This window comes from Ziziphus jujuba, chromosome 7, assembly GCF_031755915.1.
Source record: "Ziziphus jujuba cultivar Dongzao chromosome 7, ASM3175591v1".
In the NCBI taxonomy this organism is placed as follows: Eukaryota; Viridiplantae; Streptophyta; class Magnoliopsida; order Rosales; family Rhamnaceae; genus Ziziphus; species Ziziphus jujuba.
In genome coordinates, this window is record NC_083385.1 from 16,146,367 (window position 1) to 16,290,545 (window position 144,179).

The window sequence follows — 144,179 nt, forward strand, 5'->3', positions numbered from 1 at the left end:
CATTCAAAACCAGCTCGATCTGTAAATAACATTTTTTTTTTTTTTGGTGGAATATAAATAACATATTTTAGGGGCTTTGCACACATGTATTTAAAAGCTTTTAGGAATGCTGGTTGGGGCTTTCGAAACTTCAAAGGAATACAAAGTGGTATTTGAAAATAGCGACATCTGTCTTAATATACAAACAAGAAAAATATTTTTTATATTTTTTTAATTTTTATCAGAAAAAAAGAAAAATATTTTTAACTATGAATGAATAATTTATTTACCTGTTGATCCCACATTATAAATACAATAAAAATCATACGGCACTCATTAATTATAATATACTAAGATGAATTTATATAGTTGAACAAACATAGATGTTTATTTCTTATCAGGCAACAAGAAGTAGGGCCTACACGTTCCTATGTGGCAGCAGTTGAACAGTTTGTTTTTCCCATAGCTAATGATGCACCCTTTTTTTATTATTATTAAGATAACAATTGAACGAAATTGAAATTAGTTAACTAGGATTTCAGATTAATTGTGCAAGACAAAACATAGGGTCCACATCTCCATTTTTAACAAAAAAAAGAAAAAGAAAAAGGACATTTATAGAAACATATATATATATATATATATATTTTTTGACAAAATTGAACCGGAAGATGAACCGGCGAATCTTCGGCTATCTTCTCGGCGTTCTCATTGAGATATTTTTCTAAAACTAATACATCTCTATTAGTCCTAACACAAGTTTTACGTTTTCCCATACATTGCATCTCCATCTCCATCAACTTTCGACGACGACTTAACGGAGCTTCCTCTGGAGAAAAACGGCGGCGTCATGGAGAAAACCCACGGGTCGGACCGCCCCATTTGCCGCTCCGAATTGCTCTTCCCTCTATTACTACTACTGGTACTCCCTTCTCCTCCTGCTCCCCCATTATTGCTATACCCTTTCTTCGAGCTTCCTACTCTGGCAAACACCACATCGTAGCTACTCGACCGTTTCAGCTTCCCTTTCATCTCCAGCTGTCTCCTCACCTCTTCCGGCAATCTCAGCGTGTACCTCTCCGTATTCTCTCCCGGCTGAACCAGCACCGAGTGTCCCGTCGAATGCGACCTCGGGAATTTCCCCTGTATCACTCCCGATCTCGGCCGTCGATTCTGCTTCCCCGTCTCAATTTCATCCACATTGATCACCACTTCTCGTTGTTCTAGTTGCTGTTGTTGATTTGTCTGTTCGGATGTTGAAGTTGAACCTTCCTGAGTCGACTCGGTGTTCGACTCAGCAAGCTGTGCCGTGTCGGTTACTTCTGGTTCTCGTTCTCGTTCTGCTCTGGCGTCGACGGGCGTTTGCTTGGCTCGGCAAACGGGACACGTAGTGTGGGAAGCCAACCATGCGTCGATACAATTGGGGTGGAAAACGTGATCGCATTTCGGCAACAAGCGCAACGTGTCGTAGTCCTCGAACTCGCTGAGGCAAACCGCGCATTCCAGCGCCCCTTTGCCGATTTTGAGGTCTTTCACGGAGGAGTAAACGAGGATCGGAAAACTGTCGATGACCAGCCGGTCTAGACCGGCCGGTCCTCTGGAATTAGCTCCCAAGGTGACCGAACCGAGGCCTCGCGCAGAGGCGACGTGTGTCTCGGCGCATCGGCGGAGGTAGATGGAGAAGAAGCCCATCATGAAGAAAGCGCAGACGAGGAACACGATAACTAGAGCCATTGAGGAGTTGAAGTTCTCCAGGTAACCATTATAGGTGTCATTCTGCTGAAGCTCCGTAGACGGCTGAGGATTGATCTGACCGTACACGGGCGAAACGAAGAGAAGAAGGAGAAGTATTAGAAGAGGGCAAGTACTTCGATAGGGCGTCGTTTTGTTGTGGAAGATCGGGCGGTTGAGAATAAGCCGTTCGTGTTTCATTAGATTAGCAGCATAAACTATTTAAAAAAAAAAAAAAACAAGAACAAACGAAAAAGCGCAGCTCTCTATTAGTTTCAGGTATAGGAAATCTCAGCCGCAGCCACAGAAAAATTAGTATATAAAAGGGAAAATATTTTGAGAGCCGTCGTTAGAGAAAAAAAAAAAAACAGGGGCGGAGCGGGAAGAAATTAAAAAATATATAAATAAATAAATAAAAAAAAGAAGAAATAAACGTGTTTCGTGGGAAATGAAAGTTATGATGTCAGCAATCAGAGTAGGAATATAGTGCCACGTGGAAAAGGCAACGGTGGCGCCGGCTATAGATTGGCTTGGAGGACAAGAATGAATGAATGTATGGAAGGGCGATTGGATGAATTTTGAGTCAAAATTTAAGGAACAGAAAAATACAAATTGGTATATAGGCCTCAAGGGATGGGGTGGGGCCCAAGCGTAGGGGTATAATGGGAAAGAAAATGGGTAAAGATTAGAAAAAAAAAAAAAAAAAAAAAACCTGAAAACGACGTCACAGTGAGGATAAGAATAAAAAGGAATCTGGTTCTTGCTGGGGAAGGGCAGAATGGAGTGAAACCCGTGGGCGCGGACATTTGGTATCAGAGACAAGGAAAGGCCGCATGGGCGAGTTTTGGAGGTGTAACTGCAAGAGAAGAGAACAAAAGCTGAAACGTCTCCCACCTGACTCAATTATTAAATCAAAGAAAACACTACAATGAAAAAGCAAAAATTTCGCATTTAACTTTTGTTTGCTTGTGGTAGAGTCTTTAAAGTTGTATAAAAAAAAATAAAAAACAAATATTGAGTTTGATTGGGGATTTGGATCCTGATATGGATAAGGACGAATTTTTGAGGGAGGGTTTAGATCATCAGTCATAGTTAGTTACTTTTGTAGAAAATAAAATAAAATTAAAAAATAAATACTGAAAGTGCAAGTGTGGGTATCATACATGTGCATCAACTTGAATAATTATTTTAAAATTGAATCTTTATACTGCAATATTAAAATAATAATAATAATAAAATAATGATTCTGATTGGCTTTATAATTCAACTTTATTATATATGATAGTGATATTACACAATTTCAAATGGAAGTAATAGAAAAACAAAAGATTTTCAATTTTTTCTACAAATATTTTCACTAGCCCACTTATAATTTATTAGTTTTTATCTCTACGTAGCCTATCATAATATAAGCGTTTAAATCCGCTGCAGTATATCAATTGTATCTGTGTGTGTGTGTCATTGGAGTGGATTTTCTTTTTTCTTTTTATTCGTTTTATTAAAATATCATCCTATGGGTATGTGTATGTGCAGGAGGGGATGTATTTTAGGAATTTGAGGTAGGCAAGTTAAGCATAATTTATTAATTCTTGTTTTGTCCAACTAATGAATTTTATGTATTTATTTCTAATAAGTCAATATTAAATTAAATAAATAACAAATAAATGATATCTAACATACGATTAATAATAGTTAATCATGAGTTGAACAAGAATTTTTTATATACATAATAAATCTCAAAGTATAGTAGTCATATATAAAGCAGACAGCTAGCCCACAACTTTGTGAAGGCAAATAAAGTATTTTGTAAAGTAAGAAAGTCAATTATGGTATTATTATTGGGTGAAGGGTCCTGATGAGCATGGACCAAGTAGTTGGGTAGGCATGACCCAAAAGCATTTAAACCATTGGTCAAGCTCTAGGGACCCCTTCATGAATGGCTCTTGCATAAATATATATATATATATATATATTCGAGAGGAAACAATCCTGTGTGCTCAATATTGAGTAATATACGGAATGAGGGGTATCATTCTTACTATATCCTAGCTTCTCTTATTTTAGAGATCAATTGGTGGAGTTCCATATGAGTCTTCCTCTACATTCCCTGAACCGTATCAAAGTATATTCCCAACTGAACTATTTTTCAATTATGTTCTGCATACTTTCTCCACACTCGTTTATCGATTCCTCAATGTTAAAATAATTTATTTTTATTTTTTTGAAAAGATAAAATTGAAAAAAAAGAAATTGTGGATTGGCTTTCTTTATTTTTTCTTTAGTTTTGAAAAAATGATTTTTAAATAAATAAATATGTGGCTTTTCTACTTTCTTTTCTGTATTTGTTTCTGTCTTACATTATTTACTCCTTTTTTGTATGTGTGTGTGTGTGTGTGTGTGTGTGTGTGTGTTTGTTTGTTCCCTTTGGATTGCTTTTTTATTGTACTTCTTCAATGAAGAAAAAATCCCATAGTCCACAGGAAGTACATATTGAATCGTTTCTGTTTATGAAACATTTTTTTTTTTTATGGGATTATTTACAAAACAAAAATCTCTTCTCACTGCATATTTTGTAGAATGACTAAAAAAGACCTTTGACTTTATTTCAATTTTTATTTTTTCTTTAGTTTTCTAACTGAATATTATTTTCTATTCAGCATCTTCACTGGAAGCTGCCATGGTCGGCAGCCTTGTTGGGTTTTATTATTTTTTTTTATCCTTTTAAATTCTTTTATTATTATTATTATTATTATTATTATTATTATTATTATATTTTAATATTTTTATCGGGGAATTTTAGCCACTTCCCAAAATAGGTTGATTTTCTATGAATCTAAGATTCAAAACTTAGAGCTTTGACCTTTGCCACTAATAACAAATCCACGCAAAATACCTTCACCACCGCATCCATGGCCAAAACCATCCTCGCTACCGCCATGCCCTCCCAAACCACACCAGGCTACGCTATGCGAGGGGCTTGGCCCACTGGTGGCTTTTCCAATCTTTCAAAAAGTTTCCTGCGTCGACCTGATCTTCAGCGTACAATGTAAGGGTCGACTGGGTCGATGATTGTCGTCGCCGTCACTGTCATCGTCACCATGGTGGTTGCAAGGACAATACCTGGTCTATTAGAAAATTCGAATGAAAAATTAATGAAAATAAACGGGGTTTTAGTGGTCTTGCATTAAAATGCAGTGTCAATAGCAATTTAGATCCCGCGAAAAGAACGACCCAAATGAACTAACCCAAATTGGACAGATCAGTTCCAATGGCTGGGTTACCTGTGAGAAAATCAGAATTAGTCCAACCCACTTAAAGTCGGATATTTTGGTCGACAACTCAAGTCGGTTTGCGTTGGGCTCTACTTAAGAATTGGGTCTCATTGTGCTCTAGGTAATTAATGTGATTCTATGTAGTACAACAAAATCGGAAACTTCGAAACCCATATTAAATGTGATGCAGTTCTACTAATATTATCTCACACACTTCTGATTAATTGTAAACTTGTATTGCATTCGGTTTGGTTAACCTTTTTTTTATTTTATTGCTGGAAATCGGTTTGTATAATATTATAAAATTTTACATTTTAGTATTTTTCATTTTGAAATTTAATATAGCTAAATATCAATCATGTAAAATGATTGTTAAGCTCTTTTATTAATCAAAATTTAAAAGGTCTAAATTATAACAAATTAAAAAATTGATGATCTAATTTGCTAAATTGAAAAGTTAAGAATCTAGATCGTAAAATCTTGAAAGTTAAAGATATTAAAATGTAATTAATCCTAATTTTTTTTAGATCTTATTTGAAATAGTTTTTAAAAAACTAAAAATAGGTTTTAAAGCTCAATAATTATTTCTAAAAATATTTTGATAATTTCCAAAAAGTGCTTTAGGCTTTCAAAAAGCACTTCTTACAAAAATTAATAAAGGATAGTTTTCACAGGAAATATTTTTGAAAAAGCAAAAAAAGAAGCAAATAGAAGCAAAAGCTATACCAAATAGCATCAATTTGGTGAAGGTTTATTATTATTTTTTGGCTCAAAAACTCTTCTTAATGATTAAAATCTTTTTTTTATAAAAAAATTAAGGGATTTATCAATAGCCAAAAAAGAGCTGTTGACAAAAAAAAGAACTTTTTCAAATTTAAGCTTTTATGAAAAAAAAAATTATATATATATATGTAACATCCCGTCCCGAATCATGTCGGAATTTTTGCACGTTGATCGAGGTTGACCGTTGACTGTTGACCGAAGGGATCAAAAGTTGACTTTTTGACCCGATTGGAATTCTAGATTGACTGAGGTACCGTTACGAAGTACACGTTGGCACGAGTTCGTAGACTAGTAGCACGTTGAAAACGGAGCTACGGTTTGAAAGTTATGAACAAAACAAGTTGAGGTCCAAACTGTCCAAGGAGTGCCAGAGTTGACTTTTTATTTATGGGGAAATGAGCTTTGACTCATGCATGGTTGTGAAGTGCTCATCGATATAAGTTCACAGACTAGCGGCACGCTTAAAACGGACATCCGGTTAAAAAGTTATGGACGCGTAAATTTTGCCGGATACCGTAATATTTTAATGTTTTTGAGTCGATGAGCAGTGAACTGCCACGTGTCGTCACCTGATTGGTCCACATGGATGAACAGTGTCACCACTGTGGCTTTTATTTGACAAAAACCTCGAGGAAGAGAGAGAAAGAGAGAGAGGAGAGAGAGAGAGAGAGAAACCGACTGGCCGCAGGATTCTGACCAATTTTCCGTCCGATTCTCGTTACACGCACTGGACAGACGGAAGCCTCTCCTCATTTCCGGCCAAACCCCAAAATCTCACGACCGCCGGACGCGCCCGGATCGAGGCGCTGAAGCTCGGCGGCGATTTTTCCCTCCACCGCCGTTTTACCCCTTTCTGGCCATTTTCCGGCCACACGCGCCAGCCACCCCTCACCACCTCCTCATTTCCGGCCAGCCCACCAAATTTCACGGCCACCGGACCTCTGACGCGCCGGGATCGGAGCGTTTTCCAGCGAGGGGCCGAAACTCTTCAAACCCCGATTTCTCCGCCGTCCGGCCTCCGTTTGCCTCACCTTCGGTCCCGTTGGAATCCTCTCCCCTCGATCTACAAAACTGCCAAAAATCTCAGCCAACGGCCACCGCACGCGCCGTCGCCGGCGACGATTGCCCGTGACCGCGGCGGCTCGCCCGAAGTTACTGTTCCGGCCAGTACCCAGTCGCACCGCCGGTCCTTGTCCATTGTGTTCGACCTCCTGAACCCGAATCCGGCATCCTTTTCCACCAATTCGCGACGGTTTGGGAGAATTGAGGAATCGAAACCCGAAAGCTTTTCGGCGAGATTCCGGCCACCTCGGGTCCGATCACCGGAAAGTAAGACCGAATCCGTGATCCTCATCACTCAAGCTTCGATTCGGTATATTATTCGACCATGTTGGTTAACATTTGTGTTTGACCCCCCGGGTACCGGGTATTATTTACCCGAATAAAATATTAATTTATTTGATTGTGTGTGAATTGTATTCTAGGAGCACCAGTGAATTGTGGAATTGATCCCATGGTGGATCATGGTTTAATTGCGTGCTCCAGGTGAGTGACCCACCTTTGAAAATATTTTTGGGGTAATTAATTATATTTATGTCGTGTTAATTTGATATCTGCAGTTATGCTCATGTGGTGTACTTTAAATATAATCGGGAAAAATATTATTTTATATATATTTACCCATTGGTGCTAAATGGAATTTTGGGGTCATTAAGAAATTCTCGATTACTATTTTATTGTGATTAAATGGTATTTATTACACATGAGCAAGTATTTTCAGTAATTCGTTGTGTTTGGAATTTATATTATTTTCGGGCATAATTGGGTTAAATATTTTACGAAAATATTTGTTTAAATTGTATAAATTATGCCCACGGTATTTTATCTGTTGAACCTCGTATTACGAGAAAACGTATGGTTTATTTGTTATCGATGTTTTCGTACCGGTTTGTTAAATAAAAATATGTGGGATGGTAAGTGTGAAATTTTGATATATTTCCCACGGTAATTTTGGAAAACGGTACGGTTGGTTTAATAATTATTTTAGATACATTCACACAGTATTGGTGTTCTGGTATATGTATATGTGGTTCAGCGCGCAAGTATTATTATTTCTCCCATGAGTTGCCATTGGACCGTGGGTAGGCAAGTCTTATATAGTGCACACAGCCGCCCCCCTCCTTGGCCGGGATGATGGTTTCAACAGCGGTACTGTCGGGACGCCGAAGTGGCGTTTGCAAGTTTCTCTCTTTAATCTCCCTGCCAGTCGGAGCTCAGGACGCTGGGTATCGGAGGGCATCACTGGTATATGGTGTGGTGCGTCAAGTACAAATTTTTTCAGATAGAAATTTCAAACCCCAAAGAGTACAAAATTATTTATTATAATTTATTACAATTTATTTATATTTGGGGTATTTATTTATTTATTTGTTGTTTATTAAATTATTTGGTCCCTTGGTTTTTGGGAAGTACGAATATCGGGTTTTGTGAAAATATTTTAAAAGGGGAACATTTCCAACGGAGTGAATAGTGAGGGTTTTGAGAGAAATTGTTACCTCAATTGTTTATTTATTTATTTATTTAATTGTTCGGTATTGATGAATTAAATCCCTCTATTTAGTATATTATTAATATTAAAGGTGTTTAGTAGATATGGTCACTCACTGAGATGATTAGCATCTCACGTTTTTAAATTCCGTTCTCCTAGGTCCAGGTTGGAGACGTTGATTGTCCGGGGTGAGCCCAACGTCTCAGTTCGTTGCCGAAAGTTCAAGAAGTATTTCTTCTCTTTTTCCTCTCCATCCTGTATTACTTCTTATCTGTCATTGTATAAATTCCACATTTATCTGTATAATACTCTGTATACTGTATTGGACGTGAAGTTATTATTTATGCACTGGGTTGCTGCTGTTATTATTTGAAGTGCTGAAATTTGTGGAATCAATTTGTAGTATCGTGGGAGGAATAAGGGGATGATTATAGAAGTGTGTTTTCAGTGCAGGAAATTTTTGGTTAGTCCTACCCTTAGGGGAGGTGCTGCCGGATTTTCTGTTGGAAGGTTCGGTGGTATTTCCCTGGGATCAGGGCTTGTCTAGGGTTCCGGGGAAGGGATTCTGGACGGGTCCTAACATATATATTTTTTTTAACTGAGAAATCCAAAAATTATTTAATGTAACTTTTTTACTTACAATCAAATGCTTATTAGTTTTTTTTAATAAAAATTCTTTTCTAAAAAGATGTATTGTGAAAAACTTCATGAACAAAAATTTTCTTTTCATTAGCTATATCAAATAAACCCTAACTTCATATTTTATAAAGCCCTATATAATCAATTTATTAACTCCTTTGTCTTTTTTTTTTTTTTAAAGAAATATTAACTCCTTAGTCAAATGTAGTTAGTTTAACCTAGAAAAAATTAATATATATATATATATATATATAAGAAAATTAATAAAGTGTGATTCTATTAATGCTACATTTTTTGCAATCTACGTTATATTCTCTATGCAGTCATATTTAATTTTACTTTTGGCTATCTATACTAATAAAATCTACCTATTTTACACTTCAAAAAATAAGATTAAACTTATATATCACATAAATTCCTCATAAAAATCACAGATTTTTCATTATTTTTGGAAAAAAAAGATTATTAGTTTCACATAAATCTAAAAATTAAAAACTTCTAATTAATTCAGCATGAAGAAAGAACTCTAACTTTTGAGTAGATTGAAAATCATCTATAATTTTAAGTTCTTTACCAATCTCAAAATGAAGAAAAACGGAAATGAGAAACAAACTATTGGTCCTTTAGTAGAGCTTCTATGAAGGAGAGTAACTAAAGGAATGGGAGTGAGAAAAGAAGCCACACCACAATAATCGACAATTCTTAATATTGTGGTTATGGTGGCTATGATTATAGTGAGAGAGAGATGTTAATGAGAAAGGAGGAAGAAGGGATTATTGAAAAGGGTTTAGAAAAGCAGTGAAAGAATAAGATTTAATGAGTTCTTCATATTTGATGAAAAATCTTTGTCATATTCTTCAAATATCTCTTCTTTCTGCCATTGAATTTCTTCTCCTTCTAATTTGTTATTCTTTTTCTGCCTCCCTAGAGATGCTATCAAAATTAGAGTTGAACAATGTAGTGTATTGTATTATTCAATTTTTTTAATTAAGTAAGGATATAATTGGCTTTTTAAAAATGAATAAATTTGAAATACAAAAATATTATTAAAAATATGACGTAAGTAGCTAAAATATAATGTTAATAGAATCACCTATTAACAAATCTAATACAGTAATTGGATTGATCAGAAGGGAAAGTAAATGAAAAGAAGAGATCATGAAGCTTCTAGGGGGATTAAAACATACGAAAGTGGGAAATCATAGTGGGTTATCTAAACGGATGATCTGATCAACAGCTTGTTTGCTTGATATGCATGTAGCCAAGATTGTCCTTTCAGAATCATATGGATATTTTACTTCGTTTATAAGAGATCGAAAATACTAGTATTTTACAAGTATTTAGAGATTGCAAAGACAATTTAATGCTAGTTTTCTGTTTATGAAACTCCATAGAAAAATCATTTGGAACAATTTGAATTTCATCAAATATATATATATATAAATACAATGGGATATTCATAATTAATAAACCAAGATTTTTTGTCCTTTCTATTCCATCTTCAATTTTGTTCATCAATTATAAGTGGACATACCATTTAAAATTTCAGCTCATTTTTCTTTCACTTCTATCATTAACTGTCGTTTTCCTATCAGTTTGTCTTTGTCATCCATTAGAATAATGTTTCTTCTGTTAGGATGAGATAAACGAAAATGGTAGTTAAAAAAAAAAAAAAAAAGAGATAAAGGAAAAATAAGTTGGAATTAATGTTATATTGAGTTCTAATTGTGAGACAAGAATGGAGGCAAGATAGAGGAGATATAATTCACCAAAAATAAAAAATGGATAGATGAGACAGAAAAATCCTGATCTTTCATTTGGTTATTCGTAAACTTGGTGACATTAGTGTTGTCCATGTGCACTAAACTATATGGAAATTATTCCATCTCCATTAATTAAAAGAAATGCTTTTTATTTATTTTCAAACTCTGTAAACGTGCATTGTAAATTGGCGATCAAAATAGTAAACCAAGCTTTTTCTAATGCGAAGTCTAGAGCACGATCGAGGGACGATGGCATTTTGGCAACGGCTCATGAAGGCACAAACACCTCAGATATTTTATTTTTTCACTTTCACTATGCGAAAATTAAGATCTAGCGACACATTCTTAGCGACGCTATGAAATAAATGCGTCTAAAAAAACAAAATCGCGATTCTGAAGTTGATACGTCAGTAAAAATTCAATAAATAGACGACGCATACGAAAAATGTCGACGTCAAGAAGTCACTAGAAATAATAATACACGACACATCTATTAAGAGTCGCTGAATATTCAGCCCAACAGAGTCGTCTTTAATAGAATGCGTATATTTTATATGAATTGTATTATTTAAATGCTATACTAAAGAAAAATGTTAATTAATCTGATTTTCTTTCAATTTTAAAAATAGGTAAATATATTTAAGAAAAATAACAGAGCTGGATTTTTTTTTTTCGTTCCACATTATTGATATCCAGCGACGCATAACAAACTCTATGCGCCGCCTATTAACTTAATAATTTTTTTTTTGGTTTTTTGTAAATATTAATCAGTTGATTTTCTTTCAACTTTAAATAATAAGTGAAAATATTTAAGCAGCATCACAAAGATTATTTTTTTTTTTTTTACAAAAATATATGCATCCGGCGACGCATAGGCATATTGTGCATCACCTGATGCCCTTATATTTATTTATTTTTCTTTTTGATATAATATTAATCAATCTGATTTTGTTTCAACTTTAAAAACCAGTGAAAATAGTTAAGAAAAATAATAGTGCTGGATTTTTTTTTTTTTGGAACACACATTATTGATATCAGGCGATGCATAATCAACATTATGCGTCACTTGTTAATTTATTATTATTTTTTTTGGTTTTTTGTAAATATTAAGTAGTTGATTTTCTTCCAACTTTAAATAATAAGTGAAAATATTTAAGCAGCATTACAGAGCTTTTTTTTTTGTTTTTTCCAAAAAATATTTGTATCAGGCGATGCATAGGTATATTTTGCGTCGCCTTATTCCCTTATATTTATTTTTTTTTTCATAAAATATTAATTGATCTGATTTTCTTTCAACTTTAAAAACCAATGAAAATATTTAAAAAAAATAACAATACTGGATTTTTATTTTTTTGCAACACACATTATAGATATCAAGCGACGTGTAATCAACATTATTCGTCGCCTGTTAATTTATTATTTTTTTTTGGTTTTTTTATAAATAATAGCATTTGATTTTCTTTTAACTTTAAATAACAAGTGAAATATTTAAGCAGCATCACATAGTTTTTTTTTTTTTTTGTTTTTTCCCAAAAAATATTTGTATCAGGCGACGCATAGGTATAGTTTGCATCGCCTTATTCCCTTATATTTATTTATTTTCCTTTTTCATAAAATATTAATCAATTTGATTTTCTTTCAACTTAAAAACCAGTGAAAATATTTAAGAAAAATAACAGTGCTGAATTTTTATTTTTTTGCAACACACATTATAGATATCAGGCGACGCATAATCAACATTATGCGTCGCCTGTTAATTTATTAATTTTTTTTTTGGTTTTTTGTAAATATTAAGCAGTTAATTTTCTTTTAACTTTAAATAACAAGTGAAAATATTTAAGCAACAACACAAAGCTTTTTTTTTTTTTTTTTTTTGTTTTCTTACAAAAAATATTTGTATAAGGCGATGCATAGGTATATTTTGCACCGCCGGATGCCCTTACATTTATTTATTTTTCTTTTTCATAAAATATTAATTAATTTGATTTTGCTTTCAACTTTAAAAACCAGTGAAAAATTTTAAAAAAATAACAGAGCTGAACTATTATTTTTTTGGTCAGCATATTATTGATATAAGGCGACGCATAAACATCTCTATGAGTCGCCTATTAACATATATATATATATATATATTTTGTAAATATTAATCAAGTAATTTTCTTTCAACTTTAAATAAAAAGAGAAAATATTTAAGCAGCTTCACAAAGCTTGTTTTTGTTTTTTTTTTTTTCAAAAATATGTTTATTAGGCAACACAAATGCATATTGTGCGTCGCCTGTTCACTAAAAATTTATTTATTTTTCTTTTTTATAAAATATTAATCAATCTGATTTTCTTTTAACTTTAAATAATAAGTGAAAATATTTAAGCAGAATTAGAGAGGTTGATTTATTATTTTTTTTTAACAAAATATTTGTATCAGGCGACCCAAAATCACGTTGTGAGTCGCCTATTACACTTTTATATTATTATTGAATTTTTTTTTTTGGTTTTCTTAAAATATTAATCAATCTATTTTACTTTCAACTTCAAATAACCAGTAAAAATATTTAAGAATCATAACTGTGTTGGTTTTTTTTTTTTTTTTTTGTTGTATAAGGCGACGCACAATATGGTTGTGCATCGCCTGTTACAATTTAATTTAATTTAATTTAATTTGTTTGGTTTTTAGAAATATTATTCAATCTGTTTTACTTTCAACTTCATATAACCAGTTAAAATATTTAAGAAGCATAACTGTTCTTGTTTTTGTTTTCTTTGCATTATTTGTATTAGGCGATGAATAATCGTATTATGCGTCGCCTGTTACCCTTTTATTTTTTTTTTGTTTTCTAAAAATATTAGTCAATCTGTTTTACTTTCAACTTCAAATAACCAGTTAAAATATTTAAGCTCATAACTATGATGGTTTTTGTTTTTTTTTTATTATTTGTATCAGGCAACCCTCAAGCATTTTGTGCGTCGCCTGTTCACCTTTTATTGTATTTTTTTTTTTTGGTTTTGTAAAAATATTAATCAATCTGTTTTACTTTTGGCATCAAATAATCTGTTAAAATATTGAAGCACATAACTGTGATGGTTTTTGTTTTTTTTTTGCATTATTTGTATCAGGCGACGCTAAAGCTTATTGTGCATCACCTGTTCACCTTTTATTTTTTTTATTTTTATTTTTGGTTTTGTAAAAATATAAATCAATCTATTTTACTTTCAACTTCAAATAACCAGTTAAAATATTTAAGCACATAACTGTGATGGTTTTTGTTTTTTTTGCATTATTTGTATCAGACGACTCTCAAGCATATTATGTGTCGCCTGTTCACCGTTTATTTTAATTATTTTTAATATTGTTGGAATTTTTGTAAAATTTGTATGTTTAAAACCAAAGTTCATGCAAAACAAATATTACCTTATGAGCGATTTCCACAAATTGATCTACGATATTTTATATGTACAAACAAAAGCTATTAACAAAAGCTAGCTATTTCACTACCATGCATAGATATTCATTGGTTTGAGATACTTGTGATCATCGCTGTTGCCCATTCATCTCTAAATTCGTTGATATTTTCAGCTTGTAAGCAAGTGACACCTTCGTACTGAACATGAGAAACTTATTTTAATACATATACAAATAATCATAAATATTAATTATTACATAATAGAAAGATGATGAAATCATTAAATTAATAATAATTTACCATTCCTCTTAAGTCCCGGGGAGGAACTTTGCGCCTAATGATATCTCGCATTATCATCATAATATAGTAACCGCATTCCGTACCCCTGGGCTGCATCGGTGTCTAAATTTGCAAACAGTAAATTATGTGTAATATTAGATATGAATATATACAAGTATTTAAATTAACTAACAACTAATAATGCTAAGTTTATATATAATAATTACCTTAGTATTTTGCCGCCAAAGTTTCTTTTCAGATGTCTTTCCTTGGTTCCATGCAACGAAGGAACTATATAGAAATATAAATATTGTATAAGATTATATTGTAGCTTCAAAAGTACAAATCCAATATAAGAACAATTAATTAAAAAAATTAGAGTTATTAACTTACTCGTCGATCAAAGTTTTTAGATCTTTATCAATTATATTCTTATGAGTCTTCAAAGAATCAAAAAACCATGCTACTGCTTTGTATAAATCAACAACACATAGCATCCAATGATTCCTAAAAACACCAATAAATATTTTAGTTAATATGATGTTTTTCGAAATTAATATTTTCACAACATAATTCAATTAAAACTAACACAATATTACCTTGCACAGTAGGGAAAGAACCATAGTTGATTATTTCTTGCATCTTGCCATCTACTTAATATATTTATCATCAGTTCATGAGGGTTTGGATGACCAACCGAAGCAATAATATCCGGATGAACAAAGCAATAATTCCCTTTGAAAGGAGCCTGTCAATCCCTCACATAAATGCCTACATAATCCGATTATAAGTAATTATAGTGTATAATTAATTAAATTGAAGAATTAGTTATAAAGACATCCAAATTTAGTTTACCTTATGTAGAACAAGATGCATTCGGAAGATAATTCTTGCATGTAACAAAAATCGTTTATATCGCTCCTTGCTATGCCCAACTGTTGTTCTTCCCCAAAGATCTCTTTTTTCATATTAAAAAACCATAAATGATCGCTATCGATGTCCTTGATCCGACGTAGCAACTCTCGGATCGTTGGGGTAACGACTAAGGGATCAACATTATCATCTTGATCATTCTCAACATTTGACCTGTTCGAGCTTCCCTACAAATATCAACAAACAACATTTAAAGTAGAACAAAAACGAAATTATTTTAAACTTCATTATTATATACAAAAACAAAATTATTTTAAACTTCATTAATATATATAGCTGCATCGAACAATACCTCCTCAGATAGCAAGATAACAAGATCTCTTGGCCATGCAACAAATGCACCTTCAGCATCACTGACACGTATGATGTCAAATGACGGAATAGGCAAAGGTGTAAATCCATCAATAATGTCATCAACAGTGATCTTATAATTTGCTGCACCTAGCTTCACACCATGGCACATATCCGTTGGCAGCGAAGGTACTAAATTGCCACGTGCTACTATATGGCCACCCTGCAAAGTTAAAAATAAAAAATAAAAAAATTAATATATGTTCACATGAAAATATTCCTTCGACTTAAAGACTCGATCCCATGACCTCATGGCGATAGGTAGGGCTCTTCAACCATGGGAGCTATATAGATAATAATAACCCACTTAAATATATATATATATATATATATGTAATGAAATAATTACCTCAGGATAGATCCGAGGAGCATCAACCCAAGATGTAGATTGGGTCCCATGAGCAGCAACATCATCAACTTGGGTCCCAGGAGCATCAACATCATCGGCTGGGGGGGTTTATTGACCAGCAACATCATCGACTTGGGTCCCAGGAGTAGCAACAGCATCGGCTGGATGAGTGAGTGACGGAATGTCAATACCACATGCTAATATGAGTGCATTAACTTGGGCAGCGCTGCTGCTACCTGAATTTCTGACGATCGCCACCAGACCTTTGAGCAACATCTCATAGACTGCATTGTTTCCACTTCCCTCCAACTTGGTCTTTTTTTGTGAACTCGACTTAGGAGTATGGAAAAAGTTAGTTATCGTGTATCCTTTGCCTCGACCCCTAAGCCTACCTCCATACTCCTCTTTTACCAAAGCTTGTGTGAGGATATCCACCGGAGGTGAAGGCCGAATTTCTCCTTTTGTTGCCTTCTTCTTTAAGTCATTCTACAATATATTGTTTAAATGATTAAATATATCAGTTTATATAATAATGAACTAAATAATAATATATGCAACAAATATTCATAAAAAATACAATACTCACAATTTTTTCCGCTACATGTTCAATTTCTTCATTTGCATATTTTCCATCCTTCCCCATACGTGCCCATATCCATAGGTCATCTCGGTCTACATAATCTTTGGTGCCTCTTTCAAGTTGCTTCAAAAGTTACAAATAAATTAATTTTAATAATGCAAGTGATCAAGTAACAATGACAAAATTAATATGATTAAATGTAAATAAAAATAAATTGCATACAATGGCTCTTTCTAATCTCGCATAGCCCATTGCACTCATCCTATGCGGATACTTGTTTAATTGCCGTTTTTCCAAATATTTTTTACTTAATGCCTACAAAAGTTATAAACATACATATTAGAAAACCCAAATAATTTAAGTCACCATAACAAATTTTAATTTTTATATAAATAATGACAGTGCAATTTAATACAACATTAACGTGCATTAAATAAAACTATACTTGGAATTTATTCGACAACCTTTGTTGTACAAAATCATCCCACACCTCTTGGCTTATGAATTCATACATTGAGGGTCGATGCTTCAACTTTTTGGGTGTGTCAATATATGGTCGAACAAAATATCTATATAAGTAATTCTTGAATTTTCTCCATTTGTCACAACAATCTTTTAAAGTTACCTTCCTAAAACTATCATCTTTACCCATATATTGCGGCAAAATTAAAATATACATATATATATATATATATTTAGTAACATTGATTGACAAGTAAATGCGATAAGTTAGAAATGCAAGTAAAATGCATACAAGCTACAAATGCAAAAAAGGAATTATAAAATCTTCATCAATTAAATATGATTCATAATAAACGATATTTAACAATAATGCACTCCGTACCTTTATTGATGCCCATAGGTTATCTTTTAACCTATCTGACACATCTCTCCAATTAGGTATATTAATTGGTATTGTGCTCTTGGCCAACGAGCCTTCCAAATTGTTTAGTCGAACGGCCTCACAGTTAATAGCAATTCCAACCTGATTATATTGAGGTTCCAAGCTTTTGTTTCCCGCCAAATACTTCCTAAGGCCTTTCATTATTGTAGCCCCTCGTTTTATGTGCCTTGGGGATGACATATTCGGTCTTTCCATATCACTGGATGGTGATCCAGCGCCATCCCCATCCGAGAGGACATGTTCATTAAAAGGATCCATAATTCTACATACAAAAAACATAAACATAAATTAATATTACTAACAATATGAACATAGGGTGTAGTATAATGAATAAACCATTAATGACAATAATAAATGATAAATTCATGTAATTTATTTACCAAGTGATGCAGTAATAGTATCTTCTCTTAACATCTATCCTCTGTAACAGTCATTAACATTTTCAAACACAAAAGGCGACTAAATCATTAATGGATTTTGAGCCGTACAAACGACGTCGTTTTAAGACCCGCAACAGAGCACCATCTGTGATATCGTTGACATTTCCCATGCAATTTATAAAGGCTATATCATGAATTTAAACATATAAACACATAATAGAAATATTAGCATATCATTTTGCTTTACATACAATCGAAGCCCACTCAATAAATATAGCTATTTTTCCAAACAAATTTAGCTAACCCATTGTCGACGACAAGACATGATTTTGACAACATAAAACCCCACCAGAATTACAGTAACAAACAAATATTTAAAAAAACAAAATAAAAACCAGCAACAGAATATTTTTTTAAGCAAACACATACACCACCGAACCCCAAAACGGATGAAAAATAGCACACCTTTACAAATCCAGCAATCAAGAGGACCTTCAAGCCACCACAGTAGGCGACGGCGACAGCGACGGCGACTGCACGGTAGAAACCCAGCAACCCAATCCTGGTGATGAGACGGCAAAAATCCCAGCCACCCACCGCGACGGCGACGGCCACGGCAAAAAGGTGAAGTGCTTCCAACCCAACCACCGGCAAGAAGAAGAAGCAGAGGAAGAAGGAACTTTTAAATTTAGGAAAGAAACCCACAAAATCCTTCAAACCCTTGAAAGAAACACGAATGCCTAATGAGAGCGTGATCCTTCGAAATCTTCTCATACTTCCTAGATTGCTTCCAACTCTCAAGTATCCGTACTTGGGGTTAATTGTTGAAAAGAAAGCCCATCGAATAACATGCCATTTTATTTTTAATATTTCTTGAATATTGGGGAATAAAAAATGGTTATTAAAAATATTTTAGGGGCAAATAAAAATATTTAAAGACACAAACAAAAGAAAAAATTGAAATACAAAAGGAAAAAAAAAAGAAATTAGAACGGGCGACTTATAAAGAAGAAACTGCATCGCCTATCAAAATTAAAAAAACATATAAATTTTAAGTGTTTTGAAAGTTTAAATAAAAAATAAATATACTTGAAAGAAAATTAGATTGATTAAAAAAATTAAAAAAAAAAACTTATTTATGTTGTTTAAATATTTTCACTGGTGATTTGATACTGAAAGAAAATCAGATTGATTAAATAAAAAGATCACACACAAAAAAAAAAAATAATTTGCTAACAAATGACACATAAATATTTTATGCGTCGCTTGTAACCATGATTTAAAAAAAATATTAATTTAATAAGTTACTTAAAATTTTCAAAGGATATTTGATGTTGTAAAGAAAATCAGATTGAGTTAAAAAAAAAAATTATATTTGCTAACAGGCGACGCAGAAACATTTTTATGTGTCGCCTATTACTGATAATTAAAAAAAAAAAACACTAGTTTATGTTGGTTAAATATTTTCACTGGTGATTTGATGTTAAAAGAAAATCAGATTGATTAAACAGAAATATCACGCACAAAAAAAAAAAATTTTTTTGCTAACAAGCGACGCATAAGTAGTTTTATGCGTCACCTGTTACCATGATTTTAAAAAAAAAAATGTTAATTTAATAAGTTTTTTAAATATTTCCACAGGATATTTGACATTGTAAAGAAAATCAGATTGAGTTAAAAAAAAAAAAGAAAAGAAATTATATTTGCTAACAGGAGACGTGGAAACATTTTTATGCGTCACCTATTACTAATAATTAAAAAAACAAAAAAAACACTAGTTTATGTTGTTTAAATATTTTCACTGGTGATTTGATGCTGAAAGAAAATCAGATTAATTAAACAAAAAGGTCACACACACAAAAAAAAAAAAATATTTGCTAACAAGCGACGCATAAGTAGTTTTATGCGTCGCCTGTTACCATGATTTTAAAAAAAAAAAATGTGAATTTAATAAGTTGCTTAAATATTTTCACAGGATATTTGATGTTGTAAAGAAAATCAAATTGAGTTAAAAAAAATTAAAAAAAGAAATTATATTTGCAAACAGGCGACGTGGAAACATTTTTATGTGTAGCCTATTAGTGATAATTAAAAAAAACAAAAAAACTAGTTTATGTTGTTTAAATATTTTCACTGGTGATTTGATGCTAAACGAAAATCAGATTGATTAAACAGAAAGATCACACACAAAAAAAAAAAAAAATTATTTGCTAACAAGCAACGCATAAATACTTTTATGCATCGCCTGTTACCATGATTTAAAAAAAATGTTAATTTAATAAGTTGCTTAAATATTTCCACAGGATATTTGATATTGTAAAGAAAATTAGATTGAGTTAAAAAAAAAAAACAAAAAATAGAAATTACATTTGCTAACAGGCGATGTGGAAGCATTTTTATACATCGCCTATTACTGGTAATTAAAAGAAAAAAAACACTAGTTTGTGTTGTTTAAATATTTTCACTGGTGATTTGATGCTGAACGAAAATCAGATTGATTAAATAGAAAGATCACAAAAAAAAAAAAATTATTTGCTAACAAGCGAGGTGTCGCCTGTTACCATGATTTAAAAACAAATATTAATTTAATAAGTTGCTTAAATATTTTCACAGGATATTTGATATTGTAAAGAAAATCAGATTGAGTTAAAAAACAAAAAAAACAAAAAAAAAATAATATTTGCTAAGAGGCGACATGAAAACATTTTTATGCGTCGCCTATTACTTATAATTAAAAAAAAAACACTAGTTTATGTTGTTTAAATATTTTCACTGGTGATTTGATGCTGAAAGAAAATCAGATTGATTAAACAGAAAGATCACACGCCAAAAAAAAATTATTTGCTAACAAGCGACGCATAAATATTTTTATGCGTCGCCTGTTACCACGATTTAAAAAAAAAAAAAAACACTCATTTATGTTTTTTTAATATTTTCACTGGTGATTTGATGCTGAAAAAAAAATCAGATTAATTAAACAGAAAGAGCACCCACCAAAATAAAAAAAAAAATTTGCTAAGAAGCGACGCACAACTATTGTTATCTGTCGCCTGTTACCATGATTTAAAAAAAAAAATTACATTCAGTTAATAAGTTGCTTAAATATTTTCACTGGATATTTGACGTTAAAAGAAAATAAGATTGACTGAAAATAATATATATATATATATATATTTGCTAACAGGCGACGCGTAAATATTATTATACGTCGCCTATTGTCTTCGAAAGGGTCGCCTTATATGATATGGCGACCCACGTATAATTTAATTCGTCGCTTGTTATTTGAAATGAAGAAACAAATGTAATCTATTATTTTATTTGAGTTCAAATAAACTATCACTGATAGCCAAAAACATGAAAGTTCAACTCGTTGAACATACTTACGTCGAGCAATTGGACTATGGGTCCTTGCTTTAGATCAATTTACAATTGTTATATCCTATCTCAAATTATGTCGTGAGATGTGTTTTTGTGTTTGTATATACACATATATGTGAATAATTGAAAAGAGCATTGATAAAACTATTTTCTATTTTTAGATTAATTGATTTGATGTTCATTGGAATGCTATGTGGAAATATTTTTAGATGTAATTTAAAAAAAAGTAACTAAAATTAAAAAATAAATTTTAATTACTATTGGATAAGGCGACCCTTTTATATGTAAATGCACCTGTTTATTTCAATGAGTCGCTAGTTCATCTAGTTTTTCAAACAAAAAATTACAATTTTATAGTTATTGCCAAAAGTTTAAGAAGGAAATAAATAGTACTTGGAGAAACTTTTTGTTTTAAAAGAATTAAAAAAAAAGGGCGTCTATGAAACTGTTTATCCTTTAGCGACACAGTTTATCTCAATGCATCGCCTGTTTATCCATTTTCTTAAAATTTTTGGTGCGTTTTCAAATTTTACGCGGGATTTTGAATACCATTTCTTTTCACAAAATATGTGTTAGTACACTTCATAATAGGTGTTAGAATTGTAAGCAATCTAAAAAAGACTTGAAGAGTGGGATATTTCATGTTTAAGTTTCCATTTGCTTGCGTTGCTATCTGGAAATTGGATTTCTTTTTGTCGCCCTCGTGGTTAGCTTGGCTTCTTCTCTCTTCGTCTCCATGGTTTCGGTGAGTTTCTTTTCGCTTTATGATTGGCGGTGACATGTGGTGGATTGGGTTATTTTTTATTTATTTATTTATTCATTATAACCGAAGGTTAGGTTCACTGGGTTTTCTTAATCTCGCTTTTATTGATAATTTGTTTGCGATGGGTTTTTTTAATCTTGCTTTTGTCGATAATTTTTTTTGTGATATTGTTTGATATTGTTCTGCTTAGATTGGTAGGGAAATGGATAAATCATGGATAACAAAGGATAGAACCTCAAGTGATTTTGCTAAGGGGGTGAGTGAATTTTTGAAATTTAGCATGGAGAATGCCAATGATTGTAATGTCATACGGTATCCTTGCATGCAATATGGGAATATGAAAATCCATACTATTAGGGATATTAAAGGCCATATATATTAGAATGGGTTTAATGTCAACTATCGGCGATGGATTTGGCATGGTGAGTCATGTGCTGACGGCATTGGACCATCTTCTCATTTTGGGAATATTAATGTAGAATATAATGAAAATGATAGTAGTAGTAAGGAAGACGTGGCTTTCAATAGCTTAGACATGACCCATGCTACATTAGAAACTTTTGATAATTATCCTAATGAATTTGCTACCTTATTGGAGGATGCGGAGAAACCTTTGTACCTAGGTTGTACCAAATTTACCAAGTTGTCGGCCTTGGTTAAATTGTACAACTTAAAGGTAAGATATGGATATTCTGATAAGAGTTTTGATGTACTGTTGCAATTGTTATCCGAGATATTGCCAAATGACAATGTGTTGCCAACATCCATGTACAATGTTAAGAAGACTTTGAGTGCTTTGGGAATAGAGTACATCAAGATTCATGCATGTACTAAAAGTTGTATTCTGTTTAGGAAGGACTATGTGGACCTTAATGAATATCCTAAATGTGGATCTGCTAGATGGAAAATTGATAAGAATGGAGTTGCTAGCAATATTCCAAATAAAGTTTTATGATACTTTTCTATTATTTCGCATTTTAAACAAATGTTTCGTAGTATTGAAACGGCTAAGAATTTGACATGGCATGCCAATGGGAGAAAGGTTAAGACAGGGGAAATGCAACACCCTGTGGATTCTCCATCTTGGAAGTTGGTTGATCGTTTATGGCCAAACTTTGCATCCGAAGATAGGAATTTGAGACTTGGGACCGCAGCCGATAAAGTTAATCCACATAATATGTTGAGTAGTAGGCCAAAGCAACCCAAACATCAAATTAATGTATACATGGAACCGTTAGTTGAAGACCTGCAGTGGTTGTGGAATGAGGGTGTTACAGTTTTCGATACTTACCGTTAAGAGAAATTCACTTTGAAGGCAGTGTTGCTATGGACAATAAATGATTTCCCAACTTATGGTAACTTGTCCGGTCATGCAGTGAAGGGATATTATGCTTGTCCAATTTTCAGTGAAAATACTTTTGCTACAAGGCTAAAGCATGGAAAAAAAATGAGTTTTACCAAGCATAGAAGATTTCTTCCTCCAAATCATCACTATAGAAGGCAAAAGAAGGCTTTCAATGGATTTCAAGAATTTGGAGTGCCTCCAAAACCGTTGACTCGAGAAGAAATCTTAGATAAGCTTAATGCAATGAGATTTGATAACTCAAACAAGAGGAAAAGGACTGTTGATTCTGAAGAATGTTGGAAGAGGAAGTCCATTTTTTTTTGAATTGGAATATTGGAAATTTCTCCATGTGCGACATAATTTAGATGTCATGCATATTGAGAAAAATGTTTGTGAGAGCATATATGGTACATTGCTCAATATTCCTGGTAAGACGAAGGATAGAGTTAATGCTCGATTAAACTTACAAGAAATGGGTTTGCGGAAAGACTTGGCCCCTAAGCCTCAAGGAAATCGAACTTTTCTACCACCAGCCTGCTATACATTATCAAAGCATGAGAAGAAATTGTTTTGTAAGTGTTTAGCGGACTTAAAGGTTCCAGATGATTATTCTTCAAACTTTAGGAATCTTGTTTCAATGGAGGACTTTAAGATGGTAGGATTGAAATCTCATGATTGTCATACATTGATGCAACAACTATTGCCTCTTGCAATTCATGCAATCCTTCCTAAACATGTGAGACATGCAATTGCAAGACTCTGTTTTTTCTTCAATGCAATTTGTAAGAAGTCTATCATTGTTGCTAAATTGGAAAATATTCAAAATGATCTTGTTACAACTTTGTGCCTTCTAGAGAAATTCTTTCCACCATCATTTTTTGATGTAATAGTTCATCTAACTGTACATTTGGTTCGAGAGGTAAGATTGTGTGGACCAATACATTTCAGGTGGATGTACTCGTTTGAAAGGTACATGAAAGTGTTGAAAAGTTATGTTCGAAATAAAAATCGGCTAGAACATTATATTGCCAAACGTTACATATGTGAAGAAGTGATTGAGTTTTGTAGTGAATTTCAGAGAGGGTTAGATGCAGTTGGAAACCCAATTGGTAGATATCAAAAGTTAAATGATAAGGATGATGTTAGTGCCCCCATTAAAGGTGGAAAAAATCAATCAATTGATCAACAACTTTGGGAGCAAGTCCATAGATGCGTACTTTCGAATACACCAGAAGTGGAACCGTATGTCAGGTGCGTATATACATGTTAATGTATAAATTAGTTGATATTTTTAATATATTTATATATATATATATATATATAAATATATATCAACATGTATAATTTAGTTGATATTTTGAATATCTTAATATGCATCAATAAGTTGATATGTTGGATATTTTTATTAATTACAACAACTTTTATTTGTTTTAGTATTCATTTTAAAGTCTTGAAGTCAAGCAAACAAATCGAGGAAAAAAAGCAAAATGATTTCAAGACGAACACAAACGTACATTTATGTACTGGTTACGTGATAAGGTATGGGAAAGTTAAATATTCAATATATAATATCATTGTTTTAGCTTTAATTTTTCATATTTTTTTCAATTGACTAGATTGCACAGGAGCGAAGTCAATCTAATCACACAGTTTCTCAAACATTAAGATGGTTAGCCCATGGTCCGCAATGGGTGGTAACGAAACATGAAGGATATGTCATTAGAGGGGTTAGATTCAACACTATAAATATGGATAATAAGAGGGTCACCCAGAATAATGGTGTCAAAGTTATTGCCAAAAGTGAGCATTTTGCTAGTGCTAAGGATAATAACCCAATTTTAGCTGAGATAGCATACTATGGGATCATAAGAGAGATTTGGGACGTCGATTACACTATGTTTCGAATTCCAATGTTCAAGTGTGATTGGGTTGACAGCAGTAGTGTAAAAGTTGATGAGATGGGGTTTACATGTGTTAACTTTAGTAAAATTGGATATAAATCTGATCCATTCATCATGGCTTCACAAGTTCAACAAATATTTTATGTTGAAGATCAACTTGATTCGAGATGGTCTGTTGTTTTAACTCCACCAAGACATTGTACTGTTGTTGAAGAAGAATTGGTTGAAGAAGATGTTCTTGGCGATACTACAATGGCTCACAATCCATTTGCCATACAATTGCCAAGTGTTGATGAAATGATCATGAGGATGAATGTGAGAGTGGCTATGTTCGTAATGACTGTGAGGGGATATGGATAAACAATATTTTCTAAATAAATTGGTACGTATATTTATTAACTTATGTTTTAAGTAATATTTATTTATTCATTAATTATTTTTTTCTTATGTGTTTTCCACTCTAATTAGGAGAAATGTGCCATGCCAAATCTCAAAAAGGTAAATATTCATTAAATTTTCATTTACCAAATTACAAATTAATTTATTAATGATTAAGTTTTTATTAATTTATTTTGCATAAGTGTTAATAAATTTTTTTATTTTTCCATATGCAGTATGAGGATGTAATATCGTCAATACGAGGACGTCAACTTCCATCTCAATGAGTATGCATATGTAAAAATATGTCAATGAGATGATATTTAATTATATTGACAATTGTTTTGTTATGAACAAGTATTTATTTTAAATTTTTAAATTTTAATTATTTTGGACGAAGCTAGTTTGGGTTTTTTTGTATTATAATTACTTTTATATTTTAATAAATTTTTAAAAATTAAAAAATATAAATCTAAAAAAATATAAAAGAAATGGCGACTCATTAAGATACTAAAAAGTCGCCTAAAATATATAACGATATATAATAAGATAAATTTAGCGACTCATAAATTTCGCGACTCTACACAAAATGTCGCTAAAAGAATTTTTCCCATTTTAGCGACATAAATATATAGCGACCCTAAACAAAAACGTCACTAATAAATTTTTAACGACTTTTTTGTAAAGTGTCGCTAAATCAACGAGTCGCTAAAAATATATGGGTCGCTAAAAAGGAGACTCACATAATTCGTCGCTAAAACATTATGCATTGCTAAATAGGTGACAAAAAAATGAGTCGCTAAAACTACATGAGTCGCTATTCAAAATCTATTTTTAGCGACACAAATATTTCGCGACAGTTTATGAACAAGTCGCTAAAAAATTTTTAGCGACAATATTTTAAAGAGTCACTGTTTATGCGTCGCTATAAGTTCATTGTTGTATGCATCGCTAAAAATTAAATGTGCATCGCTAAAAATGTTAATAGGCGACTGTTATGATACGTCACTCGTTGTCTTACATATTTAGCGATAGGATATTTGGCGACTCCGTTGAATGTATCGCTGTTTATTTAGTGCGACGCAGTATTAGCGTTGTGTATCAGCTCGATTCTAGTAGTGTTTTCTCTACGTCTAATTTTTAATCACACGCCACAATAATATAAACTATCTTTAGGTAATTAAGATGCCACTGATTTATTTCTTAATGATGGGGTTTAAGTTAAACTTATGCCAATTTTCCATTTTTTTTCCCTCTCTTTTTAATTTTAATTTGAATATGAGTAACATTCAATACTTTATGTCGTTTCCCAATCTAAAAAAATTATTTAAGAGTGTCTGGACATGGGCTACATGGAACCCCAGACAATGCGATGGCACACCTTATTCTGTCTAGGGACCCTGACCTTGTCCATTTGTCAAATACCCAAAACAAGTTCCATTTTTATATTACTACCAAAGAAAAAGTATCATTTTTATATGTGAAAGACGGCATTTGTTTTTTTTTTTTTTTTGATGAAAAGACGGCATTTGTTTATCATGCGGACAAAGGGAAAATGCCATAATTGTATCTTGAGAAGGAATTAAAAAAAGGAAAAGTGCATAGTTTAGTGGCCTTCGTGTTCATAATTTGTCTTTACTTATCAAACTTCTCGATCCAAATTAATGCAACTTCCACCAAGCTTTTGGTCATAGTTAGCACCAAATATATAAAGAGTCATAAGGTTTTATTTTTTTTATTATTATTATTATTATATATATGAGACTAGGAGATTCGAATTCATCAGAGTTATTGTTTAAGGAATAAGTGGCTTTTAAGTTTTGTTGTAATATGTTTTTCAGTCCATATTCAATCACATCCTTTGTTATAAAGAGATCAATTTTATCTAATATCTTATAATGTAATTTAATTAAAAAGCCTTATATTAGGGCTGTGGCCTACACATAAAACATTCTAACATGTAGCAAGCTAATTATTGAATTTGATTGATACCCACCAAATGATGAATGGGAGGACAAAACATATAGACTATTCTGATTTCTAGCTTAAGAAAAACCCAAAACTAATGCAATTTTCTAGATATACACACATGGAAAGTGAAAAGAGCAAAGGACATGAGTGGAGAAACCAGGCTAGAAAGCAGAAAGCAACTCCTTTTATTTGCTCCCAAACACCAACCTTGTGCCTCAAAGCCCTCCCGATGTGATATAAACAAAAAAAAGACAGGCAAATGAAATCTAGTGCTATAACGTGTGGGTGTTTATTATTAAAGCCCCCCAAATGCATATATCTATATATATATATATATATTGCAGAAAAGGTCCCTAAGATTCTTAAATAAATTACTAGCTGAACAGTTGTAAATTGAAGTTCAACATATCCTAACATATATATATATATATATATATGGTCTAATGATTAGATGACATGGAGATCAGTGTTTATGCAGTACGGAATTCTCATTTTTATTGCATTTATTTGAAGCAGGAAAACAAATTCTATCAGACTTATTTGGTGATAATTTCTAGCACATTATTGGTTCTTTTCTCTTGCGCGTTCAAATGTTTTCCAATCCTCAAAATCAAACAATATACACGTCTATTGGAAGTTTTTGAAACTTTAATATCTTATCCCATTTTATATTTTTTCTCATCTTCTAAAGATTTCCAAATCTTAATCTTTGCACCATTTATAACTTTTACATAATTATTTTAATTTATTTGAAACTAAATTTGCCCCAAAAAAAATCTATTAGGATATCAAATTAAAAGGAAACTAGTTGATGACCAAAAAAAAAAAAAGTTAAAAGGAATTATATATGGTTTTACCATTATGACTTCATTATTAAATATTAAATCATTTTAATTGTTAAAATTTAAAATGCATTTATAAACAACAAAGCTACACAAGTTATCTTTTTCTAAATAGGATTTTAATATATTTGTAGGTTTATATTAAATAATTAATTAATTTTAAATTTCAATTTTTAAAAGTAATATTTTAAAAGTTAATAAGATTTTAGTATATCACACTAAATTTATATTAAACTATTTAATTAAATTTTAAATATTAATATTTAATTGAAATTCCAAAAGATAATAAAGGAAGACTTAATGATAAACTTATCTGATCGATGATCTAATATGAGTCAGACTCCATATATATAAGTCAAGACTCACATTACATATATATATATATATATATACATATACATATATATATATATATAAGTCAAATTTATATTAACCTTTTTTTTATTATTAAACTTTTAATGGTTTTAAAAGTTAAAATATAAAAATTAATTAATAATATATTATAGATTTAAAATATATTTAAATTTTATTTAACAGACTAAATTTTGTAAAAACTTCGTAAACTTAAAAACTTCGTAAACTTAATCCTTAAAGCAATGAAATTTTTAATCTTATAAAGTCATTAAGTCTAGGTGATATGAATTTAATTATATATATATTCTATTTAATAATAGACAATATTTTTAATTAATTATATCTCCTACACAATACTGTCTATTAATTATTTTCTTGTGCCAAATTTTGATTTCCCATATGCTTCATATTTTATTTTTAATTTTTAATTTTTACGGGAATCTATGAGATCATTTGAAAATGTGGTGATTGGGATGCATGGTCTGACCTTTCGCTTTTTAATCATTTTAGGGAAGAATATAAACCTTCTTTTGTGTATTATATACGATATATAAGAAAAAGCATTACTTCCTTATAAACAAATCCCTCTGTGACCAATAGAACCATGAATTTAATTTGTTGAGCAAGTCTAAATGACGACACCTGTTTTTATAATTTTTTTTAAAAAAAAAAGAAATCAACTTTTTTCACTATATACATAAACCCTATAGTAGATCAACATTAATGCAACCACTAAAAGAATAAAGGATTGGCTCGCAATCCTTTCATTCCAAAGAAAAGAGCCATGGCCTACCCGACAACAGTCGGAACAACCACCATAACCAACGGTGTCACCGTTGTGGATTGCCAGAAACAGGTCCGATCATGGCGGCTTCTCCGTTCTCTCATGGAGCTTCTCATACCAAGCTGCACCAACTGCACCACCTTCATAGATGAACAACAAGATGATCATCACCACCACCAACAAACCAAACAATCGCATAATAATCCATATCAGCCTTGCTTTTCCACTTCCAACATCGTCACCGGAACCATTTTCGGATATCGAAAAGGGAAAGTCAGTTTCTGTATCCAAACAACATCCAAATCCACCAAACCTATCCTCCTTCTCGAATTGGCTATCCCCACGACGGTTCTCGCTAGAGAAATGCAAGCAGGGTTTCTCCGGATAGCATTGGAGTGTGCTACCCCGGGATATGGTTATTCCGAGTGTGGGAATTCTTATTCCATTTTGTCCATGCCTGTTTGGACTATGTATTGCAATGGAAGGAACGTTGGTTATGCAGCCAAACGCAGGCCTTCGAAGCCTGATTTGGATGCTTTGAGATTGATGGGTTCGGTGGTGGCCGGTGCCGGAATCATTAACGGGAAAGAGCTTGATCGGCCGGAAGATGATGAGCTTATGTATCTTAGAGCAAACTTTGAGAGGGTTTATGGTTCGAAAAATTCGGAATCCTTCCATTTGATTGACCCGGAAGGTACGTGTATGGGTCAGGAGCTTAGTATTTTCTTTTACCGTCCACGGTGATTGATTAATGTTTGGGGTATTAAATGTGTGATGTGTTTTTTGCGTGTAAAATTGTAATTCAAACTCAATACTCTCCTTTTTTTGAGCCGTGGTATATATATATATATATATATATAGAGCATGGCTTTTCTATTTGGGGGTAGTAATTAAAGTTTTTTTCTTACAAGCTTTATTAATTATAATTGGAGTTGGGATATTTATTGCATTTTTGGGCCGCATCATCATATATATATATATATATATATGTGTGTGTGTGTGTGTGTGTGATTATGTGACGTCTTGTTCAAGAACTCGATCCTAATAATTATTTGTAAGAAAGTTGGGAATAGTTTGCGTAGTAGGCTCTCTCTTTTTCCTTTTCATTTTTAATGAACTTTTGTTTAATGTGGAAGATGTTATGTGTAGCATGTGGAGTATTTATAATTTGAACTAGTATATATAGTTTGAAAGTTGAGTTATTAATTATTAGTTAATAATACTGTAGTTAATTGTCAAAAACTGATTCACTGAAGGCCTCACAAAAACATTATTAATTGATTTTTGATTTAGGTAGCGTATGATTTCTGCTAGTTATGAAATATATATATATATATATGGGAAAGTACGTAATCAAACTTATAATATATATCAGCTAATTATAAAATTATTAATAAAAAAGTTAGCTAATTATTATTAAAAAAAAAAAAAAAGATAGAGAGAAAAAGTTGGGCCTTTGGTTATTAAGAAAGAGTTGGGATGTGGGGCTAACTTGTAGTAAATGGGTAGGCAGTTGCATGAGCTGTTGCGATTCCTTGTGTCGTTTTATTAAGAAATGGACATTAGGACGTGTGTTTTATTCTACCATCCATTTCCATTAATTCAATATTATTCTATATATATAAAATCTATATTGTTCCATCATATAAACCTTCATATCATATATATATATATATATAGACGTGTGTTTTATTCTACCATCCATTTCCATCAATTCAATATTATTTTATATATAGATATATATATATATATAAATACAAAAAAATTCTATCTTGTTCAATCACATAAACTTTCATATCATATCACACACACACACACACATATATATATATATATATATTTGTATATTTTTGTAGGATAAAATATAGCCTAAGTAACTTTCTTCTTAAAAAATGACAATATGACCATGGCATAAATGACCATGGGTAAAACAAGTATGGATGATATGGCCATGATGGCAACATAAATGATCGTAGATAAACGATGATGGATATGAAACAACATTGGTAGATACGACATAGTAGATTCCACATAAAGAAATTATAAGCATCCTTAGATGAATCGGTGAAATGTTTATGGTTTGATATGCCATGGTTAAATACACAATTGTTAGAAATGTCATGGACAGATATGCCGTAGTAGGGTAAAACGTGTGATATATTCATCAGGAATGATACAAGACGGTTAGATATGAGATGGAAAGAAACAGACAACATGATTTGTTGATGTAGAAACAAATAGTATGATAAAGGTAGAAACAAATGGTGGCATGAAACGGTGCGATTAGATATGAAATAGGATAAAACGAATGAATGGAGACATTAATTACAAGCACATAAACAAATTGAATGATTTGATATGGTATGATACAACGTGAAAGGTACGACAAGGTTTGATACAATGCGGGATAGAAAGGATGTGGTATGAATCAAATGGATTGGAATTAATAAACATGAAGGAACATAAAATTTGAATGAAAAAAAAAAAAATTATCATGATCAAACAACATCTAGAAGTGTTGAAACAAGGAGCTTGATCTGAAATAGACTTGTTACCAAATCACACGAGATCCTCATCATAATCAGATAACTAAAAAAGATAAGAAGATAAGAATATAATAATTAAGCACAATGATTCACAATGATTTTTCTATTAAAAACATAAATTCGTAAATAACCTTGTGGTCTAATCCTTTTCAGGGTTAAAAGTTTGAGTTCCAGTAAGACTCTAGAAACTTAAAGATACTGGTAGTCCAATACTCAGATGTTTTTATTATTTTGCAAGTTTAGAGAAGATTTGAATATTTATAACAAGATTCCAAATGTCTATATTTGTGTATATATATATATATATAATTTTGCTATAAAATATATTTATTTGTTCATGTCAAAAACATTTACAGGAGTATTTTTTTAAAAATATGCATGTAAATTATTTACATGCATATTTTTTAAAAAATACATATGTAAATAATTAGACTAATTAGACGGATATATTATTAAGAAAGATAGATGTGTTATACTATATGTATATATATTTTTTTATTGAAAATATATATTTATTATCATATACCTTTTCTTTATTAATTCCTAAACTGAAAAGAAGAACAATTAATGTATATATATCATTTTTACCATTTTGCCTCGTTTCTTTGCCAATATATTTTATTATTTTTTCTGAGCTGAAGTTCTAGGAGGAATAAGGATTCTTTGATTCAGCTACACGACTATTATATTTAATGGATCGTTGACCGAATTTATCATGACCCGATTAGTTATCTAAATTTTGGAATATGAAAGAAATTTTAATCAAAACTTCCAATTTAACGAAAACAAATGATTTTATAATGAAAAATAGTTGGTATAAAAAAGAAGAAAAAATGAAATAATTCATATATATATATATATATATATACATACCGGGACCTAAAATTAATAAATACTAATTTCTCGGTACTTCTGAAATATGGCATGTATATTGTCACTTGCGAAAAATTAAATTGGGCCTTATAGTGTAGGCTGTAATTACTTTGATTTTTTTTTTTTTTTTTTTTTTTTTTTTACCATGAAAGAATTAGTTAAAAATTATTTAGAATGGTCCAGTTAGTGACACGGACATGTGAAGAAAATTAGTCGAATTGAACAGGCTTTTGGGCTAAGTTATAGGTTTAAACATTTAGCCCCAAAATGATCAAGCCCATTAACTAATATCCGCCAAATTAAAAAAGAGAAGTGCTACTTTCAAACAGAAAAATCTCTGTGCAGTCCTATAATTTTTAAATTTAAATAATGTCGTTATGGTTATGGAATGTTTTTTATTTTTTATTTTTTTGGACGAATTTTATCTAAGTCTTTCTATTTCGTTTATTATTATTTTTTTTGGGACGAAGTTTGTCAAAGTCCGTCTTTCTACTTCGTCTTCCTCTAAGCTACATCGCCAGAATTTCAACAAATGGCATTTTCGGCAAACCATGGTGGACCTTCTTCGACGGGGCTTCTTACGTATGACCCAACCCTAGCTCTAGGTGAATGACAATTTTCTTTGCCTTCTCTCCACCTTGGCTTTCTCTACCTCTCTCTTCTCGCTAATCTTATGCTGTTTTCTACAGTAAGCTATTTTTTATTTTTTATTTTTAATTGATTCTCTTTCAGAAAATATATTGTTTTGGAATCAAGATTCAAAAAATTGGTATAGATGAAAATATCGAGAGATTAAAATATAAAATTTTCTATGTAAATATCAAAAAGTATCAAATATTGATAAAAAATTATGAAAATTTATTTTTAAAAATAAAAATTTATAATGAAATTTTATAATTAACTTATTTAATCCATCAATTAGCAAATTAGCAAATTGATTATAAAACTTGCTAAAAAATATTGAATAGATGTTATATTATTTTTATTCAATTGATTTATAATAAGCATTAATAACTATATATAAATGATTATTAATAAAAATCTGTCAAAAATACATATTTGATCAAATTATTTATTAACTAAAATATATAAAAAAAATTATTACAATTACATTCTATTTCATAAATATTATCTTAATACCGGATGGTTGAAAATCATCGATTTTTTTCTCATTTTGATTTCGAGACATAAAATGTGAGAAATAGTTATGAAAAGATGTATTTTCTTGATAATTTTGCATATAATTATTAATATGTCAACCATATGGATCTTGCATTATTGGTTGACTATGTGCATAACTACTACTCTCATAGTTGAGTTTGAGATGTACCCATGAGTTGCTACTTGACGATATTCTATAAATATCCATTAAATAAGGGTTATGAAAATGACTTCAAACCCTTATTGATCCAAAATTCATAGAAATTGAATCATTTTCTTGTTGTGATATTTCTATTATAGATTTCTCTTTACGTATATAATTTTTTCGAACGGCTCTGATTATTTGACCTGTATCTTTACTTCCATGATCTTCATCTTGTGTTTCATGTATGTAATATTGTTCACTAGTAAATAAGCTTAATCCAACTTCTCGACTTGGTGATTCCCTTTGGCCACTACCTTTTCTAACTTCTAATTCAGATAATTTCCACAATCTTTGTATTTTTCTTTTATTAAAATTCAATAAATAAAACTTATTAATATTATTCAATTCAATTTATTCTATTTTACTTATATTACTAAATCTTTAAAAGACAATTAAAGGATAAAAACCCTATCAATGAAATTAATTTGAATTTACTAAATATCAATAATATTTGTAGAATTTTTTAAAAATTTAAAAAACAATTAAAAAATTCAATGGAGATTTTAGAAATTTCAATGGAAATTTTATGGAAATTTCAAAAATTTCTATGAAAATTATAGATTTTTTAACCAAATCGTTAATGATTTGATGTGGATATTTGTACAGAAATTTACATAGAAATTTTGGTAAAATTTCAAAAATTTTAATAAATCTTATAGAAATTATATCTATTTGTATTTCGAGTCTAAATTTTATTTCAAGCATTTAAAAAACTAAAAATTTCAAAGAAATTTTGGATATTTTAAACCATATCTGGCATCATGTTCGTTTTAGAATGTGTCAAATATTGGCCATATTTGTATTCCTACATGTACCCCAAATTGAGAAGTCGGCTTGTCGAGATGCTAAATTCACTCCATGCTTTATCAGCAATTTATAATTATGCTATATAAAAATAAATTTTTTAAAAAAAAAAAATTCTAATAGTTTAAATTGTTAATTGTAATTCAAATTCTAATTAATTTTCCCTTCACATTCAATATTCATGTCATCTGCTGAGACTTCTTTAGCTAGATATATAACAAATAATCATTTTGGTTTTCAAAAAATCTCACATTGTAATTTGCAAGATAATTCACAAGTGATAAAAAATGTGTATATGTGCAATTTAAAGGGGCTTGAATATTGTTGGACTATGTATATGATATAAGATTAACCGAAGGCTTTTTATTGTATGTGTATAGGGTATATGTTCCACATATATATGTAGAGGGTGGAAGGCTATGAGTTAGCATTGGTTTTCAATCGGGTTGAACTTCTATCTTGTGTTGACCGTTATTTTGAAAAGTTACTTTGAAAAGTTTCATATTTATAAAGTGATGAAATCCTTTTAACCCACCCATACTAATTTTTAAACTTTGCAACCCATGCCTTGATTGGAGTCTCGTCCTGATCCATCAAAATCTTGCCATTTACCCCAATTCGGTCTCTAACCATCAAAATCTTGCCATTTACCCAACCCGGTCCCTAACCATCAAAATCCTGCCATTTAACCCAATCCGGTCCCCAAGAATTCTTCCCCTTGCAGTATTTTATTTTCTCCCATTCCTCCTTTTTCTCGTATCCTTCTGTAGTATTATGTCCAGTCAAGACCACTGCATGACGAAACTTTTCAGTAGAAAACAAAACCAATAACATGGATATAAAAGTAGTTCCTAAATCCAAATTGTTCTTGAATTCCACATAATCTGAAACAGTATTAAAAAAAGGGACAACAAAAATTAAAAAAAAAAAAAGAAATAAAATAATAGGCATGCAGATTAATTAATATTTTAAAAAGTTTCATATTTATAAAGTGACCAAATACTTTTAACTCACCCATACTAATTTCGGAACCCATGCCTTGATTGGAATCTCGTCCTGTTCCATCAAAATCTTGTCATTTACCCCAGTCCGTTCCCCAAGAAATCTTCATGTATTTTATTTTTTCCCACTCTTCCTTTTCCTCCTGTCCTTCTGCAGTATTATGTCCAGTGAAGACCATTGCATGACCAAACTTTTCAGTAGAATTTTGTAGACAATATGTTTCCTATTTAAAGGAAAAAAATTGCAATAGTTAATCTTTTATTTTAAATTAATAGACAACTATTTAAATATTTTATTTTAAAATAAAAATTGATAAATAAAATAATTAAGTTTTTTCAATCATACATCTACCTGATAATCTCCCAAACTCCTATCAACATAAAACCTACATATCACAGATGCATTTCGAGAGCTTCCATAATGGCGGTCAGACATGACAAGTTTCTAAAGATTTGAATGAATCGTCCAATTATTAAAATGTTCTTGTACAATATATATATATACATATATATATTATGTTACTGAAGATGTGTTTTTAAATAGGATGTAATTCAAATAGAAAACCATAAAAACATGTAAATTTGCATGATATACGATAGAGACAGACATTATAGATCTGTTACATTTGTTAAATTTTAACTTTATCCTAATTATCATTTTTACCTTTAAAATTTTATTTCTTAGCTTTGTTTGTTTGTCAGAATTTTTTTAATGCATGTTTGTTTGCTCATACGGATTTCCATTTTATTTGCATGCTTCATCATGTACATTTGCATCACTCTCGGCCCGCTAATGTAAGTTTTGTGATATTTGACTCTTTGAATTAGACTTGTAAACAAGGTTCAAAATTTCAATATCAATGAAAATATCAAAGGTTCAAAATATGAAATTTTTCATGAAAATATCGAAAAGTATCGAATATCGATAAAAATTCTCAAAAAATAATGAAAATTTATTTTAAAAAATGAAAATTTTTGTTGAAACTTTAGTATTAGCTTACTTAAACAACCAATTATCAAATTAATTATAAAATTTGCAAAAATATTGAATACATATTATATTTCTCTTAGCATCTGTTTGGTATAACTGGTCAAAGTAGATCTTTAGTCTGTAAAGTTATATAATAGATTTTTTTGAAACAGAACTTTAATTAAAAAACTAATAAATATTTAGTTGTAAATAAAAAAAATTGTATTAAATGCTCATTAAATTTCCATATAAGCTAAAAAACTGCACTAAATGCTCATTGAATTTCCATATAAGTTAAAAAGAAAGAGCTTTTTTAAACCATCACAAAATTTAAATTTTTCTAAGACAGCTTAAAAAATCTATTTTTTCAGTCAACAAGTACTTGTTAACTCTTACCAAATACTATTATTTTTTAACAAAAAAGCTTTTGGTTTTTAAGTAGAGCTTTTGTTTTTTTTATTTTTTTTTTAAGAAAAAAGCTCTGCAAAACACACACTTAATCAATTTAATTTACAAAAAAGTAACGATCATAAATAAACTATTAGTGATAAAAATATATATATAAAAAGTATATATTTAATAAGTTGTTTACTAATTAAGATAAAACAATTATCACGATTACATTATATTTTATAAATATCATCTCAATACTCATAGAACTCTTAGATAATTGAAAACTATTAGTATCTTTCTCGTTCTCATTTTGAGATGTGAAATGTGAAAAGTAATTATTAAAAAATATATGTCTTTAATAATTTTTCATATAATTATTAATATGTCAACCATAAAGATTTTGTATTAAATATGTTTAGTATAATATATTTTATCATCTTTTTCATTTTTATTTGCTTAATATTATTAATCTAAATGCTATCAATATCAATTTTATATAATATTATATTTCCATGTTATTATTTTATGGTATTATTTTTCATTCTTATATAATCAATTATTAACTTTTAATGAAGGAATTCTAATAAATCCATATTATACAAAATGTATAACAAGTATATATATTTTATTAATAAATAGAACTTGCTAAGGTTATTAAATTTAATTCATTTCATTTTATTTTTATCATTAAATACTTAGAAAGCAATTAAAAGGTTAAAAAAATATCACTAAAATTAATTTAATAAAATAATTTACTAAACATCAATAATATTTTTAAATTTTTATTAAAAAATAAAAAAATTTCATAGATATTTCCAATATTTCCATAAAAATTTTTGGAAATTTTGAAATTTCGATAGATATTATAGATTTTTTAATCAAATTATTAAGAATTTGATGTAGATAATTTGAAGGAAATTTTCATGGAAATTTTAACAAAATTTCAGAAATATTAATGAATATTATAAAAATTCTATCCGTTTCCATTTAGAATCTAAATTTTATTTCGATCTCATAAAAAATAAAAATTTCAAAAAAATTTTGAAAAAATTTTGAATATTTTAAACTTGCTTGGGATGAGTTGAGGAAGAAAGCTAGGGGTAAAATGGTGAGCCCAATATTATAATGGCCATAATAGTCTCATCTCAGAGTTGCTTAAATTCGCCAGGCATGGCAACAATAGTTGGTTGTCTAGTGACTTGCACTCAACAGGTCAACGATGTTCTTGCAGGACCAACAACATAGCAACTAGTTTGTAATTATTACCAACGAAAAGGAGAAGACAAAAGTAAAATTTGAATTTTCATCCATAAGGGATATTTTGATCATTTTAAATGCTTATAGGATTGTATAAAATTGTTTTTGCATTGCAAAAAAAAACTAATCTTAATAAATTAATCATTGTTTGCTTTATTAACCAATATATTAATAAGTAATTTCTATTTAAAAAAAAGTAATTTCTATCAATATATATGTATAATATATAGGGTAAATTACACAAAATTCCTATGAATTATTTGATATTGAAAAAAAAAAAATTCCCTTTTAAATTATTAAAATGATAAATAAACCCCTCAACTATGATTATTTATAACATATTGTCCCCTTCAAACCAATCAAATGTTTAAAATTATTTTAATTTGATAAAAATAGCCTTTTTTATATCCATTACACGATTTTTCAAATAATTTAACCTACATTTTTTAATTTTGTTCTAAATGTTAAAAAATATTACAAATAATATTTTTAAAAAAATTAAAACTAATATTTTCTTCCAAATATATAAAAAATAATATTTTTATATAATATTTTCTTCAAAAAATATTAAACATAATATTTTCGCCAAAAAATATTTAAAATAATATTTGACTATTAATATTTGTCTTGATGTATATTTTTTGAAATATTAGAAGAATATTTATAAGTATAGTAATTTGACCAGGATTTTGTATAATTGACCCATATATATATATATATATATATCATTATGGTTAATCCAAAGAACTTCACAGTTGAAGGAGAGTAGACATTACGACCTGGCATACCCTACTATACATTAAGTAAATCTCTGGCCTTTTTTTGCTTTTTGGCATTATATCAATAGTCAAAGCCGTTTGGAATTTAACTGTGACCTTTAAAACAGTTTATTATTTTTTTTATCCGATAAGAAAAATCCTTACTAATTAATTCGCCTTCTATCCCTCTGGATGTAAACCCATTCATTTTTTATTCACGCGCCATGTTATGCAATAATTAAATAAAGCATGTATACAAAATATATATGCTTTATATCAATATATATATATGGTTAACAAAATATTTATTCAACGTTCAAATTCTAGGATTTTAATTCTAGATTTAAAACCAGATGACAAAATTTTCATTAAAAAAAAAAATATATATATATATATATATATAAATATATATATATATAATAATAGTAATGATGATGATGATTAATGTTCCAATTAATCTAAAAGAAAAGTTCTCGCAAAAATATTTGTGGTTTATTATCCCAAATCCTAACGTTATGGTGGAAATAATAATAATTAACGGGGTTGTTTCAGAAAAAATAAAATAAAATAATAATAATTAACGGTTTTTTTTATTTAATATCTATATATATAACTCAGATTCCCTGGCCGCAGGCATGACTCGTCCGGCAGATACGGGTTGAAAGGAGTGTATAGTTTTTCCCTCCACAAAGCTAAACCTAACCGTCATTCTGAAGTCTGGTAGTTGAAGTTAGAGAGAGAAGTTCTTTTAAGAGAGAGTGATAGAAACAAAATAAGCCAACCACAAAAGCCGAAAATTCACTGCATGTCTTTCCAAAAAAAGAAGAAATATTTTTATTTTCCAACCAATCTCTTTCTTTCTATCTACCTTCTCTTCAAAGTTCCCAAATCTTCACAATTTTCCTTCTTTTTTTTTTAAAAAAAAAAGCTTTGCTTCTTTCCTTACTTGTGTTGTTCATATATAATGTCTTCACCCATCTCTTCTCAACCATTATTACTATATCATTGCGGTTTGCTCCTATGGGATGGATCAAAATTCCCAGCATTTTCACCTCAAATAATCTCCCCAAACTTCCTTCTTCGAATCCCGTTCAAGAAAACCTTGTCAATAAACACGATAAGCAGCAAGATAATGGATTTCCCAATTCTTTATTTCGCTTCTTCAGGAGGCTTATGTCCAGAAGTATGTTGGGTTGTCTATTTTGTTTACTTTATTTGTTTTTGTTTCTGGGAATTCATGGTTTTTGGTTTTTGAGGCTGTATTTGAGATGGGTTTTGTGCTGTTTCTTTGAAATGTTGCAGATAAAATTGATGGAGGGTCAAGAACAGAGGCAGAAGAGAAGGTTTACTCTTGGCTATATGCCTTGGCTCAGTCTGAAAAGGATATAGTTTTTGAATATGTCCGATCCACTGAAAGGGGTGAGAGGAACTGTGTAGTATATTCTTTCTTTTTTGAAATTGAACTCATATAAAAACCTTTGAAGAATATTAAATATTTCAGTTTTTGCAAAAGCTAAGCTACTAGTTCAGGAATTCAGATAGTTTCAAATGATATACTCACTTGAGAATCAGAGAAATCCATGGTACAGAATATTGCTCGTTATCTAGTCCGAATTGGTGAAATGACAGAATCCATAAAAATTATTCAACAGGCTTTGGAAGGAATTCCGGGAGGGCCATATGAGAATTTAGAAATCCGATACTTTGATAGAGAAAAGAAACCCAATTGGACTGATTTTGAATATCGATATATTAGTAAAAAACCTTCTCCTGCGTTTGAATTACCGAAACAAGAACTCTATGCTAGAGTCTAAGCCCCAAGAGGAGAATTGGGAATTTTTCTGATAGGTTAGCTTCAAATGGTGAAATATAGGGAAATTTTTTTGTCTTGCTAATTATAAGCTCAATTCATATGCTACATCTTCCACAACTATGTCACTTTCTTATTTGGCAGTTAATTCAAAATTTTTCTACATGTGATTCGACTATGTTTTGAAATTTTGATTCAACATAGCTATTCTATCTTGCTTTTAATCGTAAGAAGTAAATAGATTATACTTGATAAAATTTCCACTTTTCAAGATGTTCATTGAATGTGTTCGAACAGCACAGATATCCATCTTCTGTAACAAGGACTAATTATCAACTTTGTTCAGGCTCTTGTATGTGATACATGTTACAGGAGCACCATCCTAGAAGCCTATGAGTTGCTTTGTTTACTTCATTTTGGATTTATATATCATAGCCATAGAATCTATGTTTGCATTTAGTATATTTGATGCATACACAATATAGACTTCAAGGTTGACAGAGTTTATTACCAGTAAATCATCCAAAATTGCAGAACTTTTTTCTGAGCCAGAAACCATAGTTGATATGTATACATACACTAGAACAGGATGAAGTTCCACATCGTAAAATGCGTGAATATAACAGAAAGAATTAGAAAATAGATGCAACTACTTTTGCACTATGTATTCTGCAAAACCATTGTATGAGACCGGTCAATCTAATGACACAGGATTCTTTCTAAGCATATCAATCTCATCTTTCTAGTTGAAATTGTTCTTTCAATCTTCCCCTTTCTTATTGTAGCTAAGATTGAATTAATTCCGTTTGCTGATGTACTGGTTAATAAAAAAACCGTCTAGTTGTAGCTTCTTTATGAGAGTTAAATAGGTTGAACCCTTTGCTTCCATGCAGGATTGAGCTTTACAGAAGCAGAGAGGAGACTGAGGGAAAACGGGCCAAATATTCTTATGGATTATTCCTTTCCAAGCTGGTGGCAACTTCTGTGGACTGCGTTCTTTCATCCCTTTAACATCATTTTGATTGTCTTATCCATACTCTCATACATATCGAGTGATTTCACAAATGGAGGGATAATGCTTTTTTTGGTTTTCATAAGTGTCTCCCTCAGATTCTATCAGGTATTTTCAGCTTAAATATGTACGGTTATATAGATGAAACAGGTTACTGATGCCAAATCAAGATTGTAATAAAATTTCACATTTCAGGAATACAGCAGTTCAAAAGCAGCTATGAAACTTTCGGAATTAGTTAGATGTCCAGTCAAAGTTCAAAGATGTGCTGGTAGGATTGTCCAGACAGAACTAGTAGTTCAAGTTGATCAAAGAGATATAGTTCCTGGAGATATTGTCATTTTTGAACCCGGAGACCTTTTTCCTGGAGATGTGAGATTGTTGTCTTCAAAACACCTTGTTGTAAGGTATAGTTACTGAAAAAGTATCCCCAATTTTGTATATGAGAATTGAGCGAGTTCTTTCACGCAATTCTTCCTCTCTGTACAGCACTTTTGAATCACATGATCATATACTGCTTCTTGAACAGTCAGTCGTCATTAACAGGAGAGTCTGGGACGACTGAGAAAACATCTGATATCAGAGAAGATGCTAGCACTCCTTTACTCGATTTGAAGAATATTTGCTTCATGGTAGGTATAATAACTACTGTTCTTTCTTTCACTGCTGTTCTTTTTGTTTTACATTGGATGTAGTAGTTTCATTACTACCTTATGTTGTTAGGATTTTCTTCCATAATCCACACAAGTTTCTCAGCCCTTCAGAGATCTTTCTTGAAAAGCCATTTGTTCTATATTATTTATACCACTAGATACACTGAGAAATACATGTGTTCTTATTACCTATTTCAGGGAACAAATGTAGTATCAGGTAGTGGAAGTGGTCTAGTTGTTTCCACTGGATCAATGACTTATATGAGCACCATGTTTTCGACCATTGGAAAGTCGAAACCACCAGATGACTTTGAGAACGGTGTCCGCCGCATATCTTATGCACTAATTGCTATCATGCTACTAATAGTCACCTTCATTGTTGCAACTGACTATTTTACATCTCATGATTTGAGTGAGAGTTTTCTTTTCGGAATCTCAGTTGCAAGTGCACTGACTCCTCAAATGCTTCCCCTCATAGTCAACACAAGTTTAGCAAAAGGAGCACTTGCTATGGCCAGAGACAGATGCATAGTCAAGAGCTTAACTGCCATACGAGACATGGGATCTATGTAAGTTTGAATTTTACCTTGTTTATTATACATGTATATAAAACTGAAAAGGAACGTACATTATAAAATTACTGAAATTCATCAGTAGCATGGTTTGTACGTCTAAGAGATAGTCACAATCAATTGTTTCTTCCTTCTGTTTATAGGGATATCCTATGCATAGACAAGACTGGTACACTCACCATGGACCAAGCAATCATGGTTGGTTTTCTTGACAGTTGGGGTTCAGCCAAAGAAAAGGTTCTGCGCTTTGCTTTCCTAAACTCCTATTTCAAGACTGATCAAAAGTATCCCCTGGATGACGCAATTTTGGGATTTGTATATACAAATGGATACAGATTCCAGCCATCCAAGTTGAGAAAGATAGATGAGATTCCTTTCGATTTCATACGAAGAAGAGTATCTGTTATCCTGGAAGTTGAAGCAGAAAATAGAAACCATCAATTCCTTGATCGATTTATGGTAACTAAAGGGGCACTGGAAGAAGTTATAAAAGTTTGTTCTTTCATTGAGCATGTTGATAAGAATGAGATTAGTATTTTATCTCCAGAAGACCAACAGAGGATTTTATCAATGGGCGAAGAAATAAGCAATGAAGGATTAAGAGTTATAGCAGTTGCAACAAAGAGGCTGAAAACGGTGCATGAACGTGAATCTTTTTTCTTTCTACATTGATGTTTTCTAATTCATTCAAACTCATCTCTTTCTACAGTTTACCATAATCTGCATGTTTTGTAACTTTTTATTAATTTTCTAACTATTTCTTTCTGCAGCATCTGACATAATCTCATTTCATTAATAAATTGACAGTAATTACTGCATTGGAACTATGAGAATGACTACCAATATAGAAGAGTTAAGCTAGCTTACGTTGTTTGCTGACTCTATGATTGTGGTCATGCTGCAGCAAACAAGGAAAGAAAGCAGACCCAATGACGATACTGTTGAATCAGACATGGTGTTCCTTGGGCTTATAACATTCTTTGATCCACCCAAAGACTCAGCGAAGCAAGCTCTGTGGAGGTTGGCTGAGAAGGGAGTAAAAGCAAAAGTATTAACAGGTGACTCGCTTTATCTGGCAATAAAGATTTGCAAAGAAGTTGGCATCAGAACAACCCATGTCGTTACTGGACCAGAGCTTGAGCTACTCCAACAGGATTCCTTCCATGAGACTGTCAAAAGAGCAACAGTACTAGCTCGGCTCACACCAACACAGAAACTCCGAGTTGTTCAGTCCTTGCAGACAGCCGGTAACCATGTTGTTGGGTTTTTAGGAGATGGAGTAAACGACTCGCTTGCTCTAGATGCAGCCAATGTAGGTATCTCAGTTGATTCAGGAGCATCTGTTGCAAAAGACTATGCTGACATTATCTTGTTGGAGAAAGACCTTAATGTCCTAGTTGCAGGAGTTGAGCATGGTAGACTGACTTTTGGAAACACTATGAAGTACATAAAAATGTCAGTCATTGCCAATTTAGGAAGCGTTATCTCACTCTTGATAGCAACTTTGTGCTTGAAATATGAGCCTTTGACTCCTAAGCAGCTCCTTACTCAAAACTTCTTGTACAGTGTGGGGCAGATTGCAATCCCATGGGACAAAATGGAAGAAGATTATGTGAAGATCCCACAGAGATGGTCCGAGAAAGGCTTACCGATGTTCATTCTGTGGAATGGTCCAGTGTGTACACTCTGTGATGTTGCCACAGTTATGTTCCTTTGGTTCTACTATAAGATTTACAGTACAACGGATATAAAATTCTTCCATTCTGCTTGGTTCATTGAAGGACTTCTGATGCAGACACTGATCATCCACTTGATCCGGACTGAGAAAATCCCCTTCATCCAAGAGTTTGCCTCATGGCCTGTGATATGTTCAACTATTGTGATTTCTGCCATTGGAATCTCAATTCCGTTCACATTGATCGGGAAAGTCATGGGATTTGTTTCCTTGCCACTGTCATACTTTGGGTTTCTGGTGGTGCTTTTTATAGGATATTTTTCAATTGGACAGGTGGTCAAGAGAGCTTACATTTTGGTTTACAAAAGATGGCTTTAGCGAATAGAATGTATTTGGTCAGAGCATGTTAACCCCCAGATGAACCCCAAAAATAAAAAATATAAAAAAATAAAAAAAAAAAAAAAAATTTGATGTATATTATTGAGAAAGAGTTTAATACATCTAGCTCAAAGTTGTTACAGGATCTTTCACAATATCAATAGGTACTTTCTGCTTTTTGGAAATATTATTATTGGATTTTGAAAATTTTCAAAAGAATATGAATGTGACAGCTGAGCAGCAAAGTACAAAGAAAAGCCGCATTTGGTATATCCTCTTCCAGACTCGTTACTCATTTCAGGTCTGATTTGTCACAAGATCTGATGCAGATGAGCCAAGGCATAAGCCAATCCTAGCAACACCAAACTGTTAAAACTTTGTTTGTTGGCTGACTTACCTGCATAAAACATTAATAATATGGGTATTAAAAAAATGATTGAGGTAAATGCAGACTGTAAACAAACTATTGGCAATGAATTCAGCAAACTTACGTATGTTTATCTGGTGTAAAACAAAGAACAAATGAGCCTAGACAATTACCCAATTGGAGAAAATTGTTCCGAATGTTCCATTCAAAATCCCAGTGCTGCCTGTCATTTTTCAGTGTCCAATAAGCCCATCCAAAAGAAGCTGCATTATAAACCTCTAATTGGGCCCTCCCAAAATCTTGATAATCTGTCTGCGAGCCACTTGTCACATTCCACTCATTCACCCATTCCCCTGAAAGTAAACCAAGATTTGAGAATTATCACACAAACAATCTAAACCTAAAGAAAACAGGGTTCTCAAATATGAAAAAAAATGAGAAACTTTTTGATATTTTCATCTATTCATGAGATTTCAATTTTGAACATGACCAAAATAAGCTTGGAGTTTGAACAAAATGTAAGGCCCTGAAATAAATTGATTATAATGTAAGGCAGAACATTGATCATTACATACCAATGAAAACAAGTGGACCATTTGCATTGTTCAGGGCCTGTAGTTGAGCTTCCCTGCTCTTGTATATGAATTGTATATTATCTTCGGCGCTCATATTAACAAAGAAAGTATCAAACAGATTGTAGTAATGCAAATCCACCACTATATTATGTGAGCCTATATTGGCCTGATAAAGTTCCAATGGATCTGCATTACCAATCCTTTGGCAAATTATTACATATGCTGATGGGGAGTATTTACGAACAATTTCATAGCCTTGCTTGTAATATGAAACTAAGGTATCCAATGGAACTGTGGCTGCAGATGGTTCATTTAAAAGTTCAATTCCCAGCAACGCAGGATGTGTGCCAAACCTGCAAACAAAAGTCATGATTTGTAGGGTTGAGTTTCAAGGGGCCTGAAATAAATTCAGTAGACTCACTTCAGGTGCAATAAAACTACAGCATACAAAGTAAGATAAGTACTTTTAAGGGCATCAGTGAGCACCGCACAACATATCATATGACAGAGAATTCCCTACACCGATATGTGTGTAATATGTGTGTGTGTGTGTGTGTGTGTGTAGCATACATGCACACAGATCTGTTTGTCCTTCAGCAAGACTGTAGAATTAGTCCTGAAGCTATCAGAAGCAACTACGCAAATGCTACAGGTTTTACTTGAGACCGATGGCTTCAATGATTGGTTTGACGAGAATCAAGTATCTTAAGTTGCGTTAGGAAAGGGTTGAAAGGAGCAGCAGAAGCACAAGTAAACCAAAATTACAGATCATGTAAATGAGAATGTCCATGTATCATTTAGCAGGTAGAAAGGAATAAAAGATATTAACAAAAGATAAATCCTATTAAGATGCATTGTGTTATCCTTCTAGTTTCTTTTCTTTTCCTTCCTTTCCATTTATTTATTTTTATTTATTTTTATTTTTTTAGCAGTATGCTCAAACAGAATTATCAATAGTATGCGAAAACCACTATCAATTCTCTGCTTCCTGGCCACAATGCCACAAAATTTCTGTACTCCAATGTTAGTGCTTGATACAATATGCAAGCAAGAAAGAAATTTAGTACTAGATACAATATACAAGCAAGAAAGAAATTTAGTACTAGATACTATATACAAGCAGAAAGTGGTATATTCTGATGACAAGAAAGTTTTTCAGTGTTGCCCCAAGAAAGTGGGAACTCTACTAATAGGATCTGTATATTAACAATTCAGTAACTTGTCCACAAGATACCTGGAGGCCAGAAAATCTATAACATGCAGTGTCTGCGAGATGTAAGCTTGACTAGGCCAGTCTGTTGAACCATCTCTACTTGCACTATGTTCCATCCCATTTTGGGAGCCAGGAGCAGCATGAAGGTCAATTATGCACTTTATGTTGTAAGCTCTGCACCACAGTTCTTATGTATGACAAAAGAAGAAGATGCAAATATTCAAAGTATCAACAATCTGAACAGAATAAGGTGAAAGCAAGACCTACTGTGCCCATGAGAATGCATTATCTAGAGATTCCAAACTTCCACCAATGAATGGAGCAGGAGGATTGGGATCATAAGCAATCCACCAGCCAACTGGGATCCTTACGGTATTAATTCCATGTCTGTACAGAAAATTGAAATCGTCTATGGTGATAAAACTGTTTCTATGTCTCTGCAGTTTGAGAAAGGCCAAAACATTAATTATACAAATAGAAGATAACATTTGAAGATTCCGTTTATACTAATCTAGCAAGTATAGCATGGCTATTATAAGGTTCATGTGGAATGTAGATTGAAAAACTTTTGGCTATGATGTAAAACAGCTTAAGTAACACGAAGAATGTTGAGATAAAGATAACTAAGATTAAAAGGCACAACTGACATATATATATATATATAGACACAATTAAAATGGGCAAGAGCCAATGTGCTGAAAACCGTTACTTAATGTTAGCATTATAGTAATTTTGGGAACAGGAAGGGTAACATTGTGATTATATTTACGAATTTGAATACAAATGTTGATATATATACATTCTATCTATTCTTAACACTCTGCCATTTGTAGCAGTCAGAACTAGAATTAGCCATTCACAAAGTTAGGACAAACATATTTGTGGATCCTTGACTGTTAAGCAATTTTCAATATAACCTGTCTAATTTAGTATTTAACAGAATAATGATTATGAATCATTAATCAAGCACAATTAAAAACAGATACTGATGAAATTGACCAAAAACCCCACGTGCACTCTTTTACAATTACAAGATCTTTTTGAAACCTTATAAATTAGATAGCTCAAATTGTTATAAAGGGCCCATAAATATGTTTAATCACAAATTAAACGTGATTTGTAAACACCCTAGCATTGTGTTTAAGGTTGCATTTCTGCATTTTTGCATGAATAAAATTTCTGCTTTTAGAAATTTGACATCTGGCCTTAAAATATGTGTATATGCTTATAAAAAAAATAGTTGGAAGATGGACAATGATGGATTTTATGATGCTGAGAATAAACAAAAGGGCATTACAGAAATATGGAGTTACCTTAAGAATCCGTTTGGCTTCATTGTGTAAATAACCATTAGCAAGCTGATAATCTCCATGCAAATTGTTAGCAACAATTGTCATTTCAAATGTGGCTGCATTATTATCCCATCCTGGGTTCCCTGGATAGTCTGCTGTAAGCTGATTTTCTATTGCAGCCTAAACAGTACAGTACACAATATCGTCTTTTGTTGTAAAATGATTTTGACATCTTATAAGGAAACAATCGAAAAATAAGATAACCTGCAATGCCCTTTGGTTCCTTAACATTTTTTACCGGCAGCAAGATAAATTAACAAATGTTCTAATTGCCTCAGCAATGCATGCTTTCAGAATCAGGTAATGGCATAACAATTAAATATCAAACATCAGTTGGATCGAAAAACAAAAGACATCTCTGACATGGTTCAAAAATTTTAAGATTGATCACTAGCAACAGCATTCTCATGTATCAGATGTGCAACTTTCGAAACCGCTTACTATTGAATGTTGAAACTCTAATAACTGTTGGCAAACACTAGCCAGTCATTGGCTAATCATCAGAGTTCATATGTCTACCACTCAGTCATCAAGAGCCATCTAACTGGGAAGGTGGATCACCAAATAATATAAATACATGAAGTCTCTTCCTCGACAGCCAAATACTATAAACTTAATTGAAAAACCTGGTCAGCTTTGCTGAAGGTATTTCCCACGAAAATGTTTATAACCAGAAAATGAAGCACATACTTCTTTATACTAGCATAAAAGCAAGATGCTCAAAAATTGCACCTGCAAATAGGCCCCATTCCCAACTTTGATGTGAACTCTGCCATTATTCCTTTCAATGACAAAAGTTTCTAATGTTGAAGGAGATTCTGCAGTTGCAGAGCACCCTCCACTACCACACGTCAAAAATTGGCCTTGCAAGGTGCGGAAATGAAACTCTGATGTTGAAACTCTCCATAACTGCAAAATAAGAATCAAGAATCAAACTGTGGATTGTATGGTTAACTATGATGCCATAACACTTACTATAATGAATGAGAATAATATAAGAACTTGAAAATTCTATAACCAACTCTCAACATCATATTATTATAGTATTCATGAACAGAAATAAGATCAATGTTACCACTCTGCCCCTTTCAGAACATATGAAACTAAACAAGCAAAAGGAACAGAAGAAAGAAAACCAAGCAAGTGGATTTCTAACCAAATATTTCTAAATAATGGAAATTCATAAGACATTTTTATTTTTGCTAACAGGAGAAAGAATATGTCTGCAATATTCTGCAGCTATGAACAATGTTAAGCAGTATATTGAACCCAAGGAGTTCAAATTATGGGATAAACATTAGAGCAAAAAATAAAAGCAATACAGGAAAAAAGAAAAGATAGCAAACTAAAAATAAAACAAACCGACCATTTGAGCTAATAAAGTGTTTAAAGTATGATTTCCACAAGTCAACACTGGATTTCCATTCTAGCAACTAGCAAATAACAGCTAATAGAAAATTGCAAGCACGAACAATTTGGTCCGGCAACTTACCCTGAAGGTTTCCCATGAAGATGCAACATCTCTGTCAACTGTAACATTCATGCCTCCCCCATTATCTGCAGCAACATATTTCTGCAATGTTACCGACTTCAATTGCACCTCTGTTCCATCCTACATATTAATATCCATAAATGGGTAGGGCGGAAAAAAAAAAAAAAAAAGTATACCCAGAAAATCTCCAAATGATTCTGAAAACAACAAAATGGGGAGAAAAGCTCACAAGCATGTCTCCATTGAGAATGCCTTCAAACAACGAAGGCTTAATCCAACCTTCAACAACCAGCCACCCTCCCAAGTTCACTCCTCTCACTTTGGAGTCCCCATGTATTCCTTCCACTAGGATCGTGGAAAATACATTAACTACTGTCAATTTTCCGTCCTCTTAACACTTCGCATTTGAAGATACATACAACAAATATGAGACTTCGAAATAATGGAGCTTACCTGAGTACGCTCCAGAGAAGGTGAGCCACCAACACAGAACAAATCCAAATCCCCATTTGCCAAAAAGAAGTTCCATGAGGAATGCAATCCTCAGAAGCATCAATAATGCAAGAGTGAAGAACACATCTGCAAGAGTAGCGAAAACCCATTAAAGAAAGAGAGATAATTCAAACCTTCCAAAAACCCACCAAGGTGGAATCTTTGTAATTCCTTCCTTATTACTCAGTTGATACCAAATTCAACTTTGTAAACAAGCACAAAGATCTTTGGGATTGCCCTTTTTTATTTATCAGATTAATTAATATAAATATACTTTATCCAAACCTGGTACTTGATCAAGACATTCAGAATTACAATAGGAGAGAGGAAGAAAAGAACAATTGTTTCTAGAGTGTAGAAGAATGAAAAGGGTAGCAAAAGTGTTCACATGTAGTTGTTTAATTTGAAAAAGGAAAGAAGGGAAAAAGGGTGACTTTGCTTGGAGAACTGGCTGGTGCTTTGTGGGGTTCCAAGTTTTTATTTTGCTTTTTTCCGACTTTTCAAGAAATTTGAAAGGAATGGACAAAGACTAGGAAAAAGGTAAGCTTTTTACAGGAGGAGATAAATTAGGGGAGAGGTAAGCACTAAAGAAGCTTATCTGCGTTTTTCTATTTGTAATTTTGTACTTTTGTCCATCTTCTTGCATGGTTCCATTTGTGGTTAAAAGGGCCTTTTCTCTTTTCCCTGTTAGTTGATTTTGCTATTGGATTCATCTCAAACACTTGTGGGCATTTGGTTTGCGTTTACGTTAAAGAACAAGGTTCGCAATCTCCTTCAAAAATTAAAATGCGAATCGATTTTGAATGATAACAATGGGAGGTAATACAGAGAATACATGGTAGCTTTGCTCAATTACCTTTTGCCCTTCTGCTTTGCCATCTTCTGGCTGAAGATTTGGGGGCTCTGTATTTTTGGCTTAATTTTTTCCCTATAATAACAATTTATTGAAGGGTAATTCAAATTATTAAATTTTTTATTTCAATTTTGACTACCAGTAAATTATATCTTATTTATTTTTAAATATAATAAACCGAATATAATAAGTATATTTGTTCGGATAAATAATCTAGATAGATTCAATTTGTTAATTTGTTCGGTATAGATAATCCAAATGAATTCAATTCCTTTGTAAATTTATTTAATTATTGTTATTGATGTTTAAAATCTAAACGGGTTCAAATCATCCGATTTATATAATTCCAGTTGAATTGTCGTCTTCGATATATACAACATGTTAAAATCAAACAAATTTAGAATTCCCTTTTCATTTTTTTTTTTAATTTTTAAAGTAATTCATATCAAGAATAAATAGAATGAAAATTTTAAAAGAAAAACCAGAAAAAAAAAAGTATAAAGGAAACAAATAAATCATAAAAAAAAAAAAACTAAATAGGGTTGAAAGAAATAATTTTTCAATCATTATTATCTATCTTTTCCTCTCAATTTTTAAATTTCATTAACTCTATTATTAGGATTTTTTTTTTTAAAAACTCTATTGTACCACATTTATTAATTTATTTTTATTTTTTCAAAAATTTTAAAAATATTCATAATTTTTATTAAAATATATTTTTGAAATATAAAAATATAGTGTTATTAAATTTTGCAACGTAAACAAAAGTAATTTTGATTGAATTAGAAGGCCGTCAAATGGCCAGTTTACTGTTTTATTTATCTAGAATTTGTTATAATAAAAACGGTCATTCTGACATAGTTCGATATTATTATTAACTTTTTTCCTTTTATTACACTTGGGCGAGGGAAATTTCTACCCATACTTTAAAAAATTAAATAAATAAATAAATAAAATCAAGCATTTGTTTAAGAGACAAAAAAATAAAAAATAAAAAAATTTGTAATTTAAAAGATTTATATGAGTTTTTTTTTTTTAATTCGTTTTGCCGTTATATTTATATGAGTTGCTAATAACAAAAATGAAAAAAAAAAATTAAACCAAAGATTTAGAAGGAAAATTTAGCAAAATTAACCTTACTGTAAAACCCATTGCTTGTCAGTTTAGAGTGCAAATGAAGAAACTATACTGTAACCTACACTCTTATTCAACATTAAGAGAATAGGTATGTTATAAGTTGTTTATTTTTAAAAACTGCAGACTTTCTGTTTTTTATTTTTCTTTTAAGCTTGAAATCATATAGAATTTATCAAGACATGCGTATGAAGGAATCGAGATCCTTTGCTTGTTTTTATTATATAGTTATGTTTGTTTGTCTTTTTTTAACAATTGATTAAAATAATAATTATATGTAATTCTATAAAAAGAGAAAATTATATATTATCTCCATTAGATTTACAAAAACAACTAGGATTGATAATCAAGCATATAAATAAATATTTAAAAAATACAGTAAATTCTAATTTGAAATATAGTCTTTTTGTTAGCTTTTGACCCTTCTCAAGATAATTATCTTTTTACAATTATCTTAGCCTTTAAAATGGTCATTTTGTATTCTTAAAATGAGGCTTAAAGATTGCATTAACTCTTGGATTTAAAAGTACAATTTTACCAATTACCATTTCACAGACAGCAAGGATTTCCATTTACAATCTCAATATTAAAATTTCTCTACTATCCCTTAAAAAAAATTAAAAAAAAAAAACAAAAAGAAGAAGAAAAAGAAAAAACGCTCAACCGAGCTCATTGGCAAACTTATTCATACAAGTTTTAAATTTAAAAAAAGTTAGTAAAATTTTCATTTTTGAAGTATGAATAGTCCTGAATTTTAAAATTGATCTTAACAATTTTGTTTCAGGATCCAATATGCAATCTCATAAAAATCCCTTAAACTTGGAACCTTTTGATGAAGCAATCAAGTTTTACAAATTTATAGTGGGTATTTGTTCCATGTACCAACATTTTGTTAAAACTTTTTAACTTTCTATTTTTTACTTACTATTGAAGTTCTATGACTGAGATAATGCATCCAATGTATTGGCAAATGAGACACTCCCATTTTGAGAAATTGCATATCCACGCCCAAATATGTCTATTTCCAATCACTTAACCATCACATCTACATATATGGGAACTGTGGTTCAAATCTTTAAAATATTTAGTATTGTCTCGAAAGGTCCTGTATCATAATGCAGGTTCCGGCCTAATGGCTATAATTAATACACCAAAAGGCATATTTTTTATTCATCCAAAAAAAAAAAAAAAAAAAAAAGTTCATATCCAATTCCTTTTAGACAAAAGGAATCGTTATCAAACCCTATTTTTCTGGGGTCCGCACATTTTCTGCCAAGAGGAGTGAGGCCCACATTAAATTTAATAGGCCCAGCATGTTTTACACTAAAATTTATTTTTCTTTTTATGGAAAATTTATAGTTTGCCCTCTAAAAAAAAGAAAAAGATATAAAATTTCCAAATCATGTGAAGTAAAAAGTATAAATTTGCTTTCAATTTGACTTTTGGGTGGTAGTTTGGAGGTCCTAATGCCCCAAATCGAAAAGAAGAATATAAACAAACCAACAATTCCAATCCAATGAGAAAAACACCCAGCTGAAGTCGTACTATAGCTTTTGGAGCATCTACAATTATTTGGTAGGAAGTGAAAAATCAAAAAAGAGCCACTATTTATTTTTCAATTTTAAATAAACTTTTTATGCATTCCTAATCATATTAAAATAGTTTATTTTAAGTGGTTAAATGTGTGTATAAATTCGAAATAGTCTTGCAAATAGAAAGGGTTTTTTCGATAAATAGCCATCTTACAATTCCATTTTAGAAAAATAGCAAATTTTTTTATTTTTTTAAAAACTAACCAATATTTTACCCGTTTGGACTAAAGTACCTTTAAGGTGGCTATTTATGGGAAAAACCCTAGAGAAAAACTTTGTGTCCTTGTTCTTGCTTCAAAACGAAAGCCTCCAATGGAAAGCTATAAGAAAAAGTTGACTACTTTTTGACGAATTTATCAAATTTCTTAGGAGTGAACCTTTTTTTTTTTTTTTTGGGTTAAATCTTTTATCCTTTGTAGGGGAAGAGAGCAAAGGCTTGGATTGCTCACGATCTGAGAGCAATCCTTTTTTAGCCCTTGTCTCTCCCTAACAGGGAATAAATTTGAAAAAGATATGGAGAAGGTGATGAACATTTTGAAGCCAAAGCCAAACCCACAGCAACAATTGAGAGATTGGCAGCGTAGACTCCGCCAAGAGTGCCGCAATATTGAACGTCAAATTCAAGGTTATATTTTTTTTTTCGACTAACACCCAATTCCCTTTTTTTTTTTGGGTGTTTTTTTGGCGTCAAATTTTTATTTTTTATTTTTTATTTATTTTCTTTTTAGGATAATTTGATTATTAGATTCACAAAGGCATAAATTTAGCTCTATGGGCTTCTGGGTATTGTTAAATTCAGGTTCTTTTGTAATGGGTTATTTCAGATATACAAAGAGAAGAGAAAAGTGTGCAGAAAGCCATTAGAGAAGCTGCCAAGAGGAATGACATGGTCTCTGCTAAGGTACTTGCTTATGAACCTGGTTTTACACCATTTTTTTTTTTTACTGAATAATATCTATTGAATTCCAATAATTGTTCTGATCACTTTATCGAATTCCCATGCTTGCTTTCCACCTATAGTTCCATAAAAATATATCTTTTGCTTAAATTCAATTGAGTTGATGGTGGACAGTAGAATTTTTGGCTATTTTTGTTTTTGATTACTCTATAGAAATTAAATTTGTACCTAATTCATGCATGGAAGAGCTATCAACACTCGCTACAAATATGTACATTTTATAGCAAATCATGGGTTTTTGCAACTTGGTTTAAACATGGAAAATGAGGTTTTATATTACATTAAAGGACGATTATCCTAGTTTCATTGGTTTTAATTTAGCTGTGCTGTCGTTTGGCCTACTGGCTATTGTACTTAAAAAATTTTTGCTGGTTGCACCGTAGTTTTCCTCCCTCCCTTCTTTGTTATGAATTGTCTTCGTTGCGTATCTATTTTCAGGCACTTGCAAAAGAAATTGTCAGATCAAGAAAAATAGTGACCCGTCTTTATGAAAATAAGGCACAACTCAATTCAATATCAATGCACCTTGGGGAAAGTGTTGGTACGAAGTTCTTAATTATTTTATCACCGATGGAACTTCTATTTATAAATTATTATCCACTCATCTCTGATTTCTGTTATTGCTTGTCTATGAATTTAAGTAGTGTAGTTGCATCTCTGCCTAAATGGATTATGTTCAGAATTCTATTTTAATTTGATAGAAATTTGTTTTGATAACCAAGAGACTAATGATAGGATCATATCCAAGGTTAAAAATTTCTATAGCCTTAGTTTGATTTTAAAAGAAAATATTTTTGTCGTATTACTTGGATAGAGAGTGCATGATGGATGAAGTGAGTCGGTGAGTTGAACAACAACTTAGATTCCTCATGCAAAGAATAATCTTTTAAGACAATCTCGAGACTAGTCACATGTTCCTGTACAAAGATGACAGTCTTCATTTTGAAAATATAAGATTAACTTTCCTTTATAATCTAATCCATTCCATAGAATTACCATATTTCCGACATAGACATGAGATAGATGGTTGAGAAGATAAGATGGTTAATTTTATCACATGTTGAATTTTCATAACAAATGAACTGGGGAATTGAATCAGACAGTACTGACTATGATATTTTTATGTTGACCCATTATGAAAATTTGTTCTTTTACTTTCAAGTCTAGGCTATTGCAATGTAAGGTGCAAAAGGAACCAGTGTAATGATGTTTCTTGCATTAGGGATAAATTATCTTTATAACAGTGGTTAGTAATCTATTTTATGAACTGCTGGTAATGCTTATTGTCTGCTTGTTTTACCTCTTTTAAATTTCCTTTCTTTTAAAAAAAAAATTGGTGAATCTACAGCTATTGCCCGTACTGTGGGGCATTTATCTAAGAGTGCAGATGTTATGAAGCTTGTCAATAATCTCATGAAAGCTCCAGAGGTGGCTACTACAATGCAAGAGTTCAACAAAGAAATGACCAAGGTATGCCTGTTGCTAACTTTTACTTTATAGAGTGTAAAAATATACCTTTTTCGGTGGATAAAGTGTAGTTTTTCAGGTTATAACTGCCTTTTGTTGAGCATTTTTTTTAGCAGTGTTTTCTTTGATTAAAAAAGAATTAGCTAAGATTAATATCCAACCGAAGTTTTTACTTTCAATTTCCTATTCTTAGGTTTATTCAGCCTCTCATTTTTGTGTTCTCATATTCTATTAATCCAATTGAGTTGTCCGCTGAAGAAACTGATTTTGTAGGCAGGGGTGATTGAGGAGATTGTAAATGATGCTGTTGACTCAGCACTAGACTCTGAGGATATGGAAGAGGAGATAGAAGAAGAGGTTGATAAGGTTTTGACTGCCATTGCTGGTGAGACTGCCGCAGAGCTTCCTGAAGCTATCAGGAAGGAGATAATAAAACAACCTGCTCAGACATCAGAAAATGGACAGGAGGTATGTTGACCTGACTGTCGTGTAATATGAAAAGCTTTTACTTTCTGGCATTGAAGAAGCGTAACATGTTTAATTTTATATTTATATAGGAGGAAGCAATACCCGAGGGTGTTGATGATGAGGAAGAATTGGAAGAAATAAGAGCTCGACTGGCCAAAGTACGGTCATAAGTCAGAGATCAAGCCTACCATAACGTTATGGGAGAAGTTAGGCAGTGCGTTTGCATGTGGCCTCTTGAACAGATTGAGATTGCGGTGCCTCTGGCCTAATTATCACTAACAAAGAGAACTTCGAGGAAGCACCCACTGTGTCATGACCCGTCCAGAATTCCTTCCCCGGAACCCTAGACAGCCCTGATCCCAGGGAAACCCTACCGAACCTTCCAACGGAAAATCCGGCAGAGCCTCCCCTAAGGGATTTACTTACCACAAAATTCCCTGCACTGAAAACACACTTCTTAAATTATCCCCTTATTCCTCCCACAGTACTACAAATCGATTCCACAAATTGCAGCACTTAAAAAAATAAATACAGTAATCCAGTGCAAAATAAATACAACAAGAGTGAAAGAAATATTACAACTGCAATAAAAGAATAACAAGGTACTGCACGAACAAATACAGCGAGGAAGATCAAGTCCGCTCCAAGTGAACACCGACAACCTGGTACCTAGAGGAACGGAATTTAAGAGTGTGAGATGCTAATCATCTCAGTGAGCGACCCTACTACTCTACACTATAATACCACGGTAATAGGTATATAAATAATAATTATTTGGAAATAATATTCTCTCAAAACCCTTACAATTCTCTCAGTTGGAAAGGTTCCCCTTTTTAAAACATTTTCACAAAACCCTTATTCATATTCCCCAAAAACCAAGACATCAAATGAGTATCCGAACAGTAATAAATAAATTTTAATTCCAATACAGCTTTAAAACATTTTATTTTTTTAAAACACAGTTCCAAAAATCAGTTGATGCACCCACTATATACCAGTGGCGCCAACAGTACCCAGCGTCCCAAGGTACCGCCAGACAGGAGGTTATAGAAAGAAACCGACATACGGTCGCGTGGCGTCCCACTGCGCCGCTGCTAACCTGGTGTCCCGGCCAAAGGGGGGTGGCCACCCTCTCCGATGGCATTCACAGGACACCCTCGTAATATCACCTGCGCGCTACTCACACCCACCTGCGCGCTAATCATATCCGTGTGCACAATATCCATATCACATATACCATATCACATAATCAGAACACCAGTACGTGCACGGTGCATCTAAAAATCATAAAATCCACAATTTAAATTATAAAACAAATTTCACATTTTTCATAAACATAGCGGGCATAATCCATCCGCTTGAACCGGGAATTTTCCCACAATTTCTTTGTAATCAATGCCATAAATTCCATGATTTTCAAATCCACCAACTTTCAAATCCATCAATTCAAATATCCACATTTTCCCAATAGCATAAATAATGCTCAAAATATCATAATCAAATCTCATAATATTTCATGGGCATATTTTATAAAAATTGAAATCACCAACATAACCAAATATTTTCCTTGAAATATTTGAAATTCAAATCGTGCCCAATTTACCATTAAAACCACACCAATTTCAAAATCCTCAAAACCATAAAATAATTCCACATGGCATAAATTGGTGAAATGCACATTTTCTTAAATCCGATAAATTCACAATAATTTCCACAATAAATCAAATACATATTTGGCACATAAAAATTAAATTTCAAATATTTAATTCACACATAATATATTCATCAATTAAATTCCCCAAAATTAATTTGAAGGTGGGTCACTCACCTGGAGCACGCAATTAACCCATGATCCACTACGGGATCAATTCTACGACTCACCGGTGATCCGAATCGAAGCTCGAGTGATGCTAATCACAGATCCGGTCTTAATTTTCGATGATCGTACCCGACGGGGTTTGAATTTCGTCGGGAAGCTTTCCGGGTTTCGGCTCCGCAATTCTCCCAAACCGTCGCGAATTGGCGGAAACGGAAGTCGGATTTGGGTTCAGGAGGTCGAACACTGCAGACTGGAGCTGGCCGGAATTTTCGGGTACTCGCCAGAACAGTATTTTCCGGCGGGCCGCCACGGTCACGGGCAACGGTCACCGGAACAGTATTTTCCGGCGTGGCCGTTGGCTGTGAAATTTTGCAGATTTGTAGATCGTGAGGAGAGCAATCCAACGGGACCGACGGTGAGCAAAACGGAGGTCGGACGGCGGAGAAATCACCGTTTGAAGATTTCCGACCCCTCGCCGGAAAACGCTCCGATCCCGGCGCGTCGGTGGTCCGATGGCCGTGATTTTTGGTGGGTAGGCCGGACTTGAGGAGAGGATCAAGGCTGTCAGGCGCGTGTGGCCGGAAAATGGCCGGAACAGTGCCGATTCGCGGTGGCCGGCGGTGGAGGGGGAAAAATCGCCGCCAAACTTCGGACGTCCGATCCGGGCGCGTCCGGCGGCCGTTCGCCGTGAAATTTGGAGGTTTTGCCGGAAATGAGGTGGGCAATCTGGCTGGCTGGTGCGTGTACAGTAACTAGGCCGGAAAACGTGAAAATGGCCGGCGGCCGGTGACTCTCTCTCCTCTCTCTTTCTCTCTCCTCTCTCTCTTTCTCTCTCTTCTCTCTCTTTCTCTCTCTTCCCCGAGTGTTTTAACAAATAAAAACCCTGCATGATACTGTTCATGCCACGTGGACCAATCAGAAGCTGACATGTGGCATTTCACTGTTCACCGACCCAAAAACATTAAAATAATACGGTATCCGGTAAACTTCAAACGTCCATAACTTTTTAACCGGATGTCCGTTTTGAGCGTGCCGCTAGTCTGTGAACTCGTATCGACGAGCACTTCACAACCATGCATGAGTCAAAGCTCAATTCCCCATAAACAAAAAGTCAACTCCGGCACCCCTTGGACAGTTTGGACCGCAACTTGTTTCATCCATAACTTTCAAACCGTAGCTCCGTTTTCGACGTGCTACCAGTCTACGAACTCGTGGCATCGTGCACTTTGCCACGGTACCCTAGTCAACTCAAAATTCTCACCGAGTCAAAAAGTCAACTTTTGACCCCCTTCGGTCAACGGTCAACCTCGGTCAACGTGCACGGATTCCGGTGCGATTTGGGACGGGGTGTTACACACTGTATATTAGAAAGCAATGTTTTTGTGAAGTTGTGAGTTAGATGGTTATTTGTGTAACATTGAAGTGTGGAATGTATCTTTTGTCTATACCTGATTTATAATTACCATGGTGGAAATTTATGTTGCTCTTGAAGCATTGTAACTTTCATAATCTCATCAACATCAATAAAAAAACGAATTTCATGAAACTGCTCATGAGAATTTTAGATTTTGTGAATGAAATGAACGGCCCTAATCTTTGTGTACTTTGACCTTGCTTGTTAAGGGCAGATCATCCCTATTTGTATGCAGAAAATCTAACAATGTGTACTTGGATCTTGATAATAGAGCTTTGGCATTAAGGATTGGGCTGGATTAAACCAGAAACTCCTGATCAGTTCTATATCCCAAATGAGCCTGGAGAGCCGATGCATATGCTTTGAACATCTTATTCACAATCTTGGAATATTATCACAGGGATTCATGGATTGTTGCCATCATTTTCATATGCTTTACAGGTGTTTGATCCATTAGGTTCTAACTGGATTTGAGATCTAACTCCATTTAATTATTTGAAAGATCCCATACAGAGGGCTTTACAGAGCCATTAAGATATGATACTATGAGCTTGCAAATAGCAATGCTCACATGACAATGACTTTCTTGGAAATAATGCTTCCTCAAAGGAAACCTTACAACTAGAAGGTTAAAAGGCATACTAGGCCAATTGTGGACTGCAATAGATTACCTTCTATCAAGTATCAAGCATTAGTTTAAGAGTTGTTTATTATACAGTAATAAGAATATTTCTTTACACAACCAAATATTTGTTCAATTTTCATTAACAATTTTAAATTGTCTGAAGTTATATTTCCGTATAACTTAACTTGCTTGTTCGAAGTCATATTTCTGAATAAGTTAAGGATGTTTGCCTACAGACTGTTGAATATGCTATTTTTAGTACTTTGCATCCGAATACATCTAAAACATTTAGTCGTATAGTACTGAGTGTATCTGAAACGAAAAATTATAATGGTGGCTTATAATGTTCATTTAACAAAGATAACAATGTGGTATTGATGTAAGGATAAGTAATTAACCTTATAGGAAATGTGCCATGTTTATTTATTAGAATTCTGTTATGCACAAACGCCTTAAGAGCTCAATTGCAAATTTTAAAAAATTTTCCGCTTGTCGGAAATATTTTCTATAGGCGGAAAAATTTTCCTACTGGAGGAAAAATGGAGGAAAAACGTTCCTCCAGTCGGAAATCCCATATGAAGAAAAATTGAAGCCTCTTGATAAATTTCCGCCAGGTGGAAAAATTTTCCTCCAAGCGGAAATAGTTTTCCTCCTGTTGGAAAACATTTCCTCCAAGCGGAAATCGTTGAATAATTTTTACTCCTATTAGAAACTAATTTCCTCCACTTGGAAAATCAATTTCTAATAGATTATATAAGTTAATAGTAGGGTAAAAAAAATTGGGAGTGGAGACAAATATTATATAAGATGAAGATGGAATTAACAAAAAATGTAGTGACATTTAAAATCAATAACCATTTTAAATAAAAAAAAAATTGATATATGTTTGTTTTTATTTTCAAAATCATTTGGACATTTCATAAAATGATATGTAAACTAAAGATTGAAAATCAATTCCAGAAAGCCTCTTTTCATTTAGGATTAAATTCAAAAAAAAAAAAAACGATTGCTAATAAATCTTCCACCGTGGAGTAGAAAATATTATATCCAATATATGAAATAATTATCAAAACATATTAAACCATAACACTAAATTAAAACTTTCTAATTCGAAGCATAAGACAATGGATTCGTACATCTCTGCCTATAATGTCCAACACCACCGCATCGGCTACATCTACGTCCAATAACATCTTCACCTTCGGATGGTATGCGTTGCATCCTTGGTCTACCGGCTCGCCTACGCGTCCATCTTGGTGGAAGAACAATGCGACTTGCCACATCATCCGGGACATGCCACTGTTTTTCATCTAACAAAGGATAAATGGACTCAGCATAAGCTGCACGATATGCATCTGCGGTGTAGTAATGAGAACACATGCCATAAGGAGTAATTTTTCGGTCTCTGCAAACGACAATACAATGATCACAAGGATATTGATCAAGATCGAAGACTTTGCATGAGCATGTTTTTGATTGGAGATTAACTGTACCCCTCAAACTCCCACCTTCCACAAGAAATTCATGCATATTAATGCCTTTCACACGTAGTCCGATGGACTCCAAATTTCGTAGTTTGAGTTGCTCTTCCATATGGTCAGTCACAGGCTTTGTCAATTTTGCACCTGCAGTACGTCGCTCATAAAACCACCTTTGCAGTAAATCCCGTATGTGCTCTATTAATGCTACTATTGGCATCTCTCTAGCATCTAGCAGAATGCCAATCAAGCTTTCTGCAATATTGGTGGTCATGATAGTGTACCTTCTACATGGACAAAGAGAACGTGCCCACCTTGTAGGGTCACATGATCGAATGTACTGGGCAGCCCTACTGTTTTTTGCCTCAATTTGCCCCATATAAAACTCAAAATCTTCAACCAAATATGCACTAGCTGCAAGCATGAAACATTGTATTATTGATTCATCTTTCGCATGTCCATTTGCTTTAATATTTCTGCTTATATGGTATGTGCACAACGCATGGTATGCATTGGGAAAAACTTTGCATAATGCCCTTTCAATAGCGGGGTCTATCACTCACAAACATCAAATCTGGAAAATCTCCGATGGCATCCTTCAGGTTTTGGAAAAACCATGTATATGCTTGCTCGTTCTCTCCATCTCCAATGCCGAAAGCCAAAGGATATATTTGCTTATTGCCATCCATGCCCGATGCAATATACATGTACCCTTTGTATTTTCCTTTCAATGTAGTTGCATCAACAGCCAATACGGGTCTTATGTGGGATTTAAATCCCCTAATGCTTGCTCCAATCGCCATAAAGAAATATACAAAATTGTTATTATCGTCTGTTTTGATACGTGTAACAGTCCCAAGGTTCTTCGACACTAACTCATAACAGTAGGCAGGTAACTTAGCAAAATTCTCCTCTGGAGATCCCCTAACACTGTTAAGTGCATACTCTTTACCTCTCCATGCTTTATTGTAGCTTATATTCACCCCATATTTCTGCAAAAAATCATGTTGAATTTCTTTGGGTTTGTAAATACGTGCAATACCTTCATATTTAGATTTGATACATTGCCCGATAACCCGGCTACTGGCTTGCTTGTGTTCTCGATGCACGATATCTAACGAGCAACTGTGTACATTATCAAAAATTCTCACAACAAATATTTCTCCATTTTTAAATGTGGTTGCACGTAGTCACCATTTACAAGTATTTTCCAAGCATACAACCTCATACCATTGTGTAGTTGACCGTGTCACCTTGAACTCCTTATTTTCTCGCATGCAATAGATACTCAGTTTATTCTGTAGGTCACGTTTGTTGCGAAATAATTGTCCAACTACTATGCTCTCACAGCCAGTGAACTTTGACGAAAATATGGCCATAGAACTACTTCTGTTGTTCGGTGATATGTGGTCACTTGTAGCACGATGAACCCTAACATCATCAACTCCTTCATTGTTCATTTTAGGATGCATATCATTATCATTGTCTGGCAACTCATGATCAAAATCTACATCATTATGACCAACATCATCCCCTGCTGCATTGTAATTCTCATCATGATCAATATGATGCAACTGCTCATACTCCTCGTCGTTAGGAAACCGTTCAGCATAGTCACCTCCAACATCAACTCCTTCGTGAATGTTAAATGATGTCCAGGCCCCACGAACATCAACTTGATCTCTAAACTGAGTTTCTTGAACCATAATTTCCTGAGATGTAGCCTGAATTGGTTCAGTACCGAAAGCTTGTGGTAGATGACCGCCAATTGGAGGACAAGAAAAAGAATGAAGATTACTCCCACTATCCGAAGCAAATGCTGTTTGATGAACATTTCTACATACATGTTCAACTTTTGAAATCACCTCAACATACAATGGAGGCTGCATCATTGTCATCCCTCCATTCCTCACTTCTTGAAGAAAGCATTTCACATCCCTATCACATCGTATTTCTGTAGGATCCAACTTTTCTGCACATCGTCCATATATCCATTTTAGCTTTAGCAAATATTCATTTCGATCTATCTCAATAGAATTGAAAATCTCATCCTCTAACTCTGATTTTGTGCATCTCTTGCCGACAGAAACCATTACATTTTTACCATTTCGATATTCCCAATCACCACTATCATTTTGTACCAATGTTCCATTGTATAAAACCGCAATTACAATGTCATCATCTTCCATTTTACTACAAAATTAAATGAATAACGTTAAACTAAATCAATAAATATATAAAATTTTGAATAATATTAAACAAACATATTAACTGTATTAAAAAAGTTGATTCTGTTTTTTTTTTTGGGCCAAATATAGCTTTTTCCTACTGGCGGAAAAATGGCGGAAAACTGGAGGAAAAACTGGCGGAAAATTGGCGGAAATTTGGCGGAAATTTGCGAAAACTGACAAACTGGAGGAAATTGGCGGAAATTCATCTTTTTCGCCAAATTTCCTCCGTTTTTACTGTTTTTCGCGATTTTTCAGTTTTACACAAAATTTCTCTCATTTTCAAACCATATGCCACCTAAGTATCTTTAAAATCACATATAACATCTCATAAATCAATTTCTTGCATACCCATATCAAATAAAAAGCTTAAAAAACCCTAAACTAATAAAACTTACAAGAAAAAAGAGAAAGAGAAAAAACAAAAAAAACACATATTTCCTTACTTTCATCTAATAAGAAAAAAGATAAAATTTTTACCTGATTTTAGTTTGAGATATGAGAAAATACAAAAAAAATGAGAGTGAGAGGCGATGAGATGCAAAGAGTTTAGAGAAACCCCACGAATAGTTTTGTAGAAACTCCACCCCCACGAACGGCTGTGTAGAGGAAGAAAGGAAAGGGTGTAAAAAAAATCTTTTTGTGTAATTTTCAATTTTATCAAGGGTATTTTTATCCCAAGGTGGCTAGTTTTTAAAAAATAAAAAAAAATTTGCTATTTTTCTAAAATGGAGTTGTAAGGTGGCTATTTATGGGAAAAACCCAAATAGAAATTCACAGTGGAGCCTCTAGTCTTGTCATGAGCCCAACCTGAGCACCTTGGAAGCCCAATTATTTGGACCGAGTAGCACTATGGCCCAAATTATATTAAAATAAATAAATAAGAGTATTGGTGGAAATATATACATGAAAATAATTTGTGAACTAGAAATCAAATAATATCTTGATCAATTTCCTTTTTACGAGCATGTCAATAATGACCCTCTACCATTCAAATAAAAAACCTTTATTTTCAAGTCTTGGAGCAAAAGATGAGAATCAAATCAGCATAAGAAGAATCCAACAACTAAAAATCTTTTTACAAACGTATAAATTCCAATCTACGGCCCATTTTCTAAACCTTTTTTTTTTTTTTGAAATTGCCCATTTTCTAAACTTAATGATAAAAGTTAATAATGATTAAGTAATTGGTTTACTCTTAATTATGAGCTATATTAAGGATGAGGGAATTAAAACTCAGATCACTATGTGACAAAATATTGGCTTTTTATAGTTATATTATATATAAATACAGATGTCTATGATAGCATATGCAGGCAGATCATATATTAAAACACTTAAAAACTAAGCAAATGAATGTTACTATTAAGAACTTGTCGCTTTCTAGCTAATCTCTCTGATCTTATTTTCTCCTTATTCTGGTATATATATATATATATATATAGATATATAATTATTATATTCTCTAGATGCAAAGAATCCGTGAATATGATCAGCATTACTTCGTCAAATTTCAACGGTTAGCTTCCCAATCATATCCAAAGCCCACAATATTAATTATTCCAACTCTTCATAATGTGTGCATTCTCTGTATCCATCCAACTTGACATTGCAATTATTAATTTTAGAGGTCTACTTAATTCTTGTCTATAGTCTTTTCCATAACAAATATATATATATATAAAAGGCCAACCAAACCACCAATTTTATTTTTTTTTTCAGTAAATTCAACTTTAAATGAAAAGGAAAGATGTCTCGAATTCATGATCAGATTGGATAGATGTGAGTGGTATATCCATATATTGGCAATGTGCATATATTGTTTTCTCAAACAAAAATTTGTAAGTTTGAATTCCCTACTTTGGATAAATAAATAAATAACAAAATAAAAACAACATAGTTATTGGTAAGACATATTTATTATTATTATATTTTATTTTTTTATTATTTTTTGTTTTTAAGGAAAGCGCGCATACTTTAATTAATATATATACCGGTAGCTGAATTTGGAAGATTCTTTTGAATTAATAATTGATGACAATATTCTTTTATGCATTCTAGCAAGTAATATTTTCTTAAAAAGACCATACTTCTTTCCCCACTTTCATCTAAAAAAATAAAAGAAAAAGGAAAATTGGCAAAGCTATCCTATAGACGCAGTTAATTATTTTTCCTGTTTTAAGTTTCATGCATCTGACACGCACAGCTAGATAAAATTGATCACATGTTTTTCTTTTTAATTTAGATTTACAGTATATTTTGTCCTTTTCCAAGGCTATTCTGTGACTCACCACTTTCATTATAAGTCTGTGACAATTGGTGCTTCATTTACAGCTCATGTCAATGTGATATATATATATATATATATATATAGATAGATAGATAGATAGATAGATAGATACTGAGGAAGGAATTTCTATGTATAAAAAACAAAGATTTGGATTAAATAATGGACTAATAAATTCGACCTTAAAAACTCCTGAATATTACTCAATTGTCCTTCATCTATTGAGCTAGGCTGCATCCACTTAAAATATTGCAAATGTTAATTGAATCAGCTATATGTACTTCTTATTCATAGAATTATTCAATGGTTAAATCATCAATAATACATCTTAATACCCTTAATTCTATTAAATTTGAATGAAATCACATTTAATTTAAAATATATTAAAACAAAGCTATATGTATTTCTATTTTTCCTCCAAAAAAAGAAAAAGTTTTAGAACAAAATTCACATGTATTTCTATTTTACATATGTAATTATAAGAAATTAAGGAGTGGGAGGAAAAATGGTCTGACATGTCAGAATAGATCATCAGAACAGAGAGGTGATATATAAATAGAGGTGTAAGCTTCGGTAAGAATTGACTGGATGCTCACCACAAATTTACCCTATTATTTTACATCCTAATTAATTTCATGGACCCTGCATGCCGATATATTATTTGAAGATCTTATCTAAATTAAATCATGTCATTATGTATACCATTAAATTGAAGTGAAAAACTTAATAATGAGATTTCTTTCAGCAACAGAAATAACAATAATGAGATTTGAAACTGTAAAACTTAATAACTAGATTTCTTCCAGCAACAGAAATAATAATAATAATGAGATTCGCAACCGTCATTTCTGCAACTACACAATTTGATGGTACACATGCATTTCTTTATTTGATTGATTGTGTAACTGAATCATATGCTATTTAATCTGATACACAAGATGTATTTTTCCTATTATAATCTACGGAGTTCCTTTTCATTGATGTTCAGAGAATACACAAACTTCTCTATTATTAGTTGGATTTGGCTCTTCTGTTTCTTTTCGTTTAATTTTATTCTATTTTTTTATCATATTAGTCCATTTTAAATATTAATAAAAAATTTAAGTTTAAAAAAATAAAAATAACTACTTGATGTGAAATTGATGAACGATGTGAAATTGTATCCATCTGAAAGGAGAAAAAAGACACATAAAAAATAACAAGAAAAGATCTAACTCTAAGCTATTCAAAGCTGTATTCTTATAATATAGTATTTAATTACCAAAACTTATAGTAAAAGAAACGTGTACGCAAACCCTACAATAACGTTGCATCATCAATATGACCTTGATACTTTGATATTATTTTTGAGCAAAAATATTAGAGATATCAAAGTTTTTATCAAAAAATATATAAGATGATATAATAACTTTTAATTGATTTATTTTTTTTTAGTTTTCTTATTCAATTAAAGATTCACTTTTCCATAATTAAATTTTACGAATATATTAACTATTAATATTTTAATACATATTATTTTACAAATAAATTTGATAAATATTTTAATATTTGTAACATTACTGTATTTTTTTAGGTATTTACCTATGCTTTTCTTTTGATCCTAACCATTTTTTTAAAAATCATTTCATCCAATAGCTACAATAGATGACAACTCATTTAATTGCACATAGTTATATACATGGTCACTAAAACCCAGCTCATATGCAACACATGTGAATTTTTTTTAACTTAATTTAATTTTTTGCTTTCTTTTATCTAAGTATGGTACTCCCTAACCAATAGAATTTCCATTAAATAAAACACAAAAAGAAAGAAAGAAAGGAAGGAAGAAAGGGAGAGAGAAAGAAACAAACAAACAAACAGAGAAAATCGGCAGAAAGCTTGGGTGAAGATTGAAGCTAACCGATACTCATCTTCAAGTGAAAAAAATACTTTTTAATTTCATCAATAAATTTTTATTTTTAATTCTATTGTTATAATTATTATTATTAGTGTTTTTTCCACAAAACCTTAAGCTGTCTTGTAGCCTAGTAGATCCAAGAGAAAAACACGGAAACTCAATTATCCAACAAGTAGGTCTAGAAGGCAAAACAAATGCAAACCCATCAACAAAAAAAAGAAAACGCATTAAAACTTCAAATCTTGGTTCCATTGGCTTCTCTCTGTTTTCTTCTCTTTCCTGTGAAAATTCTATTGTTTTTTATAGATTACAACTTAGACCCAAAAAAAAAAAAATTTATATGTGTTGCACATGAATTGAGTTTTAATGATCATATATAATAAGTTGTCATTTATTGTAGCTATTTGATGAAGTATTTTTAAAAGAGTAACTGAGATAAAAAATTTAAAAAAAAAAAGAGTAAAGGATGTAGGTCCTAATTTTTTAACGATAATAGGCTGATTATAAGAATTTATTGTCCAAAAAAACTGATACACACACATTATAATAGGATATGTGGCACTCTCTAAACAAAATAATATATGTCAATGTAAAGTGCAGCTTTAAAGATATGGAAATGAAGGGGGATTCGGTAGTACGTGTGTGAATGCATGGGATTAATCAATGGAAAAGTTAGCCAAAAAGAGAAATGGCTTTCACTTCCAAATCCAGCCTTTGAATTTCTTATGCACTAGAAAACGTAACAACAAAGCTGATGATGCCTCTTTCTCTGAAAGTGTAGGAAGATAAAAAATAATAAATTTAAAAAAATAAAAATAAAAAGATAAACAAGGGATTGCAAACTTCGATGCACTTTTTGTGGGGGTGATTTTGTTTGTAGCTACATTGGCACATTATTCTATTCTATAAAACACACACCCTGCTGGTACATGACGTTCTCATAGTGGCATAATTGTCGGAATATCATGACCACTACTCCATTTTCATTTTCATTTTCATTTTCAAGTTTTATTATTTAATTCCCACCGTAGAGAGAGGGTTCAATTTTCATTATTAATTCCCACCGGAGAGAGAGAGAGAGAGAAAGAAAATGAAATATTTTGTCGTACCCGACACGAATATGCTTTAATCTCTCTCTCTCTCTCTCTCTCTCACACATAAACACATGGCCGTACTCGCTCATGCATGCATAGTATGTTTGAGCCTATGTTTTGAACTCCCAACAGATCATTTTGATTGAGACGCAATAAAGCAATCATGTCCAAACATACCATACGTTTAAAATCGTCAATTATTATTTGAACTCCCCCTTTCCATCTGGTCCTGTTCGAATTTTGCCGACGTAGAGTTAAAACTGTTATAAGATTGTCGATTTAAAGTAAAATGATGTTATAGATATGAAATTGATTGTCGATTTAAAGTAAAATGATGTTATAGATATGAAATTGTTTATCATTTATAATTATTAATTGATATGTCATTTGATTTGATAAATGATATTATAATATTGTTTAAAAAATTTGTTCTGAATTTCTGTTATTATTTTAATATTCATTCTTACATATTTAATTTATATTAATTTTCATTCAATAAAATAAATAATAATTTTATCTTACCGTCCCAATTTGTAAATAACTTGGTACTCTGCGTGTGTGCGTGTGTGTGTTTTATTTTATTATATTTTTTTCCTTGGAGAAAATTACAAGGTGTTAAGAATAACATACAAACCAGTAATTAATTAAACACATAGAGTTGATATAGCTACACAAACCGTCAAAGACGTTGCTTCTTTTATAACCTAAAGAAATGGATGTAATTTAATAACAAAAAGTAAAGACGCAAAAAACTGTGAAGCATCTATTGGAATATGATAAAAGTACAAAAACTCCAAATGGTACGATTGTGAAACAAGAAAATGAAAGAAAAAGAATCAAAAACAACGGTACGTAACCCGGAAACTTAGGCCCGTTGTTTGCGACTGCTTGCTTCTTCATATATTATAACTAATTTCCATTTGCTATAAACTTTGGTTCACATGATCATAATTAACAGTTTTCCATATTATTTTCTTACTGATTTTTCAAATAGGCCAAACAATCTTTATATTTTCAATACGTATTCAGGTGTAGAATCTTATTTTGTTTGTTTCCTTCGGTTCTCAATCCCTTTAAGTTTACAAACAATTATAGTTTTCATAGAACTTCAGTTCCCAATTTCTGGTTGTCTAAAATAAGTTGATTTAAAGAATTGGTTTTAGAATTTAATGGGTGGTGATTTCAAAACCAAAGCAAAAGAGAATAATAATAATAATATAAAAAAGTTAAAAGCGACAAAAAAGTGCTAGCTTGTAGCCTATAATAGGTTAGTACCTACTAGTTTTAGACTTGTTTTTAGTATATTTTATTCATTTTCTTTCTTTCTTTCTTTTTTTCTTTTTATCAGAATGAAATCATTAAATATCACTTCCATGGTGCCTACAAATAAGTTCTTTTCTTTTCTTTTCTTTTTTTTTTCTTTTTTTTTAACTAATAAGTTCTTCTGTTATTAAAAAAAAAAAAAAATTAAAGAAGATAAAGGGATATTTTGTTAACTAACTTTGTTGCCTTTCAATATTTAAGCTGAGTCAATTCCAGAATTCCCCTTTCAGAATTCAAGGCAATTCTCCCTTTCGCTTTCATCCTACAACAACTGGTATCATTGATGAGTATTAAATGTTCTCCCTTTCGCTTTCATCCTACAACAACTGGTATCATTGATGAGTATTAAATGTGTGGAATTTTTTGGAAAGCACTTCCTTCTACCTCATGGAATTGCATGCTTTAATTGAACAAGTAGTGGAAAATGGAATATTATATATAACCGATGTTTATATTCATTTCAACATGTTAATTTGGGGAATAAAACTAATTTTCATAAAGAAAACTGAAAGAGCAAAAAAAAAAAAAAAAAAAAAGATGGGATTTTCTTTGGTGAAAAAAGAAAAGACAGGATTTTTATAGTTAAATAGATATAATAACTTTCTATAGCTTATGTCTATATATATATATATATATAGTTCTGATTAGTTAAAATATTTTAATATTATGGCATTGGATACAATTGAAATCAATTAGAATAAATAAGTTATTTTCATTTCAATTCAATTTTTTATATTAGATTTTAATTTTATAAAATCATATTATCTTTATTGGATAATAATAATAATTATTATATATATATATATATCTAAAAAATAATCAAAAAATTATATGAAAGGAGTACTCATGACGAACGATATATAGTAAATGGAGAAGAGACAAAACCCAACATATTTCTTCCAAATGATCCTTATATATATATATATATATATAGATATATAGATATATCTTAATTAATTAGCTAATCCGATATTTTATGTAACCCCTTTTTTTGTCTTACATCATTGGTCAGAATACCAGCTATATATAAGTCGACTTAACCTATATATTGCTACACACTATACCTTCAATTTAACAAATAAAAATCCGTTTGAAAAGCCTACTTATAAAACACAACTCGATCATAAATGATAAAGTTTTTCATGCCATGAAAAGGAGGGAACTGATATAACCCTACGGAAACTTGACTTTTTGTGGGTTGTGTGTCGTGATTGTGGGGAAATTACATATTTTTCTACTTCCTTTTTGTAGAACTTTTATATGATAGCTATGAACCGCAAAATGCACTTATAACTTGTATTTTTGTAGGTTGTGTGTCGGGTACACGTATAAGTTATTTTCATGATATAAAGTGCAAGATATATATATATATATATATATATATATATATATATTTATACTTTCATGCGCGCATCACAATTCACAACCAAAAGAAAAATGTTTTTATTTTTATATTTTTGACTAAATTTATGCACAAAATGAACTAATAATTAAGACAATAACAGCGTATACAAATGATTGAATGACTACCAATCAAATTAAGCACAATTAATTATTTATGGATAAATAAATTAATTTAAATTCAAATTTACAAGGAACTCAATCGAGGACCATATCACGCTAATATATATATATATATATATATTCTAGCAAAAAGGCACTGGGAGTCAAAGCTTCAGTAATGATTCTAAGGAGAAGTGCCCACTAAGCTCCAATCTATATATAAAGAAAGCAATTGATCTGGCTTCTCTCCAAACTAGCTGAAAAAGAATAAAAAATGCAATATATAATAGAATGTCAACGTGTTCACACCGTAAGCTGGCGTTGGATGTTATCTGCTACATGTCACGGGCCTAATTTTGGTTTCTTATGAATTTTCTAGAATATTTCGGATTTTTCTTGAATCTTCATAAAAAATGTAGAGTTTTCCGGTTAAACCTCAAGGGTTTTATTTCTTTTTCACGGGATGTAACATATAGTACCCTTGATTAGAATGTTGCATAGGAGAATAACTTAAATGGATTAACATATATAGGCAAAACTTGCACTAATTAGACTATTACGTAACAAAAAATTAAGTCCACAATTCCAATTTGGTAGTTTGGAAGCTAGCTTCTTATTAATAGAATCGTATCTCATATACAATGACAACAATTAGATTTTTTTTACATATATACATTTCATGAATATAATAAGTTGGATTTTATTTAATTTAACATAAATGAGTGCCAATAAATATGCCTATTTGATCAATGCTTTCAATTAAAGTAATCAACATGAAAGTTTCGTTTATCTATATGTAGCTAGTTTGTTAGAAACATTAATTTTATAATTAAATTAAAAAGTTAATACTACGTCAAGTTGTATGTGAAGAGGAAAAATAACAAAGAAAACCAAGTTGTTGGCTATACTTCGTTTCCTAGTGAAATAATTAAAAGCAAACCAAGTTGTTGGCTATACTTCGTTTCCTAGTGAAATAATTAAAAGCAAACCAAGTTGTTGGCTATATTTCGTTTCCTAGTGAAATAATTAAAAGCCCTAAGGTCTATGTGATGAAAATTGTAATTTATTATAGTTTTCCCAGAGAATTTTGATCGACAATGTTATTATTTGGCAATATAATTACGTATTTTTATGTTTAATTAAGACTTTAGGATTGTATCTTTCTCTTTTAAAACAATTTTTATTGCGCTTAGAGGTGATAAGCTAGTTGACTATCTTGTCGTTCATATCAATACTGTTATTTGTACCCCCTTGTTTTCGCAATTAAAGTCAATTTCAAAAATTGAAGCAATCAATATAGATATATGCATATGAAATTTTGAACCAATTCACGGACCACCTCGCTGTACTCTCACTGCCAACAATAAACTTTAAAGCATTGCAAATCTATCCAAATCTAATTTAATATTCATAATGATAAAGATTATGATATCGACCGCTCTAGCTAGCTAATTACATGATCTAGTTCGAGACCTACTGAAAATTAATCACTTGCGATCAAGGTTTTTTTTCTCTGAACATGGCTTAGCAAACCCAAAACAATATATACGTATATACATATATATATATATATAGAGAGAGAGAGAGAGAGAGAGGAACATTATATTGCTAAATCCTATAAAATCTTTTTGGAGGCAGCATCTCCAATAACATATTATATATATATATATATATATAGAAAGAGAGAGAGAGAGAGGAACATTATATTAACAAATCCTATAAAATCTTTTTGGAGGCAGCATCTCCAAATAACATATTATATATATATATATATATATATGTATATAATCACTGGTTTACCTTATGGTTCAGTAGAATGGCTTTTATTAATTTTTCACTTTTAAGAGTTAAAGATTTTAAAATGCTTTATTATTTTATATAGGTTAATTTAGTGAAATATTAAAGCATTATTAGACAAAATAAACTTATATAAACCAAAATAATCATTAATGTATTTTTAAATCTTAATTTTCGAAGCAATATAAAAATTAATAAAAAAAATTTTGTGATAAAATTGTTTATGGACTTGATCTGATATTAGTTGTATGTGCATGTATATTAGAGTTTTGAGTTGTTGTAAAGTAAAATGTTAATGTATTACAATTTCAATTAATATGCTAATTTATAGTTTAAAATATTACCTTAATTAATGATTTTAAAATAAAAAATTTACAGCGTGAAGCCTAATTAGTAAATTCTCAAATAGTACACGTATAGCATGAGTATGTATGTATTTATTGAAAAAAAAAATTTTCATTTTCCATATCAAATTTAAATGTACGTACAGAGAAACACACTTTTTGAAGGAAAAATATTAAAACACGTATGTAATATATTGCTGTATTACTCATGAAAAAAATCATTTTAATTTTTTTTTTCTTTTGCAACAACATAAAAAAACGTGTATAAAATTTTTATTTATTTTATTCTTTCAATTATTTACTATTTTTTTTTATTTTTTAATGTATTAAACTATTACTATCTCATTAAACTAATTTTAATATATATTTAATATCCATATTTTTTATTTCTATTTTTTGAATTTATAAGTATTATACACAAACATATCAAATTTATATATTTTTTGACCGAATTTTTTTTTCTATACATTTTAATAAATACAAACAATTTACATACTTCTGTGGTCTCGTAATTAACTCCACAGTTATACTGTAAAGTGGCACCAATCCTACCAATCCTCATCAATTGTTAGTGTCTTATAGTATCCATCATAAAACCAGAACTTCACGCTCCAAATTTTTGATGATTCAATCAACCTTTCTTGGGCGAAAGAGAGGATATCTCGATCGGGTAAGAGAACGGGGAAATACCATATGACCAAATATATCTGACAAGTCGCACTATACGTCAATCCACGATGCATCTTCCTCTCCAGGGTTTCGAAAAGGAACTTTTGGAACACCAATAGGCATTAAATGAAATAAAAATTAATTACTATAGCTCACTTTGATGTGAAAGCGTAACAATGTATTTATTGTCTTAAATTGTATATGTAAATATATGTACATATATATTTTATATTATTTGTAATAAAAAAGCGAGATAAAATACAATAGAGTAGGGATGTAGTTGGAGAGGGTGTAAAATATAAAACAGAAATTAATCATAAAAGAGAGGAAATTAAGACATTAGGAAGCCAGTCAAATAAAAAGAGAGTTAAAATAGTACTGTTTGTTAATGGCAGATAAAAATTGCAGGGAAACAGAGTCCAGACCCCCACTTTATTTTGTGTGGTCACTCCCATGGATTCTCCTTCTCTGCCAGGACATCCTCTGATGACTCATCCTGCATTCTTACTATTCCAATGCCACGTATACACACACTCTCTCTCATCAAATTCCTAGGTCAAACAGTCAATTATGACCCAGAGAGAATTTTAATATGCTTTTCCCATTTTTTCGAAGCAGACAAATTATTTAGAGCCCTCACCATCACCGCTCGTGCTGGATTATTGGCTTTATTAGTCCCACTTCATTTCCTCTCTTAAACTAATAAAACTACGCGTACACTCTTTAATTAATCTTCTATACATACTTATCTCTCTCTCATTTCTATATATATATATATATAAATATAATATATACGTAAAACAGAAGTTTGTGGTTTTTGTTGTCGTTGTTCTTAGACGTGTCTATTGTTCCAAGAGAGATCTGAGAGATAGAAAGAGAGAGAGAATGGCACTAGAAACTGCCATTTTTCCAGCAGATCCTTTCAGCAGCCATGGCTACAAGGATTTTCACACCTCCTTAGGAGGAGTTGGAACTTGGAGCCATGCAGCTGCTGCTGCTGCTGCAGCATATACAGGTGGTCTCGAGAAAGTCGATACGGATCAAGATCTCGATATGATTTGGAACTGCTCGCCTAATTCATCACTACCCTTGCAGAGTTTTAATAATGATCCAGCGGATACCATTTCTTCCTCCGCTGAAAATTTCAGCGGCAGCAATAATAATGGATATGTTGTCGGCGGCACTGTTGTTTCTCCGGTGAAATCTACAGTTACTACTACTATTACCGGCCGGAGAAAGAGACGGCGTACGAGAAGCATCAAGAACAAGGAAGATGTTGAGAATCAGCGGATGACTCACATTGCTGTTGAACGCAATAGGAGGAGACAAATGAATGATTATCTCTCTGTCCTCCGTTCTATGATGCCTTCTTCCTATGTTCAAAGAGTATTCTTCTTCATCTTCAATATTCATAATTTGATATAGCTCCATATATATTTTTTATGCATACAGTTTTGATATAACGAGTTATTTATGAAAAAAAAAAGTAAAAAATAATCATTTATAATAATTAAATTATGTATATTATTAGACAAATTTACGAAATAATTATCTTTCACAGACATTCTTTGTAATATAGTCTCTAAATATGGATTTCTCCAAGTTACTATATACACTCAAGATAATTTTCTCCAGTAAGAGATAGCTGTGTCTTAGTCTCTCACCACTAGACCTCTTACTAGGGAGATCATCATCCATGTTAATTTATAAAACATAAGTCAATAGCTTGGAGATATCCATACCTAATAATTATTAACTTATTATAAATGGTTGGTGTGAGCCTGTTTGTTTTTTGACTTCTGTTTCGTAGGGAGACCAAGCATCAATTATTGGAGGAGCCATTAATTTCGTGAAGGAGCTTGAGCAGCTTCTGCAATTCCTAGAAACCCAGAAGCGAAACCAGCAATCGGATTCCAATTTATCTACCCTCTTCTCCGATTTCTTCACCTTCCCTCAGTATTCAACCTCGACCCAGTTCAACAACTCGTTATCATCAGAACCCAAAACATTGATGGCCGAGAAGCAGTCCACAGCAGCCATTGCAGATGTGGAAGTGACAATGGTGGAAACCCATGCCAGTATCAAAGTGTTAATAAAAAGGCATAAAAAACAGCTCTTTAAAATGGTTGTTGGTTTGCATTCTCTACACCTCCTGATTCTTCACCTCAACATCACAACCGTTGATAATATGGTCCTCTACTCTTTCAGCGTCCAGGTAATTAATTCGTTACTCTGTAGTTTCAATATTTCATACCTGTTAATCTTATTTGTTTCCAGAGAAATCAAAAATCCCATAATAATATTTGGATTTTATATATATGCTTGATCTGAATCAGGTTGAGGATGATTCTCAGCTCACTTCAGTAAACGAGATTTCAGCTTCAGTTTATGAGATGTTGGAGAGGATCCAAGAGGAAGCCGAGTACAGCTGAATAGGCCTAAAAATTTCTCTTGTAAGCAGTGGCAATATATATATATATATATATATACATATATATGTGCTTTGTGCTTCATGTAACTGGACAAATAAATGCTTAGGAAATTAGATTAGGATTTTTTCTTATGGTTTTGCATTTGGGTTAATATTTTAATTTTCTACAATGAAAGTGACATGGGCTTAAAAATCTGAATGAATAGCTTTATACTTTGTTCATTACGAAAGCTGTATATAGAATGTGGAAAAATATAGAATGTAGATAGATTATAATGTACGTCGGAACATATTTTCAACATAAAATGAAAATATATTGTATTAAATTATTTTAATTATTATTGAAAAAATAATATCAATTTAATATTAAAATCTTAATTAAATATACTATAATTTTTAATACTTATGGTTAAATACCTCCAATATAAAACGGAATCTAGATTCTTAAAATCAAAATCGTATATTATATATATATATGCAGCCATAAATATCTAACCTTTTCAATTTTTGTTTGGGTGAATATATAAAATTTCCAATCAATTAATGTGAAATATCAATGCGGGCCAGCTCTTAGCAGAAAAAAGGCCCCAGAAAGTTTTCAGTGCAAACTTTTGATTGCAAAGCTGTGTAGGAAAGAAGGGTAGTTCGCCTGATATGGAAATCATCATGATTTGAGAGGCCATCTCTCATTTGTCCATTCGCTTCTCAATCCTACTCGGTCATATTCTAGGCAGTAGGCGGGCTCATCTCATGCTTTCTTACAATCACTTTCACCTTAAACATTTGTAGTATAGAATGTCAAATTTGCCCTTTTTATAAAGTAAATTTCATTTAGAGTTATTTAGCTTTGTTATAATTATATTTGAATATCATCTTTTTTAAAAATCATTATTAATCTTTTTTTAGTTTATTAAAATATGCCAATTTGTCAATTTTTTTATAATTAAAAGCAATAAAAATGTTAAAAATTAATATTTTATAACTAAATAATACTATAAAAATTTGGATGATATTTAACTGTTAAATTAATTGTTAAAAATTGACATATGAGGTTTAAATGATGACCACTTTCAAAAGCATAGAATCTAAATATAATTATAATAAAACTAAAATGGTTTAAATGAAAATTTTCCCCTTAGAAGTGTTCATGTGTTTTGAAATGTTTTGTTAATGGGATGTGCCAAAAATATTTGACAAGTATATTTTTGGTCTTTGAATGAATATATATAGTTGTGTTTAAAAATATTTTATTCTTATTCAAAAATTCTAGACAATTTTTTGTCTAGATTCTGTATAAGAAAACACTATGTGCTTAAATAATAACCTGATCGATTTATTCAAGAGCTAAGCTGATATAAATTTTTTGGAACACTCTCTCTCTTTATTGATGTGTTCTTTGTGTTTTGTTTACTCTTCTTTCGAGTATCTGTATATTTATTCTCCCAAAAAAAGTTCATTATTTCCAATTAAAAATCCATTTTATATATGTAGATCAAAGTTCAAAAAATGGATATTGGTAAAAATATCGAAAGTTTAAAATATGAAAAATATCTATAAAAATATCAAAAATTATCAAATATCGATAAAAAATTATAAAAAATTTGTGAAAATTGATTTTAAAAAATAAAAAATTTTATTGAAACTTTAGGATTAGCTTATTTGATCAATTAATTATTAAATTGACTAAATAAATTGTAAAAATATTGAATAAATTTTATATTTCTCTTGGTCAAATAATGTATAATAAGCATTAATGGTCATAAATATAATATTATCAATAAAAAATATATATTTGATGAAAATATTTATTAGTTAAGATATATAAAATAATTATTGCAATTGTATTATATTTTATAAAATGTTAACTCAATATCACATAGAACTCCTAAAGAGTTGAAAATTATCGGTCTCTTTCTCATTTTTATTTTAAGTGGTGAAATATAAGGAGTAATTATTAAAAGTTGTATTTCCTTAATAAATTTGCATATAATTATTAATATGCAACCATATGGATCTTATATTAAATGTAATCATTATATGATATTGGTAGACTATATGCAAAATTATTATATTTTGATAGTTGAATTTGAAACAATACCATAAGTTACTATTATAACATTCCATAAATATTCATCCATATTCCATTAATTCATTTAGCTATATTTTTATAGAATATATTTTCTGTACGTATCTACATTTGTATTTTTGTCTATATTTTAATTTATATATACTTTATAATATTTATAAAAATATTAAATTTATTATCGTAAAAAAAATAATGGATAAGTAGAAAGTTAAACATCAATAATGTTTATTAATTTTTTAATAAAAAAATTTTAAAAATAAATTTAATAGAAATTTTTGTAGAAATTTTAGAAATTTTACAAAAATTTTGGAAATTTACATGGAAATTATGGATTTTTTAATAAAATTGTAAAAAGAATTTATATGGATATTTAACGGAAATTTCAATAGAAATTTTATGAAAATATTGAAAATTTTGGTGGAAATTTTATCCGTTTCCACTTGAGATCTAAATTTTTTATCCATCTCACGTAAAAATCAAAATATCGGTGAAATATTGTGGAAATTTTTTATTTTTTAAACCTTAATGTAGATGACTAATATTAGGTTTTGATTCGGCTTACATACATGTCCTTTTATTGGTATTAGAATTTTTAATAAAACGGAAATGGACAAGGAATAAAAATAATATATATATAAATAAAAAATCACTTCAGAACCACGATCAGTTGTGGACGTCTAAAATTCAAATAACTATTGCAATATATAGTTTTTCCAGTCTTTCGAACAATGATTAAAAGAAATTATTAGGATTTAAAGCTAATTTTATCTCTTAAAACTACATTTGGATATAAACTAGAATAATTACAGAGACAATTTTTTATTGTTTTTTTGACGATCATTGCTAAATATGAATATATATGACATGTGTGAAGAAAGGCTCTAATAAGGTTAAACTTGCTTAGTATGGCCATTATCAATGCAATGAAAAGAGTAAAATAAATAATCAAATTGCACGTTAAGCAATTTAACATTACTTATAAAGCTAAAAGCACCATGTTAAACGTACTTATAATTCGTTCTCCCCAATTTATATTAAAAAAAAAAAAGAAGGTAAAATATACTTTAAACTAAAAGGGAAAGAACAGAACTTTCATCAAAATCGTGTTAAATTCAAAATGTATTCTTAATGATTTGTCATTCAACTAAGCTTACGAATATAGACAAACAAAACTATATATGAAAGATAAAACGACAGCTATAAGCCACCTATGTACAGAGGCAAATACTATTACCTATATGTATGTATATATATATATATATATGAAAATTTTCATTTAGATCTATTCAGTTTTGCTTTAAAAATAATTAAATTTAAAAACAATTAAATTTGTGCATTTAAAATATTATATTCAAAATTTATCTGTTAAATTTTTCGATTTAAATTTTATAATTACATTATAAATATAAGTATGATAAAATTAAAAAATATCCAAGCTGTAGCCATTCCCGAAGGCTGCCATCAACAGCCTTAGAAGATCGAAAGCTTTCTGACTTTCTTTTTTTTGCTGAAAGAAAGCTTTCTGACTTTCAGTCAAAGAAATTGAATGCATAAGAATCTTTCTGTACGTTTTAATAATTTCTAAATTGAAAATAATAATAATAATAATATTGCCAGGCGAAACCAAATTTCTAAATACCAATAATACATAAAGTACACCGTTCTTCAGGACTCAACAAATTATGTACAATGATGTTGTGGCAACAAAATAAATAAACGAATTAATGTTATATATAATGATTGCCCGTTACACTACTTCCTGACCCAAATTCTTTTTACAGCCCAAGTTACAAAATGGCAGGAAAGACCAACAAATAGAAAATAAAAAACAGGTGTGATGATTTGATTTTGACATGCGAAATAACAATGATAATATTTTCTTATACATAATTTTAGCCAGATTGGCAATCTCTATAAAGTGCTCACCCACAAATGTTAATTCAATTGGTATGGAGAGGCCCTCCCATCTTTCTCAACCCACAAAGCTTATTTCAGTTGGTACGGATATGTACTCCATTTCCTCGTCAAGAAGGCTTCAATTTTTGTGGGGAGCACCGACGATGTGGTGGAGTCGGAATTGTACACTAATTGAGGTGGATATGAACTAGTCCGGTCCTGACTTTTTTTTTTTTTTTTTTTTTTAAATCTGTAAAATAGCTCTTTTTATATTAGAAGTGGAGGGTTCAAATTTAAATCATTTTAAAAAAAAAAAAATTTACCATGGGACTGTTCCATACTCTAAAAATAGCTCTTTAATTACATTTTTATTAAGTTAACCTCGGTTGGGCAAATAGAAATGCAAAAATGATTTTATTTTGCTTATTAAAAAAAAAAAAAAAAGCGACTTCACTAGAGTTTTTATGAGTGGCCGTGAATGTAATGGGCCCAGTTCAGTCAAAGGACAAACAGCATGTCGGGTCCATCCCAAATTCAGTTGTCCAAACAGGTAGTTGGGCCTGAGCCTCATCCATATTCTCTTCTTCTTGTTTTTTTTTTTTTTTTTTTTTTTTTTCATGTATATATGTGGACAGCTATATATATATATATATATATGTATGTATGTATTGTTAAATTACCCCTGAAAACATTTGTGGCTATAAATTGTTCTGCATGCAAAAAGTTCAATCTTAAGATTTTAGTTAAAAATAATAATAATAATAATAATAATAGAATTAAATATTTTAATTAAAATTTATATGATTTACATATAAATTAATAATGATCACCATTAATAATCATAAATAATAAAATTCTTTACATTATTGCCAAAAATCCTTGCAAATAAAAAAAGAGAAAAAAGAAAAGAAAAGGAAATTACATATGTAGATTGTATATAGACAGCTTTTATAGTAGAATCTTATGGTCTCTTAGTCCAAAAAAATAAGGACAACTGCCACTGAAGCAATGTCTATCTAGTGCACACATATGTCCGAATAATTTTTGTCATTTCATGTTTGGCAACTTTGTATATTTAGTCTTTTCAGATTGGATTGAACAATCAATTATTATATACTTGTACAAGTTTAAAAGTATATTAAATTTAATTAGAGAATATAGTTCTTATATTTAATTATGAGAGACAACGATGTCGACGACCATTGGTAGTAAGGCTGTCGTCAGCTAAGAAGTGGGTAATGGAGAGGTTTTTGAATGTTGGACAGAGAGTGTTCATTCATCACCAAATGTGATATTATAAATAACTAGGGAGAATCAGATTACCACCAAGTAATATATAATATCATGTAGTCCAAATTTTTGCAATATATATGCGTAAATATTGTTTATAAAATTACATAGTACTACTTTGTTAATTGATTTACTAGGCCCGGATGTTGAAGGCCTTTGAAACAGGTAGTATGTTTATGCTACGTATGCAACAGAAAACTTATAATATAAGTTTGGGTAACCATGAAGGTGCATACTATAAGTTTGGAAAAGAATATTATGCTTTTCACAAACAAAATGAAGACATTTATGTGTTGTACTAAAGACTATTATTCCCTTCCGGGGAATTTATTATTATTATTATTATTTTTTTGTTTTGGTGGTGTGTGAATATAAGAGAATCATTTTTTTGTTTTGGTGGTGTGTGAATATAAGAGAATCATTTTTAAAACAGATGGAAACAAAGAACAAATTAAGGCAGAGCTTTTTTTGGAATCAAAAACTCTATTGTTAAAAAATAAAGATGTTTGGGAAAAATCAACAAGCAATTATTGATAAAAAAAAAAAAAAAGCTTTTTTAAGCTATTTTAGATAAGTTCAAATTTTGTGCTTCTCTACAAAAGCTCTTCTTTTTAGCTTATATGGAAACTCAACAAGCATTTATTGTAACTTTTTTAGCTTATATGGAAACTCAATTGAACATTTAATGTAGTCTTTTTATTTACAACCAAATATTTATTAATTTTTTAATAAAAATTCTTTTTCAAAAAAATTTATTATATAAAATTCAACATACTAAAATTATATTCCATCAGTTATACCAAACGGATCCTAAGAATTGGAAAATTGAAGCTCAAAGTAAAAAGACATATACATATGTTTGATCATATGGATTTATGCAGGTTTTTCATTTGATGAATTAATGTTGTTTGGAAGACTTAAAACTAGCAACTAAATTCATAACATGGACTTGAAAGATCAATTTTTATTATACAAAAAATAAAAAAATTATGTTCAATCTGCCATTGGGTGTATATACGGAGGACAAGAATATGATAATCTTTTATAAAAGCTTTATCATCAATGAAAAGAAACCTTCATCCCTAAAACAGTACCGATATAAACCAGTTTCAACTTGATTAATTTTTAAAATGCTATATCTATAAAACTACGTAAGCTTATATTATATGACTGATTTGTACACATGAAACAAGCAGCAATAAGTATCGCAAAATCATACATTCTATATGATATATAATTGGGAGAAACATACTTCGATGGTTTAGAAATAAACAGATTTAAAGCATAATGTGATCAACAAAAAGCTTCCCGGATCCTCACAGTTTACACAGTGCAGGAGACAGTCTCTTAAAATACATATATAAGTAGAAACTTTTGGCACCCAAAAAAATCTCCATTCAAGGAGAGCTTCAGTACAGGACCAAGCTTCATTCTGCTCTGTTCAGTAGCAACAAAACAAAGCAGCTACAATGCATTCATATATATTATATGTGTATATATATATTTGGTAATAATAATATTCATATAATATATTAATAATATCAATGTCCACTGAGGAGGCTCTAGACACAAAAAGAAGAGAGAAGAAAAAAAACAGATTGCAAAAGCCAAAACTCTTTCACCTAGGAAGAGTTGAGCTCTGGCTCCTGAAATGTCTGGATGAATAGAACTTTCTGCTACATGAAGAAGACGACCTTTTCATTGGAACAGAACCTTTCTGCAAAGAACGCCCAATTGATGAATTCACCAGTTTGTACAGGCTTAAATTTCCACTGCTCCGTTTGGAATTCAAACTCTTCACGTCCACCAACTGGGAGGAATTTGAATTTCCTTGATCAGAAACAAAATTAGCAACATCCCTACATATCATTGTTGCAGAAGAATCCACCGAAACCGATCTCCTTACTGGTTGTTGCATTTCTTCTTCATTGATCTCTCCTCTTCTCTCATCCAAATCGCTCAGAATTCCAGAATTATTGTTTTCCAGAACAGAATCAGACAAACCCTTTATTGGGTTTTCACTGTTCCTTCCATTTTCACCATTGTTATCTTCTTCTCCCCTAACTCCACTAGTTTCTTCTCCAATTTCGTTATTGCTTGCTAACCCACCATTGTTATCCGAATTTTCTATCTGGGTTTCTTGGTTATGATCAGAATCATTCACTCTTGGTTCAGAAGAAACACTTACCTGAGCGGCTGCAGCGAAAATATCGGAGACAATAGGTGCTCGACAAAGCGGGCAATTTTTATGAGATCTCAACCATGTATCAATGCAAGGAAGATGAAAAGCGTGGCTACACTTGGGCAATAGACGAAGATTTTCATCCTCTTCAAACTCACTCAAACAAACAGAGCACTCTTTTCCTTCAATTAGCCCCTCCTCTGTTTTGTACTTGAAGACGGTGATGGAATCGATTATAGACTGTGGGAGACCAACGGTGTTGATGAACCAGATGGGGTGGTCAATTACGGGACCATGATCTTCATCGAGAAAATCATCCTGGGTGTGGAAAATGATCGGCAAATTTCTTGTCCTGGAATTGTTCCTTCTGACTAAGTACTTCTTCAACACCATGTAAATGAGACAGAGAACAAAAGCACCGACCACCATTGAAGAAGTGACTGTTAAACTGGTTTGGACTATGTGTTTCTGGGTGTTTATGTTGTCATAATCACCATCACCACCATCTTGATTATGATCTGGATATATAGGCCGCGGTGGTGGTCGTGGCGACGAAGGCGTTGACGGAGGAGGACAATCCATCCAGTTATTCGGGCATACACAATTTTGTGTACGCTTAGTAAATGTACAATTTGTTGGGGCTGGTAGAAAGAGCTTTCTGTGACGAAACACCATAGGTGAAAAAACAGAGCAAGAAACAGAGGAGGCTTAAAATTGAGGATAGAAATTCAATACCTTAAAAGAGACTTTTAAGGAAATTGAGCTTTGAATTTTAAGACCAGTTTTCACACCTTAGAATCCTGTTTGGATTGATGGGATACATATTGGAGTTAATGTTAATTGGACAGCTTTCTTATTATTATTATTTTTTTTCCACAAAGTTCTCTGTTGCTTTCTTGGGACATTTCACTTCCATGAAAGACTTTTGGGACTTACTTGGTAGCTTCGTCATTTTATTTTATTTGTAGTTCAGTGGAAGTCAATGAGTCAATGGAGCTTTTAATGTCTCGTTTCCGCGTTAAACTTTAATGACTTTTTGTTGACCAAAAAAAAATAATAATAATGAATTTTTTTCTCTTTAATTTCATCGCGTACATTTAATTTTCCCATTTTCTTCCTTGACTGTCTCCATAATTATAATATGGAAAAAAATGCTTCTCGTCCAAAAAATATATAACAATTTCTTGAAAAAAAAAATAAAAAATTATGGAAACAAATCAGTTTATGTTTAAATTGAAAAGACAATCAATTCAAATTAAATTGAAAGGCAATCAATTCAAATTAGTTGAGCTTTTGTTTTTCTCTATAATTCTTCTTTTCCAATTTCACTAATTTGATTTTTTTGCGTGATTGTTCGATTAGTAGAAATTGATTTCAAGATCTCTGCTAAAATATACCGGCTAGTAAAGTCCAGTCTCCTAAAAAGATAAATTAAGCAAGCGACAAAAACCATTAGGTAATGTATTTGAATTGGTTAACTTTTGCATAAAAAGGTTAAGCAATTTCTGCAATCAGTATCGGTGAAGATTATTGTCCCTCCATCCCTACATGGAGTTCACGATCCTTTTGCCTTCTCAGTCGCTGCGAAAAATAGGGTAATAAATCTATTTAAACATGGGATCTAATATCTATAATTTCCAAGTAATTGCTAAAATTAAATATGTCAAGATAATTTAGAGGGAAGTATTCAATTTAGAGTTTGATGGATTTAAAATAAATTATAAACTTTAAAGGATTTGATGGATTGTTATGAAATTCTACAGACTCCATAAACATTTTGTAAGAATCCAATGAAATCTTTGGATTTAAAAGTAGATTTTATATTGACAATTTTCTTCACAATTTCCCTGTTAAAATCCTTTCAAATCCATTAAAATCCATCATTTTATAAAGTCTTTTAAAATGAATGACTTTTTGAATACCACCAGATTTTAAAAGAATTCTATAAAGTCCTAATTGAATACATCTAGATTTTAATGGACTTTTATAAAATTTATCAAAATCTGAATTGAATATCATTAGATTTGTATGTACTTCTTTAAAATCTAAATCGAATACTTTAAAACTTTAAAAAACTTTTAAAATTCTTCAAATTCTAAATTGAATACATCCCCTTAATCTTTTGAAAATTTGTACATACGATATCAAAAGAACTTCTCAGCAACAACACCAAAAAAAAAAGAAAAAAAAAAAGGGACTTTTTGACAAATACCCCAATTCTGTAAGTTTCCTTTCTAAAAAGCCAAATCTTTTAAGTTAACAATATCTTTTTCTTGTTGTAAAAATATAATTAATCCTGAAAAGGAAGATGAACAATTGTCCCACCTAGGCTGGTCTATTTCTATTAGTGGTGTAAATTGATCATGATCCAGTGTTGAATTGGGTATTAAGGTTTTTCTTCCTTGATTTCGAATGATTTAATTATTACTGATTAAATTCAAAAAAGAAAAACTTTGCCCAAGCTTGATTTAGCTTTTTGTTTACATAAACTTGCGGTTAGATAAGATTAATTGATTTGGACAAAAAGTTATCCAAGCCTAATCAAAACTTGAACTTAAAATTTACAGACATTTCGTCGCACTTTTTTATAATAAATGTTTTATATAATAAGCACTATAATATTTGGCTATATACAATTGACACTTTTAAATTTATTTGTTGTATTTTTATATTTAATTAATGCATTGGTGCTTCTTTGAAATGCATTTTTAGTACATACTTTTTTACCAAATAAACACTTTTTAATTTTTTGTCAAACATTGTTACAATTTCCTTAAAATTAAACAAAAATTCTGAAATTTTATCCCCCCTTTCAAGATTAATTGGGGAAAAAAAAAATTCGGGCAAACTGTGAATGGACAGCTGCCAAGCTCTGGCCTACCCGTTATAATTATTGGAAGGGGTGGGATTTTATTGTGTGGATTGGAAATTATTGATTTGAAAGTGGGAAGCTATTATATAATATATTTTGCTTAATCATCAATTTGTTGCAACATATATCAGCAATTAGGAGGCCCTAATTTCCTAAACCCGCAAATTTTGCAATTTCACAAGTAGGCTAATAAGTTAAAGAATATGCATGAAGTTGACCTTTGGAAAGTTGCAATATTTAAAACAAAATCTCTCATTTTTTCTCATTTGGTGTTTTCCATTGGCATGCAAATAAATATGATGCACTATATACCCGATCCATTAATTAATTCTTGGACAATTTAGTTGTTTGTACTTGTACAACAAGTACTCTTATTAAATTCTTTATAAATTAATACACTATCTATATATATTGGCCTAATATAACTAATCTACCAGATACACATACAGCTCCTCATTTCAAAAGAATATTTCTCCCTTGAAAGAGTTCAGAATTTGCGGACGAAGACTTCCTTCTTGGATTGCCATTAGAGGTGGGGTGGATCAAGAAATCGATCGGAAAAGTCGATAAGTATCAATCGTAGATGTTGAAACTAAGGTGGACTAGCACCACTGGTTTAGGTGGCCATTATAGAATAAAACAAGGAGCAATTCCAGCTTCCCATTTGCTCAACAATGGATTCTTGTCTCTGAAGAAAGACCACGGAGCTCTTGTCATCAGAAGCAACACCAACATGTGATCATTTTTTTTTTCCTTAATTAGAAGAAATTTCAATTTTGATGGCTGAAAATTAAGTTCAAAAAGTTTATATTCATATCAATTTTATTTATTCTTCAAATTTAATTTTGTAGGAATAAGATTGTATGCAACAGTGTTCAACCTGCATCATCAGGAGCCACCCATGGAGCCCCTTCTAATAATTCTTGGTCAGTATTAACTACCTGGCTTGTCCTTTACACATCCACTTCATTTAATTTTATGCCTTCATTAATTAAATATAAGTTGGTCATAATATTATGTCTAATTTTCCCACAAGGATAAACAGGAAAGGTTGGATTTTGGGAATGGTGATATCTCTAATTTTACCATTTTGGAGAAGTAAATGGGGACCTTTGTTAAAAATCAAAAGTAAGCAATATATTTCAAAGTTCAATTCGCTTTCATTCGTGAAATATTTATAAATTGAGGAGGTCATTAATTAGTATTACAAAACTATATATTATAAAATGGTTTATTATGGGATATGCATATGTGTGTAGAGGAGGTGGACATGGTGGTGGAAAGTGTTGAAAATGTGGCGGAAATTGTTGAAATGGTGGCGGAAAAGGTAGAGGAGGTTGCGGATAATATAGCCGATAAGCTTCCCGGCGATGGAAAACTTAAGGAAGCTCTTCGTCTTGTTGAAAATGTAGCCAAAGAGACAGCCAAAGATGCCCATCTTGTAGACCAGCTCATGGAAAAGGTCTTTAATCAATTATAATTAGAATTTTTCACTACCACAATTTGCATTATAATTAATATTTCATCTTATTTTAATCTTGAAGTTTTAGGAAGGCAATAGATTTAGAAGATAACGATGGTTGACTTTGTCTAATATCCATTAAAACAAGCATACAAATTTGACTTTGATAATATTTTTGACTTTGTCCAGCTATGTATATATATATATATATATATATATATGTGGAAATAAGAATGGAAGGAGAAGAGATTTTAGAATTATTTAACAATATTAATTGGATTAATTGAACAAAATTTAAGTTTATGTACATCAACTTATGAATCTTGATTCTTCAGAAATTTGCAACCATGCTTGTTCATATACAGTACATTATTTTTTTATTCTCTTTTTTTGTTAAATTATTATAATTATTATAATGGTTATAGATAGTATATATTTTTTGGTAATAGAAATAATATATAGTTGGTAATAGAGCAATTAATTAATTATGATATATATGAACAACGAATGCAGGTAGAAGAAGTGGAGGAAAAGGTGGAATCATTCATGGAACCAGTCCTTCATGAAGACAAAGCAACGAAGGATAAACCAAATGCATAAAAAATCAAAAACATACAAAGTGACCAACAAACATACGCTACGCAGACTTAAAAAGTTCAATCGCTTCCAGAGATGAACATATATATGGGATATATATGCTTAGAATCATAGTATTCAAATTCATTAATTGTTTTTATTGATTTTTTTTAATAAATTAATGTATGACCCAAAATTATGTATATTTACATACATATAACGTAATAGTAAAAACCAAATTACCAAAACTACTACCTGCAAGCAACATTGGATTGTGTACCCATTTTCTCTTATGTCTTTTCTTTATTTTTTCCTTTTTCTTAATATCCTTTGTTTATATATAAGCCATTAATTATATATTTTATCTTTATTTTTCATTTAAAATAATAATTTTCGACTACAATTTTTTTTAATAAATTGGGGAATGAGAATTTTAATATCAAATCTTGAACAAAAAATTTGAAAAATATTATCAACAATAATTATCAACAATTTAAAACACTAAAAATGTTTACACAAGACTCATGGAATATATATGCTAGCACGTGTAGAGACGCAAAGTGTAACACCAAAAAAATAAATAAATAAATGTAAAATGACACCAGTGACATCTTTTTACCCTTTTTTTATTTTGTGAATAGTGATCTCTTTTTTCAATTTTGACATTCTTGTCACGTGTTTTATTATGACCATACAGAAGTATAGGCCGCACAGAAAGTGGTCACGTGATTTTTATTTGGTTTTATTTATTTATTTTTTTTTTAAAGCAAAATTTTCTATCCACAACTGTTCCAATAGCCCAATCCTCACAGCTTTGGCTGTATCAACTCTACTATGTTCCCAAAATATCAAAGACCGAATAGCAATTGCTTGGTTTTTCTTGATTAATGAAAAACTCTTTTAAAAAAAAAAAAAAAAAAGAAGAAAAAGAAAAAAAACTTCTTTCTTCCTCGGACTACCTATGAGCAGCAGTGACCCAATTTCCATAACTGCAAGATAACCATGTTTGCCCTCAGCTGTCACCTGAACAACTCCCAAATTGTACATTATTTTAATGGAGGTCGTAGTCTCTTGGCACATAGAAGATGTTATATAAAGCCACCTTGCTTTTTCAAAAACATGAAAATCACCATCACTTTGTAAGCTTATTCATTATTAGTACTACTATTTCACCATTGATCCATTTTCTGTTTTCTCTCCAATATTATCTAAATTAATGCATAGTTTGGTTTCAAAATGTAAAGTACGGACAATGAATCAGATAATTCTCAAGAACCAGTAGAGGATTTCCGGAAACCAAACGAAGAACCACCAGACGAGCCTCCTGCTAAACCCCAAGAATCCTCTTCTGTATGGTAAGCAAAAGTGTTCTGCCAGATTCAGTTCATTAGTTTTATTTTTTTTTTTTTTGGTTCTCAAATTATGTATTAGAAATAGTGAATTAATAGAAATCAGAATCCCCAAGTCAGTGCAAATGCCTTTTTTTTTTTTTCTTTTTTTTTTTTCTTTTTTGGTATTTCTGCAGGAGAAATTGGACTTTGGGAATACTATTGTCTATACTTTTACCTTCTTTCAGACACAAATGGGGACCTTACCTGTTACTTAAGAGTACATTGCTTTTTTTATATATATATTATTATTATTGAAATTTTCAACTTTATTTTGACTAAAAATGCTTTCATATTGCAATTGGAATTAATTAATTGGTTTCATTTGGTTGGAATTTGGGTTTATATAGGCCAGGTGGACATGGCCGTAGAAACAGCAGAAACTGTGGCAGAGGTTGTAGAAGATATAGCTGAGGTGGTAGAGAAAGTTGCTGATGAAGTTGCTGATAGGCTTCCTGAAAATGGAAAGGTTAAAGATGCTGTAGAGTCAATAGAACATTTTGCTGAAGAAGTTGCAGAAGATGCTAAGATAGCTCAAGAATTCATTCACAAGGTCAAATCACAATTCCCATTTAAATTTTTTGCTCATCACTAGACATGCACAAACATTAATACATATCAAATTATGTGTCATTTGCATTTTATTTTAATAATTTTTAAGATTTAGTTCATTATCAAGCAAAAATTTAAGGGGCACAAATCACTCCTCATTTAAAAATATTTGAAGGATAAGAAGATGGTACTCATTGATTATTGAAGATTTCTCTTTTGTTATGTTTTTTTAAGACCAGACTTTCTATTTATTTCATCATAAAAATCGTACTCTTTCTATTCACAAGCACATACAGAATCCACATGTGGAGTCTACTGTGAGTAGGAAGCATGGTAATCTAGAAATCTCTACTATTGTGACTTGTGAGCAAAGATTATAATAGGAAGTATTTTAGATTAAAAACAAAAAAAAAAAAAAAAAAAAAAACCAAACATGAGGAAGACTCCATGCCATAATTTCCATTCTCAAAGTGTTAAGAGAGATCACTTAATGGTAGTCTGTTAGAACAATTACAATAGCAAATGTCAAAGGAGTTGTCAATGCTATATTTGGCTTTATTGGGCTACATTTATAATGTTTAATGGGAATACAATTTGGAATATGCTATTCATTGTACCGAATATAGCACAAAAAGATAGCATGCCATCCATGGACAACTCTTTTTTATTTATTTTTTAATCTTTGAATAACTACTTATTCAAAATATGTTCTATTTAAACAATATTTGGTTTGAAATATTTTTTGATAATATGTAATTTAAAATATAATTTTTAAAAAAATCAATTTTAAGACATATTTTTTGATTGATTTTGTTATTAAGTCTTTGTTAAGTACCCAACAATAAATCACAACTCTCGATGCTTTTGCAGGTAGAAGAAGTGGAGGAAAAGATAGAAAGTCTAAACTTGTTTGACATGGATCGGAAATCCGACAGACCGAAAGAGTCTTAACTCTCAAGAGAACCTCACAAATACTCTAACCAATGCGTATACTTCTTTATACTTCCTTCTTCTTCCTTTTTTTTTCTTTTTTTTTTTTTCTTTTTTTATCCTTTCCTATTTTTGTTTTTCATTACATATTATTGCTTATGCTTTCAATTTTTCTATTAGATCTCTAACCTAGACTTAATTGAAAGAGAAAATTTAAATATAACTATTTAACAGTTAATAATTATATGCAATGTAATTTTCAACTACAATATCAATAATCACTAGTTGTATTAAATAAAATTTATAGGCTCTATAAAATATTTATTATCTTGTTATGAATGATCTCACTGCTCTCTGTGTATATAAAAATTCTACGAAATCTAATCTCATATGATTTATGCCTTTATTATGAATTGTCTAAATAAAATTAATTCCATGATCATCTCCATTTATGGCATTTATTATTATTAAAATAATAATAGTAATAATTCAAAATAAATGCTCCAAATATATTATACTAATGAAAAAACAGTATATTGAAATCACGTCAAGGCCCTCACTTCGTAAACTTAAAAATTATTTATATGTTTATTTAAAATGGTAAAAGTAAAACATGGGTTTTTCTTATTTTTATTTTTTTGGGTGAAAAATGTTGGGTAGCATGAAGGTGACATTGGTATCAAAAATTGAATAAAATCCTTAAAGCGTCTCAAAAGGACACAAAAAATGAATAAGAAATTGCTTGATTGGTTTTAAAATAATATTCTTCAAATCAAGAAGCAAAAGAAGCTCAAGATTCGTTTGAGCTAGTCTCTCTATTTATAGGCAGAAATTAAGGCAGCCATCGATTCTCTCGGTCTTTAGTAAACGCGTCGACTCAGTGAATCTCTAATTTATTTATTATATATATATATATATATATGTTTTTCTCTCTTATATTCCTTTCTCGAGAAAAAGATGGATGAGTCAGTTTCTAAGAGATGGAATCTGTCTCACGCCACAAAATTGAAACGTATGCTTGTCCAAGCACGCAAACAACACAAATTTTGCCCATTTTTAAAGTAAACCAACGCCTTTTGCCCAATTCTACTTCAGCGACCCCGTTTATTCCAATTTTACAATCTAACCCCACCTACCAAACCCCTTCACCAACTCTCTTTCTTTCACGCTTTAAACTTTTGATCTTTTTTTTTTTTTTTTTTTTCCTTTTTTTCTTTTTTTTTTTTTCTCCGTTATGGAGAAAATTTTGATAAAAACCCATTAACCAAAATAGCTTAGCTCTTCAGAAATTATCCATATAATTGCATTGCATGAAGCTCTCAGAGATGGCGGTTTGGCCATCAAACAACCCAAAGTCAATGATTTCTAAAGGTGTTGATGGGAATGATATGATGCTGATGGGTATGACTGTTTCACAGAAGACTGTTGTTGGAGTGGATCTAATGCAGAACTGCGATCTTCCTCCACCGATGAAAGTCTTTGCTGGGTCAGATAATAAGACTGTCATATCGTCCATGAATAGGATTTGCAGAATGATGGGTCCAGAAGATGAAAATGATGATGAGGACCTGAGCTTGTCTAGATATGGTGGTGGTAAGAATGATAAGTTGGAGCTTTTGAAGGCCTTGAGATTGTCACAAACTCGAGCAAGAGAGGCAGAGAAGAAAGCTGCCATTTTGGCCAAGGAAAGGGATTGCCTTGAAAATGCTTTGCTTCAGGAGGCTAAAGAATTGTTTGCTTATCGTCAGCTGGTGAGATTGCTTGAGCTTCAAGTTTCGTACTTGAATTCAAAATGGGTACAGGGAGAAAAACAGGGGGGTCTCTGTGGGTGTGAGTGTGACTCATCAACATCCATGAAAGAGGGAGATGAAGAAGACGACAGGGAAAGTATCACTCAGATCATGTCTCTGGCACTTTGCTTAGGCATTGCTGGTGTGGGTTTTGTATATGGCTGTAGATATTTGTTTTAATGTCATTTTATTGTAATGTCTTTTGCCAAAAGGTAAGGGTTCAACCAAACAATATTTATATAAAGGGCAAAATTTGAAGAGAAATGGCTGGCTTTATGTACTTATATTTGTCTTACAGAAATAGAAAATGTTCAATTATTTTAGTGCAAAAACAGGTTTTGCTTAAAAAGTCAGGAAATTTCTTTGCCCTGAATAATTCCAATCATGTAACAAAATAATATGGGGATTTCGGGTTTAATGTAAATATATAATCACCTATCTATCTCACACTCCATCTCTCAGAACGTTGAATATTTTTAATAACATCAAAAGGATGAGAGAGACAGCGAGCGAGAGAGAGAAACTTCACTAGGCATTCACTTTTGAGTTAAAAGACATGTACAGAGTACAAAGAAATTCCTATCCTTTTACTCGATTGAGGAAAAATGAGAAAGGTTTTATCAGCAACATGTTCAGAAGCATATATAACAACTCCTACGTTTTTATACATACGTGTACATTACCTGTTATGAAATTTTCTGTACATGAATAATAGTAATAATAGTAAAGGACTGCAGCTTGCGTTTCTTAGATAGTCACAGCACTCATATGATTGTCATGTGTATGTTCCTCAGATGGCCGTAGCAATCGTCACTGGTTCTGAAAACCTCCAGGCAGACCCAGCAAATATGCCTCCCACACTTGCACTCTATATGGTTGCATCCCTCTACCTTTTCAATTGTATACCCACAGACCGGGCAAGTCTTTACATGCTCTTTCCCTTTCCGCCACTCCTTCAAGGATGAATCTGGATCTTCCTTGAACTCTTTATACGTTTCACATGACCAGGAAAGATGATACTCCAAATGGCAGCTTGTACAGGTTTCTGCAGAGCAAGCACCACAAACAAATGGCTCACCAGCTGTACCAGGATCAGCCACCCGATAGACCGCAGGACAATCAGGAGTTGGGCAAAACCTGTAAGTTCCCCCACTTGAAGCAACAAAAGCGCCCAATGAAGCCCGAAAGAGATCGTCCAGCTTCTCACTTGATAAGAGACACTTTAAATCTGTAAGCAAAAGAGGAGACCCACAACCCTTATGGGCACAGCAAAGTGGGAAACTATCCTTGTTTCTTATTGCAGACTCGCATTGCTCCATCAAGCAAGACCGACAAAACACATGCTGACAGTCTTCAAGCCGGTACTCATCCTCAATATCACACAAGCATATTGGGCAAGTAACTTCGTTATTAGACCTCTCAGTAGAACTATCACTCATCTTTGCAATGTCATAAATTATCTCCTCTACCTTTTGCTTCAACTCTATGTCACCATGAATGAAAACAACATGGCGACGAGCATTTAGGCTAAAATCAGCTCCAGGTACCTTCTCTTTTAGCCCATGGAGGTCTGGTCCAAACTTCTTAACCACTGCTTTCATCAAATCAGGAGGTAGATCTCTACTACGAAGATGGATTTCAAGCTTCTTGCCTTCGTGGAGGGCTAGAAGAGAGTGAATGAATTTTTGTTGGGCCACAGAAACCTTGTCAGGAGAGCCAAAGACCCTTACATTGAGGCTATGCCTATCAAAGAAAATATAGGTGCCAGTCTCACGCTGCAGTGAACGAATAAGATTGATGCCATCTCTGGAAAACAGATTCTGTAAAACAGCTGGAGTGAGGTTGGAATCATCTATGGTCTTCCCATTGATAAGCTCTTCTCCACGTCTTCTCAACTCAGCAACAGTTCTTGTAGCATTGGCAGATATCTTCACTCGGTAGGAACCATTAGCATTCCTGTCTAGACAGCATTCTACACCTGTAAACAAGACAAAAGAGGGATAGTCAAGGGCCATCTTGTTTCCACACAAAACCACACTTACTCATCACTGGGACCTTAGATGATTCAAAATAGCACTTATGACAACAATATAAGAATTTATAGGCTCATTCTGTGAAAAGAAATTTTTTAAATATTAAGTTAAAAATTCCAGACGAAATTCATATATGAACCCATAGAAACTTATATCAAATTAAAAATCTTGTTGGAACAAAGCTGGCATGACATAACAAAATTACTAACTCTGACTCATACAATCGGCATCACTAATTTATTAACATTTGATGCCATGGTTGGAAATATTGAAAGCCATAGATGAGATAAAACTAATTTTCTTTTTCTAGATAACACTTTCATAAAAAGTACTGCATCAAGTTCATATAATGATACCCAAAAGTCATGTTCTTTTCATTACTAGAAACAAACTTTTGCGATTTCAGGAATGTGCACGTCAGTGTTACAACCATAGTTGTCAATAAAGGGGATGGAAAAACCAAGAAAACTGCATCAACGATCAATTAAAATGTATAACATAGAAAAGAATAATGAGCTCCTCATGCGCCAGTTTTACCTAGATTTGGCTCAAAATAAATAAAGGTTACATTAGATAGTGAAGGACTTTATTATGAAGGTGAAATGAAAGTGAAGGAGAGAAAGAATTCTGTCAAACAGCATCAAACTTATCAATCTTAAAACTTAAACATGAACTGCCTAGCAAGAAGAACCTAAACTTTAGACAATAGCTTTTAAAATGAAGCTTAAGAAAATGCCAACATCTAAAGAGTACGTGGTTAAAATTGTTGAAGGCATATTAATTGTAAAATGCCAATAAAACATGCCAGCATATAAAAAGAAATAAAGCATAAAACAGAGGATAAACCAATTGCTACTACCAAAATAAATAAACAATATGCAAGAAAAGAAAATGCAATACTATGCCACTAAAATTACCCTTCATATGTGTAAAGCTTTTGAGTAGAGAATCTAACTCCTTCTCGATCACGGAATAGACAGGTACTGAACAGGATAAAGAAGTATGAAATAACTGCTGGCACTTTATCTTCTGCCATGGAAAACAACCAGGCAACACTTTTCCTTCTATTTGCTCCAATGCTTTTGCAGCCTCTAAATGTAATCTTCCATCAAAAAATATCAGAGCTCTCATGAAAGCATCCTTGGGTTCAGGACCCAAGACCTTAACTTGGACAGGCTTATTATGGGGGTTCCCTTTAGGCATAAAAGCAGAGATTTCTTTCTCAAGTGCTTCACAGATACCATGTGATGGATTTTCTACAGCATCTCCTCTCACAAGGAAAAAATCAAGGATTCTTCTCCTTGTAGCATTCCTCAGTACGGCTAATATTTCATAATCACACAAATCTTTGTCAAATCCGGTAATAACAACAGAATCCATGCATCTTTTGCTAGCTTCACAACGAATACGCTTTCCTCCTATTGCCAAGTTAGAAAAGTCATTAACCATCAACCCAACATCATGCATGTCACATTTAACAATTGCAAACCCCTTACTGGGCCGACGAGCCCAAGAAACTTTAGCTCTGACATTAGGAAATTTATTATCTCCAATGGTTGCCTGTGAAGGAATTATCTTCAATGAGAAGCCATTAAATTCAACTTGACTCAGCTCACCAGCTTTTTGCACTGCATCAGGACTAAGAAATGTTATCCTTCCCCACTTCTCTCTATCATCACTTTCCTGTCCAACACCTGTGAACTTGTGAATAGAGCATATGCTACCAGAGGAAAATTTCTCAAGAGACATCAAAAGCTCCTTTTCGGCAGCGGCATCCAAGGCTTTCACATTTTCATAATATATATCAACAGTTAAACACCTCTTTTGGAGTTCCAAATGCTTGATCTCAGCACCAGCTCCAAACAATGCTACAGAAGGGATACCAGATCCATGATATAAGCACTTCTCCAAACATTCATTATGCATCCATTTTCTTTCACACTCCAGGGCATCATTTACAAACTTTAAAACACTTTCAATGTGTTGTGAAGTGGCAAACAGAGTAATCTCATTCTGATCAACATTGACTTCAATGCCAATGCGTTCATCCATACAGTCTGCTCGAATTTTTGATAGAAGACAAACCAGATTACTATTGCCCTTCCCACAAAATCTTTTAAGCAGAGTACCTCCAAAACCAGTCAACACCTTCACTTGCAATTTACGATTCTCCATCTTAGATGCATCAAACAAGGGAGGAGGGTCAAGGGTGGACAAAAAGTCAAAGTCAAAAGCAGTGACACAGACCAAATATTGATTAGAGATTGATAGAAGCTCACTGAAAACTACCCAACTAGGCTTCTGATTGAATATTAGCAACGAACATGAAGGATGCAGCTGAACATGTTGCCCAGTTACTGCCACTTCATAGCCAAGTTGATCATAACCAGAGTACATTGCTACATTTTCCGCAAGGGATGAGAGTATAACGTTTTTCAAATATCCATCAAAATCAGTTGATTTATGAGGAGTCCAAAGCCAGTAACTTGGAATAATAACATTCAGCTCAAATTGAAGGCAAGATTCCAATTCCATGACTGTGTCTTCACATCTCCGCATGCTTTTGGCATTAATGCTATTTTGCCAACACCAATTGTTTCTGTCCCTTCGAGGTACACCCTCCCATTGCTTATACACAGAGAGAAGTGTAAAGAGGTCACCATTGTGATGGCAAAATTGCACCTTGAGGCCGTCAGATTTTAGTTTTTCTTCATCAGTACCAACTCTGCAAAATATGCTACTGGCATTTGCCATTAAAGCGGCAAGAACAATGCCCTCTCTACCCAAGCGATAATTAAAGCAACTCAGGATAAGTTTCCCAAGTCGAGGCTCGACCCCCATTTTAACCAAGTACCGACCTTCCTCAGTCAATTCAAAATTACCATTATTTAGTTTAACCGCTCCCAACTGAACAAGATTCCTAATAGCCATGTCAATAGCTTCAGTACTAGGCGCATCAACAAAATCAAAATCCTTTATGTTCTTGATGCCCAAAGAAAGAATTCTCAGAACAGCAACACCAAGATGGACCCGACGAATCTCAGGTTCCTGACTAGGAGCCATCACCTCAAAATCCAATTGCGAGTAAAGTCTATAACACCTTCCAGGTTCTGTTCTTCCTGCACGACCAGCTCGTTGATTAGCAGAACTCTGACTGATCCAGCACACTCTGAGGACATTCATGCCACTGCCAGGTTCAAATTTGCTTTCTTTAACCATGCCAGAGTCAATCACATACTTTACACCCGGAATAGTCAGGGATGTCTCAGCAAGATTTGTGGCAAAGATTACTTTTCTTTTTCCAGGAACGTTATGAAATATGTCATTTTGCTCGTCAAAAGAAAGTTTTCCATGAAATGGTAATGCAATTGCAGCTGGAGCTTCAAAGTTCTCATAGGCCCACTCTACTTCCATTTGAGAAGTCAAAAAGGCAAGAATGGACCCTTCATCCTCTGTTTTGTGTATTTCTTTAGCCATCCTCACCACGTCATAAAGATACGTGGGAACAAGACCATATGTTCCTTCAGCATTACAAGGTACATATCTAACATCAACTGGAAAGTTTCTCCCCACCACATGAAAGACGCCACAGCCAAAAAAGTAATCTGATAGCTGGCGTGCATCAGCTGTTGCAGACATTATAATAAGTCGCAAACCAAACCTCTGACAAAGTAAACTTTTTAATAATGCCAAAAGAAGATCAGTGTTCAAGCTTCTTTCATGAGCCTCATCAACTATGATGCAAGAAATCTTAGACAAATTCTTATCAGTCATGTAGTGCTGCAGTAAACAGTGGTCCGTCATATAAATTACCTTAGAGTCAAACTGTTGAGCAGACGAAAATGCTGGGAAACAAGTTATTGAGTTATCTCCATAACAACCACTACTTTCTTCTCCAACCCTACGAGCTACAGACGTAGCAGCCACCTTACGAGGTTGGGTACATACGATTGACCCTTCAGCACCAATTCCAGAATCAGCAAGAAACTGTACCAGCTGTGTACTCTTTCCTGAACCAGTCTCGCCTATCAAAACCATTATCTGTCCAAGTGCTAGTCAGAAGAAACGCCAGAAACCATGATGTTTGAAAAATAAAGAAAACATATGTACAAGCAGCCAAGAGATTAATATTATTAATAATAATTCATCATTCTCCTAACATATTTCAACATTTTTCTCAATGTAGCAAACAAGTGTACCAAAAGGGAGGAACATAATAAATTAGTCAGACAAGATTATCAAAACTTAATGTTATACAAATAGCGACAAAAATAATTAGGCCATTTACCCAGCATTATCACCAGCTTGACCAAAAATGTATCAGCAATAACAATATAATTAAGAACAAAATAAGCACGCATAAAGAATAGAATGAGACTTCGTGTCTCTGGTAGGAAAGAGTTCATATTACAAAAGTTCAAGCGACAAAAATGGCTAATCTACAAATAGAAATTTAGAGGGCAAGGTCACAGAGTTCATATTGCAGAAGTTCAAGGGACAAACAGAAATTCAGAGGGACAGGGTCACAGAGGAAAAGAACTGATTACTGGAATAAGCTTCCTGATGCACAACTTTAACACTATCTCCAAAAACATAGAAGAAATAAGAGTTTGGAAAGAGACAAAGTGCGAATTTGCATATCAAGCAGAAATCTATTAGCATTCAAATCAGAATGGCTCCTCAACAAACTGGTCTATTATCACAATCACCATTAAGGTCAAAGAATTTTCATCCTTTATCAGAGTGGCCTCCCAACAAATCATAAATATAACAACATACAAAAAAGTGCAATATCATAGTATTTGCTGCACACAACAGAGTGGAACTACAAGTAGTAGAAGTACTTCCACTATTTCACATCCATTCTCCATCAAAACATATATACATATATTACTAAACAATTTGGCAAACTATCAAGATGCACACTTAAATAACAAAATTTCCTGTTTTATTTCTTTTTCTATTTTCCTTCTCTTCCTTGGTCTAGCTGGGAATTCTTTCCCTGTATATTTCAATACCCAAAAAAAACTTATTTGCTTTTCTTGAGAAAAATAAAGTGACAAATTGACCTCAAGGGATCACCAAACTCTTAACGACAAACCTAAAAAGCAAAAATTTTTGTCAATGTTGCTACCCAGAAACCAATATCAACTCTCAAAGGTTGCTTCTATAAAGGATAAAAACATTTTGACATCCTTTTTCTGCTCTCATTTCTCATAAAGAACATCTTATACGTTAATGTTTTCTCATGCATACAATCAATAATAGTTCCAATACCTAGAATTGCATTTTGCATCTTCAAAATAGTTGTTAATATAGAATAACTTGCAAATATGTAAAGTGGAGCTAAATGTTTTAAGATTCTCACATACGTACAAGCTTCTCAGTAAGAACAATAATTCTCAAAAGTTGTTAAAAGTCATGAAATAAGACACCAGCAATCAAGTTTAAGGCATGACCTCCTCTAATATTCCTTCATTACATAAAATACCACAGTAGGTTCATTTTTCTTTTATCACATTGTCTCTTTCTCTGCGTTACCCTTTCATTTTACCAGGTAGACATCAAAGTTGTTTTTATTTTTATTTTTATATATATATATAGTAATAAAAAAAGACCAGGGTATCATAAAAAAATAAAATAAAATAAAAAAACAGGGTTACACCAGTTAGGGTAAAGATCAAATTCAGCATTAACTGATACCATCAATGCAGCACTTTGACAATTAGTAAAGAGTAAACTGGTGTCCAAAGCATAATACAACCAACAAGTTCATGAAAAATCTAGCAAACCCAACTTCATAAATAAATAAATAAAATAATACCTGTTGGCAATGAATTTGCCGAAGTATATCCTGGCGATATGCATAAATAGGCAAACCATCTTCAAGTCTCCGGCACTCCCGCAACATCAAGCTATGAATTCGCCTCCAATCATAATCCCCTTCTAAATTAAACAATTTTACATTATTACCCTCACCATCCACCACCACCTCCGTTGTTGTTCTTTTCCCTTCGAGATGAACAAGCAGAGAATTCATGGCAGACTTAAATTCCTTAAGCCTCTTCTCAACCAAGTCCTTCTCAGCGCCAAGCCTTTTCTCCCTCTCAGACAATTCCGCGTATACGTTGAGCCTATTCGGATTCTTTAGCAAGGCCCATACTCTCCTAATCTCATTAGACAAATTCACGCTTTTCTTGTTCCACTTCTCGACGGCTTCTCCTTCCATCAGCCGCCGTATACGGTTGGAGAAGAGCTCTCTCAGCCGGTCCCGGAGCTCGTCCTGATCGGACGGCACGATGACCAAGGGACTGAGTTTTGGGATGAGACTGTGGGCGCCGTCGAGCCGCGACTCCCAGAACCAGACCACGGCTGCGAGCGCGTCGACCCACTGCCGGAAGTAGAGAGTGCCGACGGCCATGCCGGAGTGAGAGAGTCTGAAGCTCTCGGGCTTCGACTTGCATTGGCGGAGCAGAGCGTTGACATCGGGTCTCCGTGCGTCGCGGTGCTCGACGACGAGGTTGACGACGAAGTTTGGGCGTTCGAACGGAGAGGACAAAGCTGCGGGTCCCAGATGATGATTCGGAGGCAAATTGGGGGTGCTGTTCTTTGGGTTTGATCGGTAATTGGGAATCGGATTCTGAAGCTTCCGGTGGTCGTTTCCTCGAGGCGATTGTGCCCGCCAATATGTCATCGTTGAGTGAGTTTTCCTCATGGCATCAGGGAAAAGCAAAAGTAGAAACCCTAGAAAATTCCAGCAAAAAAAAAAAAAAAAAAAATTGGAAGAGAATTGAGTGAGTCGAGTGAGTAAGCGAGCGAGTTCGTAAGTCACGAAGAGAAAAAAACAGAGAAAAAATAAACTTGCTGAAGAAGGCTTTGGGGCTATCCTTGCTTGCTTCGTCTATGGGAGTGTTTTTTTTTCTCTTTGCTTTGCTCTGCTTTCTTTCCCTCTTTTGCCTCCACGTGGCGCGAAAACGTCAAGAGTGGAACCCACACAAGCAGTCGGCCCCACTGTCCTCTTAAGAAAAAAAAACAAAAAAAGGCTTATTTATTCTTCTTAAAGAATAAATTATCCAGTGCGTTTCACTTTTTTCTTTTTCTTTTTTACTTTTTTTTTTTTCCTTCTTCTTTTTTGATTTATACGTTTTTAGGTTTTTCTTCTTCTTCTTAACGTGGAATAATATTATTCTTCTTTTTTTTTTTCTATAAGAATGGAAAATTGTTGGATCATGACTCATGAATTAACTAAGAGAAAATTCTGCAACTTAAAACAATATTTTTTTTAGTACATTACTGTTTTTTCAAATTTTTTTAAACAAAATTAGTATTTTTTGCCTCATTAAGTAAAATTGTTTTTCTTTTTTTTTCCTTTTTTTCCAATGGAAAAATTGTTTTTCAGATACAAGTTACGTGACTAACCTGCCATATGATTCCTTCTCCTATAATTTTTCTCCCTCCTTAAAACCAAACATTTTCAAAATTTTCTTTTTCTTCTTTCATTACACCCATACAATTCATCATCACTGGAATCCATCTGCCAGTAATTTAATTTGATGCTTAGAAAGTTTTTTTTTTTTTCCTTTTAAATCTACATACTGAATTTTATAAATTTACCAATTCAGTATTTTTTTACCAAACTTTTACCGTATTTTTAATTAAAACAAATAATTTCTATGCATACATACCATAATGTATGTGATAAAGCTGGATTTAAGAATGGAAGGACAATGTGAATTATGAATAGTGGGGACTGTAAAAATAGAAAATGAAAAATTAAATAAAATAAAGTAAAACATGTGGATTTGTGCTAGTGTTGTCAGAAAGGTAATAAAAGTAATAAGCATTTTAATGGCCTATTGGGAAGTGGAAGAGCTAATTTTATTTTATTTTCTTTTTGTTAACCATAAAGAGAATATTTTAAATATTTATAGGCTTGATTCACTAGCATTGAGAATAAGAAAGCGCTTTCAGATTTTAAGTTTGTTCAAATTTGGATAAAATTCATCTTATCCTAAAATATATTATAATTCTTGTAAAAAAAAAAATATATATATATATATATATGAAAAAAAAAATGTTCTTATACTAATCTCAAAAAGAGTCTTGAGCTTTTGGTGACATACAAATCAATCATTTAATTGGTTATAATAAATATACAAACAAAATATTTTTTTTTTTTGGTATAAAAAATATAAAAACAAAACATAAATAGATAAGCCGCCTCCATTTTCTTATCAACATTTCATATTCATAAGGTAATTAATATAGTATTTTATATTTATCTTTGAATTTTATTAGTTACAAAATTATCAAAATGTAAAAGAGAATTACATTCCATGCTTATCATCTAATCAATATTTGACATTTAACAAAATAAAAATATTAATAGAAAGAACTGAGACGATTAAAATTTGTTTTAGAGTGATGTATTCAATTTAGAGTTTGATAGATTTAAAATGAATTATAAATTTTAAAGGATTTGATGAATTGTTATGGAATTCTACAGACTCTATAAAGATTTTGTAAGAATCCAATGAAATCTTTGGATTTAAAGATAGATTTCATATTGATAATTTTCTTCACAATTTTCCTGTTAAAATCCTTTCAAATCCATTAAAATTTATCATTTTTTAAAGTCTTTTAAAATAAATGACTTTTTGAATACCACTAGATTTTAAAAGAATTCTATAAAGTCCTAATTGAATACATCTAAATTTTAATGGACTTTTATAAAATCTATCAAAATCTGAATTGAATATCATTAGATTTGTATGAACTCATTCAAAATCTAAATCGAATACCTCAAAATTTTAAAAGACTTTTAAAATCTTTTAAATTTTAAATTGAATACAACCTCTTAGTAGAAAGTACATTTTTAATATAGATAATTTAACTAAAAAAAGTGCTAGGACATTTTCAGATGCTATCGAAAATAATTGACAAATTATCTGCCATCAATTGATCACTGATATTACGAATGTATACAATATAATTTGATTCTCTTTCCAAAAATTATACTAAATTAAACAAGAATATATTTTCTTTTAAAGTACATTAATTAATGATTATCATATCTGCATGCACAAATTTCAAACATCGATTAGTCAGGTTCATTATTATTATTATTATTATTATTATTATTATTATTATTATTATTATTATTATTATTATTATCATCGTTATTATTGTTGTTATTAGTATTACTATTATTATTATTATTATTATTATTATTGCTTTTGCTTCCCAATTAGCGAGGTTCAATTTTCCAAAACAGATAGGCAGCAAAGACAGATGTAATGAGCATGATCTTCAAAATTCCAACCTACCAACTAATAGACGACCCCTCGTACTTTAATACAATAAATAAAGTAACTGTACTGTTACCACACCTCCACACACCAATCTCTTCTCTAGTGGCCACAACTATTAAAAAAAATAAAAATAATAGTGATAAGCATGTTGGATCCAAACAAAAATCAACTGCAGCAGCAAATGGAAGAAGATACGCAAGGTAAAGTTCTTCAAAAGTGCGGCAATAGTAGTGAATCTAATATTATATATATATATATATATATTTTAGAACTTGTTCATCATCTTCTATCTCAATTTGTTCTATTGTTATAACTAAATGTGTTCAAAACCTATTGAACCACAAATCAGTCTCTTTCTATCACACTGAAAAAAAAAAAAAAAAAAAGGCAAGCCAACAAAATATATCCATTACAGGCAAAAAATTGGTTCAAACATATCCTCATCAGAATTATATATATATAATTCTGATGAGAATATTAATTTTAATATGAATTTAAAAATTCAATAATTTGGATTGATCCAAAATTAAACCAACTTAATTCATATACACTTCTAACTAAGAGTGAGGAAGAGAAAAAAAAAAAATAATAATAATAATAATACACTACAAAATAATAATAAAAAAATAAAAATAACCCTCTAGTTCTTCTCCGATGGACCGATGAACCGATGGACAAAGAAAAGTTATTCAAAAAATAAAAAATAAAAATAAGCGTAGAAAAATCCACGTGCACAGAAGATTAATTTTTTTTAGAAAAAGATAAAAATGTCCTTGGGAATCACACCCACTGATGGACAGTCGTTTCAGGGGGCAGAAATTGATCAGAACGTACGTCCGTACACCAATGGCGGTGGAGCCCACAGAACTTTTTTTTTTTTTTTGGGTTTTTTCCATCGTTTTAGAGTTTCACGTTGTTTTTGTTTTTGTTGTTGTTTTCGTTTTTTATTTTTATATTTTAGCCCTCGTTTTTGTAAAGTGGATAATAATATCATAATTAATCATTCTCTCCTAAAGCGTGTAATTATGTTTCTGTGCGGACAGACCTCATTTTTTTCTGAATGTAACCGCTGACATGTTTGGTTGGTTATTGGATGGCATTGGTGAACCTTTTAGTTTATTCATTTTGAAGTTACAACTATGACCACCGGACTAATGCATATGAGCCAACAAACAATTGATTTCATTTAAATTATTTTTTACTCCCTTGATTTAGCAAATATTAATTACTTGCAGTTAGATCTTATTATTTATGAGCAGTGATTTCTAATATGACTATTACTTGCTTAAATTTTTATAAATTATCGTTAAGGATGATAATTACTATTTTTTATGATAAATTTTAATTAAAATATTTATTTTTATTATTTTTATTTTAAAATTATAAAAAATAAATTTTTAAAAAATAATTATTTAAATTGATAATATGTAGATATACTGATCATCGTTCATCTTTAACAATAAATAAAATTCTTTTTAGTCATTAATTGTCTTTAATTATATAATCATTTTTTATTTTATTTATGACTATTGCTCTTTAATCATATAATGATTTTATATTCTATTACCAATATAATAATTATTTATTAGTTATATACTAATGATATGATTATTATTCATGATGTTTCAAAGCTCTAGTACTATATGATTATTAATTATCAACGAGATCCATGTGATTTTCTTTTTTTGGTAAATTGATATGATTGGTATTTTTTTTTTATTCCCTTTAATTATGAAATGATTTTTTTAACTCATTAGTTGACATGACTATTTGAAACCAGGCACCTTTCGTTTTTATCCGAATAACTCATTATTTTCCTTATTAAGTTTTTTTTTTTAATAAATTTTATTTTCAAAAAGAAAATCGACAGAAAATAAGAATAATTTTTATTTTATTTTCTTTAGTTTGTTATTTTTTAAAATTTATTTTCCTTTTAAAGAAAATTTCCTGACCTCTTATGGTTGGGGGCTTCCACTCAAAAGGCAAGAAAAAAAACGTCTATACTGTTTTTAAAAATTATTTTAATTTTCCGGACTTTGTTAGGCTGAGAAATTATGGCCTTGTGCAACAATGGTAATGGCGCCTTCGTGGATCAAAGCAGTAGTGCCAAATCCGATTCCCAATTTTACACTGCATGCTAGGTTCACAAAATAGTAATTTTCAATTAAATTGAAAATATACCCTTTTAATATTTTAAAAATTTTTGATTTACAAAATGATTATTTTTATTAAAATGAATATCTTTATTCATTAAAACAAAAAAATAAAAGTTATGATTCCTATTTATAGTAACAATAAAAAAAATTAGATTAATAGTTTAGTTTATAAATATCAAATTTGGTTGAAATTAATAAAAGTTAACTTTTATATTTATAGATAAATATCATCATAGCTTTCCTTATTTTCTCATTTTTTTTAATATTACAATTTTATTATGAAAAATATCAGCACAAGACCCTCGCATTTCGTTTTCATTTCAATATATCATCATTTTTTAAAAAAATTAGCAATAGAATTTGATTTTGATCAATTTATCATTCATTTAATGAAATTCTATTAAAATAATGAAAAAATTTTAATAACGCATAATGATTTTTCCCCCAAAAAAAAAAAAAAAAAAAGCAACTCTGAGTAACCTTCTTTTTTTTTTCCTAAAAAAATCAAATAATATTAAATGAATTGTGAATAACCTTTAATTCTTGAAATTGTGTTTGGAATAGTCATGGATATATATATATATATATATATAACTTGTTAGTTAATTTTTTGTTTTTGGATAAAAGGAGGGGATTTTAGCACTAGTATTTCGAAAATTTAGCAATTTTAAATATGTATATTGTGTCTTTTTCTTTAAAGTAGTTAGAAAAAAAAAAAAGAAAGGAAAAATTATAGAAGTGAAAAATAAAATGGTCAAATAAGGATAATGAATCAAATTCTAATTTTATTGCAAATTTTTTTAAAAATAATATTATATTGAAACATAAGCAAAATATGAAGAGGTTGTACTTATAATATTTATAATAAGATTGTAGTATTGAAAAAAATAATAAAACAAAGAAAGCTGCAGTGATATTTACCCTATTTTTATTTATATATTTTCAAAATGCGATAAACCCTTAAATTTGAATCTATTATAAATATGGTAATAATATATTTGAAGCTTGTCTATAATTTGATATAGGAATAACAATTCAAGCTTTTAATTGAAATGCTATAATTTTGTTAAGCAATAGTTTTAGATTCAATGATTATTACAATAGTTCTATTATTATTTGTTTTATATTTATGAATATAAATAAGTGGAATAGGTTTATAGATATAGAGAGATGAAAAATGGCACTTTTTTAATTTTGAATAGGATATTTCAAATCTTAAGGCCAGCCCTGGGAATAATTTTTGGAAAGATTTTTTTTTTTTTCGTTTGAAATAGTTATTTTTTAATTTAAAAATGTACCAATCACAAAAAAAATTAATATTTTACAACAACTATTTTATTTTTGTATTTATTCTATATATTAAACTTGCCCTCAAATCATTATGAAATTAATGATTTGCGGAAAATTGTAAGGAAATGAAATTTTATCTGTTTATATGGTAAGATAAATTTTGATCCATACCATTCATGGTCATGATTTTATAATTGTATTTAACATTCTTTCTCACACAAAAATAACAAAAAATGGATATAGAATGAATATTTTGCTTTTTTTAGTTAAATTTCTAGTGTTTGAAAAAGTAAAATAGAAGCAAAATATCACTAAAATGTATATATAAAAATAAAAATAAAAATAAAAGGTGGATCGATTTTCCAGTTGTGGTTATACCGACATCTGGAATATAAGAAAGACGGATTTCTCAAAAAGCTGATATGAACAAAATTTTAATGTTCTGGAATATTAAGGCTTTTTTTCTTCAAATAGAGCCTAAAAAGGGTACAATTAATAAAGTCCCAAGATTTTTGGGTACCGTTGGAAAGGCATATGAAGCGAGTCTAATTAGATATGGATGTTTTAGATCCTTTTCACTTGTAAAATCTAAGCCTAATTATTTATTTATTATTTATTTTAATTGAGTTATTTAATTTGAAAGAAAAATAAAAATTAATGGTGAGAATTTGATAAAAAATAAAAAAATAAAAATATAATGATGCAAAAGATTTGAACTATAAGATTGCACAATTATCCTAATAATAGTATAGTATATATTGATTAGTTAAGTAATATTTTATTAGTTTAGATATCAAAATACTTATCAAACTTCATATGTTAATATATTATTAGGCATGAGCCATGTGCATAGCATTGGACCATTGGTATTATTTTATTAATTTTTCGGTATACACGAAATTAAACAATTCGTTATTTGAAACAAAAATTTATTAGTTTGGAGTTGATTTATAATTTATATTTTAAGTACTTTAAATTATACTATTCATTTCATATAGGATCTGTCAAAAAAAAAAAAAAAGTATAGAGATCTATTATGAATATAACATACTTATTATTAAAAAACATATTTATGTTATTAATATTATTATTATTTTTCGGATAATAGCTTTTTATGTATATTAATATTATTATTATTTTTTGGGTAATAGCTTTTAAATACTTTTATTTCTTCTTATATTTTAATCAGTCCACCGGGATAAAATATGCTATTTTATTTATATTTCTTAATAATTATGTTATTTTTAAATTTATGTTTCCTATTATTTTAGGACTTATTACCATATTGTCATTTCTTTAATTTTCATGCACAACTTTTTTTTTGAAGTTATTTTTTAAATATCATATAATGCAACCAAATTAATAAAATATTAGTAAAAATTATTGTATAAAGTATAGATAATGAAGCATGCTATTTTACATGTGTTTTCAATTTAGCACTATATACCCAATTCTATTACAAAATGACAGTTCATTTATTTCCAATTAAAATATAAATTAAGAAATGTTAATATATTTACAAAAGCCAAAAAAAAAAAAAAAGGCAGGAAAGAGAAGGATTGTAGGAATAAAAAGTCAGGGAAAACTAAAAGATTCTAACTTAAAAGACTCAAAATAACCATAATTGGCTCATATTTAATTAATTAATGATATATATTTACTAATTTATCAAATTTTGTTGATCATTTTGTGTGTTTAAATAGTATTAGTTTTGATATTAAATTAATTAAACGGAGGAATAACATCAAAATTGAAAAATAATTTTTTTTAATTACCAAAAACAAATATTGACTTCAATCAGTAAAATTTTAATAGTAAAATATCAATTTCGTGAGAAATAATAAAAGCGTATTGCAATACCAAAATTTAAATAAAAAATAAATTTAACTTTAAAAAAAAAAAAAAGAATAAAAACTTATTAATTACTGTTCCAGTTTAAGATTTCTTTTGCAAGTGCTGTTTTAAGGTTTGCTATTGCCGCTGAGGTTTCAAATCGAGTGAAAACAAAAAAGAAAGGAAGGGGCAAAAAAGAATGAAGGGTTAAATGTAAAATTAACTACCGATCTTAACCTTTTCTTTGAACTATTGAAGTCAAAACTAAAAGGTTATATATGTAATTTTGAATGGCTCGAAAGTTGTACGCGGTTATTATTATTATTATTTTTAACAAATTATTTAATTTACAGCAAATATTAACAACCGGAGCTGTCTGCCGTTAATTTATTCCGTTTTACATATATATATATATATGCAGTTAGTTTATCCCGTTTTATATATATATATATATATATCTTATAGTTATTCTGCTTTATATATATATATATATATATCTATATGTATATATTATAGTTGTTGTAATTGGTATTCATAATTAACTAAATCCTACTTGGTTGTTTACCCAAAAAAAAAAAAAAAAAAATTAAATCCTACTTGGTTAGGATATTCAAAATTATGAATTCGTTTCCCTACTCAATACTACATTTGAAATGAATTTGAACTTACTTTAAATACCAATTTGAGATTAAATTATAACTAGATATGTAATCATCTTTGAATTTTAATAATTACAATTGATAAATCCATCCTAATTCATGGAAGATATAAGTATTTTAATAATGATTAACAATATCTTTATATACACATATAAAATCATTTTTTTTTATAAAAATTTTATCAAAGAACTTAAAATGCAATAAGAATTGAACAATTAGAACCTCAACATTCACTGTCGACGGGCAGATAATTTTGTAACTGTATAAAACCTCAAAATTTTCAAATATAAGAAATCACAATCTTCAAATGAAAAGATCATGACAAATGAGTTTGATTAATACTAAGCGCTTCACCCCTATCCCCCCCAAAAAAAAATAATAATAATAATAATAAAAATAAAAAAAACAGAAAAGAAGGAGAAAAACTAACAAGAACTATTTTAATAAAAAGAAAATAATGATTTATTATTATTTATTACAAAAAGACATAAGATACATATAAAAAATATATAACAATAGCACCTCTTTATTTTCTAAAATAGATGAATCTACTAATCACAACAATAAATATTTGTATAAGTTTTGTTTGGGAATGCAAGCATATAACTAAATGGAACCGGCCCAAAGGGACATTATAGATTATCTGCATAAGCAAAAACATTTACATGTCCCAGCTTGTCAAATATTTTAACTACAAACAATTTCCATCTAATGATGCATTCCAAAAGCTATATTGCTTCTGAAATATAACTTTAAATCTGCATATTGAATAAATCAGGAGCCATCATAAAACATGGGGTTTAGATATCCTTTGAAATGTACCTCTTTTTCCATGTGTTTATAGGCTGTCAATGCTCCAACTACCAATGTTCTCCAATAACGCCATTTATGTATCCTTTAAGTTGGATCCATAGACATGCGCCATTTTCGTACGTTTGGTCTCCAGATATCTCTGGTTCTCCTTAGTTATTGGTGTCAACAATGGCACCCTGCCTGCGACGGCCAAACCGTAACCTTTCAGTCCAGTGTACTTCGCAGGATTGTTTGTCATCAGCCTCATCGTACGGACCCCTAGATCTCGTAGTATCTGCGAAATGAGATTATCCATTGAGCTTGCTATCCAAAGAAAGAAAAATAAGAGAATCACTTTTGGAGGGGATAAGGCAAAGACAAAACCTGTGGTCTAGTTTTTTTAAATGGCATTAGCACGAATTTCTGTAACAACTATATTCTGAAAGGTTGAAAGACATCACGTATTATGGATGTAATTATATACAGGAATATTAAGATGTAATTTGTTGATAAAAGACAATATCTAAATACTTTAGGAGCAAGATGCACATGGAGAAGGCTCTCGTCCTCGCTGCCATGGCATACCCAAATATTTCAGATGGGGCAAAAGAACTCTAATGTATTGAATAAAACTAAAATTAGATTGCAGATTTAAATTTGGTTTTAATATTTCATGCACTAGAAAACATTAAATTTTATTCCGTATAAAATTACCATGCTAATTATGCAAAATCCTAGCATCCAATGAAAATAACTAGAATTTAACAACAGCCAGAGCAGCCAACTGAGCCAATGAAAGGAGATAATATATTGAAAGAGAGGCTCATACATTAATAGGAATCAATCTGACTTGATAGCAAGAATAGATCATGCAGTTGCAATTGTTAATCAAATGACATCTAGTAATTGTTAAGAAGATGATACCTGTGCGCCAATGCCATACTCACGCGAATCAACAGGTAATCCCAGCTCCTCATTGGCTTCAACAGTGTCACGCCCATCATCCTGCAGGTTGTAAGCACGGAGTTTGTGGCCCAAACCAATTCCTCTACCTTCATGTCCACGGAGATACACCAAAACACCCCTACCAGCTGCCTCAATTTGCTTCATTGCAAGTGCTAGCTGGTTTCCACAGTCACATCTGGCAGACCCAAATATATCACCAGTGAGGCACTCAGAATGTACCCTTACAAGAACATCTTGACCATCCCCTATTTCGCCCTGCTCATATAAAAACCAGGCCCTAAACATCAATTATGACCTTCAATAAACATAACTGTCCACTATCAGTCTAAATCAATCACAATGAAGAACATGATGTAAGAATTAATAATGATTTGAATATGATATTGAAGCTTAACAATCAAAATAAATAACACAGCACATATTGAAGCTTAAAAATATGCAGACCGTTGGAGGAAGCATTCAGCAAGAAGACAATTGGGCCACCACCAAATTATCAAGATAATTCATCCATTCTTGTTGGATATTAACACACAGAATCCTAAATTTCAATGCATAAATCTTTTTCTTTGAATGCACATGACAATAGATGATGTTTCTTTCATATTCAATGGAGTTATCCAATTTCAAGACTTCAACGTAGTCAATAATAGTTAAGACACCAAGGAGAGTATAACTGCACACTTTTCATCCAACTGAACCTATGCTAGATTTCAACAAACCAGATATGCCAGATCTTAAAATCCCGTCAAATGCGAGCTTGAAGAAAGCCAGACAAACCAAAGTACCATTATCATCCTTCGTTGAGGTGGGGAGTTTCTTATTAGAAATTGATAACAATCAAAATCACTAAGAAAAATATAAGTTCATTGCAGATATAATGAACCTAAATGGTGACATCAAAGAGGAAGAATGCCAGTTTTGAGTGATTTCAGTTTAATAAAATACTCAAGTAACTTGGGTAGATTATCAAACATAACTTAGCAAGGGCCTCAATGTAAAAAGAAATTGGGAGATGAAAAAACATTGATTGTGCCTGCACATGAGAGAGGGACAGAGGGAAAGAATGGGACCTTCAAAAAGCACCCTAATAGTTATTCATACCTGTATCTTGGTTCTCTTGTTTTTACAAACTACCCTATTTAAAGGCTATGAAAGAAGCTGATTTCTAATGTTCAACCAAGCAACAAGGTGGTTTTGAACCCAAGGCTATCCTCTTGGTAGGTTATAACCAAAAAGTGAAAACGATAGCTTGAAAGGCATACACAGCTGATGAAGAAAAATACAGATACAAATGCCAACATGGAAAAAATTAATCATAGGAGTGTCCTATTGCATAATAAGAAATATTTTAATACCGTGCCTAACAGCTTTTATTGCTACAATATTCATAAATTGACAATTATAAAAACTTACCTGCAATTTCTTATCGGTTTGAATAAAAAAAGTAGACAGTTTTTTAAAAGGTAGTTATTCTAGTTCCAGTTCATTGCTTACTTTAACCATGCCAATGTGCTCAATGCCATCAATAAGTGATCTATAACAGTAGGCTTTGAATGGGCCCCACATTGTGGGAATTGGCGCTGCAGCTGCCAGCTCCACCAACTTGTCTCTTTTCCTCCTATATCTGATGATCATGACATATAAAAGTACACTCTTAGAGCACACACACATAAAAAAAAAAAAAAAAAAAAAAAAAGAAAAAAAAAGAGAAGGAAGATATATAAAGAACATAAAAATATGCAATTCATTCATTAATTTTAATGAGAGGAAAAAATTTTGCAAATGTGATAATCACTTATCCTAAAGAAAAGTATGCCAAGAAGCAAAGGCGTTTGTTTGGTTTGTGTTTTTTCCTCAAAAAAAAGGTTAATTGGCTATATGAACAATCATTAACTGTAGTTTTACCAATACAAGTTATAACTATCCGTAAATGATGTTAGCAAGGGCATTTAAGTTGCAACTAGATGCATTTTCTTCACATACACCAACAGTGAGGGTAAGGTGCATGATGTGTTTGACAGCAAATTTCGACTACCTTATTAAATCAGCAATGGAGATTATTTTTAAGTTTTCTGCCTGGGCAAATTGGCGAAGCTTGGGTAATCTAGCCATAGAACCATCATCATCCACGATTTCACATATAACTGCAACAGGATCTAACCCTGCCAACATTGCAAGATCAACTGAAGCCTCTGTGTGCCCAGCTCTTTTTAGAACTCCTCCCTCTCTATACTTTAGGGGAAAGATATGACCTGGGCGGTTGAAATCTTCAGGTTTTGAATCTCTCGATGCAAGAGCCAACACTGTTGCTGCTCTATCATGGGCTGAGACACCTGTTGTTGTTCCATGTTTTGCATCCTATTAAACTCAATAGAATTTAGGTCACATGTAAGAAATAATAGCAACTATAAAGCATGCAATTTCTACACATAGTCAATATTTCTTGATAAGGTAATAATAAAAGTTACCCACAACAAATTTCACTAAAATTTTATTATCACTATCATCAATGCCAACCAAAAAAAAAAAAAAATGTCAGCAACTCCAATTTTAGTAAACTCTAGTTTCACAAATTATTTGCACAAATATCGAATCATACATCAAATATCCATTTCATTCGTTGCCTAATTCTTTTACAGCATTAATCACTTGAATTGACAGGTAATACAATGTGAACAACCTAATTGCTGATCGGCTCTGTTCACATGCCATTGAGAAACCAATTGATCCTTATGCTCAAGTTAGCCCTTTTGCAAGGATGCTTAGAGTTAGCTCTGGGTACATTATGATGCAAACGGTAAATCTACACTGTAGAAAAGAAACATGTACTCAAGCATGCACGAGAGGAGAAAAATAAAATAAAATAAAAAAGGGGGGGGGGGGGGGGGGAGTGAAAGTTGTTATGCACAGAAACATATTCAATTCCTGGAAATAGCACCATAAAGCTGCAATTATCACATTTTACATACAGCTTAACGAGAGGAAAACAGTTCATTCCCAAACACATAATAACAATGATAAACTTTTACTCTAACTACCTACCACTGACACGGTGAATGCTGTACAAAGTTTTTCTTCATTCTCCTTTTGTGTCACCATCAGTGGAAGTTGCAACCTTTCTAGGTCTTCTTCTTTCATGGGCACACACAATATCCCGGTTCCATGCTTGACAAGAAATGCCATAGCTTCTGGTGTTACCATTGATGCTGCCATTATCAAATCTCCCTCGTTTTCTCTGTCTTCATCATCTACAACAATTACAAACTACAATACCTTGAAAGTTAATAGCCTCTCATTCTATCCACACACACACACACACACACACACAAAAGAAAGAAAGAAAAAAAAGAAAAAGAAAAAAAAGAACACAAACTAATGAGCAGATGGAAGCACTGACCTTGCCTTGACGGATATCTTCAATAGCCTCTGATATAGAAGAAAATCCTTCTGTAGGACGATCCAGATCATATTCATCATTTTCAGCAAAGACGCTTCTAGTTATCGGAGTTATTTCTGCTGCAAGTGTTCCAAAAGCTGCAGCATCAGGTTGTGTTTCTATTCCAGTAGGTTTGCCAAACTGTTGTACAGAACTAGTTTCTTCTACATTATTGCTGCTGGGGTAAGACAGGAGATCACCTTCTCCAGATATCAATGTGGCTTTTGCCCTAAAATTGGCCTTGTATGCAAGCACCACTTTTCTAGTCAGGCTTGCAGAGACAATATCAGCTGTGCATCCATTTGCTATGGATGAGGGGGTCCAACAGCATATACCATCACTTCTTCTGAACAAAAGCACCAATCAGAATCGCAAACACACCAAATGAAAAAGACAAACGGTTTTTGTATAAAAATAAAAATTAAAAAAAGAAAAGAAAAAGAAAGACAATCGAAGAATTCCAATCTTCACAAGTGCATTGCAAATGAGTTTTTGAAGTTTCAAATAAACAACCTTCGCCACGGGGGTTTACATTTTATTTTTAGAATTTGATCAATACTATATAAATTAGCATTACCAATAAAGTAAACAAAAAATGAAATTGTTCATATTCTTATTAAAAAATTCAGTGTCCCTTTTAATTAAAATATTGCCAATTGGCATTTAAAAAAATAAATAATGAACCAATCACTGAAACGAATATCCAACAACATAAAATCACCATCTTTCATCCCTTTGGCATATACCAAAAAAATTCTAACACAGAATTCCAGGTCCCAAAAGTTTAGGGTGTGGCATTTTGTAATTATTTCACAATTCTCCCTAAAATTGATAGACATGGTTCCCAAAAAAAAACAAAGAATTTCAGTTACTTTTAACTACTTGCGTCATACTATTACACTCCCATCCTTCTCACCCTTATCTAGATCGCCGAATTTATATCCCATTTGCGATCCAGGCCACGTCAATGCAGTTTATAAACTTTTAAGGATTTAGATTACTAGATTACACTGATAGTTTTCCCAAGTTTTCTCAGCAACCAAACAGAGAAATGCAGGTAAAGAACAATCAGTGCCATGTGTACAACTAAGAATTCTCGAATGCAAAATCTCCAGCAAAAAAACACAACTTAAAGAACAAGAGAGATAATTGTAAGGGGCAAAACTTACGGTAAACGGGAAACAAACATTGAAGAGAAACAGAGATTGATGGAAGCCATTAGGCAAACGCTTCTTCTTTTCTTCTTTGCGATGAGTTTTGTTTGTTGGGTTGAGAATCGATAAATTAAAAAGCTACTGACTGACTGAGTAGCAGACCGTTTTCAACAAACGGAAAACGGAACGGTGAAAAAGCCCACGCAAAAGAAAAAGAATGGAGAGGATAAAACCGGAACAAACAATACCATGCAAAAGGGTTGGTTGGATTTCTGGGTTGGGTTTGTTTTTTTTTTAAGCCCAAAATCTCACCGCCATGAAAGCTGTGACAGCGGACAGGTTGATCCAACGGTTAGCATTCTATGCAGATTACGTGTTTTTTTTTTTTTTTTTTTTCTAATCATATAAATTTTCTTTTTGTTTGACATTTTATTTTAAATATATATTTAATAATATAAGTGTTAATAAATAAATAAATATTTATATATATATATATATATTTTTATAATAAGTGGGAATATATTATGCATTTTTTATATTAAAAATTATGCTTAACCCATCTCAGCCAAAAAAATAAATAAATAAATAAAACAAAAAATTATGAGCATTCATATTGCTCGCCAATCTTTTTTTAACTAAATTTTATGTTTTCATGTGCTTTTTATTAGCGTGTTTTATTTTTATTTAGTTTATTTTAATTATTTATTAATGATAGTTAAAATTTGTCATATATATATATATATATATATATATATATATGTGTATATACACACAACAAAACAATGTGGATGTTAAATGATTTATTAATATTAATTAATAATAATTAAAATTTATGATATATATATATATATATATATAGAGTAATATCGATTGATTTTGGTAGGATCCGGATGCTTAATTGGCCGAACGTGACCTTTTCAATATATATATATTAAATATAAAAAAATTAAGAAACAAAAATTAACACATTGGCAAACTGCGTAAACTTATTATTATTATTATTATTATTTTGTTTTCCAAAGGAAGAAGAGATTGATATTTTTTCACTCCTTAGAAATGCCACGTCCGTAATTCCCGCTACTCTCCCAACCGATCCTTGTTGAGTCAAGAAAGAAAATTTCCGATGAATCCCACAGCAACCCACTCGGAATGTCAGATCCTTTCTCTCTCTCTCTCTCTCTCTCTCTCTGTGTTCAAGCTGCGAGAACACTCATGGTCTCATTATGCTTCCATGCCGATTCATGGTTAGTTTTTTATTTTTTATTTTTATATATTGCTTGTAATTTTTCTGTTTACTGTTTACTCTCAGCTCGAACTCAATCTGGATTTTTGTTTTGTTTATTTTTTATTTTTTATTGTTCGCTGATTTGAGTGCGTATTTTGGATTTGGTTAAAGATTATGGTTTCTATATAGGGGATATGTATGAAAAATTGTTGCTCTGTTTCATTCTAAACTCATTTGGCATCGTAAATGGGGAAAAAAAAATGAGATGATGCTTGGTAGAGATTTGAACTTGGGAATTCTAGGCATTGTTATTGATTAGATTTGTAATTGTATCAATGTGACCAAATTTAAGTTTTACGTACCATTTCTAGGAGACAAATTATTGTCATGAATAATGGGAGTCCTTTGTATGGTGAGTCTCAGCTACATTCTCATGTATTGTTTGAAAATATACCATTTAGAAATTAACGGAGCCAATCAATCTCCGTTGGTTGTTATAATCTCATCATTACTAATTCAGAAACAGCTAATCTAGTAATAATTGGGTTTGGTAGGATAGGGTCCTCCCCACACTTTTTTTTTTTTTTTCTTTTTCTTTTTCTTTTTTCCAACTGTTTCAGTAGGCAAACAAATTATTCTGAATGGTTCTTAACACAATATCAAAAACAAAATGATTTTCGAATTGGTGGCGTTCAATGAGAGGTTTATTTGAATGCTTTGTGAACACTTTACAAATTAAAAAACAAAGCTACCGTTGCATGAGTTTCATAAACTACTGATCATATTTAAATTTACCCTTTTAGTTTTTTATCCCAGAATATTATTATTTGTCTAAATTGCCAATCAATTGATTGTTATTGCTGTTGTAACTTGTCGATTTCAACCCGTTATTCATTTCGAACTTATATTTATCTTAAGTTTATGTTGTGAGAATATCTGGAGCTTTTCTTTGTAACTCCCACTTGAGTAGCTGACCTAGTTTATACAAATCTTGTCAATTACATGCTTTTTTAAGTTGAGAAACAAGAGTTAGTTTTGGCTTACTAATTCTAATTTCAATTCGCTAGTAGCTATTTATGAAATATATTTTGGTTCCCTTCGTTTTATGAGAAGGGATTGATAGTAGAATTGAGTTTTAGATTATACATGTTAAATAAGTTTACTTTTTCTTTTATTTCTTCTTTGCATATAACATGGTTAGCTTGTCAGGGTTATGGAAATATTCCATCTTCATATACCTTATGATTCACTATTTTCTTTGTGGTACAAATATTCTTCTTATCTTGTTCTTCTATTTTATGAAAACTGCCTTCAGGTCACCTTCTGTCACTTTCAGCAGTAAGGTAGTTTGACATTTCTTGATGCTTCCTGATTAGGCACTTTAATGGTCCTCATTAATGTGGTAATCTTTTTTGTTTGACGGAATTAATTTGGCAATCTGGGAATTTTGGGCTTTTTTTTTCATTCTAATAGGTAAGTGATTGTTATTCTTTTCTTTAATAATACTTTAAGTTGAAGTCATCACTGCCACTATGAAAGAAAATAAATAATCTATAATCTTCACTTGCTTACTTTGAATTTTTGCCTGCACAAATGGTGAATAAAATTCTGGAAACTGAAAATTAAGTTTGATTTGAGTAATTACTTATTCAATTTTATGAAAAGCAGCTTTACTTAAAAATATTAGACATAGACTGGCCTTGAAAGCTGTGCTATTCAAATTCAATTATGGAGTTCAGCAGTCTCTCTTTGTTTTTAAGTTAAGTTGGTGTACTTGGCCTTAGAAATTAAAAGTGTCTGCAAATTAACTGTTTGCATTGTACCACTTAGGCATCAGATCTTTCTAGACCTAAATGACTTTGGTCATTTAAAAGTTCTTACTTTAGACATACATATGAAGCAAAGTACTTCAATTGTTTCAGTAAGTACTTCCACGCTGAAATATAATGTATATTGCAATGGAGTGGCAAAAAAGTTATTTTGTACTTAAACAGTGATCCAACTACTTTTATACTGCTCCTGACCTTAAAAAAAATTATAATTAAAAAAAAAAAAAAACCTTTTAAACGGCTCAGAACTGAGATCAATGTTTTTTAGAGCTACATTCTGATGTGTTCTATATGTAACAACTACTTTCTTGATTACTGCAGATGTTGAAGATAGAAGTGGTATTGGTAGAATTCATGATGGAACATTATTTCTGTGTTCATTTATCTGTGAGGTGTTGGTCTTGGCCATGACTAGCCCCACAGTTTTGTTTGCTTTGTACTTAGCTTAGTTAGTTTTCTTTCTGGCAAATATACATACATAAGAAAAACAAAAAATGCATAATAGATGGAAATTGCCTTGTGTTGTATGACTCACAATATCACACAAAATCATAACTTATTCGTCCATACAGTTTTCTGCTAATTTTTTGGACCCACGAATGGCTCATAAAGCTTTTGTTAGTGCTTAGCGCAATGGAGGAAAAGCCATCTAGCTGCTCTCTAATGAACTACAAAAACTAAGCCATCTAGCTGCTCTCTAATGAACTACAAAAACTAAGAGTTGGATGCGCCACAAACTGTGATTGATTGCACAAAACTTACATATTTGCTACTCTAGTTTAACATTAAGAATTAAAGGTTTCTATTTATTTGATATTCAGGGGATGAAGAATTAGAAACTAGTAAAGTGCTAACACACTTCCCTGCAAATGCGCCACAAACTGTGATTGATTGCACAAAACTTACATATTTGCTACTCTAGTTTAACATTAAGAATTAAAGGTTTCGATTTATTTGATATTCAGGGTATGAAGAATTCGAAATTAGTAAAGTGCTAATACTGAAGTTGTCCTTTTGGCAGTTATTGTTTCTGTTTTTTGTTTTGTTCAAGAATAATAATGTTGCAAGAAGGAAGAGATGAGTTAAGTTTGAAAGTGATGATGCTAATAGAGAAGCTAGAGTTGAAGTTCGGTCCGTTCTGCATTTTAAAATAGAATTTTAAGTTCGCAAAATGGAGAGTCCATCTATATACATCTGAAGTTGTCTCCTGAACCATAGTTATTTTCATTTGGGTTGCTAACTTGATTGTCAAAATGAGAAATGAAATAGATCTGATAATGGAAATTCACCTATTTTTTCAACCATAGGAAATTTGATTTGTACCTTGCAAAAGATTGAAGACATGAATTATATAAACTTATAACTTGTTTTAGTTGATGATGAGTTTATGTGTAGGAAAATTTTGTTCTCCTTCAAAATTAACTTAGTACTGGTATAATTATATATATCATGATTGCCATGTATATAATATATATCTTACCAGATATGCTGTTTGCTTAGCAGAACCTTAATTATTTTTTTCATGGTCTTGTTGGGAAGTTACATAGAGGAGAGGGCATATGTTACTGTATTAGAAATATGATGGCTTTTGATTTTTTTTTTTTTTTTTGGCCCCCCTAATTCAATGATTGTTTTGATAAGCCAGAATTATAGGTAAGCCACTGATCTGTCTAAAGTTCCTGATAAGTTATATGAATTTGAATAGCTTGTGTTGTCTATGGAAACCAGCTCACAAGCAAGCTGTTTTTAGTCCTCAAACCACATCTTCTTAACAACATGTTTTTTTATTTTTTATTTTTTTCTTAAAGAAATGAGTGTGGGAAAGAAGGAGATTAGTTTTATTTTATTAAAGTAAAGAGGAACAGTCTTGAGAAAGATTCTTATACTTTTCCCGTTTACCTATTGGACAGCACTCACAAATTAGAAAAAGAAGGCTAAAAAAGAAAGCTGCCTACCATTAGGGTGTCTATACTGTTCAAAGCCCACCCGCCTAGTTAAACTTTTCCTTTCGTTTGTTACTTTCTACTTGTCTTTCTTTTTCTTTTTCTTTGTTTTTCACTTGTGTTAGATTCTATGCACACTCATTTGGTAGGCCCTTTGTAGGTACCCAAAAAACAAAAAGACCCCTTTCTTTCTCTATTTTCAAAACTCTAAAAGTTAAGGAACTCATGGAAACTATTTCTAAGTGCGTCCGTTTTCTACCACTTTTGAAAAACATCTAGCTCAAAACTGGACCATCCATTCTCAAAGTCTTTCTGAAATGAATTTTTGGCCTAGTGATGATGCCATCCGATTCATTTTCCGATTTGATAGGGATTCAGATTTTGGATTCTAAGTTGCTTTGCATCTTAAGGGTAAGATTAAGGATTCAAGAAAGAAAAGAAAAAATAAAAAAAAGGTTAAGATTAAGGAATGGCCAACTGTTTATGTAACTTGTTCTTTTTCTTTTTTTATTCTAGAACGTTGCTTACAATGTTAAAGAATACCCATTACAGATATGCCTGCATGGATGTTCCTATAGTATCCAGAAAAGCACTTTTTTTCTACGTAGTCCAACCTCTGCTGCCTATTCCATGTTCATTAATGGCAGATTATGTTTTGGAAGTCTAAAATTGATTACAATGTTATAGGGTATAACAACTTTGTTGTTTGATCTAACGGACTGGGATTGTTTTGTGGGCCCTGCTTTAGCTGGCTTCTGGTAAGAAAAAACTTGAAATTCTTTGTATCCAAACAACAGCTAGAGAGATATTCAGAGGCTGGAATTAGCCTGGATTGAATACCCGACATGCTTAAAAAAAAAAATTTGGCCAGGTTTGAACATAGGTTTTGCAAGTGCTAACAGACAAATCTGGTGACTAAAATGTTATTTATTGGAATCAAGCCTTTCTTTTTGCCCTTTTCTTTTTAACAAAATCATTTAATTTTTGAACATGTGATTCATGTTCAAATAATCATTATCACGTCAAATCGCTTTTTCATTTTGGCGGTTTGACTTGTGCTTTGTTTTTGTGTGCTAAAATAAATGAATAATCTAAGCTGGGTTGACGATGTAATTTTGTTGCAAAATAAAAAGTAGACTGAAGGTTTGAGAGGATGTTATTGGTGAATTAAGCTATACTTGCATATTTGGATTGTTTGGAGGGCTATGTGTTTCATTCACATTGGTGTCGGCATGTTTTGAGGGTTGTTCTTCCTTGGCAAGTTAGGTTTTCTAGGGTTTCACCCACCAAAAAAAAAAAAAATAAATAAAAAAAAAATCCAAAAAGTTAGCCTCCCTACGGTTTTATGTTTCATTCAAGATTTTCCAAATCTAACAGTAAACATGGTTGTTTGAGGTTAACCACCATTCAAGCTTTGAAGAGAGAAGAAAAAGAAAAGTAATACACATTTTTTTTTTAATTTTATATTAGAGGTGCAGATATTCGAATTCCAATTATTTATTGTCAGAGAAAAAGTAACTTTATCACATTGTATTATCTATATGCAAAGATAATAGTACTACATTTTTGTTATAACGTGTAAGATACTTAGAATCTTCATTAATTGAGTGTTATTTATACATATTAACAAGTCTAAAAATTGAATCTTCGTTAATTGAGTGTTATTTATACATCTTAACAAGTCTAAAAAAAATTAAGGGTTGATCTTTCTTTTTTTTTGGGGTTTGAACTGTTTTATACAACGGATCTATGTATGAGCTCTCTTCCACAACCCCTTCTTACAAAGTCTCCTGTCTTTTTTTTTTTTAAAAAAACTCTATCTTACAAAGTCATGTCCTTGAATTGATGTTCACCATATCAACGGTTCATATGGTCTGTTATTTGGCCATCTAAATCATAATACCAAGAAAAAAAAAAAAAAAAATTGAGATTCGAGGACAGCCTTTTCTCTGATATATTCCACCAGCTTGGACACGTAGTACCTCACCCATTTTTCGGATTTTTCTCTGTGAGGTCTTGGATTTCCCACATGCCCATGCCTCTCATAGTCTGTGTGGGGTTACATTGAAATTTGGGAAACCCAACTCACACGTGTTGTTGTCATTAAAATAATGTTGAAAAGGGTCCCACCTTTTTACGTAACCAGCAAACTAATTTCTTGGCGGTAGTCAAGCAGTGGTATAATAAGATACATGATGGTGATGATGATGCTGATGGGCAAAACTACAGCAAATTAGAAAAACCTTACCTTGGCAATTGGCTTATCATAGGGATATGCATATAGAGAGAGAGTGCTTATAAGGGCTTCTGGAAAATAGTATATATCACAATATATTATATGGAGAAATTCCTGAGTTTTCTGTGTTAAGTAGACAATACAGGAACTTGGGGGTGTGGCAGAAACTCAATACTCGTTGTATACCACAAAGTTTTTAGGCCAAGTGGGTCAGTTTAGGTGGTGATATAGTTTTGTGCCCAAAAAAAACGTCATGGGTCTATTCCTTTTGCCATCTAGTCGGGAAGCATCCAAAGAGTGCCTCTTTGAACACTTGAAAAGGCTTATATAAATCTTTTTCGGTCAGTCTAGTTATGGTCAGATCGATTAGCTGAGATTGTTTTCTCAAATATATAATCTTAGCATATTCCAGCAGATCAGAAATAACGGTACCATATATGTATATATATATATATATCATGCATCATCATGGTCATGTGGTTTATGTTGCCCAAGTAATAACATTAAAGGACGTCAACTTCAAGATAGATATATGAATCTATCTGGGCAGTTATGAAAACTAGGATTAATGGGTCTTTCAAAACCCTTTAGATTGCCTCTCATTTTTATTTTTTATTTTGTATTTTTCTTTTCTGTGTTTGGATTGAATTTGAAGCTATTTTGGTGAATTAGGAATTGGTGATGATCAATATATATAACTTTTTTTTATATGGGTTTTGGGGGAAGAGAGATGTTGGTTCATTTTCATGTGTAGGTGGGGTCAACTTTGCCAAACTCTTAGCTCTTGGCTTTACTCATTAGCACAATCTGTGCAAGTTCATCATTTTGATTTCTTGGTGGTGAGGAAGTGAAGCTATATATGTGTGTCTATATATATATATATATATATGTATAATAATGAAGCAAAGATTTTTCGGAGCTAGTATGAAAGAATGTTCCACTTATGGTCAAATTTAGTTGCAAATACAAGGGAAGTAAAAGAACTTGGCAATCATGCATAACGTTGTGTATGTTAGTTCTTTTGTTTGTCAACTTAGCAAAAGAGTCCAAACAAGATACCAGCCAAATAAAGAGATTTCTCAAATTTATCTTTTTGGTTGGGCTTTCTTTATGCACTTTATTTATTTTTTTCAGTATCTTAATTTATTGGTTTCAGAAAAAGGGTGAAAGAAATACATGGTCAAGGTGATCATAAAAAAATGCTCTTTTTGAAAAGGTCTTAATTAAGATTATGAATCACTCAAAACCTCTCTGCTGTTTCAGCTTAATTATATTTCAGAGGGAAAATAAAATGAACAATCGCTTTCTGAAAAAGCATTTTTACCACCATCTGTCAAAATACCTTACTGATATACTTACTAGACGAGGAAGCACACCAGCAGACAATAATAAAAGTTGCTTTTTTTTCAAAAAAAAATTTGATTTGATTTTATCATTTTTGTCGTTTTAGACATTCTAATGCAATAGTGCTGAACTGTTTATTGATGAGAAAATGATAAAACAGAACTAACAGAAGTTGTCTCAATGAATTTTTACTCTTGCGTTTAAACTTTTGCATTAAAATAACAATTTCTGTTGCCCACGAGGACAATTCAGTGGCAGAATTTTACGTTCGAATCCCATATCTCAAAATTAACAAGAAAATAACCCAAAAAATAATTAAAAAAAAAGGTTGAAAATTAGATTTTCTACTGCAAAGCTGCACTTAGATATCTCAAAATGCAATTCTATAAAATTCTACATATATGGTTTCAAAAAGCTCGATCGACATCTCTACCCTTTACTTGACTATCAAGACTAAACAATGGCAGAGTTTTTTTGAAAATAAAATGTCTATGCGTTTTTAGAGTGCCTATCCATTTTATCTTTTTATTGTTCTCCACGGGAAGGTGAACCCTAATTCGTGTATGCTTCTTTGATGTTACTTAAATGGTAAGTGGTGTCATATAGGCATCAACTTTGTTTTTCTACCAATTGATAATCGGCTAATATGCGTCATTCTAGTAAAAAATAAAAAATAATAATAATTATATAAATTAAATATGAAAAACCAATATTTTAAATGGATAATAAAAATAAAAATTACTAAATTGGTTACGATCTCCTCAATGCTGTTTGATGAATTTGGGATGCTCAATTGCACTAGTTTGATTTGTACTGTTTTTTATTTGGTCAAATCAAAATCAAACTATAAAATAATCAAAGTTCAATCAAGTGCAATTGAGCATCCTAAATAAACCGATATACTAAGTGATTTTAATTGAAATGTAGGTATAGAAGAATTTTCCTATCAATATGTTCTAATAGTTTTTTTTGTTTATCAAGATTTTATTTTTTAATTTTTCTATTATTAAAGTAAAGAGGTAAAATTATTTTTAGAATTTAAAAGATTACAAGCAGCATTTACTTTACTATCTTACAATTTGAATACATTATTCAACTCATCCAAATTATCAATATATTTTTAAATTTTAACTTTTAAAATAATTCAAAAACTAATAATAATAAATATTTTGATGATTTTTCTATTAAAATATTTCGATGAAAGATAAACTACGTAACATAATATTATCTTGTTAGGCATCTTATAAAAAAAAAAAAAAGTACAAACTCTAAATTTATAGTTTACATAATTAAAGTTTTAGTATTTTACAAATACATTAAATTTTATAAATTCTTCATTTTTTTCCGAAAAAACAATTTATTTTAATTCCAAATTTTAAATTTTAAATTTTAAATTTGAGATTATCATTAATATTGATTGTTAGGTAGGCTGTTCCAAAGGAGCAGTACACATAAAAACAAAGTTAAATGGAATATCTCTATAATTATGTGAAAGTAAAAGGTTCCACAAAATTTGTAAAACGCATTATCCCCAAAAAAAAAAAAAAAAAAAAAATCTGTAAAACGAAAATGAAGTTGATTATATTTTTTCTCCAAGCCCTCAAGACCAATCGGATTTTTCACCTACTCGCAGATTAATCGCACCGACTGACCGCGCCGTAGTGACGGCCAAGATACGCTGACGCCAACCAAATCGTAGTCAGCTTAAACAAAGCCGATTAGCCGAGCCAAATGACGCCAAGCCGTTACTCATAAAAACGTCAGCCAAACACACCAAAAAAAAAATAATAATAATAATAATAAAAAAACATTTGCTGGTGAAAAAAAAAAAGGGGTCGAAAACCGGAAAGCAACTGGATATAGCCGGTAGGACTGGAAATTTGCATTTGGTTTGAATTTTGGGTTCATTTCATTTGCCCAAAATAAAAAATAAAAAATAAAAAATGAAATGCCAACTCCTCACCCCAATGGTTTACCTAACCCTAGTCAAAATCTAACTCCATATCTGACCCAACTTGGTTTTATTTAAAGAGAGAGAGTGTGTATGGCCAGCTGGGCTGTGAACTGGTTCACTGACCTTCTCTTTCTCAAATCAACACCATCTCTCTCTCTCTCTAATCTCTCCAATTTCTCTGGTTTTTCCATTGTAGATGAACAGTCTTAGACTATACTGTCCTTCAATGTAAACTAGCTTCTAAAATTTGATTGAGTAATGATGTTGAGAGGGATATAAAGTGTAGAGAGAGAGAGAGGGAGAGTTCTTGATTGGTTACTTGTTTGCCTTCATAGTAAAAACATTTCATTTCCTTTCTTTTCCTTTGTTTTGCTTAAATTTGTTTATAAATTTTAGCTTGGTGGGTTTGGAATTTTTTGTCTTCTTTTTATTTTTTTTTCTTTTCTTTTTTTTGATGGGTACAGAAGGAGAAGTAGTAGTATTGAAAAAGGAGAACGATGGGAAAGTTGAGAGAGGCCATGGCTATTGGTTGTATGGTAATATATATAGTGTTACTGTACAAGTTGATCTAGTTTCAGATATGGGATTTCTTGGTGAAAACATTGTTTGAAGTTCTTGACACTTCAATCTCTAAAATTGCAAACCAAGAAAAAAAAATTTATAAGAAAGAAAGTACTTAAAAAAAGATCTTGATCTTCTTCTATAAGATCTGTTTTCAGAGATCACACTCATCTTTTTCCCCAGCACAGTCATGAAGAGGCTTGGAAGCTCTGATTCTCTTGGTGCTTTGATGTCAATCTGCCCAACTACAGGTTTTTAATTATTACGAAACAAAATCCTTTTCTTTTTTTTCTTTTGTTTTTTTTTTTTTTTCTCTTTTCTCTTTTTAATATGGTGTAATTACAAAGATTCAGACATACCCATGTGTGTGTTTCTCTTTTACTTTTGTCTGTTTTTCAACTTTTTTTTTTTTTTTTTCCCATGATCAACAACTTTCAGAAACTTTCCTGATTCGATTTTCTAACTTTGTTTATTTATTTATTTTTTTTGTTTTTATTTTTAACTTCATGTATTTTTTTATTTTTTTTTATTTTCTTGTCTCTGGGTTTTCTTCTAGACAAAGATTAATGATGATTGGCAATTTTTCTTTCTGTTTTTTTGTGTTCTTTTTCATTGGTTTTAGAGGAACACAGTCCAAGAAACAACCATGTCTACGGCAGAGAATTCCAATCCATGCTAGAAGGATTCGAAGAAGAAGGTTGTGTCGAAGAATCTGGGCATGTCTCCGAGAAAAAAAGGAGATTAAGCGTTGATCAAGTAAAAGCTTTGGAGAAAAACTTCGAGGTCGAAAACAAACTCGAACCAGAGAGAAAAGTGAAACTAGCTCAAGAACTTGGTTTGCAACCAAGACAAGTAGCTGTTTGGTTCCAAAACCGACGAGCTCGTTGGAAAACAAAGCAATTGGAAAGAGACTATGGAGTTCTCAAAGGCAATTATGAAGCTCTAAAGCTCAACTATGATGCTCTTCAACATGACAATGAAGCTCTTATCAAAGAGGTATGAAAACAAATCGATCCCAAAGTTCTTTCCTTTATTATGAAAACTCTTTCAAAATGCTATTTTTGTTTTTTTTAGCTCTGTGTTTTTTTTATTATGAAATCTTATATAGCTCTGTGTTTAATTAATTTGCAGATTAGAGAATTGAAATCGAAACTCCATGAAGAAAACACAGAGAGCAATCTCTCATCAGTCAAACAGGAACTGATCGCGGACCCAAATGAGTCCGATGAGAAACTGATGGAAACAAACCTGCCTCATGATCATCATCTTCATCACCATATATCTCTTCCTGGATCAGACTCTAAAGAAACGAACTTGAACAACAACAATGGAGGAGGAGGAGTTGCAGTGGAGGTGGTTTCAATGTTCCAAGATTTCAAAGACAATGGATCTTCGGACAGCGATTCGAGTGCTATCCTGAACGAAGAAATTAATAACAATAATAGTAACAGTCCTAATGCGGCGATTTCTTCGTCAACTACTGGGGTTAGTCTTCAAAACCATCATAACAATCTCATAATGTCTTCTCCACCAGCTTCAACTTCTCTCAATTTCAACAACTGCTCGTCTTCTTCATCGCCGTCCTCTTCTTCCATGAATTGCTTCCAGTTTCAGAAAACTTATCAAACCCAGTTCGTGAAAATGGAGGAGCACAATTTCTTTAGCGGAGAAGAAGCCTGTAATTTCTTCTCCGACGAACAACCTCCGACGCTTCCGTGGTATTGTTCTGATCAATGGAACTAATAAAAAATAAAATAAAAAATCAAGAACAGCCATAGCCATATATATTGATCAGAATTAAATCTTCTCCTCAAATAAGGAAGCGATCGGAAAAAAGACTCCCAAAGACAAGAACTTTGTAAAAATGGGGCCACTGGGTTTTGTTTTCCTGTAAATTTTACTTCGATCTCCAAATCTACATTGTGCAAAAAGTGAAAAGTTTCGAGCTTTGAATTTTAGCGAAGAAAATATTTGAAGAAGAAGAAGAAGCAGAGGGGAAGAGAGAGAGAAACAGAGAGAAGTTCACGTGGGGATTCGGTGGAAGGTGACGACTAAGGTATTCACTAGCCGTGCGGGAATATGATTAGGTCGTAATTAAAGTCCTCAGCTGTAAAAAAATGAAAATTAAAAAAAAAAAAAAAAAAAGTAAGTGTTCTTGGAATCCATGGTGATGGGGTCTAGAATTCCTGTAATTGAGAAAAATAATCATCACCTGGCTTTTTATTTTTCTTTTATTTTTACTTTTTTAATCTTTCCATCAATCATCCATTTTCCATGGACGTCCTTTTTCTTTTTTTTACCATTTTTATAATTTGATAAGCACTTATCACTTAAACAAAAGTAGTAATTTTCAACTTCACATGACAATTTTCTTCCATACATATTATAATTTATAGCTAAATTTTGGCTCTATGTGTGTCAGGGCTTGGGAGTCTAAAAATTATATTTATATATATTATATGCAACTTGGGATATAAAATAAAAAATGGTCCGAACCCTTTATTGTATATGTATTATACATCGATCTAAGTTAATGATGTACAATTCCTATTGATGATGTCATATAAATAATATTTTTTATTTTATTAATATTTTACCAAATTATGCCTCATGCATATACTACAACGTAATGGGCATATGTGAAGTATGATTTAATAGTTTTAATATTATATTTTTATTTATTAATTTTAATTTACATAAAAAAAATTAAAATTTTAAATTTTAAAAATAATTAAATATAAATTTAATAATATATTAAAATTCTATTTAAAAAATAAATTATAGTTGAATTGATTATAATAAATATAATTTTAGTTTTAATATTTGATACAATTTAAAAATTAAGAAAAAAATTAACAATTTTAGTTTTAATATGATATTTTCATTTATTAATTTTTAATTACATAAAAAGTTAGTATTTAAAATTTAAAAAATGATCAAATATGAATTTAATAATATATTAAAATTCTATTCAAGAAAAATAAACCATATTTGAATCTGATTATTAATAAATATAATTTTAAATTTTGACATTTATTGCAATCTAAAAGCTGTATTTTTTTTTAAACTTTTAGGTTGTATCAAATATTAAAATTTAAAATTACATTTATTAATAGGCAAATTCAAATATAGTTTATTTTTTTAAAATAGAATTTTAGTATGTTACTAAATTCATATTTGATCATTTTTAAAATTTTAAATCCTAATTTTTTATATAATTTAAATATTAATAAATGAAGATATAATATTAAAATTATCAAATCATATATAAATTTAATAACATACTAAACTTCTATTTAGAAAAAATGAATCATATTTGGATCTGATTATTAGTAAATGTAATTTTAAATTTTAACATTTAATGCAATTTAAAAGTTAAAATATATATATTTATATATATATTAACATTAATTTTAATATTAAAAACTTGATTTAAATTTTGACATATAAATATATATTTTGTGAGATTATGTTTGTTGGTATTCATCTTTAGTTTATGTAAGAATTATAAGGGGTAAAATATACAAGCTCTTTTAGTTTCAAGTTTTTTTCATATACCAATTTGATAGTTTTAATATTATATCTTCATTTAATAATTTTTAAATTACATAAAAAGTTATGATTTAAAATTTTAAAAATGATCAAATATGAATTTAGTAACATACTATAACTCTATTTAGGAAAAATGAATTATATTTAGATCTAATTTTTAATAAATTTAATTTTAAATTTCAATATTTGATATAATCTAAAAATTGAAAAAAACAATATCGACATCAATTTTGATATTAAAAACCTGATTTAAACCTTGCCACATAATATATATTTGGTGCGATTCTATTTTGTTTAGTATTCATCTTTAGCTTATGTAAGAATTATAAGGGGTAAATATACTCTTTTAATTTCAAGTTTTTTTTTTTTTATACCCTCTTTGTTTTTTAAAAAATTGCATGTAGTTTTCAACTTTAATGTTCTTTCATATAGTCCTATTTCATTGGTTAAATTTTAAAACTTTGCGGTAACTAGCTTTAGTTTTTTATAATGACAAAAACACCCTCAATATAAAATATTAAAGTGAAAAAATCAATAGGGTTGGTTTGTATAAAATTTGCTCTTAAATTAACGTACACAAATAAACAAAGTTTTAAAACATATAAATTTAAATATTATATTCTTTTTTTTTTTTTGGTCAAAGGTGATATTTTATAATTTATTTACTTTTCATATTTTATACTAAGGGTATTTTTGTCATTATAAAAAACTAAATTATGTTGACTGTCATGTTTGAAAATTTTGATTTTAAGGGAATGGAAGCATGTAGGAGAGAACTGAAACTAAAAGAGAGTATGCGCAATTTAAAAAAAAAAATAAAAGGTCTATATGAAAAATATTTGAAACTAGAAACGAAATTATGTAATTTACCCATACATAAATGCTCTCATCTAATTTTTCCATTTAAATTTAAATAATAATTCATAATGCATCCTAAGGATAAGCATCTTGGTACATAAAAAATCTTGATTTAATTAATTTGAGGATGGTAATTCAATTGTTTTTCAAGGTACAACTCTATGTACATTGATGGTTTTAATCTTTTTATTATTATTATTATTAATTTTTTTTTGGCTAAGGTAAGAAATTATATACTGCGTTTGAAATGAATATAAAATGCAATCACATTTGACAAAAGCCATGATATAACTATGTGTATTTCATATAATCATATTGTTGGAACAAATTAATTTTATAACTATAAAGAGGTTATAGCTTAAAAGAGGTGTCGTTTGAGTTTTATTGTTTAAATTATCCCATGTAATCTCAAACAATCAAGTTATACCTTTCCTTTATTTGGAAAGCATCTACAAATGGTTTAATTTAGTATTTTGCAAAACAATAAATATTTTGAATTCAACAAAAAGGTGTCTATGATGATAAATTGTTATATACGGGCAAATTTATAGATGTTGTAATAACTCTAAAGAATAAATTAATATTCCAAACGATTTTATATAAATATTTTATGTCATGTTAATTTAATGTATTATATATTTTTTTGCAACATACACATAATTATTACTATGTGGAAGCAAAGTTCTTTTAAAATGGAATTTTAAAAATTTATAATTTATTATGATGTTGAGTTTATTCTTATTTATAATTAATTCAAGTTGAGATCACAATTTTTTATGACTAGATTAAAGTTATTCTGTTATAAAATATTATTATAAAGAGGCTTTAGTATAATAAGAACAAGTAACTAATTTGATTTAAACTTCGTCCCTTTGAAATCATAAACACAAGTAAAATTACAAGGACCCTTTCTTGGAACATTAGGGAAAAATAATTATATAGTACTAAATTGTTAGGTTGAATAATTTATTTATTAAATATTTTGTCCGAGTTCCTGCTATTTTTTTTTCCACATAATTCGTCGTAAAGTTATTTAATATTGCAAATGGTGTATTTTTTTAATTAATAAATGGTGTAATATATATATATAACATATGACACAACAATTTAGTTATCCTTTTTACAAAAAATGAAAATAGTTAAGTTTATATTGTAAATAAATTTACTGTAAAAATAGTATTTTGAAAAGAATCTCCCTTCACATAAAATGGGGTATTTATGAGAAATACTTAAATAAATTTTTGTAGTTTAGAGTCATGTGCAAGACATCGAATACCATTTAGGTATATATGACGCATTATATATTCTCCATGAAAAAGGGGCTCTATGCATTTATTGATCAATTTCTTCATCTTTAGGACAAGAGACCGACAATTAATTACTTCCACTTCATGCAGATCATGGCTTTCTACAAATTTATATTATCCTTAAGCCCACTTAATTAAACTTATACGTGTGTTTCTTTTTTTTTTCTTTTTTTTTTTTGAAAGAATTAAAGTTATATATACGTTATGTATATATACTACTATTGTCATTGTGATATATATTTATATATATATGTGCTTGTTTCTATTGTAAAAGTTCAATCATTTTTTGTTATTTTTTTAAATATTTGGTTGTAACCAATGAGAGAATGTGATGTCCAAACAAAAAAAGAAAAAAGAAAAAAAATGTTCATAATTTATAGTGGCATTTAAAGGATATTCTCCATCCATTATCTAAAACTTAATTAATTTAAGTCTTGAATCACATAGATTATTATTAAAAACGAAAGTATTAATTAATCATGGTTGCTTAATTTGTATTATTATTTGAAACTGCTTAATTTTTGGAAAGATAGAAACATAATTGTATTTTTTGCCAAAAGTGTTTAGGAGGGCTTCAAACACAGAAAAAAGAAAAAGAAAAAGAAAAAGGAAAAGGAAAAAAAAAGGTACCCACAAAATTTTCTTTTGTGATGTAGAAGAACATTTCGTCAATTTTGCGATGAGATAATCAATATATATATTTGCATACAGAATTTATACAAATAGTTTTAGTAGATCAATATTTTTGAAAACTAACAATGACAGATGAGTATCTACTAATATATCAGCTGAGAGTTTAATTCAGGTCACATTTTACTCGATCATCATTAATTAACAAGTTCAATGTCAATATTAATATGACACTGAATCATTTTACTTCGGTCATTTTATTTTCTTTTACTTTTTTAACAATGCATGTCTATGTACTTTTTTTTATCCAGTATATACATATACTTTTTTATTAAGAAAAAAAAAATCAAATAGAATTACTTCAATTGATAAATTATTTATATTAATAATATTCAAAATATTGAAATAGAAAAAATTATTATAAATGTTAAAAGTTTAAAATAAAATAAAAAATTACATATATATATATATATACGTACATATCCAGCATTGAAAAAAAAAAAAGTTTACTTTTTTATGCTGGATAGAAGAAAAACTTATATAAATTCTAAAGTATAAAACAATAAATATTTGGACTCACAAACAAAAAAAATAAAAAAAAATTGAAATATTTAAAAGGATGATCTCATACTGAATCTTTAAACTATATGAATTTTGTCATTTGGACCTCCAAACGTTTTTCTTTTTGTAACAATTAACTTTTTGAAATTTATAGAATTGTGTGCACCTTATGGACAAAATCAAATTTTTATTCAAATGTGCCTTTTATTATTACTATTTTTTTTAGTAATATCCAAATGTCTCGTTTGATAAAGGTATTGAAGTTGGTTTGCACCCTTCCACTGTTAATACTCCTTCAAATTTCCTAAAAAGCTCTGATACATTGGTTATGAAATTAAAAATAGTGAGCTAGAAACAAAGAAGAAAAGATAATGAGTTGAATGCTTTTGAACAACCATTCCCAACCCTCTCCGCGGCACATTGTATTTAGTGTGCTATGAAAAACAGGATCAGAAACTGTTGTTTCTTGAGCATTTGGCTCTCTTGGTACTTTCTTCCGTTTTAGCACACTGTTTTTAATTTCAAAAACTAGGTAATTTGAAGAAGCTGAAAGTAATGAGTGAAAATGACCTTTTTTTAAATATCTTTGTCAAACCGCACAATTGAACGAAAATTTGATTTTACACTTAAAAAGTGCACAATTCTAATAAATTTAGGGATTTAATTTTTACTAAAATAAAAATTTGGGAATCCAACTTTACCCAATCAATATAGCAGCTTAGGGAGCTACAGTGATATATTATTCCATATTTAAAAACAGTGTCGGCTCTCATAGGCTAAAAAATAAATTTCAAAATATATAAAAAAAATAAATATGTTAAAATTCAGAAAAATTTTATTTAAAAAAAGAAAAAGAAAGTAGATGGGAGAGCAGAGAGGCATAGGGAAAATGAAAATGGCAGGAAAAAAAAAAAAAAAAGGAAAAGACAAAGGATGATTAAAGAGGGACCCTCAAAAGAAGCGCCACATGATTGGGATCCCAAATATACGAATGCCTTCTCCCTTTTTCAGCCGCAGCTTTTTCTTTGCATTTGCATTTGCATTTTGCGCACCGCCTACCTCCTCGTCTTCCTCTTCTCTCTCTCTAACTTTTATGTCTTTCTATTTTATTTTTATTTATTTTTACTTTGCTTTTTTACCTATCTCACACTAATCCAATTTTTATTATTTTTATTTCCCCAAAAAAATTAAAAAGAAAGAAGCCTCCCACCCTCCCCCCCAAAAACCCAAAAAAAAAAAAAAAAAAAAAAGCACCGATGCCATGGGCTTCCACGTAACCCATCAATCACTTTCACTTTCCCTGGAAAAGCAATTGGTCTTTTTTTCCTCCCTTTTTTTTTTTAAAAAAAAATAAATTAAATTTTATTTAAATAAATAAATAAATAAAACATTTGGGTGTACGGTTTTGGCAAGTAGCGGAAGACCCGCTTTTTTCTCTGCGAGTCTGAGAGAGAGAAATTTTTGGCAGCGGGTGCACATGGCGCTCCTTCTCTGATATTCTGCTGTGGATTTTGTAATTCGTGCCTACGTGTTTCCTCTTCCTATTCTTCTACACGTGTACTTTTGGTGGGTCCCATTTTACGATAGATCTGTTGCTCCTGTTGGCTTACCACCTTACGAACTCCCACGAAATGCCTTCCCTTCCTGACGTGTATTTTATTTTTTTTTAATTCTCGGAGCGTCTGTTTTTTTTTTTTTTTTTTTTTTAACCTTTTTTTCTTTGGGTTCTGTGCCGTGAATATAGGCTTGGGTTTATACCTTGTCAATCTATTTTTTATCACGAATAATAATTAATTACAACTTTATGTTAAACATGTATATTTTATATTCTCTCAAAAAATACTACTCTACAATATAAGTAATCCACTTATGACTTGTATACATGGATTACATTGAGGTAATATTATCATATGGCATAAAAATGATACCGTTTAAATTTAAATTAATCCAAATGTTGGATGGTTGTAAATAAATTAGTGTCTGGCAGTATTATTAACAAAATGATAATTCAGTTCAATAAGAAGAGAACATTACATTATCATCTACTTTGCAAACGTTATTAGATTGCTTTGCTCTTGCTCATAATCAACTTTCACAAGCATCATGAGATCTTGCAGACCATGTGCAATGGTTTAGTTTTTCATATGCAACCCAACAATATTGTCACCTTATCAATTGATATGTGTTTAACATATTCTACCATTTTAATCAGAATATATATATTTATATATATATATATATGCTTCTGTCAATGGAGATTTTTTCTTTTCAATTTTTAATATTGACTTTATAAGCTTAATCGCTGAAAATCTATTTTAATAATTCAATTATAAAATCCTTATATGTAATGGGTTGAGATATATTGTCCAAATTTTTTTGAGTGTTTTCATAATAACCAAGTAAAACTCAATTTATTGAAGAAAATAAAAAAAAAGTCGGACTTAGAAGAGGGACGGCTTCGTTTTTTTTCTGTTTTTGGAAACCAAACTAAATTGAACGAATTTGAGAAACCAAATTGAATTGACCATCCTCGGTTCAGTTTAGTTAATTCATTATTTTAATATTATTTCAACTTTTTAATAATTTTTAATTTTAAAAAAATAATTATATTTTTAATAATCTTACTTTATTATTATGAATATCTTAAACTAAATAATTTAAAAACATTAAAAAGCATACTAAAAATATAACTAATTATAATAAAAGTATTAAAAAATTATAGATATATAATCAGTTTGGCTAGGTTCAAGTTGATTTGAATGAAAAATTATCTAAATTGAGTTGAACCATAAATTAAAAACCATATTAAACCGCATCAGTTTGCACATATCACTACCTAGAACGTGTATAAATATAGTCATTATCCTATTATGAATAATTAATGGTAAAACTTAGTTGAAATTAGAAATTGTATGCATATATTATTATTTTCTTATCAAAACAACAAATTAATGGTAAAATCAAACCTTTAAGTTTCATTTTATATGGATGAAAATTTTAAGTAAATATAGTAAAATATTAAAATCCTATAAGAGAAAAGTGATAAATTTTATATGTACTCATATAGAATTTCAAATAAATCTTTAAATGTTAGTTTTTAAAGCATTCTAAAAACCAATAAGGATGGTCCTTATGGTGAAAATAATGTTTTCACCTAGGAATTCATATATACATACAATTTTTATCTATTAGGCACTGTACCCCACCTTTATGTTCAATGCATGACATTCAATTATTTATAATTAGAGATTAAAATCCCATGAATAATTGTGTATAATCAGATATTAGATACAAGTTGAATTTTTTTGTATGCGTACAGTTTATAATCAACAATGAACATAACAATAATAATAATAATATATTGGACAAAGATAATAATTTTAGTAGTTGAGTATTTTTATTTATATTATAAAAATATAAATTTGAATTATGAATATATAGAAATTTGGGTAATTTTGTAACGGTTAAAAAAAATAATAATAATGGTGTATTGATCGGCTTGGGAGCATGGAATGGTTCTTCTGTTCTTAGATGCAATAGCAAGGACGGATATATACATTTGTGGTATGTGGGGAGCGAAGTATGCATAGGCATAAGAAGGGAGTGTTTGTTTGGTGTGGGAAACAGAAAGAGATTCCAAACAAAAACCCGAAATTGCTTTTGCTTCCATTTCGGCCATTTTCTCCTCAATTCATAGAGTAGCTGTGTATCTCTGGTACCAGTTCTAGCCAAAAAGCCGCGGTCCCCTACGCTTTTTGTGGGGTCCACACTCTTTCTCTTTTGTGCGGGTATATAAGGTATTGCTGTATTGGTAGAGGCATGTGATGTGGGTCCCATCACGCATCGAACCGGTCATTTTCATCAACGTCGCTATCACATAGAAATTGCAAAAAAAAAGCAATATATATATATAACCATATAATATATATATATATATATATATACACACACACTCTTGAGGATAGCTACGAGCACAGTTTTCTTCCTATAAAACAAAAAAAAAAAAAAAAAAAAAAAAAAATTTCGGTTCCATGCCATTGGTGACACCTCAACCGCTGCAAAATCTTGCCCGGATTGAGACTCCACCGAATAAAATAATACCATGAACAAAACACATCAGCCAATTAAAATTCCCCACGTCAATTGTACAAATGGACCAAACAGTCCTCTAGTCTGTGAGCTGGCAATCTGGGGTTTGTGAACAAGAGAGAAAGAGTAATGAAGCAGACAGTAGGGGATTTGTTGGCCCCAAACAATAGAATATTTGAACGATGAGAATATGTTACCCAGCTCAGGTGCTTCACGTTGGATTATTCTAATAGAGGTCTTTAACCCCACTTCTCGAAATTCTTAATTAATACCAACTTTTTTTAATTTTTTTTTCGGGTAATTAATTGTTAAATCTCTTTCATTATTAGTTTATCCCTTTTTGGAATGGTGTTTTGGGTATCTCTAAACAAGATTACATATGGGGTGGCATGTTCCACTTTCTTCTCACAACAAAATACTATGTTTGAGCACTTTATATAGTTTTTATACAAATATATATACAATAAAAATAATAAATGGGTTTTGGTATTTTGCTTTTGGTTTTGCTATGGCTTTTCCTTTTTGTTGCTTTTTCCCAGGTTTCTCCTCTTTTTTTAATTTTTGTTCTTTTTCTCTTGGATTTTCCAGTTCATGTATCTTTCACGTATTAACAACCATGCATGCATATATTTATGTATATATCAAATCCCACCCAGATTTCTGAAATAAAACGAGATTTAAAAAGGAAGCAAAATTTAGAGAGAGAGAGAGAGAGTGTTAATTTGAAAGCGATCGGCCTGCTTCCTTTTCCTGGGTTTTCTTATAAAAGGAACTTGGGTAATTTTCCCATTTCTTTGTCATGAATTTGGGCAAGTGGGGGGTTCCAAAAAACTATACTGAGAATACAATCAAAACAATATACAATTTGGAAGATAATGTTTTCGTATAATTGGGATGGGAATCTTTTTGGAAAAAGAAAGTGACTAATCACACTTCGACCATATTAACCACCTTTTTTTCAACTCTCTCTCTCTCATTTTTTTTTTTTTTTCCTTTTTAAACCTCCAGATTCGCAATTTGATTGAAGAGTACTGCTGGTATTGTCTTTTAATTTGGAGGCAACAAAAGCTATTCTGATATATTACATCATAAAGGCAATGAGGAAGAAATTAATCAATGATAAAGGTTGAATAATATCATCGATTGCTCGAATGATGATAATTAGCAATTTGATAAAAGCAAAATTTCAAAAAATTAATTATCAACCTTTAACCTCCCCAAATTAAGAAAATAAACATTTCTTAGAATTTGTTTAGAATATTCAATTTTATTATATTCAACTTGACTATTTTAAAAAGCATTCCAAACAGATTTCTTACATTATTAATTCTTCTACCTTGTGGCCAAAAAGAGGATGTTCTGACAAATGCATGCTTAATCTGAATCCAATCGGTGAAGATTTAAAGCATCGTTAAAGCATCTATAATGAAAATATAAATTGTGAAAGTAAATATAATATATTGGCAAGATGGACAATATTTATCTTATGCGACTGCAATATTTTGTTATATTCCACCACTGTTATATCAAAAATAAAAGAGTGCATTTTTTATTTCCATAAAAGCAAAAAAATTGATCAAATATATAATTAATTAATTGTCATCAATACGTTTTTGCTACATTATTGCTATATATTAACATTATCACCTTCTGTTCTACATGTAAATAATCCACATTCACCATTATAGGTGCTTTAAACAAAAATGTGAAAAATAAAAACTAAAAAACCACATAAGTGAATATGAATATTGTTTTTTAAAAAATTAATTGTAAAGCTGACATGATATAAACATTGTTGAAATGATTGGCTACTTTCAAAGGTATTATTAGACATTTTAAATCTTCTTAAAAAAGAAAATTCTACATAAAAAGTTATTTTTTAAAAAAAAAAATAATAAAATATGTAATTAATTAATAATATTTTAAAATAATGTTATTGGAGAATAATTTTTGAATTGACCATCAGTATTAAACACTTAGTATCACCTAAATATCATTAACATTGTTAGTTTTTATATCACATAAATAACAATATACATTCCCATTACATACACTAAGATATACTCTTAAAAAATTTAAAATGGGATGTAGATTACTAAAAATTTATCTTCCATGTAAAAAATATAGGTAGATATTTTAAAATTTTTTTCTACCATGCAATGACACAAAAAATCTATGAAATTGATGTGGTAAAAAAAAAAAAAAAAAAAAAAAACTCAAAGTGAATGTTTAGTTTTAAATGGTTTATTAGATAATGTGACCAAGTAAAAAATCATTTAAATTAATTTTTAGTTTGAATGTCATTTAAGTAAATTTTTATTTCAAAAAAATAACAAATCCTTCCTATTTCTATTTCATATAATAACAATCCACATTTTTTATGTCTACATTTTCATTAAAGATGTTGTAACTATAAGTTTTATTTAAATTTCTATAAATTTCTTTGCAGTATAAAAATCATGCAGACGATAACCACCAAATGGACCCCATTTGCTCTGGGGCCCAGTTCGTATTGATCCTTAACCAACATGAATGTATATTATACATTCAAATTATAATATTAGAGATTAGATTATATGTATATATATAGATATATATATTATGATAATGGATGACATGGGTGTCTGGTGGAGAGGGCTTTTCCTAGAACGATTTTGTGTTGATCATTAGGTGTTTAAAGCATGCTAAGATATGCTCTAGCTAGCCCTAGAACTTTGAGGGTTAGTCTCATTTTTATAAGGTAATTATTTCTCCACGTATGCCTTTCTAGATCAAATGGTTTTATGCACTCGTCACAATCAAAATGAAAAGAGAACGACGGTCCATATGAGCAATAGTTGATAATTGCTTTTATAAATTAATTGACGGGATTGAGATTTGAGAATCTT

At 31.0% G+C, this 144,179-nt stretch overlaps 12 protein-coding genes, 1 long non-coding RNA gene and 1 pseudogene across 22 annotated transcripts; 9 read left to right on the top strand and 5 right to left on the bottom strand.

Annotated features, from left to right (window-relative positions):
• Window positions 1–604: 604 nt before the first annotated feature.
• LOC107425216 (E3 ubiquitin-protein ligase ATL31) lies at window positions 605–2,770 on the bottom strand. The gene has a single exon (XM_016035169.4). The coding sequence runs from the start codon at window positions 1,909–1,911 to the stop codon at window positions 742–744; it is 1,170 nt and encodes a 389-aa protein (XP_015890655.3). The 5' UTR covers window positions 1,912–2,770; the 3' UTR covers window positions 605–741.
• Window positions 2,771–29,382: 26,612 nt separating this feature from the next.
• Window positions 29,383–30,677, top strand: LOC107425277 (protein MIZU-KUSSEI 1). Its single transcript, XM_016035247.4, has one exon. It carries the CDS (start codon window positions 29,606–29,608, stop codon window positions 30,347–30,349), a length of 744 nt encoding a protein of 247 aa, XP_015890733.3. The 5' UTR covers window positions 29,383–29,605; the 3' UTR covers window positions 30,350–30,677.
• Window positions 30,678–40,212: 9,535 nt separating this feature from the next.
• LOC107425279 (uncharacterized) lies at window positions 40,213–45,775 on the top strand. 2 transcript variants are annotated; one of them, XM_025076543.3, is made up of 8 exons: window positions 40,213–40,756; window positions 40,876–40,992; window positions 42,277–42,503; window positions 42,591–42,802; window positions 42,925–43,031; window positions 43,488–43,617; window positions 43,764–44,256; window positions 44,525–45,775. In XM_025076543.3, the coding sequence occupies exons 1-8, from the start codon at window positions 40,594–40,596 to the stop codon at window positions 45,671–45,673; spliced, it is 2,598 nt and encodes an 865-aa protein (XP_024932311.3). In that variant the 5' UTR covers window positions 40,213–40,593; the 3' UTR covers window positions 45,674–45,775. The 2 variants fall into 2 exon arrangements, with proteins under 2 accessions (XP_024932311.3, XP_015890737.3); XM_016035251.4 differs by having other exon boundaries at window positions 42,925–43,027; window positions 43,247–43,617.
• LOC107425280 (probable glucan 1,3-beta-glucosidase A) lies at window positions 45,753–52,145 on the bottom strand. 7 transcript variants are annotated; one of them, XM_048478953.2, is made up of 11 exons: window positions 52,021–52,145; window positions 51,126–51,251; window positions 50,902–51,017; window positions 50,673–50,792; window positions 49,913–50,089; window positions 49,142–49,300; window positions 48,096–48,265; window positions 47,850–48,002; window positions 46,616–46,968; window positions 46,214–46,393; window positions 45,753–46,070 (listed from the first exon to the last, which is right to left on the bottom strand). In XM_048478953.2, the coding sequence occupies exons 2-11, from the start codon at window positions 51,223–51,225 to the stop codon at window positions 45,985–45,987; spliced, it is 1,614 nt and encodes a 537-aa protein (XP_048334910.2). In that variant the 5' UTR covers window positions 51,226–51,251; window positions 52,021–52,145; the 3' UTR covers window positions 45,753–45,984. The 7 variants fall into 7 exon arrangements, with proteins under 7 accessions (XP_048334910.2, XP_015890740.3, XP_060674932.1 ...); XM_016035254.4 differs by lacking the exon at window positions 52,021–52,145 and adding an exon at window positions 51,450–51,944 and having other exon boundaries at window positions 46,165–46,393; XM_060818949.1 differs by lacking the exon at window positions 52,021–52,145 and adding an exon at window positions 51,439–51,942.
• A 3,096-nt stretch (window positions 52,146–55,241) lies between these two features.
• Window positions 55,242–57,868, top strand: LOC132804519 (vacuolar protein sorting-associated protein 24 homolog 1-like). The gene is made up of 6 exons (XM_060819084.1): window positions 55,242–55,368; window positions 55,568–55,644; window positions 56,140–56,242; window positions 57,050–57,171; window positions 57,442–57,636; window positions 57,726–57,868. The coding sequence occupies exons 1-6, from the start codon at window positions 55,257–55,259 to the stop codon at window positions 57,804–57,806; spliced, it is 690 nt and encodes a 229-aa protein (XP_060675067.1). The 5' UTR covers window positions 55,242–55,256; the 3' UTR covers window positions 57,807–57,868.
• Window positions 57,869–76,904: 19,036 nt separating this feature from the next.
• Window positions 76,905–78,770, top strand: LOC107425275 (transcription factor bHLH94). Its single transcript, XM_016035243.4, has 3 exons — window positions 76,905–77,503; window positions 77,928–78,332; window positions 78,454–78,770. Exons 1-3 carry the CDS (start codon window positions 77,003–77,005, stop codon window positions 78,547–78,549), a joined length of 1,002 nt encoding a protein of 333 aa, XP_015890729.3. The 5' UTR covers window positions 76,905–77,002; the 3' UTR covers window positions 78,550–78,770.
• Window positions 78,771–85,023: 6,253 nt separating this feature from the next.
• LOC107425274 (E3 ubiquitin-protein ligase RING1) lies at window positions 85,024–86,926 on the bottom strand. Its single transcript, XM_048478462.2, has one exon. The coding sequence runs from the start codon at window positions 86,675–86,677 to the stop codon at window positions 85,439–85,441; it is 1,239 nt and encodes a 412-aa protein (XP_048334419.2). The 5' UTR covers window positions 86,678–86,926; the 3' UTR covers window positions 85,024–85,438.
• Window positions 86,927–89,294: 2,368 nt separating this feature from the next.
• On the top strand, window positions 89,295–91,234 carry LOC112492528 (uncharacterized). Of its 2 annotated transcripts, none has more exons than XM_025076318.3 (5): window positions 89,295–89,609; window positions 89,726–89,800; window positions 89,911–90,002; window positions 90,134–90,336; window positions 90,850–91,234. In XM_025076318.3, the coding sequence occupies exons 1-5, from the start codon at window positions 89,458–89,460 to the stop codon at window positions 90,934–90,936; spliced, it is 609 nt and encodes a 202-aa protein (XP_024932086.3). In that variant the 5' UTR covers window positions 89,295–89,457; the 3' UTR covers window positions 90,937–91,234. The 2 variants fall into 2 exon arrangements, with proteins under 2 accessions (XP_024932086.3, XP_024932087.3); XM_025076319.3 differs by having other exon boundaries at window positions 89,920–90,002; window positions 90,850–91,227.
• Window positions 91,235–91,796: 562 nt separating this feature from the next.
• On the top strand, window positions 91,797–94,111 carry LOC107425276 (uncharacterized). The gene is made up of 5 exons (XM_016035246.4): window positions 91,797–92,051; window positions 92,157–92,267; window positions 92,438–92,520; window positions 92,651–92,853; window positions 93,723–94,111. The coding sequence occupies exons 1-5, from the start codon at window positions 91,915–91,917 to the stop codon at window positions 93,801–93,803; spliced, it is 615 nt and encodes a 204-aa protein (XP_015890732.2). The 5' UTR covers window positions 91,797–91,914; the 3' UTR covers window positions 93,804–94,111.
• Window positions 94,112–94,721: 610 nt separating this feature from the next.
• On the top strand, window positions 94,722–95,890 carry LOC125423860 (uncharacterized). The gene has a single exon (XM_048479539.2). It carries the CDS (start codon window positions 95,093–95,095, stop codon window positions 95,750–95,752), a length of 660 nt encoding a protein of 219 aa, XP_048335496.1. The 5' UTR covers window positions 94,722–95,092; the 3' UTR covers window positions 95,753–95,890.
• A 197-nt stretch (window positions 95,891–96,087) lies between these two features.
• On the bottom strand, window positions 96,088–104,595 carry LOC107425278 (ATP-dependent RNA helicase DEAH11, chloroplastic). 2 transcript variants are annotated; one of them, XM_016035248.4, is made up of 4 exons: window positions 104,467–104,595; window positions 103,430–104,349; window positions 98,523–101,646; window positions 96,088–97,550 (listed from the first exon to the last, which is right to left on the bottom strand). In XM_016035248.4, exons 2-4 carry the CDS (start codon window positions 104,318–104,320, stop codon window positions 96,337–96,339), a joined length of 5,229 nt encoding a protein of 1,742 aa, XP_015890734.3. In that variant the 5' UTR covers window positions 104,321–104,349; window positions 104,467–104,595; the 3' UTR covers window positions 96,088–96,336. The 2 variants fall into 2 exon arrangements, with proteins under 2 accessions (XP_015890734.3, XP_015890736.3); XM_016035250.4 differs by having other exon boundaries at window positions 104,471–104,578.
• Window positions 104,596–113,353: 8,758 nt separating this feature from the next.
• LOC107425273 (bifunctional riboflavin biosynthesis protein RIBA 1, chloroplastic-like) lies at window positions 113,354–119,474 on the bottom strand (annotated as a pseudogene).
• A 627-nt stretch (window positions 119,475–120,101) lies between these two features.
• Window positions 120,102–122,823, top strand: LOC112492519 (uncharacterized). Its single transcript, XR_003056951.3, has 2 exons — window positions 120,102–120,446; window positions 122,578–122,823. It is a non-coding gene; the product is annotated as an uncharacterized LOC112492519 (long non-coding RNA).
• A 7,001-nt stretch (window positions 122,824–129,824) lies between these two features.
• On the top strand, window positions 129,825–132,573 carry LOC125423848 (homeobox-leucine zipper protein ATHB-6). The gene is made up of 3 exons (XM_048479473.2): window positions 129,825–130,545; window positions 130,917–131,290; window positions 131,426–132,573. The coding sequence occupies exons 1-3, from the start codon at window positions 130,485–130,487 to the stop codon at window positions 132,035–132,037; spliced, it is 1,047 nt and encodes a 348-aa protein (XP_048335430.2). The 5' UTR covers window positions 129,825–130,484; the 3' UTR covers window positions 132,038–132,573.
• The last annotated feature ends 11,606 nt before the right edge of the window (window positions 132,574–144,179 follow it).

Bases quoted from the DNA above. Each gene is read 5' to 3' on its own strand.
- LOC107425216 (XM_016035169.4), bottom strand. From the start codon at position 1,911: ATGAAACACGAACGGCTTATTCTCAACCGCCCGATCTTCCACAACAAA.
- LOC107425277 (XM_016035247.4), top strand. From the start codon at position 29,606: ATGGCCTACCCGACAACAGTCGGAACAACCACCATAACCAACGGTGTC.
- LOC107425279 (XM_016035251.4), top strand. From the start codon at position 40,594: ATGGGATGGATCAAAATTCCCAGCATTTTCACCTCAAATAATCTCCCC. The intron at 43,618-43,763 runs GTAAGTTTGAAT...TTCTGTTTATAG, and splicing joins ATACGAGACATGGGATCTAT to GGATATCCTATGCATAGACA. The intron at 44,257-44,524 runs GTGCATGAACGT...GTCATGCTGCAG, and splicing joins CAACAAAGAGGCTGAAAACG to CAAACAAGGAAAGAAAGCAG.
- LOC107425280 (XM_048478953.2), bottom strand. From the start codon at position 51,225: ATGCTTCTGAGGATTGCATTCCTCATGGAACTTCTTTTTGGCAAATGG. The intron at 50,793-50,901 runs GTGAGCTTTTCT...ATTAATATGTAG, and splicing joins TTCTCAATGGAGACATGCTT to GATGGAACAGAGGTGCAATT. The intron at 49,301-49,912 runs GTGCAATTTTTG...TGTACTGTTTAG, and splicing joins GGAATGGGGCCTATTTGCAG to GCTGCAATAGAAAATCAGCT.
- LOC132804519 (XM_060819084.1), top strand. From the start codon at position 55,257: ATGGAGAAGGTGATGAACATTTTGAAGCCAAAGCCAAACCCACAGCAA. The intron at 57,172-57,441 runs GTATGCCTGTTG...CTGATTTTGTAG, and splicing joins TCAACAAAGAAATGACCAAG to GCAGGGGTGATTGAGGAGAT. The intron at 57,637-57,725 runs GTATGTTGACCT...ATATTTATATAG, and splicing joins CATCAGAAAATGGACAGGAG to GAGGAAGCAATACCCGAGGG.
- LOC107425275 (XM_016035243.4), top strand. From the start codon at position 77,003: ATGGCACTAGAAACTGCCATTTTTCCAGCAGATCCTTTCAGCAGCCAT. The intron at 77,504-77,927 runs GTATTCTTCTTC...TCTGTTTCGTAG, and splicing joins CTTCTTCCTATGTTCAAAGA to GGAGACCAAGCATCAATTAT. The intron at 78,333-78,453 runs GTAATTAATTCG...GATCTGAATCAG, and splicing joins TCTACTCTTTCAGCGTCCAG to GTTGAGGATGATTCTCAGCT.
- LOC107425274 (XM_048478462.2), bottom strand. From the start codon at position 86,677: ATGGTGTTTCGTCACAGAAAGCTCTTTCTACCAGCCCCAACAAATTGT.
- LOC112492528 (XM_025076318.3), top strand. From the start codon at position 89,458: ATGTTGAAACTAAGGTGGACTAGCACCACTGGTTTAGGTGGCCATTAT. The intron at 89,610-89,725 runs GTGATCATTTTT...TTAATTTTGTAG, and splicing joins ATCAGAAGCAACACCAACAT to GAATAAGATTGTATGCAACA. The intron at 90,337-90,849 runs GTCTTTAATCAA...CAACGAATGCAG, and splicing joins TAGACCAGCTCATGGAAAAG to GTAGAAGAAGTGGAGGAAAA.
- LOC107425276 (XM_016035246.4), top strand. From the start codon at position 91,915: ATGTTTGCCCTCAGCTGTCACCTGAACAACTCCCAAATTGTACATTAT. The intron at 92,521-92,650 runs GTACATTGCTTT...GGGTTTATATAG, and splicing joins ACCTTACCTGTTACTTAAGA to GCCAGGTGGACATGGCCGTA. The intron at 92,854-93,722 runs GTCAAATCACAA...ATGCTTTTGCAG, and splicing joins CTCAAGAATTCATTCACAAG to GTAGAAGAAGTGGAGGAAAA.
- LOC125423860 (XM_048479539.2), top strand. From the start codon at position 95,093: ATGAAGCTCTCAGAGATGGCGGTTTGGCCATCAAACAACCCAAAGTCA.
- LOC107425278 (XM_016035248.4), bottom strand. From the start codon at position 104,320: ATGAGGAAAACTCACTCAACGATGACATATTGGCGGGCACAATCGCCT. The intron at 101,647-103,429 runs GTATTATTTTAT...GCACTTGGACAG, and splicing joins GGCAAATTCATTGCCAACAG to ATAATGGTTTTGATAGGCGA. The intron at 97,551-98,522 runs GTAATTTTAGTG...TCTTGTTTACAG, and splicing joins AAGCTTTACACATATGAAGG to GTGTAGAATGCTGTCTAGAC.
- LOC125423848 (XM_048479473.2), top strand. From the start codon at position 130,485: ATGAAGAGGCTTGGAAGCTCTGATTCTCTTGGTGCTTTGATGTCAATC. The intron at 130,546-130,916 runs GTTTTTAATTAT...CATTGGTTTTAG, and splicing joins GTCAATCTGCCCAACTACAG to AGGAACACAGTCCAAGAAAC. The intron at 131,291-131,425 runs GTATGAAAACAA...ATTAATTTGCAG, and splicing joins ATGAAGCTCTTATCAAAGAG to ATTAGAGAATTGAAATCGAA.